At 42.1% G+C, this 135278-nt stretch overlaps 1 protein-coding gene across 1 annotated transcript; it reads right to left on the bottom strand.

Annotated features, from left to right (window-relative positions):
* Nucleotides 1-17360: 17360 nt before the first annotated feature.
* Nucleotides 17361-83894, bottom strand: LOC138355922 (tripartite motif-containing protein 59-like). The gene is made up of 4 exons (XM_069311472.1): nucleotides 83683-83894; nucleotides 50910-50979; nucleotides 18602-19282; nucleotides 17361-17964 (listed from the first exon to the last, which is right to left on the bottom strand). The coding sequence occupies exons 2-4, from the start codon at nucleotides 50913-50915 to the stop codon at nucleotides 17773-17775; spliced, it is 879 nt and encodes a 292-aa protein (XP_069167573.1). The 5' UTR covers nucleotides 50916-50979; nucleotides 83683-83894; the 3' UTR covers nucleotides 17361-17772.
* Nucleotides 83895-135278: the final 51384 nt, after the last annotated feature.

Here is a 135278-nt window from a genome sequence, read left to right as displayed (position 1 = left end):
ATAGTTTAGAGACTAATTTCCCACCAGGAGATTCGAGGTTGCTGTAAAGTGCTGGCTAGGGTTCGAATCTCCTGGTGGGAAAGTGTTCTAAAGTTGTATAACTTCTCTTGCGTGTTTAGGCAAGTTGTGCATTAAGCATAGACACAGATTTCTCCCATATTAACAGGAATTTGATGAAAGAACGTGAGTGACCCTTCACTAACTCTAGTTGCCCTTGGGAGGTGGTGATCTTTGGAGGGTTTAAATACCCCCAAAATTACCATCTCTTTTAAGGGTCTGAGTTTGGTGCAGTGGGTTAAAGGTGTACCAATTATGCCAGTTGCTGTAAAGCTTCTGTGCTGGCTAGGGTTCGAATCTCCTGGTGGGAAAGTGTTCTAAAGTTGTGTGTATATATATTTATATATATATATATATATATATATATATATATATATATATATATATATATATATATATATATTATATATATATATACCTAGTAGCCAGAACGCACTTCTCGGCCTACTATGCAGGGCCCGATTTGCCTAATAAGCCAAGTTTTCCTGAATTAATATATTTTCTCTAATTTTTTTCTTATGAAATGATAAAGCTACCCATTTCATTATGTATGAGGTCAATATTTTTTTATTGGAGTTAAAATTAACGTAGATATATGACCAAACCTAACCAACCCTACCTAACCTAACCTAACCTATCTTTATAGGTTAGGTTAGGTTAGGTAGCCGAAAACGTTAGGTTAGGTTAGGTTAGGTAGGTTAGGTAGTCGAAAAGCAATTAATTCATGAAAACTTGGCTTATTAGGCAAATTGGGCCTTGCATAGTAGGCATAGAAGTGAGTTCTGGCTACTAGGTACGACATATATGTATATATATATATATATATATATATATATATATATATATATATATATATATATATATATATATATATATGTCGAACCTAGTAGCCAGAACGCACTTCTCAGCCTACTATGCAAGGCCCGATTTGCCTAATAAGCCAAGTTTTCATGAATTAATGTTTTTTTCGACTACCTAACCTAACTTTTTCGGCTACCTAACCTAACCTATAAAGATAGGTTAGGTTAGGTAGAATTGGTTAGGTTCGGTCATGTATCTACGTTAATTTTAACTCCAATAAAAACAAATTGACCTCATACATAATGAAATGGGTAGCTTTATCATTTCATAAGAAAAAAAATTGAGAAAATATATTAATTCAGGAAAACTCGGCTTATTAGGCAAATCGGGCCTTGCATAGTAGGCTGAGAAGTGCGTTCTGGCTACTAGGTAAGACATTATATATATATATATATATATATATATATATATATATATATATATATATATATATATATATATATGCTAAGGGGGAGTAACCTACAGCATCAATGGAAAACATAGCCTGGCCAAATATCAATAAGTGTCTAGGGGAGTGAAAGATTAACAAAAAGTATTCCAGTTTACTGGGTATTAACATAAATGAACATAACATGAAAAAGAATACAATCTATAAACTCACACTCAATGATTTATCCAGCTTCTCAAAGCTGGACATGATCATCAACAGGTCTCAAAACTGCATACAATCAGCACTAGCTGACACCAGGCTCTATCATGGCGCAGTGGGCCACTAGCATCTATTATGCTGCTAATACCAATACAGGGTGGTGGTGGTGTCACAACCATTAACAAATGAGGTATGAGGAATCAATATCATATACAGCACAACGACATCACTTAAGATCCTCAGGTACCCACCTCACTAAGATATATAACAGCACCTACCACCTGGTATAAAGGATGCACAATGGTAGAACTGATCCATGGTATACATTACTGCAACATGACAAATATCCTAGCAGTCAAATGACACAAATAAGGTCACAAAACCCGGACCGTAGCGGCAACACATGTGCTCGACTGAGAAAATCAAAGAGTGACCGCCCAGAGCCATGCTGGCCGGGAGCGACACTGTATCCACCTCTATGAGTCAGCTGACTCCTCTCTTTCAAATATCTCAAGCTCATATACAGACATATCTCGATCAAGAACTTCTAATTCATATATCAACAAAATAAAGACCATAATACACAACCTTACAAAATAATACATATCAATAATTCAGTATATAAAAGATTATATCATGATATAAAAATATGTGAACAAAGAATTCATATTGGCAAGACATGGTAACACTGGCGGGAGAGGGGAGGAGGGGTTAAGGGAGGATTTCAAGACGTCTGCCCGCCAGCCATTATGCATAAGTATACATGAATACAATATAAAATATATATATATACAACATGTGTATCAAAACCAAGTCTATGTGGTACACATCTCACAGTGCCAAAATCTAATTTAATGTTAGAGGACAATGTAATGAACAATAATGAAAGGGAAATTACACAGTATACATGAGAGTAATACATCCGAGACCTAAATTTATACATTCTCCATCATAGTTCGCATAATATTTCCTATACAGCATTATGTAGCATTCCATAATGTAAGCATATACGGATGTTTTTCAAGCTACATGACATTAGGCTACTGCTATTCACTAGACTTCTAATATATATCCACAAATACATGGCAAGGACTTATTGTACAGAAATATAATATACATAGATATATGTGGAATACATTGGCAATACACATTTAATACTAGTGTGTTGTCGAAAACAGAGTAACTACATAAATAAATATTCGTGATATTAGGCTAATCAGCCAAGACATCACTATACAGTTTGAGCACATCATACACCAGCTACAGTATGATCATACTGGTGTATGTGTGGTCATAACACCACCTCACACCCATATGGTAATATCACAACACACCATGGTCCAGTATGGTAATATCACAACACACCATGGACCAGTATGGTAATATCACAACACACCATGGTCCAGTATGGTAATATCACAACACACCATGGACCAGTATAGTAATATCACAACACACCATGGACCAGTATGGTAATATCACAACACACCATGGACCAGTATGGTAATATCACAATACACCATGGTCCAGTATGGTAATATCACAACACACCATGGACCAGTATGGTAATATCACAACACACCATGGTCCAGTATGGTAATATCACAACACACCATGGTCCAGTATGGTAATATCACAACACACCATGGACCAGTATGGTAATATCACAACACACCATGGACCAGTATGGTAATATCACAACACACCATGGACCAGTATGGTAATATCACAACACACCATGGACCAGTATGGTAATATCACAACACACCATAGACCAGTATGGTAATATCACAACACACCATGGTCCAGTATGGTAATATCACAACACACCATGGTCCAGTATGGTAATATCACAACACACCATGGTCCAGTATGGTAATATCACAACACACCATGATCCAGTATGGTAATATCACAACACACCATGGACCAGTATGGTAATATCACAACACACCTGAGTGATTGTGAGGTGATGGTGATATAGCAGTGATAATATTATAATAAAGATAGTGGTGATAGTGATACTGAGGTGATGATATGACAGTGATAGTGAGGTGATGGTAATATAGCTGTGATAGTGAGGCGATATAGCAGTGATAGTATAGTGGTGATATAGCAGTGATACTGAGGTGATAGTGATATAGCAGTGATGGTGCGGTAGTGGTGCTGTAGCAGTGATAGTGATATATCAGTTAATGTAAGAAGGAAATATATCAGTGTGAGGTGATAATGCAGTGAAAGTGGAATGATGTTGGTGTAGCAGTGACAGTGTTATGTGATAGTGAGCTGTTGGTGATATAACAGTGACAACAGCTGTCATATAGTGACACCAACAATTTGTTACTCAACATGGTCAGTATATGACCCCAAGTGTGGGCCCTGAGGTGATGGTGATATATAGAGGTGATAGTGAAGCTATAGTGATACATCAATGATAGGTTACAGTACTGAGAAGATATAGCATTGATGGTGATACAGCCGTGATTTTCAGGTATATGATACCAAAGCATAAATACCAAAGATAGTGAAGTTATGATGATATAGTGATAAAGGTGTGTCCTTAAATTAAATTGTCATCAAAACACACTGTCCATGGTGATGGTACAGTGAACTAGAGTGGCAGCACAACACCACAGTAGTGATGGTGGTGATACAGTGAACTAGAGTGGCAGCACAACACCACAGTAGTGATGGTACAGTGAACTAGAGTGGCAGCACAACACCACAGTAGTGATGGTGGTGGTACAGTGAACTAGAGTGGCAGCACAACACCACAGTAGTGATGGTGGTGGTACAGTGAACTAGAGTGGCAGCACAACACCACAGTAGTGATGGTGATGGTACAGTGAACTAGAGTGGCAGCACAACACCACAGTAGTGATGGTGGTGGTACAGTGAACTAGAGTGGCAGCACAACACCACAGTAGTGATGGTACAGTGAACTAGAGTGGCTGCACAACACCACAGTAGTGATGGTGGTGGTACAGTGAACTAGAGTGGCAGCACAACACCACAGTAGTGATGGTGATGGTACAGTGAACTAGAGTGGTAGCATAACACCACAGTAGTGATGGTGGTAGTACAGTGAACTAGAGTGGCAGCACATCACCACAGTAGTGATGGTGATGGTACAGTGAACTAGAGTGGCAGCACAACACCACAGTAGTGATGGTGGTGGTACAGTGAACTAGAGTGGCAGCACAACACCACAGTAGTGATGGTACAGTGAACTAGAGTGGCAGCACAACACCACAGTAGTGATGGTGGTGGTACAGTGAACTAGAGTGGCAGCACAACACCACAGTAGTGATGGTACAGTGAACTAGAGTGGCAGCACAACACCACAGTAGTGATGGTGGTGGTACAGTGAACTAGAGTGGCAGCACAACACCACAGTAGTGATGGTAAAGTGAACTAGAGTGGCAGCACAACACCACAGTAGTGATGGTAAAGTGAACTAGAGTGGCAGCACAACACCACAGTAGTGATGGTGGTAGTACAGTGAACTAGAGTGGCAGCACAACATCACAGTAGTGATGGTGATGGTACAGTGAACTAGAGTGGCAGCACAACACCACAGTAGTGATGGTGATGGTACAGTGAACTAGAATGGCAGCACAACACCACAGTAGTGATGGTGATGGTACAGTGAACTAGAATGGCAGCACAACACCACAGTAGTGATATTGATGGTGCAGTGAACTAGAGTGGCAGCACAACACCACAGTGGTGATGGTACAGTGAACTAGCATGGCAGGACAACACCACAGTAGTGATATTGATGGTGCAGTGATCTAGAGTGGCAGCACAACACCACAGTAGTGATGGTGGTGGTACAGTGAACTAGAGTGGCAGCACAACACCACAGTAGTGATGGTGGTGGTACAGTGAACTAGAGTGGCAGCACAACATCACATTAGTGATGGTGATGGTACTGTGAACTAGAGTGGCAGCACAACACCACAGTAGTGATGGTGGTGGTACAGTGAACTAGAGTGGCAGCACAACACCACAGTAGTGATGGTACAGTGAACTAGAGTGGCAGCACAACACCACATTAGTGATGGTGGTGGTACAGTGAACTAGAGTGGCAGCACAACACCACAGTAGTGATGGTGATGGTACAGTGAACTAGAGTGGCAGCACAACACCACAGTGGTGATGGTGGTGGTACAGTGAACTAGAGTGGCAGCACAACACCACAGTAGTGATGGTGGTGGTACAGTGAACTAGAGTGGCAGCACATCATCACAGTAGTGATGGTGATGGTACAGTGAACTAGAGTGGCAGCACAACACCACAGTAGTGATGGTACAGTGAACTAGAGTGGCAGCACAACACCACAGTCCACCACAGTCACCTCCCTAATGTCACTGTGGTTGACTGCTGCCCTCACCACATCCAGGCCGCTCACCACATCACCGAAGACATCTGACCACTGATCACCCTGGTCGTCCCTGGTGGTGATGGCGAACTGGGCACTCCTGGGACCCCCCGGCACATACCTGGCCCACACAGCTCCTGCCTGGTCTGACTCCCGGTACTGCCCCTGGAGGTCAGGCAGCAGTGGGGCTCCTCCCTTACCATCATTACTCTCGTAGTCTCCGCCCTCCACAAACTCCCCCGGCTCACCCTTGCACTCCACCCACAACAGTTTAGTGTTGCGGTAGGTGTGGCCCCGCTGGCCCGTACACAACAACACAAACTGTCTGGCCAGCGGAGTGTCAGGGGTCAGCTGGATGGTGACCCGCCCTCTTATTGACCCCGCCCACCCGAGGTCAAGGAACGCCAGGGTGCAGGAGGGCTCCAGCACGTCCACAACCTCACTCTCCTGCAGAGAAATCAAATCAATCGTGCTGATAACTATATAACAAAATGTTATCATATTAGTTATCAAAATTCAATAAGTCAGTAATGTCAGTAAGACTAGTGGGTGTAATAAAGTAACCTGGAGGGTATAGGGGTGGGCGGGCGTGGGCTGACGCAGGAGTGAGTGGAGGTACAGCTGTTCGTCTTGTAGAGTTATCCTAGCGGAGCGGCGGCCATCTTGGTCTTCATGGACGGCCAACACCCGGCCAGCCTCCACCAGCCTCTTGATGGGCTCCCTCATCCTGCGGAGGTCCTCAACCTGTGGACAGTGTCAGCCCCATTATCACCTGTGGACAGTGTCAGCCCCATTATTACCTGTGGTCAGTGTCAGCCCCATTATCACCTGTGGTCAGTGTCAGCCCCATTACCACCTGTGGACAGTGCCAGCCCCATTATCACCTGTGGTCAGTGTCAGCCCCATTATGACCTGTAGTCAGTGTCAGCCCCATTATCACCTGTAGTTAGTGTCAGCCCCATTATCACCTGTGGTCAATGTCAGCCCCATTATCACCTGTGGACAGTGCCAGCCCCATTATCACCTGTGATCAGTGTCAGCCCCATTATGACCTGTAGTTAGTGTCAGCCCCATTATCACCTGTGATCAGTGTCAGCCCCATTATCACCTGTGATCAGTGTCAGCCCCATTATCACCTGTGGTCAGTGTCAGCGCAATTATCACCTGTGGTCAGTCAGTCCCATTATGCTGGAGCTGTAGCTCCAGCCCCCCCTCTAATGGCAGGGGGCTGGTGCTAGACCTGCAGCTCCAGCGCCCCCCCCCCCCTCTATTGGCAGGGGGTGGTGCTGGACCTGTAGCTCCAGCCTCCATCTACTGGCAGGGGGTTGGTGCTGGACCTGTAGCTCCAGCCCCCCTCTACTGGCAGGGGGTTGGTGCTGGACCTGTAGCTCCAGCCCCCCTCTACTGTCAGGGGGTTGGTGCTGTACCTGTATATCCATCCTCCCTCTACTGGTAGGGGGGTTGGTGCTCGACCTGTAGCTCCAGCCCCCCCCTCTACTGGCAGGAGGTTGGTGCTGGACCAGTAGCTCCAGCCCCCCTTCTACTGGCATGTGGATAGTGCTGGACCTGTAGCTCCAGTCCACCTCTACTGGCAGGGGGTTGTTTCTGGACCTGAAGCTCCAGCCCCCCCTCTACTGGCAGGAGGTTGGTGCTGGACCTGTAGCTCCAGCCCCCCTCTACTGGCATGGGGTTAGTGCTGGACCTGTAGCTCAGGCCCACCTCTACTGGCAGGGGGTTGGTTCTGGACCTGTAGCTCCAGCCCACCTCTACTGGTAGGGAGTGGTGCTGGACCTGTAGCTCCAGCCCCCCTCTACTGGCAGGGAGTGGTGCAGGACCTGTAGCTCCAGCCCCCTCTACTGGCAGGGGGTTGGTGCTGGTCCTGTAGCTCCAGCCCCCCTCTACTGGCAGGGGGTTGATGCTGGAACTGTAGCTCCAGCCCTCATCTACTGGCATGGGGGATGGAGCTACACCTGAAGTTCTAGCCATCCTCTACAGGCAAGAGGAGTTGGTGCTGGAGTTATTGCTCCAGCCTTCCTCTACTGGGAGGGGGTTTGTCCTGAACTTGTAGCTCCAGCCCCCCCTCTACTGGAAAGGGGGTTGGTGCTGGACCTGTAGCTCCAGCCCCCCTCTACTAGCAGGTCGTTGGTGATGGACCTGTAGCTCCAGCCCCCCTCTACTTGCATATGGTTAGTGCTGGACCTGTAGCTCCAGCCCCCCTCTACTGGCAAGGGATTGGTGCTGGACCTGTAGCTCCAGGCCCCCCTTTTTCTGGCAGGGGGATGGTTCTGTACCTGTAGCTCCAGTCCCCCGTCTATTGGCAGGGGGTTGGTGCTGGACCTGTATATCCATCCTCCCTCTACTGGCAAGGGGTTGGTGCTCGACCTATAGCTCCAGTCCACCTCTACTGGCAGGGGGTTGGTTCTGGACATGTAGCTCCAGCCCCCCTCTACTGGCAGGGAGTTGGTGCTGGACCTGTAGCTGCAACCCCTCCCCCCCTTCTACTGGCAGGGGGTTGGTGCTGGACCTGTAGCTCCAGACCCCTTCTACTGGCAGGGGGTTGGTACTGGACCTGTAGTTACAGGTACCCTCTACTGGCAGGGAGTTCGTGCAGGACGTGTAGCTATAGCCCCTCTTCTACTGGCAGGGGGTTGGTTCTGGACCTGTAGCTCCAGACCCCCTCTACTGGCAGGGGGTTGGTGCTGGACCTGTAGCTCCAGCCCCCCTCTACTGGCAGGGGGTTGGTGCTGAACCTGTAGCTCCAGCTCCCCTCTACTGGCAGGGGTTTGGTGCTACACCTGTAGCTCCAGCCCCCCTCTACTGGCAGAGGGTTGGTGCTGAACCTGTACCTACATCCCACCTCTGCTGGCAGGGGGTTGGTGCTGGACCTGTAGCTCCAGCTCACCTCTACTGGCAGGGGGTTGATGCTGGACCAACAGCTCAAGCCTCCCCTTCTACTGGCAGGGGATTGGTGCTGGACCTTTAGCTCCAGCCCTCCCCCCCTTTTCTGGCAGAGGGTTGGTTCTGGACCTGTAGCTCCAGCTAACCTCTACTGACAGGGGGTTGGTGCTGGACCTGTAGCTCCAGCCCACCTCTACTGGCAGGGGGGTTGGTGCTGGACCTGTAGCTCCAGCCCTTTTCTACTGGTAGGGGGTTGGTTCTGGACCTGTTGCCCCAGCCCACCTCTACTGGCAAGGGATTGGTTCTGGACCTGTAGCTGCAGCCCCCCCCCCTCTAATGGCAGGGGGGTTGGGTGGTGGACCTGTAGCTCCAGCCTCCCTCTACTGGCAGGGGGCTGGTGCTGGACCTGTAGCTCCAGCCCTCCTCTACTGGCAGGGGGTTGGTGCTGGACTTGTAGCTCCAGCGCACCTCTACTGGCAGGGGGTTGGTTCTGGACCTGTAGCTCCAGCCCTCCTCTACTGGCAGGGGGTTGGTGCTGGACCTGTAGCTCCAGCCCTCCTCTACTGGCAGGGGGTTGGTGCTGGACCTGTAATTCCAGCCCCCCCTCAACTGGCAGGGGGATGGTGCTGGATTTATAGCTCTATCCCCCTTCTACTGGCAGGGGGTTGGTGCTGGACGTGTAGCTCCAGCCTCCCTCTACTGGCAGGGGGCTGGACCTGTAGCTCCAGCCCTCCTCTACTGGCAGGGGGCTGGTGCTGGACCTGTAGCTCCAGTCCTCCTCTACTGGCAGGAGGTTGGTGCTGGACTTGTAGCTCCAGCGCACCTCTACTGGCAGGGGGTTGGTTCTGGACCTGTAGCTCCAGCCCTCCTCTTTTGGCAGGGGGTTGGTGCTGGACCTGTAGCTCCAGCCCTCCTCTACTGGCAGGGGGTTGGTGCTGGACCTGTAATTCCAGCCCCCTCTCAACTGGCAGGGGGATGGTGCTGGATTTATAGCTCCATCCCCCTTCTACTGGCAGGGGGTTGGTACTGGACCTGTAGCTCCAGCCCCCCTCTATTGGCAGGGGTTGGTGCTGGACCTGTAGCTCCAGACCCCCTCTACTTGCAGGGGGTTTGGTGCTGGACCTGTAGCTCCAGCCCCCTCTACTGGCAGGGAGTTGGTGCTGGACCAGTAGCTCCAGCCCCCCTCTATTGGCAGGGGGTTGGTGCTGGACCTGTAGCTCCAGACCCCCTCTACTTGCAGGGGGTTTGGTGCTGGACCTGTGGCTCCAGCCCCTCTCTACTGTCAGGGGGGGTTGGTGCTGGACCAGTAGCTCCAGCTCATCTCTACTGGGAGGGGGATGGTGCTGGACCTGTAGCTCCAGCCCCCCTCTACTGGCAGGGAGTTGGTGCTGGACCTGTTGCTCCAGCCCCTCTACTAGCAGGGGGTTGATGCTTGACCTGTAGCTCCAGCCCCCCCTGTTACAGACCCGAGTCCAGCGTCGGAGTACGGAGCTGTGACGTCAACGCCATCTGTGAGTCCGCTCCCGAAACCCACTCCAAATGGACAACGTCATCTAGTAAGGACGGGATATACCGGCCACAGGTGCTGGATTCCCGTCTTAATCAGCTCATAACATAGCCGCTGCTGACCTCTGGTGAGGTGGCGCTTAGACAGCAACACCATCTATGGAGTGGAGAGGTGGACGTTTGTGTCTAAGCTTGTAAGTGAGGTTCCCTAGAGCGTCCCAGTATTAATGACGTGTCTGATTGCAGAGTCGACCTGGGACTGCTGAATTGGACGATGGATCAGTCTACCCAAGGCAGCCAAGGTCTCTTCACCAGTCTGCTTTGAAGAAGCTGTGAGTCACCCCCGGACGACCTCTGTTGAGAGTATTAGCCTGCCTGTGACGTGGCAGTGTCGGGAATCGCCTTATCCGGGACTGGCTGGTGGAAGAGACTAGCCACTGTGGTGCTTAGTAAGGAGAGTGATCAGCGGGATCACACGAGGCTCCCGCCTAGGGCTTGCAACCCTAGTATCGGTCGTGGAGTGGCCTACACAGCGGAGCTGATCGGTACCTGCCAGCTACAGGCTGGATTGTGGTTGAAGGCCTCCACGACGGAGCACTCAGTGGGACTGTGATTTGGCTGGCCTGTGACCAGGGTAGATTCGCCAATAGAATCATAGAGGATTCATTGTGGGCCACGGAAGAAGGAACCAGGGCTACCCTAAGTGTGCACCGTGGAGCATCCAGTGTCTTCGGAGGAAGACAATCCTGTACATAATAGTGTAGTTATAACTCCAGCGTGTAACTGATATTTATTTATTCGTGGTGATGGAGAATATATATGTATAAATTGGAACATTTGTATCCCTCCCCCTTTAATTTAACTTGCGTTACGGAACACACCCCTTGAAAGCCACTACTAACTTGGGGCTGGATACCCAAACTCTAATACCATCAGAGAAGAACCCGGTTGCACCCCTGTAGGGCCGTAACATAATTGGCATTCCCAGCGGGATCCGACCCCTTGTCAAGTATGTTTGACAGGGGTGGTGATGTAGCGCAATCCCCTGTAAATAATTCCCCGTTTATAATTATTTGGACGTTGTGCGTCCTGTGTGGTGCTCGGTGTGATTTAGGGCAATATTGTAGTGCGGTGCTAGGTGTGTTAAGTGCTAGTGCTCCATCTAAGTGACAATGGCAGAATAAGTGACTATCGACGATCTGGACGATGTTCAGGCCTTTCTGAACAAGGAGGACTGTCTTGCCAGATTGAAATATCTGGAAAAACAAGAACTTGTGCTAGTGAGTGCCTATCTGGAGATAAAAATGTGTGCAAGTGATTCCCGTGTTGAGATCTTGTCAAAGGTTCACAAACACTTGAAGGCAGGGGAGAAACAAGAAGGCGAGGCACAGAGTATAAAGGAAAGTGAGGAGGTAGCTTCCACTGAAAAGGAAGATAAGGGCAGTGACATTGAAAGTGATGAGAGTGAACTGAATATAAGTTTACTCACTGTGAAAATGCGTGAATTAGAGATCCACCGTGAAATAGAATGGAAAAAGCTAGAAATCGCTTGAGAGAGAAAAGAGAAAGCGAGAGAGAAGATAAGAAATTAGAAATGGAAAGAGAGAGACAAGAAAAAGAAATGGAAATGAAGAGTTTAGAATTAGAAGAAAAGGAAAGAGAAAGACAGGAAAGAAAAGAAGAGCGAGAAAGAGAAAGAGAAGAGAAACGAGAGAGAGAAGAACGAGAAAGAGAAAGAGAAGAGAAACGAGAGAGAGAAGAACGAGAAAGAGAAAGAGAAGAACGAGACAGGCAAGAACGACGAGACAGAGAGGAAAAAGAAAGACAACACGAGTTAGAAGTATCGTGATTAGGTGGTCGGAGGCAAACAACGGAAACAAGTAGTTTCGATCCGGTAAGGAACATCAAGATGGTCCCAAAATTCAACGAGAAGGAAGTGTCGAAGTTCTTCACTGCCTTCGAGAAGGTTGCAGCCTCTTTGGAATGGCCAAAGGAAATTTGGGCCATCATGATACAGTCCGTCTTGACTGGGAAGGCCCAAATTGCCTACTCCACGTTGTCCCTTGATGACTCCTGTGATAACGACAAAGTGAAGAAGGTAGTGCTCATGGCTTACCAATTGGTACCTGAGGCTTACAGGCAAAAGTTCAGAAACCTGAAAAAGACCTCGGAGCACACGTTCACCGAGTTCGCGACCATCAAGGAACGGCTTTTCCAGGAGTGGTGTGCCTCTCGGAAGGTGAAGACGAAAGAAGAACTCGAACAGCTCGTTTTGTTGGAGGATTTTAAGGAATGTCTGTCTGGAGATCTGAAGACATACCTAGAAAAGCAACAGGTAGAGACCTTGAGTGCGGCAGCCACTATGGCTGAAGAATACATCCTAACACATAGGTCTTCCACTAGGTATGTCCCTAGGAATTACCCACGTCTGTTTGGCAAACCTCGTCAAGAAGAGGAGAGACCCGTCCCACAAAGCGCTATGAAGACTCCCCCAGGTAGCCCCCGAAGGACTAGTCCTAGCAGTCCGAAACACCGTAGTCCGAGGAGGAATGTAGTGTGTTGGACTTGTGGGCAGAAAGGGCATGTAGCTGCTATGTGCCGAGGCAGAAGAGGTAGCGGTCCACGTAGGGAGGTGATGCTGATGGGCTGTGTAACACCACCAGAGGGAACCCAGTCTCTGATGACTAGTCAGGAAGAACCAAGATTGTTTGCCCCTCACACTTCAGGTGGGTATGTATCGAGTGATCATACTGGTAGATCAGTTGTAGTGCTCAGAGATAGTGGAGCAGCCCAGTCCCTGATCGTGAGAAACTCGTTACCCGAGGGAGTGAGTGTGGACGGGAGACAAAAGGTTGTCCTGGTTGGGTTTCCTAGGACGCGGTACGTTGCCCCCTTAGTGCCGATACATCTAGACTCGCCCTACTTCAGCGGCACATGTGCGTTGGCAGTAGTTGATACCTTGCCTATAGCTGGGATTGACGTAATACTAGCCAACGACTTGGTGACAGGTTGGAGCAACAAACATCTCAAGGTTGCGGACGAGTCAGCTGGAACAGCAAGGTCCGAGGTAACAGCAGGAAATGGTAATATCCAGATACAGGCAGACGTACCACTACTTAACTTGTCTAATCCTTCCTCTACCCAACAGATAGACAGCATTCCAACAGAGTCTCCTGATTCTTCTCCCGACAAGAAACATGAGGTTATGGTGGCAGAAGCGACTGAGCAAGAGGAGAGGCCTCGTGTACAAGCACCCACGGATACCCGAGAGTCTGGAGTGATGGCACATCAGTACTTGCGGTATGGCAAGCTACAACGTTCACTGAACCGGCCAGAGATTCCCCAGACGTCAGAGGTATGTGAGGTATGTGCGAAGGTTCTAGTGCCCTCTTCGGTCCAAACCAGGCTAATGGATATAGCCAACTATGGACATTACAGGCTCATAAAACTTATCCCTAAGTTAGCCAAATGCTTCTTAGCAGTATTTTGTTTTGTTCTCATGTGTGTTTTAAGTAAGGACCAGTTGACGACCCGACAGATGATGGCTCCTATGAACATCGTGAAGAGATCCCAGGGATTGGAGACTTGCACTGTGAGTGTTGCAGTCGAAGAAGGGACCTGGAAGGTGATGGTAGATACAGGAGGTATGGGAAATGATATTACGAGTAACTGTTTCCGACAGGTTGACACTCCCCACGTGATAGCCGAACCTGGATTCAGCGTTATACGGAACGTTGGTCGACCTGACGGTGGCAGAGCGAACACCATCTTCCAAGTACAAGCAGCTCTGTTGGGTCTAGGTGTGGGCCTAGTGGACAATTATGCTGTGAGTACTGATTTAACAACAATCGCTGTTACTCTAAATTATCAGACCCCTGTATTCCAGGTTCCCGTCTCCCTGAAGGACTACCGGACCGGTACAAGAAATGCCGTCTGTGACCAGCCATCAACGGTGCCACGACAAAGGAAGGTGTCGATTCACCCCAGATCGCGTCTGTACCGATCCTTACTCGAGGCACGTGAGATGGTTATGCCCCTGATTAACATCTCAGTGAAGGTGTGGGACGTCACATCAGGCAGGTCATTGCCTACCATCTTCAAGTTTCCTTTGTGCCAGAGTTTCCCATTAGGACAGTTTTGCGGACAAGACATCCTCGCCACTCCAGTCCATTGTGTATGTGAGTCCATTTGGAGTTGTACCCACGTACTAATTTGGTTTGTTTTTTCTTTTATAGAAACCCAAACCAAATTCTTTTTGGTGGGGAGGTGTTACAGACCCGAGTCCAGCATCAGAGCACGGAGCAGTGACTACAACGCCATCTGTGAGTCCTCTCCCGAAACCCACTCTAAATGGACAACGCCATCTAGTGAGGACGGGATATACCAGCCACAGGTGCTGGATTCCCGTCTTAATCAGCTCATAACATAGCCGCTGCTGACCTCTGGTGAGGTGGCGCTTAGACAGCAATGCCATCTATGGAGTGGAGAGGTGGACGTTTGTGTCTAAGCTTGTAAGTGAGGTTCCCTAGAGCGTCCCAGTATTAATGACTTGTCTGATTGCAGAGTCGACCTGGGACTGCTGTATTGGACGATGGATCAGTCTACCCAAGGCAGCCAAGGTCTCTTCACCAGTCTGCTTTGAAGAAGCTGTGAGTCACCCCCGGACGACCTCTGTTGAGAGTATTAGCCTGCCTGTGACGTGGCAGTGTCGGGAATCGCCTTATCCGGGACTGGCTGGTGGAAGAGACTAGCCACTGTGGTGCTTAGTAAGGAGAGTGATCAGCGGGATCACACGAGGTTCCTGCCTAGGGCTTGCAACCCTAGTATTGGTCGTGGAGTGGCCTACACAGCGGAGCTGATCGGTACCTGCCAGCTACAGGCTGGATTGTGGTTGAAGGCCTCCACGACGGAGCACTCAGTGGGACTGATTTGGCTGGCCTGTGGCCATGGTAGATTCGCCAATAGAATCATAGAGGATTCATCGTGGGCCACGGAAGAAGGAACCAGGGCTACCCAAAGTGTGCAACGTGGAGCATCCAGTGTCTTCGGAGGAAGACAACCCTGTACATAATAGTGTAGTTATAACCCCCGCGTGTAACTGATATTTATTTATTCATGGTGATGGAGAATATAAATAAATAAATTGGAACATTTGTATCCCTCCCCCTTTAATTTAACTTGCGTTACGGAACACACCCCTTGAAAGCCACTACTAACTTGGGGCTGGATACCCAAACTCTAATACCATCAGAGAAGAACCCGGTTGCGCCCCAGTAGGGCCGTAACACCCCCTCTACTGGCAGGGGGTTGATGCTGAACCTGTAGCTCCCGCCCCCTCTACTGGCAGGGGGTTGGTGCTGGACCTGTAGCTCCAACCCCCCTCTTCTGGCAGTGGGTTGGTGCTGGACCTGTAGCTCCAACCCCCCTCTTCTGGCAGTGGGTTGGTGCTGGACCTGTAGCTCCAGCCGCACTCTACTGGCACGGGAGATTGGTGCTGGACCTGTAGCTTCAGCCCCCCTCTACTGGCAGGGGGTTGGTGCTGGACCAGTAGCTCCAACCCCCCTTTTCTGGCAGGGAGTTGGTGCTGGCCCTGTAGCTCCAGCCCCTCTACTACCAGGAGGTTAATGCTGGACCTGTAGCTCCCGCCCCCTCTACTGGCAGGGTGTTGCTGCTGGACTTGTAGCTCCAGCCCCCCTCTGCTGGCAGGGGGTTGGTGCTGGACCTGTAGCTCCAGCCCCCCCTCAACTTGCAGGTGGTTTGGTGCTGGACCTGTAGCTCCAGCCCCCCTCTATTGGCAGGGGGTTGGTGCTGGACCTGTAGCTCCAGCACCCCCTCCACTGGCTGGGGGGTTGGTGCTGGACCTGTAGCTCCAGCCCCCCTCTACTGCCTGGTAGTTGGTGTTGGATCTGTAGCTCTAGCCCCCTTCTACTGGCTGGGGGTTGGTGCTGGACCTGTAGCTCCAGCCCCCCTCTACTTGCAGGGAGTTTGGTGCTGGACCTGTAGCTCCAGCCCCCCCTCTACTGGCAGGGGGGTTAGTGCTGGACCTGTAGCTCCAGCCCACCTCTATTGACAGGGGGTGTGTGCTGGACCTGTAGCTCCAGCCCCCCACTACTGGCAGGGGGGTTGGGTGCTGGACCTGCAGCTCCAGCCTTCCTCTACTGGAAGGGGGGTTGGTGCTGGACCTGTAGTTCCACCCCGCCCTCTACTGGCACGGGGTTGGTGCTTGACCTGTAGCTCCAGCCCCCCCCCCCTCTACTGGCAGGGGGGTTGGTGCTGGACCTGTAGCTCCAGCCACCCCTCTACTTCCAGGGGGTTTGGTGCAGGACCTGTAGCTCCAGCCCCCACTCTACTGGCAGGGGGTTTGGTGCTTAACCTGTAGCTCCAGCTGCCCCTCTACTGGCAGGGGGTTGGTGCTGGACCTGTAGCTCCAGCTGGACCTGTAGCTCCAGCCCCCCCTCTACTGGCAGGGGGGTTGGTGCTGGACCTGTAGCTCCAGCCACCCCTCTACTTCCAGGGGGTTTGGTGCAGGACCTGTAGCACCAGCCCCCACTCTACTGGCAGGGGGTTTGGTGCTTAACCTGTAGCTCCAGCTGCCCCTCTACTGGCAGGGGGTTGGTGCTTAACCTGTAGCTCCAGCTGCCCCTCTACTGGCACGGGGTTGGTGCTGGACCTGTAGCTCTAGCCCCCTTTTACTGGCATGTGCTTAGTGCTGGACCTGTAGCTCCAGCCCCCCTCTACTGGCAGAGGGTTGGTGCTACACCTGTAGCTCCAATCCCCCTCTACTGGCAGGGGGTTGGTGCTGGACCTGTAGCTCCAGCCTCCCTCTACTGGCAGGGGTTTTGTGCTACACCTGTAGCTCCAGCCCCACTCTACTGGCAGGGGGTTGGTGCTGAACCTGTACCTAATGCCCACCTCTACTGGCAGGGGGTTGGTGCTGGACCTGTAGCTCCAGCCCCTCTACTGGTAGGGGGATGGTGCTGGACCTGTAGCTCCAGGCCCCCTCTACTGGCAGGGGGTTGGTGCCGAACCTGTAGCTCCCGCCCCCCTCTACTGGCAGGGGATTGGTGCTGGACCTGTAGCTCCAGCCCCCCTCTACTGGCAGGGGGTTGGTGCTGGCATTGTTTGGGAGTTTATTGGCAGTTTCAAGGCTTCAGTCTCTTCGAACCCAGCAGTGGTCTGTTTTGGTTCACTGTCTTCCTGGATGCTTTCCCGGTAGGTTGGTGGAGTGTCACCCGCTCTCTGCGCCTCTGTGAGGGGGCCAGGATCCTGGGTTCAATAGAGGATCACAGGTTCAATCTTTATGCAGGACGGAAATGATTCACATGTTTCTTTTCACCTGTTTCTGTTGTTCACCTACCAGTAAATGTTTACCAGGAGTTAGGCAACTATTGTGTATTGTATGTTAGAGAAAGTCAGTTGTTGACCTTGGGGAACCTCCATAAACCTAAGAACAGGCTTCCTCTCCTCAAAACGCAACTCAATATCTTGTGATATGAACCACGAGAGAAAATAAAAAACTTACTGTTAATTGCTTCTGGGGGATCTCTCCAGCGATTTCCAGAACTTTATTCATGATGCTGGAGGCTGAGTCTCCCAGGTGTAAGGGGTCAGCTGTGGCACCTGTCTCTGTGGTCATCATCTCCAGGGCCTCGCTGATGGTCTCCTGCACCTGTCATTACCAACACAAACATTAATGGTGGAACCTGGACTATAATGAAGCATCAGGCTCTGAGTAAAGTAACTGGACTGTAATGAAGCATCAGGCTCTGAGTAAAGTAACTGGACTATAATGAAGCATCAGGCTCTGAGTAAAGTAACTGGACTATAATGAAGCATCAGGCTCTGAGTAAAGTAACAGGACTATAATGAAGCATCAGGCTCTGAGTAAAGTAACTGGACTATAATGAAGCATCAGGCTCTGAGTAAAGTAACTGGACTATAATGAAGCATCAGGCTCTGAGTAAAGTAACTGGACTATAATGAAGCATCAGGCTCTGAGTAAAGTAACAGGACTATAATGAAGCATCAGGCTCTGAGTAAAGTAACTGGACTATAATGAAGCATCAGGCTCTGAGTATAGTAACTGAAAAATATAAGTAATAGTGTTTCTCTACACTGACCACAGTGTAGAGAAACACCAAGATGACAGTTGACTTTATTAATAAAAATGTTTCAGGTGTTAGAGCAAAAAGTTTCCTATATATAAAGTCAACTCTCATCTTGATGTGTCTCCATGTCAAAAGTGTTTATATAGAGGCAATACTACACTCAGTTGGGTGAGAACAATGTGACCTTCAGCAGCGTACCTTCACTGAGGTGTGGACAGTCTTGACATCTGGGAAAAGTTCCTGGCACTTCCGGACCCAATCTTCTACCTTCATCTTGTACTCATCAGCTGTGTCTATGGTTGTGCCAACCTCCTGTGGAGTGTTGACTGTGTCGAGGTTCCCCAACATGGCCTGCAGCTGAGTCTTCCCTTCCTCTCCTTGTGTTGCCATATCTTCCACACTGGTATCCTCCAGTTCCAAGAGTTTCATTGCTGACTTATTCTGCTCTACCAGAGCATAGAGTCTGTCCTGGAGCTGGAGGTGATGAGTCTTCCAGTCCCCCAGCTGGGACAGTACCTCTTCACAGCTAATAATGAGGCGGCTGATGCTGCTCATCTGCTCCTGCACCATGGAACGTAATGTCTTACTGATGCCTCTGGCGGGACCTTCATAAGGTTTTGCTGGCACTACTTCCTCAGTTGTTAGCTGGGTATTTTTTAGTTTCCTAACAAAAGCCTCCACAGCATAGTTAATTGGGAACTGAGTAGAGGCTGTGGCAGCGTGCTCGGCACGGCAGCTGGGGCAGGTCAGCTTACCATTCTTGATAGCATTGTCAATACAATGGCAGCAGAATGTGTGGCCACATGGCAGTGTGCGAGGTCGTAGCTGATTTTCGTCATAATCGTTAAAACACACTGAACATTCCTCTGGCTTGTTATCCTGTGGAAAAGAATATTTAGTTTGCTAGATGTATTTACAACTAAAACTAATATTACAGTACTTTATTTACTAATACAAATTACATAATATTTTTATACATTCATTGCATTAGCTATTTCAAAGCAGGGTTAATATTACTGACAGATTAACACATTCACAGCAAGGCCAATATTTTTTATAAACATATCCCGGAGTATGGGATAATATATTTTGGTAACATATTGCAGCAGCAGGGCTGTTTGTAAGCCATACCTGAGAGTACAGACTAACAAAACATGTCCTTACTTTATTATGAATAATGGAAGGAAATGTATGTATCGTATGTGATAATGGGGGAAGGATCAAGTATTCTTAGTCTAAGTTGGACAATAAGTACACTGTGGGTTACATCTTAACACATGGGTTTTATTGAACAACTCTGGATTATTTTACACTTACTATGGGAACACACAATTACGTTACAGGACTGTTGAGATTGAGTGATACTCTTCACCAAACATAACCATGATGGATAAATTGACTACTGGTCTCACACAAATCTGGACTTAGTTGATTTGGTGGTGATAAGACCACCAAATCTTATCTATTTGATTTATAAACTAAGTACAGTATATATATATATATATATATATATATATATATATATATATATATATATATATATATATATATATATATATATATATATATATATATATATATATATATATATATATATATATACACAATGGAGCCTCTACTTCCAATGCTAATCCGTTCCCAGAGACGGATCGTAAGTCGAAATATCGTAAGTCGAAGCTATTTTTCCCATAAGAAATAAAGGAAATTGAATTAATCCGTTCCCCACCCTAAAAATATTAACATACAAATACATTTTATACTGAATACAATGTTTTTTCTAACTACAATACAGTACCAAAGTCTCTCTTACCTTTATGGAGGGCTCTTGATGGCGTATGGAAGATGGTGATGAGGGGGGAGGAAGAGTTGTTCCTGTTTGGAAGGGGAGTCCCCTTCCATTATCACATCAGGCAGTGATGTTTTCTCTAGGGTACTCTCTTTCCTACGTTTTGCCTGAATACCACTAGAACCTGGTTATGATTCAGTGCTTGTTTGTCTCACTACAAATTTGTCAAGAGGCATTTGTTGTTCCCTTAATTTTAACATTTGTCTGTAATGATGCATCAGTGTCATTGAATAGGTTAAGGCAACGACCTACTGCAGCTTGATTTGGGCGAGTCGTTTCAGCAAAGGTTTGCAATTCTTCCCATGCTGCACACATTTTCTTAATTGTTGAGGAAGAGACATTCTGTACTCTTGTATCTGCTATATGCTCATCCTTACATGGGTTTTCATATGTTGAGCCTTACCACTGACTTTCCTGGGACTCATGGCAAGGTATATAATAATTACTTTAATGTTCAAAATGCAAAAAATCACCACAAAAGCGGAATTTCTTATAGGCGCGATCGTCACTAAGCGGGCAGCTGTAGTAAACTGAGGCAGGTCGGCCGCGTGACTGGGAACCACGCGCTCGGTAGACCTGAAAGTGTACCAACAAATATCGTAAGTCGACGACACCATCGGATGTCGAGTCGCATTTTTCAATGAAATTTACATCGTAACTCGAAATTATCGCAAGTATATATATATATATATATATATATATATATATATATATATATATATATATATATATATATATATATATATATATATATATATGTATATATATATACATATATATATATATATATATATATATATATATATATATATGTATATATATATATATATATATATGTATATATATATATATATATATATATATATATATATATATATATATATATATATATATATATATATATATATATACAGGCATACCTCAGTTTAACCCTTAAAGTGCGCATCACTTCATATGAAGTGTAAATCGTTTTACCAGTCAACTGCGCTTCACTTCATATGAAGTGTATGGGTACCGCGCACGATTTGAATGGCCCGCGGTGTAGCTGGGGGTCCCATACGCTGCCCAGGGGCTCTAGTAAACAGCGGCCATTTTGAAAAAAAATCCAGCTCACGATTCGATGGCATGGGAGGCCTCAGTTTAGCGAGAGTCACCATGGCGAGCGCACGGTCAAACGCCTCACGGGCACGCACCACTCAGTCCCTCACCCCAGAGCAAATAGCCCACGAATTATTCTCTGAAGGTGAAGAAAGTGTGTTTGACGATTCAGACAACGATGAGGATTATACACAGTTGTCGGGTGATAGTAGCAGCAGCAGTGAAAGTGAGAATGACCGCCATGCCATGGCGAGGCCTATACGCTCTCCCATGCCTCCTCGCCCATTTTCTACCCCAATTCTACCACGACCTCAGAGTTCCTGTGGATATTTTCTGTTTGAGGGTGACGAGTCAGAGGGAGGTGACTCCTTTTCTGGGTTTAGTGACTCAGATCAAAGTTTTATTGAGCCTGTGGCTGGTACCAGTGGTGTAACTGGGCGAGAAATTGTCGCGTCAGCAGCATCTCGCCCGGCCAAGCCCCACCGCATGGCACCACATGAGGGACCAAGACCCTCGTGTTCACGTGCACCCACCTCACGTGCACGTAGCCGCCGTGCTTCTCGCAGACGGTATTCAGCTCCTGGTCGCCGGTATGCATCGCTTCCTCGCCGTCTTTCCTTTGCATCTCGCAGGACGCCTGGTGTACTTGAGTGGAGTGATGGTGACGATTTTATTCCTAATATTCCTCACTTTGACGATAAAGATGTAGGGATTACAAACCTTTTCCCTAATCAAGGTGAGGACATGGCTGAGATGGAATATTTTACAGCATTCTATGATGAACCACTCATGGAATACATTGTACACCAAACGAACCTGCATGCTGCTTACCTGATTGAGAGGGAAATCACAGAATTTTCACGACTGCAGCGTTGGAAAAATACCACAGTGGCGGAAATGTATGTGTTTTTGGCACTCTGTTTGTTGATGAAGCACTGTCACAAACATGCAATAAATGACTATTGGAGTAAGGACAAGACAATACCAACACCTTTATTCGGGAAATATATGTCACGAGACAGGTTTCAGATACTCCTCAGGTGTCTACATTTTGGAAGTGTTCAGGACCGAACACCTGATGATAGACTGTGGCGAGTGAGGCACTACATGAACGATGTTATTGGAAAATTCAGAGATTTTTACGTACCAGCACAGAAGCTGGTGGTTGATGAATCTCTCATACTTTTCAAGGGACGTGTTCCATTCAAACAGTACATTCCCTCAAAACGAAACCGATTTGGCCTGAAATTTTTTGTTCTTTGTGATTGTGAGACAGGATACGTGTTACACATGATTCTGTACTCGGCTAGTGATGTAGACATTCCCGGTAACGACGAACATGGATTCTTGGGGAGTGTAGTGAAGACCATCATGGCTCCGTGGATGAACAAGGGACACATTTTATACACAGATAATTACTATACAAGTCCCTTGCTAGCTCGGTTCTTGCTAGAAAATAGAACCGGATTGGTTGGTACAGTAAAGCCACAACGAAGGGAAATGCCTGTGTTTGACAACAACATTGCAGTTGGTGAGTGTCAGAGAAGGAAAAGTGATAACATTCTGTCAGTTCGGTGGATAGACAAAAGAGAGGTGAACTTGTTGACAACAATTCATGATGGAACAATGGTGAACAGTGGGAAAGTGAGCCATAAAACAAACGCACCACTATATAAGCCAGACTGTGTTTTAGACTATAATATCAACATGCGGTTGATTGATAAATCAGACATGATGATTGGCACTGCAGAGTGTGTGCGGAAGACATGTAGGTGGACGAAAAAAGTGTTCTTCCATCTTGTGGACATGAGCATGCTGAACTGTTTCAACATGTACCTTGTGAGAACTGGACGTAAGCCCACTTTCCTAGACTTTGTATTTGATGCTGCAATACAGTTATTAGGAAAGTTTGCAAAAGATGTCCCAGGTATTCAGCGGCCCATCATAAACCCACTGTTGCAGCATGCTGGTACTCCACGCCTCACTCACACTGAAGGCTTCCTAGCACACAAACTTAAGTATTTGCCACCTGGTGTGAAGCGTGCAATAGCCCAACGTGATTGCTTGGTGTGTAAAACAACGACACGTAGAGACAAGAAACGGAAGCTTGTGCAAACATGGTGTGAAACGTGTGGTATCCCATTATGTGCTGTCGACTGCTTCAATGACTACCACAGTCTAGAAATCTTCTAAGTGTGCTTCAAAGTGTGTATAGCGTGTGCGAGTGTGTAAATATGTAAACATATAAGCAGATAGCGTGTGCGTGTGTGTAAATATATACAAATATAAGCAGAACATACAATATAATAGACTGTAATGACATATTATATTGCCGTAATTGAAAACATTTGTGTGCGCCTGTGTATACTCAAATATGCAACAATTATTGATACAAAATATGTTCAAACAGTATTTGAAACACAATTAGTGAAAAAAAATTAGATAAAATGCGCTTAGACATTGTAAATAAATAGCGCGAAAATATATTTGTGGCAACTCTGGCTGTTTGAGGACCGCGCGCAACATCTCCCGGGCGTGTACTGCATGAGCGAACATGCAGATTGTGACGTCATCACCGAGCTTCTCGGCTCTATTGCAACAAAAGTAAGTACAATAGAATTTTTTTTTTATTTTTCCCGTGATCAGTGAACAGAACTTAACAGATTAGCAAAAAAAAAAAATTTTTTTTTTTTCAAAATGACATGCGCCTGTGTGGATAGCAGGATATTAGACCCCGAGCATGTTAAGGGTTAAGAGTTTAATTGGTTCCTGGAGACGCCTCGTATTCCGAAAACTCGCATTCCGAAGCTAATTTCCCCATAAGAAATAAAGGGAAACGAATTAATCCATTCCTGACTACCCCAAAAAACACACATCAAACTAAATTTTTATACCTAATTCATCTAAATAAACCTACAAAACTATGTTCCAGTTATTACTTACCTTGCTGTCGAGTGCTCTAGGCATATGGAAGATGGTGAGGAGGGGGGAGGAGGAGAGGAGTTACTTTTTGGAAGGGGAGTCCCCTTCCATTATCACATCAGGCAGTGAGGACCTTTCTGGTGTGCTCTCCCTGGGACGTTTTATCTGAGTGCCACTAGGTGTTGGTTGAGGCTCACTGCTCGATTTCCTCACCACAAATCTGTCCATGGAAGCTTGCTTTTCCCTTCTTCGCAAGCTCTCTCTGTAGTAAGGCATCACATTGTCATTGAAAAGATTAAGACAACGGCCTACTACAGCTTTCTCTGGGTGAGTCTTTTCAACAATTGTTTGAATCTCTTCCCACATCTGACACACCTTCTTAATTACTGCAGAAGGGACATTCGCTGCTGCTGCTGCCACCTCCTCCTCCACTGCAGAATCATCCGCTGCTGCGTTGGCTTGCTGTTCCTGTTGAAGGGCTAGGAGTTCTTCGGTGGTCAGTTCTTCGTTGTGTTCTTCCACCAACTCCTCCACATCATCACCATCCAATTCCAAGCCCATTTGCTGGCCTAGACTAACAATTTCCTCAACAATAGGCGCATCATTTATAGGCTCAAACCCCTCAAAGTCTAGTTCTCTCACACATTCAGGCCACAATTTTCTCCAGCCAGAGATCAGGGTTCTTTGAGTCACTTCTTGCCAGGCTTTGTCAACGAGTTTTAAAGCACTACAAATGTTAAAATGCTGTCTCCAGAACTTTTGAGGGTGAGGTTTGTGGCTTCAGTCACTTCAAAACATTTCCGGAAAAGTGCCCTTTCATAAAGTTTCTTAAAATTTGCTATGATTTTCTGGTCCATAGGCTGAATTAGAGGAGTGGTGTTAGGTGGAAGGAATTTAACTGTGAGGAATTTATTGTATCTGGGCAACAAATCATCTTCCAAGCCTGGAGGATGAGCAGGAGCATTGTCGAGGAGAAGCACGTCTTTGAGTGGCAAATGTTTCTCCTGCAGATATTTTTCTATGGCAGGGCACAACACTTCATTCACCCACTCCGAAAAAATAAGCCTAGTCACCCATGCTTTTTTATTAGACTTCCACATCACACACAAATGGGTTTTCTGCACTTTATACTGTTTGAAAACCCTTGGATTTTCAGAATGATACACTAGCAAGGGTTTAATTTTCAAATCGCCACTCGCATTTGAACACAGCACAAGCGTAAACCTATCTTTCATAGGCTTGTGTCCAGGCAAGGATTTTTCCTCCTTGGTAATGTATGTCCTCTTAGGCATTCTTTTCCAAAACAGTCCTGTTTCGTCACAATTAAACACTTGTTGCGGTAGGTATCCCTCAGCCTCTGCAAACTCTTTAAATTCGTCAATAAATCGTCCAGCGGCTGGTTTGTCTGAGCTGGCTGCCTCCCCATGCCTTGTAACACTATGGATACCACTTCTCTTTCTAAAGAGAAGTGGTATCATCGAAACTGTGAACGCCAAGAAATCCGGACTCCACCTGCCAAAGATCATTGGGGAATATAAACCTGGATATGCGTATGGAAATGTCAAGACACACAAGCCTGGAAAGCCACTTCGGCCAATCATTAGCCAGATACCCACACCCACGTACAGACTGGCGAAGCGACTCAACGGCCTGCTGGCTCCTTATGTTCCTTGCGCCTTCAGCCTTAAGTCTCCAAAGGAATTTGTTGACTTACTGCGGGGCACACGGGCCACAGGGATAAGAGCCTCGTTGGACGTAGAATCTCTGTTTACCAACGTACCTGTGGACGAGACAATCGGGATGATAGCCGACAGAGTGTATCGTGATCCAGCCTGTACTCCTCTTGACATACCCGAGAATATTCTAAGGAAACTACTCCAAGCTTGTACTAAAGAGGCACCCTTCTTGAGCCCGGATGGGCACATGTATAAACAAGTAGATGGGGTCGCCATGGGGTCTCCCATAGGTGTCCTGTTTGCAAACTTCTACATGGGTACCATCAAGCAAAAAGTCTTGGTCGACATGAACTTGAAACCGGCCATATACTGCAGGTATGTTGGCGACATTTTTACACAGGTACCTGATGTCAGACATCTGCAGGAGCTGAAGGAGGTATTTGAGCAGAGTTCCGTGCTGCGTTTCACTTACGAGATGGAAAAGAATGGGAAGCTGCCCTTTCTAGATGTAACAGTCATGGAAAAGAGCAGAGGTTTCCACACTGCAGTCTACACTAAGGAAACGAACATAGGAATGTGCCTAAATGCCAACAGCGACTGCCCAGACAGGTACAAGAGGAGTGTTATTAACGCATATGTCGACCGTGCTCTAAGCCACAGCTCAGAATGGAAGCAAGTCGACGAAGAACTCTGTAGGGTAAGGCAGGTCCTAGTCAACAACGGCTTCTCCAATGGTTTCGTCGAAGACATCATAAGAAGGAAAGTGAAACGCCATGCAACCTCTGAAGAGACAATTAACACAACATCTATACCCCCTATTAGACTATTTTACAGGAACTTCTTTTCCACAGCTCATAAAACAGAGGAAAGGGTCCTGAAAGATACTGTTAATAGAAACGTTATCCCTACAGACAAAAATCAGAGGATACAACTGACGATTTACTATAAAACCAGAAAAACGGCCAGCCTACTCATGAGAAACTCTCCAGACACAAAGCAGAACGCTTTAAAAGAGACCAACGTCGTCTATGCCTTCAAATGCCCACTTGGGGACTATAAGCTCCAAAAAACCCAGTATATAGGCAAGACAACAACATCTCTTTCTAGGCGTTTAACGATGCATAAACAACAGGGCTCCATTAAGGAACATATAATCTCTTCCCACAACCAAACCATCGCCAGAGAAATCCTAGTAAACAACACAGAAATCATCGAGAGATACAGCGATAGCAGGCGGCTTGACGTTTGCGAGGCACTACACATCAAGAAGTCAACACCAGCAATCAACAGCCAATTAATGCACAACTATATTCTACCCACCTCAAGACTCCGCTCCAATATAGAAGCATCAAGAAATATGGACCAATAGGCTTTCTACAATCACTTCCATTTCAATACCCATTGTTTCGTGTTCTGTCTTGTGTTGATGAAATTAATACCCTATTAATGCCACCTCTTGTTCTGTCTTGTGTTGATGAAATTAATACCCTATTAATGCCACCTCACCCCATCCACCTCACTCAAATGTAGATATAAACAAAATCGGAGATGCATAAGTTCTATTCAGTTGTGTATTTGTAAACTAAAGTCTTTGAAAATGTAATAAGTTTTACGAAACGCGCTCGTGTCGCGTCAGACTAGAAATAAAAATGAATTTTGGAGAATTGATTTTTGAATTACCTCCAACAGTGAAAAGAAATGTACGAAAGATTGAGAAAATTCGTGTTAGAATTATTAATCTTACTTTTTCGGTCATATTTAATAATATATATATATATATATATATATATATATATATATATATATATATATATATATATATATATATATATATATATATATATATATATATAGCGGGCAGAGTGTATCGTGAGCTGACCTGTACTCCTCTTGACATACCAGAAAACATTCTAATTAAACTACTCCAAGCTTGTACTAAAGAGGCACCCTTCTTGAGCCTGGATGGGCACATGTATAAGCAAGTAGATGGGGTCGTTATGGGTTCTCCCCTAGGTGTTCTGTTTGCGAACTTCTATATGGGTACCATCGAACAAAAGGTCTTAGTCGACATGAACTTGAAACTGGCCATATACTGCAGGTATGTTGATGACATTTTTACTCAGGTACCTAAGGTCAGACATCTGCAGGAGCTGAAGGACGCATTTGAGCGGAATTCTGTGTTGCGTTTCACCTACAAGATGGAGAAGGATGGGAAGCTGCCATTTCTAGATGTAACAGTCATGGAAAGGAGCAGAGGTTTCCACACTGCAGTCTACACTAGAGAAACAAACATAGGAATGTGCCTCAATGCCAATAGTGACTGCCCAGACGGGTACAAGAGGAGTGTTATTAATGCTTATGTCGACCGTGCTCTCAGCCACAGCTCAGGATGGAAGCAAGTCGATAAAGAACTTTGTAGGGTAAGGCAGGTCCTAGTCAACAACGGCTTCTCAAATGGTTTCGTTGAAGACATCATAAGAAGGAAGGTGAAACGCCATGCAACCTCTGAAGAGACAACTAACACAACACCTGTACCCCCTATTAGACTATTTTACAGGAACTTCTTTTCCACAGCTCATAAAATGCAGGAAAGGGTCCTGAAAGAGATTGTTAATAGAAACGTTATCCCTACAGACAAAAATCAGACGATACAATTGACGATTTACTATAAAACCAAGAAAACTGCCAACCTACTCATGAGAAACTCTCCAGACACAAAGCAGAACGGTTTGAAAGAGACCAATGTCGTCTATGCCTTCAAATGCCCACTTGGGGACTGTAAGCCTCAAAGAACTCAGTATATAGGCAAGACAACAACATCTCTTTCCAGGCGATTAACGATACATAAGCAACAGGGCTCCATTAAGGAACATATAATCTCTTCCCACAACCATACCATCACCAGAGAAGTCTTAACAAAAAACACGGAAATCATCGATAGATACACCGATAGCAGGCGGCTTGATATCTGCGAGGCACTACACATTAAGAAGTCAACACCAGCAATCAACAGCCAATTAATGCACAACTATATTCTACCCACTTCAAGACTCCGCACCAATATAGAAGCATCAAGAAATATGGGCCAATAGGCCCTTTGCATTTACTTCCATTCTTCCCCTTTAACTTTACCCGATATTTCGTGTTCTATCTTGTGTTGAAAGTTTGTTTTCACTTCATCCAAAACTGTTGTAACATATCACCTCACCCAAATGCAGGTATATAAAATGAAAAACCATTTGAATTATAGCATAGTAAGAAATCTGTTTAGTGTTTGCAGGTTATAGTTGTGTGTGTGTAAACTAAAGTCTTTGAAAATGTAATAAGTTATTACGAAAAGCGTTCAAGTGTGGCGTCAGACTAGAAATAAAAATGAATTTTGTTGAACTGATTTTTCAATTACCATCGACAGTGAAAAGAAACATAAGAAATATTGAGAAAATTCGTGTTAGAATTATTAATCTTACTTTTTCGGTCATATTTAATAATGTCTACAGGAAAGAATGCTACCAAAATATACTAAAATATATATATATATATATATATATATATATATATATATATATATATATATATATATATATATATATATAAGTCGTACCTAGTAGCCAGAACTCACTTCTCAGCCAACTATGCAAGGCCCGATTTGCCTAATAAGCCAAGTTTTCCTGAATTAATATATTTTCTCTAATTTTTTTCTTATGAAATGATAAAACTACCCATTTTATTATGTATGAGGTCAAATTTTTTTTATTGGAGTTAAAATTAACGTAGATATATGACTGAACCTAACCAACCCTACCTAACCTATCTTTATAGGTTAGGTTAGGTTAGGTAGCCAAAAAAGTTAGGTTAGGTTAGGTTAGGTAGGTTAGGTAGTCGAAAAACAATTAATTCATGAAAACTTGGCTTATTAGGCAAATCGGGCCCTGCATAGTAGGCTGAAAAGTGCATTCTGGCTACTAGGTACGACATATATATATATATATATATATATATATATATATATATATATATATATATATATATATATATATATATATATATATATATATATATATATATATATATTTAATATATATATATATATATATATATTTAATATATATATATATATATATATATATATATATATATATATATATATATATATATATATATATATATATATATATATATATATATATATATATATACAGTGGTACCTCGCATAACGAATTTAATCCGTTCCATGTTTGTCATGTGAAACGGACGTCATACAAAACAAGTGTGCCCCATGTAACCAGTGTGATGCACTGTGTTTATTGTGAAATTCACCCAGTGTGCATTACATCAAATGTTCCCCAAAATATAATTTTTCTTTGCAAAATGATAAATTACCATCCCTGAACATGTCTATGTAAAAATAATTACCAAATTCCACTTACTTTGGGTGTGAGGGCGTGGACAAGGTGCGCTGTGACGTCATCAGGGCCTGGTCACCCGTGTGTGAAGCTCCCAGACAAGGTCGCGCAGGCCATTCAAGCACTGCATGTTGCCACAAATATATTTTCAAATATTTTTTCTATACATTTTCAACGCGGTTTTATTTGTTTCTTTTATCGTATATGATGCATATTTGTGACCTTTACAATATGTATACAGTAGAATGTTCATAATTTTCCATGAAACTGTGATACATGTGTCAGTAATGTGTCCACAATAAATGTTTAGTCACAATATTACGTGGTAAAAATTCACTAAAATTATAATATGTACAGTTTCACATACTATTTACACAGTAACACAAAGTATTACACACTCAGTACTTTGGAGGTGCGTAATAGTCAACGAAGTAGTCCATGGTACACAGCGCGACTTTGTTCTCCTTGCACCAGCTACAGATAGATTTTCGTTTCCTGTTTCATCGTTCTGTGTGCTTGCAAATAACGAACTCGTGTGCACCCTTGGCTTTAGTACTTGTAGGTGGTATGTAGCCAAGCTTGTAAAGCATAAGGTAGTATTGAAACGATTATAGGAAAAGCTCAATTTGTAAGGTAGTCTTGAAAAGATCGCTTTGTAAGGTCCCACACAGGAAGAGATTCAGCTAGCCTCAAAGAGTGTCCATCAGTCAGGAAGAGATTCAGCTAGCCTCAAAGAGTGTCCATCAGTCAGGAAGAGATTCAGGTATTCTTGAAAATATCAATGAACAACACCACCATGGAAGCCGCTAACACTGTTCATCTATGCAACTTGTATCAGATGCGTCATCATTGAACGCAGAAAACGATTCATCTCTGTATCATCTATATAAATTGGAGATGGCAAGGGTGGGGCTCAGAGCTACAACTGGATACGCTCGCTGTATCATCCTCATAGGTGCTGCATCACTGGCATCCGACCGTTGTGTTAAGCCCTTATTGCGCCTAGCTTCACCAATGTTATGACCCTTATGTTCTTCAAACAATAGGGGTCTGAATTGCACCGACTGAGCGCAGTCTTTCAACACCGTGTGGGACAGGTGTTTGAGAGCCAGAGGCACGTGTGCTACAAATGGTTGCTCAGGCAGTACTAACCCAGCCAACAGCCCTAGTCTTTCATATTCGTTAAAACAAAAGGTTCGTTCAGTGTTTGTCGGGTAGGCTGCTCCATTATGACAATCTTTCTTTGTTTCAAATGTGTTCCATTTGTTTTGTATTTGTCACTTACGTCTCAATAATGGAGCAGCCTACCCGACAAACACTGAACAAACCTTTATGGCATTTGTCCATTTTTCAAATTGTTTCAATAGTTCTTTTATTTTTTGTTTTTTTTTTTATTTAAGAAACATGGAGCAGCCGACCTGTAGACCACCGAACGAACCTTTTTGACATTTGTACTGGTTTTCAAAATTCTTCATTTTTTTTTATTATTTACATTTTTTGTATGTAAGAAACATGGAGCAGCCTACCTGCCGACCACCGAACGAACCTTTTGCTATAAGACAAATGAAAAATAAATATTGAACACATTTGACGAAAGGAAAATGTCATAATGGTTTATTCAGTGTATGTAAGATAGGCTTCTCCATTATTGAGATGTAAATGAAAATTACAAAACAAATGGAACACATTTGAAACAAAGAAAGATTGTTATAATGGAGCAGCCTACCTGCCGAACACCGAACGAACCTTTTTGACATTTGTTGTATATCAGACATTTCATTTCTTTTTTCCTGCAAAAACGTCAATGCTTTGCAACATCTCGGCAGTCACCCTTTTATATCCCAGCATCATTAGCATCTTTAAACAAGAACAACATAATTTATGTGCATCGTCCGAGGCGTCTAAGAATGTGCAAGAAGCAGCGCGACCCCACCATGTGGTGTTGACGTTACTCAAACCAGCATTCGTCATACGGGACGATTTGACACTGATCGGGCCGTTCGTTACCCAAAATGTTCGTCTTTGGGGCGATCGTTATGCGAGGTACCACTGTATATATATATATATATATATATATATATATATATATATATATATATATATATATATATATGTCGTACCTAGTAGCCAGAACGCACTTCTCAGCCTACTATGCAAGGCCCGATTTGCCTAATAAGCCAAATTTTCATGAATTAATTGTTTTTCGACTACCTAACCTAACCTAACTTTTTCGGCTACCTAACCTAACCTATAAAGATAGGTTAGGTAGGGTTGGTTAGGTTCGATCATATATCTACGTTAATTTTAATTCCAATAAAAAAAAATTGACCTCGTATATAATGAAATGGGTAGGTTTATCATTTCATAAGAAAAAAATTAGAGAAAATTTATTAATTCAGGAAAACTTGGCTTATTTGGCAAATCGGGCCTTGCATAGTAGGCTGAGAAGTGCGTTCTGGCTACTAGGTACGACATATATATATATATATATATATATATATATATATATATATATATATATATATATATGTCGTACCTAGTAGCCAGAACTCACTTCTCAGCCTACAATTCAAGGCCCGATTTGCCTAATAAGCCAAGTTTTCTTGAATTAATATATTTACTATAATTTTTTTCTTATGAAATGATAAAGCTACCCTTTTCACTATGTATGAGGTCAATTTTTTTTTATTGGAGTTAAAATTAACGTAGATATATGACCGAACCTAACCAACCCTACCTAACCTAACCTAACCTATATATATAGGTAAGGTTAGGTTAGGTAGCCAAAAAAAGCTAGGTTAGGTTAGGTTAGGTAGGTTAGGTTGACGAAAAAACATTAATTCATGAAAACTTGGCTTATTAGGCAAATCGGGCCTTGCATAGTAGGCTGAGAAGTGAGTTCTGGCTACTAGGTACGACATATATATATATATATATATATATATATATATATATATGTCGTATCTAGTAGCATATATATATATATATATGCTATATATATATATATATATATATACATATATATATATATATATATATATATATATATATATATATATATATATATATATATGTATATATATATATATATATATATATATAGCATATATATATATATATATGCTACTAGGTACGACATATATATATATATATATATATATATATATATATATATATATATATATATATATATATATATATATATATATATATATGTCGTACCTAGTAGCCAGAACTCACTTCTCAGCCTACTATTCAAGGCCCGATTTGCCTAATAAGCCAAGTTTTCCTGAATTAATATATTTACTATAATTTTTTTCTTATGAAATGATAAAGCAACCCTTTTCTCTATGTATGAGGTCAATTTTTTTTTATTGGAGTTAAAATTAACGTAGATATATGACCGAACCTAACCAACCCTACCTAACCTAACCTAACCTATATTTATAGGTAAGGTTAGGTTAGGTAGCCAAAAAAAGCTAGGTTAGGTTAGGTTAGGTAGGTTAGGTAGACGAAAAAACATTAATTCATGAAAACTTGGCTTATTAGGCAAATCGGGCCTTGAATAGTAGGCTGAGAAGTGCGTTCTGGCTATTAGGTACGACATATATATATATATATATATATATATATATATATGTCGTACCTAGTAGCCAGAACGCACTTCTCGGCCTACTATTCAAGGCCCGATTTGCCTAATAAGCCAAGTTTTCCTGAATTAATATATTTTCTCTATTTTTTTTCTTATGAAATGATAAAGCTACCCATTTCAACATGTATGAGGTCAATTTTTTTTTATTGGAGTTAAAATTAACGTAGATATATGACCGAACCTAACCAACCCTACCTAACCTAACCTAACCTATCTTTATAGGTTAGGTTGGGTTAGGTAGCCGAAAAAGTTAGGTTAGGTTAGGTTAGGTAGGTTAGATACGAAAAACAATTAATTCATGAAAACTTAGCTTATTAGGCAAATCGGGCCTTGCATAGTAGGCTGAGAAGTGAGTTCTGGCTACTAGGTACGACATATATATATATATACAACTTTAGAACACTTTCCCACCAGGAGACTCGAACCCTAGCCAGCACAGAAGCCTTCCAGCAACTGGCATAACAGGTACGCCTTAACCCGCTCCACCACCAGCTCAGACCCTTAAAAGAGATGGTAATTTCGGAGTATTTAAATACACCAAAGATCACCACCTCCCAAGAGCACTAGAGCAAGTGAGGGGTCATTTATACGTTTATTTCATCAAGTCCCTGTTAATATGGGAAGACACAGTGTCTATGCTTAAGGCACAACTCTCCTAAACACGAGAGTGAAGTATACAACTTTAGAACACTTTCCCACCAGGAGACTCGAACCCTAGCCAGCACAGAAGCCTTCCAGCAACTGGCATAACAGGTACGCCTTAACCCGCTCCACCACCAGCTCAGACCCTTAAAAGAGATGGTAATTTCGGAGTATTTAAATACACCAAAGATCACCACCTCCCAAGAGCACTAGAGCAAGTGAGGGGTCATTTATACGTTTATTTCATCAAGTCCCTGTTAATATGGGAAGACACAGTGTCTATACTTAAGGCACAATTCTCCTAAACACGAGAGTGAAGTATACAACTTTAGAACACTTTCCCACCAGGAGACTCGAACCCTAGCCAGCACAGAAGCCTTCCAGCAACTGGCATAACAGGTACGCCTTAACCCGCTCCACCACCAGCTCAGACCCTTAAAAGAGATGGTAATTTCGGAGTATTTAAATACACCAAAGATCACCACCTCCCAAGAGCACTAGAGCAAGTGAGGGGTCATTTATACGTTTATTTCATCAAGTCCCTGTTAATATGGGAAGACACAGTGTCTATGCTTAAGGCACAACTCTCCTAAACACGAGAGTGAAGTATACAACTTTAGAACACTTTCCCACCAGGAGACTCGAACCCTAGCCAGCACAGAAATGACCCCTCACTTGCTCTAGTGCTCTTGGGAGGTGGTGATCTTTGGTGTATTTAAATACTCCGAAATTACCATCTCTTTTAAGGGTCTGAGCTGGTGGTGGAGCGGGTTAAGGCGTACCTGTTATGCCAGTTGCTGGAAGGCTTCTGTGCTGGCTAGGGTTCGAGTCTCCTGGTGGGAAAGTGTTCTAAAGTTGTATACTTCACTCTCGTGTTTAGGAGAGTTGTGCCTTATATATATATATATATGACAGTGTCAGACCACGGAGGAAAAATGAAACAGGAATTTCCTTAAGTACTTTCGTATATTAATACATCTTCAGAAGGAGTGAAGATGTATTAATCTTCACTCCTTCTGAAGATGTACTAATATACGAAAGTACTTAAGGAAATTCCTGTTTCATTTTTCCTCCGTGGTCTGACATTGTCACATTTTTAATCACGTGTTTATTTTTCGTGATACACACACACATATATATATACATATATATATATATATATATATATATATATATATATATATATATATATATATATATATATATATATATATATATATATATATATATATATATATTATTAAATATGACCGAAAAAGTAAGATTAATAATTCTAACACGAATTTTCTCAATCTTTCGTACATTAAGCTTCACTGTTGGAGGTAAATAAAAAACAGTGAAGCTTACCTCCAACAGTGAAGCTTAATGTACGAAAGATTGAGAAAATTCGTGTTAGAATTATTAATCTTACTTTTTCGGTCATATTTAATAATATATGTCTACAGGAAAGACTGCTACCAAAATATACTAATATATATATATATATATATATATACCAAAATATACTAATATATATATATATATATATATATATATATATATATATATATATATATATTAGTATATTTTGGTAGCAGTCTTTCCTGTAGACATATATTATTAAATATGACCGAAAAAGTAAGATTAATAATTCTGACACGAATTTTCTCAATATTTCTTATATTTCTTTTCACTGTTGATGGTAATTGAAAAATAAATTCTCCAAAATTTATTTTTATTTCTAGTTTGACGCGACACTTGAACGCGTTTCGTAATAACCTATTACATTTTCAAAGACTTTAGTTTACACACACACAACTATAACTTGCAAACACTAAACAGAGTTTAATCCTTAAACTGCGCATGGTGTATATATACGCCCTGAGTAACATGTCCCACAGTGCGCATGGCGTATATATACGCCATAGGGTGCCAGGCCCGATTCAAATGGCCCGCGGCTACACCGGGTTCACAGAAGCTTCCTCAGGGCTCTTGTAAACAGACGCCATTTTTTTTAAAAATCGTGGGCAATATTCTCAGGTGTAAGAGGCATAGTACTGTTGGAGCAACCAAGGCTGGCGCACGCAGCATGAGCGAACAGCTTTGCTGTTCAGCTTGTGACCACAGCATCGCCGAAAAATGTCAAAATAAATATATTATTGTTATTATTTAGCGATGACAATATTACAGATGACCCATGACTGTGATATAAATAACCAGGGGTTGTGATAATAGCAGGATTGTTGTAATAATTAGCGCTGTGGGAGGAGTGATGCTGAAAGACGGAGGGAGACAGCATCGTTTACTGACTGTGTGGCCACCTTTTATTGTTTGCATTCACCATACCAGGTCAGTGGTTCTCTATGGTGAACACAAATGTAGATACTTATATATAATGTGTGTATTAGTGTAATAACAGCAAAAGGATTATGCTGGGAGGAGCCATTTGGGTGACAGAGGTAACGTCGTCTGCACGATTTGTCTAGCTGTTTAGAGGGTGGCCACTATGCTCTTTGGGCGCACTACAAGCTTAGGTGTACAGTTACGGTGCATAAAACATGTAGATACTTATATATAATATGTGTATATAGGGTAATAACACTGCAAACAGTATTGTTGGGGGAGAAAGTTTAGTACGTGTGACCTTGAATGAGTGAGGGAGCCGCCAGCCGCCATCTGTGTATAGCGACGACTCTTAGTGCCTGAACTAACTATATCAGCTTAGTTGTACAGTTGTGGTGAACAAAATATATACATACTTATATATAACGTCTGTATATAGTGTAATAACACCACAAATGGTATTGTTGGGGAAAGAAAGTTTAGTGCGTGTGTTGAGGGAGTGGCAGCGAGTGGCTGGCTGGTGTGTGGTGGTAACTCTTCGTTGCTTTTCGACTCTCAATACCAACTTAGTGGTTCGTTATGGTGACCAAAACATGCAGATACTTATATATAACCTGTGTATAGAGTGTAATAGCAGCAAAACTATTTGTTTATTGTTTTATAAACATAATAATTGAATCACTAATATGCACATCATACTTTTGAGTACTGTATAGCGATTATTCACCACTTTTATTATATAAATATATTACAATACACACTATTGAATAATATTACTGCAAAAAAACTAAGAAAAAATCAATCGAAGACATTGAAACAATTAGGTAATAATATCTTTGTGGCAACTGCCACCTGTCAGCGCGGGTGACGCTGACCGGGTCTGACCACTCTGTCAACACCCACTTTTTGCCAGACTTCCTCGGTCAATTGCGCCCAAAATATGTCACCTACGATTTTTTTTAATTTTTCCCGTGCTCAGGGGACACAAATTAACATGTCTAGAAGACGAAAAAAAAATTTAGAATTTTTTTTTTCTTGCGCACAGGGGTGTAAATGTCCCCAGGACCCCTGAGCAGTGTAAGGGTTAAACAGCTTTGATTTTATACCTGCATTTGGGTGAGGTGATATGTTACAACAGTTTTGGATGAGGTGAAAACAAATTTTCAACACAAGACAGAACACGAAACAATGGGTATAATATTTTGTAAGTTAAAAGGAAGAATGTAAGTAACTGCAATGGGCCTATTGGCCCATATTTCTTGATGCTTCTATATTGGTGCGGAGTCTTGAAGTGGGTAGAATATAGTTGTGCATTAATTGGCTGTTGATTGCTGGTATCGACTTCTTAATGTGTAGTGCCTCGCAGATATCAAGCCGCCTGCTATCGCTGCATCTATCGATGATTTCCGTGTTTTTTGATAAGACTTCTCTGGTGATGGTCTAGTTGTGGGAAGAGATTATATGTTCCTTAATGGAGCCCTGTTGCTTATGCATTGTTAACGATGCATAAGCCATTCTATAGGCCATTGCTCCCCTTGCCTCTCTGAGGGGGCCAGGTTCTGGCCGTGGTCCCCGGTAGGCCCTAGAACTCCATACACATGACTGATGCCAAAGTCTGACATTAGCATATCAGCCTGGTAAAGCTCCGGGGAGCCTCCGGGTCTCACCCAGAAAATGGCGTTTCATTACATTCAACGCTGGTTTTTTCCAATATTTTGACTATAACACTTGTCAATGATACAGGTCTATATTTGATGGGATCTTCCCTGCTGCCACTGTTGTAGATTGCTGCTGCCTCTAATATCAACAGGGAATCTGAAATAGGTAGTACAGTGAATATCAACCTTGTAGTGCAAACATTTGTTCTGTGTTAGCCTTTTTCCACACATCTGCTAGGACTCCTGTTCACGGGGATGCCTGAAAAAATCTGTTAAGTGGAATGCTGAGCTCAAGTGCACATTCTCTCACAACCCATGGTGAAACTCCATCTGGACCAAATGCTTTGTTCTTACTTAGCTCCTTTGGCATTTTTTTCACTTTATATTCAGACACCTCTATGAAATGTGAGAAATCTTTAAAGAATTCGGATAAAGAAAGAGATCTAGAAGTGGTTCTAGATAAAAAGCTATCACCTGAGGACCACATAAAGAACATTGTGTGAAGAGCCAATGCTACACTTTCTAACTTCAGAATTGCTTTTAAATACATGGATGGCAAAATACTAAAGAAATTATTCACAACTATTGTCAGACCAAAACTGGAATATGCAGTGGTTGTATGGTGCCCATATCTTAAGCAGCACATCAACAAACTGGAAAAGGTGCAGAGACATGCAACTACTGTAATTTACTTGTGGAAAATAGTAGAGGGGCTGGTCCCAAATCTGCACACAGAAATAATATCATTTGAGACCGGAAGGTATGGCAGCATGTGCAGAATACCCCCGTTGAAGAGCAGAGGTGCAATAGGTACTCTGAGAGAACTCTGTCAACATCAGAGGCCTGATACTGTTCAACACTCTTCCACTAAATATAGGCATAACTGGCCGACCCCTCACAATGTTCAAGAGAGAACTCAATAAGCACCTCCAAATGATACCTGATTAACCAGGCTGTGATTCATACGTCAGGCTGCGAGTAGCTGCATTCAACAGCCTGGTTGACCAATCCAGCAACGAGGAGGCCTGGTCGACGACCGGGCAGCGGGGACACTAAGCCCAGAAAACACCTCAAGGTAGCCTTAAGGCAAGGCTAAAAGTTTTGTGAAGAAATGTTTGCACTGCAAGGTTGATATTCACTATGTCACCTATTTCAAACTCCCAGTTGATATTAGAGGCAGCAGCAATACAGTTGCTTTTACAAGTTTCATTGTGTAGCCTAAGGCTTATCTTCATTGTATCTAGAGGCGGTTTACCTGCTTGATGGGGTTCTGGGAGTTGTTCTACTCCTACTTCTACTCTACTGGAAGTACTTGAGGAGTACTCTCTACTCCTCAAACTCTGACTTGTGAGAGTTTGGTCCACCAGGCTGTTGCTTGGAGTGGCCCACATACCCACCACAGCCAGGTTGGTCCAGCACTCCTTGGAGAAACCTATCTAGTTTTCTCTTGAAGATGTCTACAGTTGTCCCAGCAATATTTCTTATGCTTGCCGGGAGAATGTTGAACAACCGTGGACCACTGATGTTTATACAGTGTTCTCTGTGCCTACGGCACCCCTGCTCTTCACTGGTTTTATTGTGCATTTTCTTTCATATCATTCACTCCAGTATGTTGTTATTTTACAGTGTAGATTTGGAACCTGGCCCTCTAGTATTTTCCATATGAATATTATTTGATATCTCTCTCGTCGTCTTTCTAGTGAGTACATTTGGAGGGCTTTGAGACAATCCCAATAATTTAGGTGCTTTATCGGGTCTATGTATGCCGTATATGTTCTCTGTACTCCCTCTATTTCTGCAATCTCTCCTGCTCTGAAGGGTAAAGTGAGTACTGAGCAGTACTCATGATGCGACAACACAAGTGATTTGAAGAGCACAACCATTGTGATGGGATCCCTGGATTTGAAAGTTCTCGTAATCCATCATTTTTCTGGCTGACGCAATATTTGCTTGGTTATGCTCCCTAAACATTAGGTCATTAGACATCATTATTCCCAAATTCTTTACATGGTGCTTACCTACTATGGGCAAATTTGATTGTGTTATGTACCCTGTATTATGTTTAACCCCTTGTGTGGCTCCAGGCTATTTAGCATTTGTCACCCACAGGCGCATACAAAAATAAATTATTTTTTCTTTTAAACCTGTTAATTTGTGTTCTCTGATCATGGGAAAAATAATAATAAAATCGTAAGTGGCATATATTGCCCGCTATAGGGCGGGGAAGTCTGGCAAAAAACAGGCGCTGACTCAGCGTGCGTCCCAAGCGGTTTGTTGCTCGCCAGCTGTCAGGCAGGAGTGGCCACAAAGAGATAATTACCTAATTATTTCAATGTCTCTGATTGATTTTTCATAGTATTGATTTTTCATAGTATTTTTGCTGTAATATTATTCAATAGTGTGTAGTGTGATATATTTATATAATAAAATGAGTGAATCATCGCTGTACTCAAAAATATGGTGTGCATATTGTTGATTCAATTATTATGTTCATCAAACAGTGAACAAATACTTTGTCGATTATTACACTATATACACAGGTTATATATAAGTATCTGCATGTTTTGTTCACCATAACGTACCATTAAGTCACTAATATGAGTCAAAAAGCAACGAGGAGTGACCACCACACACCAGCCAGCCACTCGCTGCCACTCACTCCCTCAACACCTCACTCGCCCACATTCTCCTCCCACCATACTGTTTTTGCTCTTATTCACTATATACAGACGTTACATATAAGTATCTACATTCGTGTTCACCATAACAAACCACTAAGTTGGCATGCTGAGTGGCAGTGGCAACCAGTGGCAGCCCGCCTCTGGCTGCTACTTCCTCCCTACCTCACCCACATTCTCCTCCCACAATACTGTTTTTGCTTTTATTCACTATATACAGATGTTATATGTAAGTATCTACATGTTTTGTTCACCACAACTGTACAACTAAGTTGATATAGTTAGTTCAGGCACTAAGAGACGTCGCTACACACAGTCAGGTGGCGGCTGCTTCCTTCACACATTCAAGGTCAGACGCACTAAAGTTTCACCCCCAACAATACTGTTTGTGGTGTTATTACCCTATATACAGACGTATATAGGGAAATAACACCACTTTTATTATGTGTGATGTTAGTGCAACTGGCCTATAATTTTTTGCCAAGGCTTTACTCCCCCCCTTGTGCAACGGAGCTATATCTGCAGATTTAAGTGCTGCTGGTATCTCCCCTGTATCCAGTCTCTTTCTCCAAATTACGCTGAGTGCTCTCGCTACTGGTACTTTACATTTCTTTATGAATATTGAATTCCATGAGTCAGGCCCAGGAGCTGAGTGCATAGGCATATTGTCAATTTCTCTTTCAAAGTTTTCCGAGTTTGTGGTAATATCCGTTATATTATCTGCAGCATGAATGTCATTCATAAAGAAGCTGTCTGGGTCATCAACTTTCATGTTGTTTATTGGTGTGCTAAACATAGCCTCATACTGGCTTCTTAGAATTTCACTAATCTCTTTGTTGTCCTCTGTGTACGTACCTTCATTTGTAATTAATGGTCCAATACTGGTAGAGGTTTTTGATTTTGATTTTGCGTATGTGAAAAAATATTTAGGATTTTTCCTTATCTCTTGTATAACTTTCTGTTCCAATTCCATTTCCTAAGACTCATATGATCGCTTCAACGTTTGTTCTATTTCTTCGATCTCCCTGCTTAGGCTTATTTTCCTTGCTTGTGATAGTTGTGTCTGCCGAAGCATTTCCGTTATTTTTTTCCTTCTCCTGTACAGTTGTCTGCGTTCTCTTTCTAGAGTGGTCCTCTTTCTGCCCCTCCTCACAGGCACGTGCTTCAAGCAGACCTTGTAAGCTTCCGCTGTCAGTTGAGCTATTCCCTGTGTGGGAGTTTTGTCGTTTACGACTGTCTCCCATTGAATGGTTGCAAGGTCTACATTTATTTTTTTCCCAGTCGATCCTCTTATTGTTAAAATTGAATTGATTGAATATTTCTTCTCGCTTGTTGGGTCTCTTAGACCTACTACCGTTATTTATGTTAGTTCGCACTTCAATGAGCTTATAGTCTGAGTATGAAGTATCTGAGATTGTGATGTCTCTGATTAGTTCATCATTGTTTGTGAACTAATGATGAACTAGAAAACAAGTCTAGAAAACTAGAAAACAACAAAAACAGACTAGAAAACAAGTCTAATGTGTTTTCGTTCCTAGTTGGTTCTGTAATCTGTTTATTGAGCGAGAATTTGTCACAGAATCTCAAAAGTTCTCTGACCTGTGGTTGGTTATTTCCGGGTCATTCCCTGCTATGATATTTGTGTTTGCCATTCTCCATCTTAGACTCGGTAAATTGAAATCTCCAAGGAAGATTAACTCTTTTGCTGGCCTGGCAAGCGACCTGGCACACACTGCAACGAAGGCTGAGCATTGGCCGTGAGCGCACAAACCACACTCAAATGTTTATACAGTGTGACCTCACTTGAACGAGGCGTAGGCGTTATATGAGGCGAGGCCGATTCGTTTCACTGCGGAATTCGTTCTACCCGTCAGCCCCAAGCTGTCCCTCCCCTTCATGTGAAAATAACAAAGGTCCTACATCCACTATCAACAAAACAAAAAATCACAGAAAATCTATTTATTATGTATTTATCATTTTGAACATGGCACATGATAGAACAATCAATTGTAAACAATTCCATATTAAAATCAAAACTATGTGACTGTTATTGGTGGCCGCAAATATGATGTAATGGCCAGGATTTCCATAAGCCAACTGTATCAGTCTACATAAATAGTCATAAACAATTCATTTATTTTGAAGTCTTCATTTTCACTATGGCATTTGATAGAACAATCATTTACAAACAATTTGGATTAAAAATTCTACATATATGAGCATTATTGAATCCAAAAAAGCAAAATCACATAATTTTCTCAACAAACTGAAGAAAAGGGGTGGTTGGTGGGCCGCCGGTGGTAGGGGAAGGAGGGTCAGGGCTGGCCGCCGGTGGTAGGGGAAGGAGGGTCAGGGCTGGCCGCCGGTGGTTGGGGAAGGAGGGTCAGGGCTGGCCGCTGGTAGTCAGGTGCGGGAGGGGAGGGGAGGGGAGGGGGGGGTTGTAGCATGTTGGTGGTATAGGAGTGAGGGGGGGAGGGTGGCAGCCAGACTGACAGGCCTTGGGCCAGACCAGGCCTCAGGCCAGGCCTCAGACCAGGCCTCAGGCCAGACCTCAGACCAGGCCTCAGGCCAGACCTCAGACCAGGCCTTGAACCCAGACCTCGACGAAACTCGACCCAATGTTTACTGCATAGAGGCTAGCTGCCTCCTTACCCCTCCCTCCCACCCCAATACATCCCCTCACCACTGACCCCACACTTTATTATGAATTCTTCATTTTGACTACGGAATATGGTAGAGCGATGCATTACAAGCCACTGAAATGGTAAAATTTTCTCTCCTAATTTTGTCAAAAGCAGCAAGTGAGCTTAGTATCGAGGCAGGCAAGTGCTGCAGCAGTCAGCTGGCGTCTCTACTCACCCTCCTTCTCTGACGCCTTTCCACCCCCTAATACATCCTCTCACCACTGACACCACAATTTATTATAAATTGTTCAATTTGACTATGGAATATGATAGAGCTTTGTGTTGCAAACAACTGAAATGGTAACATTTTCTCAGCTAATTTGGTGAAAAGTAGACAGTGAGTGAACTATTGAGGTGGAGCATGGAGGCGCCAGCCACGTGTTGCCATTTACATGATAACTCGAGCCAGAGCTCTCCACTGACACAACCTGCCTCCCCTGACACCACTATTACTCCATCTTCCCTGACAACTTCCACCACTGACACAACCAGCCTCCCCTGACACCACTATTACTCCAGCTTCCCTGACAACTTACACCACTGACAACCTGCCTTCCATGAGAATAACTTACACCACCTGCCCCCCCTAACAATAAACCCTAACTACTGACACCACTTGCCCCCCCTGACAATAACTCTCACCAATGACCCTTGATACCATTTTATCATCCTTCAACCATTTATCCCTAGAAACAATGGGTAAGCATAATAAAACACTGTATAACTGTTTACACTTTGGCTAATCATAGATGATGACAGCCACCTCCGACGCTCGGTCTCGGTGACTGCTTGGATGAACAATCCTCGCTTAATCAAACATTTGTATGTTCCACTGAACATTTAGTACCTAATTCAATTTGTTCGGATCTTCTGGGAATTCGCTAGAACGGGGTTCGTTAGTGAGGATGAACTGTACTCTTTTCAGCTTTCTAACCTCAATTTTCATGCTACGTCATTCATTTTGCTATCAAACTGTTCACAATATAAAGGGGCACATTTAAAACCAGTCCCATAATATTTGGACAATAAATGGGATTTTTAAAAATGCATTAATTGATGATGGCATTACCTTCATCAGGGACTCAGCGTGTTTTGGTTTTATGATGTCGATACCCTCATCAGGCAGCGAAACCCCTGATATTATTAGTTGGTTTTTGTTAACCCTTGGGCTGCTCTCTTGCGATATTAGCCTGCAACACGTTATATAAAAGTGTTCATGTGTGTTTCCTGATCACAGAAAAATAGAAAATAATTTGTGACATATTTTGACCACAATAGGGCGAGGAAGTCTGGCAAACGTGAGGCGTTGACAGAGTAATCGTCGGAGGCAGTCAGCTCCACCCGAGCTGTCAGGCGGGAGTTGCCACAAAAATATTATTACTTAATTATTTCAATGTTTTTGATTTTTTTTTCTGTTTTTTTTCAAGTAATATTATTCAATAGTGTGTAGTGTGATATATTTATATAATAAAATGTGATCCATCGCTATACTCAAAAAGTATTGTGAGCATATTAGTGATTCAATTACAGTGCATCCTCACTCTAACGAACCCTACTCTAAAGCATTCCCGGATAATCCGAACAAATTGCATTTGGCACTAAATGTTCAGTAGAACATACAAAAATTCATTTGTGTTGTTCCACTGATGGTGATGACCTAGGCCGGTATGGCAGGGCTGTGAGAGTTGTGTACTGTACATACTCTCCACATCGTTCACTTCAATATCTGTATCACTAGTATCAGACACCTGTCTTAGGTCTTTTTCCAGATTTGAGTTATCAAAATCACTGGCATGCTCATCTTCAAGGAATATGCCCTGTATTTCAACATCAGAGAGTGTTTTCTCAAAAACATGGCCAACTAGAGACTGGGAGCTCAATATGGATACATACAAAATGGTTGCTACCTTGAATATGAGCCTGCCCACAACCGTGGGGAATGCTGGGAATTTTTTTCAAGCTGGCAAACACCTCAGGAATCCATCTTGTACCCAAGTTTTGAACCCTACAATATATCTACGAGTGCCTTAACCACTGTGATGCGCCGAGTTTATTGTGACATTCCCCGTGCACATGAAATTAAGTGTTCCCCAAAAAATGTTTTTTTAACCCTGAACATGTCTATGTAAAAATAAATACAAAATTTCACTTACTTTGGCTGTGGGGACGTGGACAAGGTGCGCTGTGACGTCATCATGGCTGGTCGCCCGTACCAGAAACAAGCGTGCAGGCCATTCAAGCATTGTGAGTTGCCACAAATATATTTTCAATTATTTGTTCTATGTATTTCCAATGCGGTTTTATTAGTTTTTTTTATTGTATATGACGCATATTTTTGTTATTTACAATATGTATACAACAGAACGTTCATAATGTTCCATGGAACTGTGATACTGTGAGTCAGTAATGTATCCACAATGTTTATTGTTGCAATATTACTTGCTAAAAATTCACTAAGATTACACTATGTATAGTTTCACACACTATTTACACACTAACACACTGTATTACACAATCAGTACTTCGGAAGTGAGTAATAATCAATGAAGTAGTCCAGGGTACAAAGCGCGACTTTGCTCTCGTTGCACCAGGTACAGATAGATTTTCGCTGTTTCTTTGTTCTATGTGCTTGCAAATAACGCACTCATGTACACCCTTGGCTTTAGGACTTGTAAGTGGTATGTAGCCAAGCTCGTAATGCGTAAGGTAGTCTTGAAAATATCACTTTGTAAGGTCCCTGACTGGAAGATTCAGTCATTTATAGCAAGTGTCAGTCAATCTAGAAGAGATTCAGCCATTCTGGAAGAGATTCAGCTAATCTTGAAAATATCTATGGAAAACACCACCATGGAAACCGCTAACACTGTTCATCTATGCTACTTGTATCAGATGCATCATCACTGAACCCAGAAAATGATTCATCTATGTATCACCTATATAAATTGGAGATGGCATAGGTGGGCATGGGTGGCGTTCACAGCTACAACTGGATACGCTCGCTGTATCACCCTAATAGGTGCGGTATCACTTGCATCCGACCTTTGTGTTAGGTCCTTATTGCGCCTAGCTTCATCAATATCATGACCCTTATGTTCTTCAAGCTATAAGGTCTGAATTTCCCCGACAGAGAGCGATCTTTCAATACTGCGTCAGACAGGTGTTTGGGAGCCAGAGGCGCGTGCACCACCCCATGGTTACTCACTCAATACTAACCCAGCCAGCAGCCGTAGGACATTCTGGGAATATTTTTCAAAGAAAGCTGCCTCTCACTGGAGGGTCCCAAGAGTTCATTTTGTATCCAACCTACCGCGAGCGTGTTTTGACCGTGTACAAAAAAAAAAAATTTTTGTCGGTGGGGACAGTTATTGGCGAAAAGCATTTGTCGTTTGGCACAGTGCAGTGGTTAAGGTGTTATGCGCACCCCTTGATCGAGCGAAATTAGGCGCTAATGCATTTCAGAGGGTTAATACACTCAACAAAACTGGTTAATAATACCATGACTAATACAATCAACATCACTGGGTAATGCCAATATGATGAATACACTCACCATCACTGGGTAATGCCAATATGATGAATACACTCACCATCACTGGGTAATGCCAATATGATGAATACACTCACCATCACTGGGTAATGAAAACACCAAGATTAACCCTTGTGTGCCTCCGGGCTATTTAGCATTTGTTACCCACAGGCGCATACCAAAAAAAAAAAAAATTTTTTTTCTTCCTAACCTGTTAAGTCGTGTTCCCTGACCACGAGAACAAAAAATTCAATTGAACTTACCAATGACGTAATTGAGCCGACAAGATGGGCGATGACATCACACCATGCATGATCGCTCATGCACGGTGTGTCCCAGAGGCGTCGCGTGCGGTCTTCAAGCAGCCAGAGTTGCCACAAATTTATTTTCGCGGCATTATTTACAGTGTCTAGGCCTATTTTATTAGTAATATTAATCACTAATTGTGTTGCACATAATGTTACATCACAGTCATTGTCAATAAATGTTACATACATCGAGTATACACATGTGCACACAAATGTTTTCCATTACGTCATTATATTATGTAATCACAATGTTCATTATTATATGTACACACAAGCACGCACTATGTACAGGTTTTTGCACTATTATTACACATTTAGAATTCTTAGAGAGTGGTAGTCGTTGAAGCAGTCGACAGCACACAATGGCACTGCACACACTTCACACCATGTTTACCCCACTTTACGTTTCTGTACTCTCCTTTTTGTTGTCTTACATACTAGGCATTCACGTTGGCCTATTGCACGCTTTCCAGCTGGTGGCAAATGTTTTAGTCAGTGTTGCTGAAAGGCTTCCATGTGAGCAAGCCTGGGTGTTGCAGCATGCTGCAACACTGGGTTCATGATTGGTCTTTGTAGGGAGGGAGCCGAGCGGACAGCACGCTGAACTTGTGATCCTGTGGTCCTGGGTTCGATCCCAGGCGCCGGCGAGAAACAATGGGCAGAGTTTCTTTCACCCTATGCCCCTGTTACCTAGCAGTAAAATAGGTACCTGGGTGTTAGTCAGCTGTCACGGGCTGCTTCCTGGGGGTGGAGGCCTGGTCGAGGACCGGGCCACGGGGACACTAAAGCCCTGAAATCATCTCAAGTTAACCTCAAGATTGTATGCCAGGGACATCTTTACCAAACTTTGCTAATAACTGTGTTGCAAGTGTAAAAGCAAACGCACGGAAACTAGGTTTACGTCCAGTTTTCACCAGATACATATTATAGCAGTTCAACATGCTCATGTCAACATGATGGAAAAACACTTTTTTCGTCCATTTCAATGTTTTCCGCACACACTCGATAGTGCCAACCATCATGTTAGCCTTATCAATCAAACGCATGTTGATATTGTAGTCAAGAACACAATCTGGCTTATATACTGGTTCTTTTGTTACACAGTTCACCTTGCCACTGTTCACCATTGTACCCTCATGAACGGTTGTCAGCATGTTCACTTCTCTCTTGTCTTTCCACCGAAATGAGGGTATTTGATCACATTTCTGTAGCTGGCACTCACCAACTGCAAGTCTACTGTCAAACACTGGCATTTCCCTCCTTCGTGCCTTTACTGTGCCAACCAATCCAGTTCTATTTTCAACCAAAAACTTAGTTAGCAATGGACTTGTATAGTAATTATCTGTGTATAAGATGTGGCCCTTGTTCATCCATGGTGCCATCAGTGACTTCACCACACTACCCGAGAAACCATGTTCGTCGTTACCGGGAATGTCTACGTCGCTAGCTGAATACAGAATCATGTGTAACACGTATCCTGTTTCACAGTCACACAGTACAAAGAATTTCAATCCAAATCTGTTTCGTTTGGAGGGAATATACTGCTTGAATGAAACATATCCTTTGAAAAGCACAAGGGATTTGTCAATCACCAGCTTCTGTGCTGGTACGTAAAAATCTCTGAACTTATCAATCACTTGATTCATATAGTGCCTCACTCGCCAAAGTAAATCATCCTCTGTCCGGTCCTCATTACTTGCAAAATGCAGACACCTGAGGAGTATCTGAAACCTATCTCGGGATATATATTTCCCTAAGAAAGGTGTTGGAATAGTCAGATCTTTGCTCCAGTAATCTGTAATAGCGTGTTTGACACAGTGCTTCATCAACATACATATTGCTAAAAATGCATACATTTCACCTACATTGGTGGTTTTCCAACGTTGCAATCGTGAAAATTCTGTTATCTCTCTTCTAATGAGATGAGTCGCATGAAGGTTCGTTTGGTGTACAATATATTCCATGAGCGGCTCATCATAGAATGCTGTAAAATAATCTAATTCACTCATATCCTCTCCATTATCAGGGAAAAGCTCGGTAATCCCGTCTTTATTGTCAAAGGCAGGAATTTGAGGAATAAAACCAGCACCATCACTCCACACTAGTACACCTGGTGTCCTGCGAGACGCAACAGGGGCATGACGGCGAGGAAGTGATGTACACCGTGGACCAGGAGCTGAAGCCCGTCTATGCACAGTACGGCCGCTACATGCACATAAGGTGGAAGCACGTGAACATCACCACACTACCCGAGAACATCACCATCACTACACTACTCTTGGTGCCTCATGTTGTTCCATGCGGTGGCGCTTGGCTGGGTGAGACGCTGCTGACGCGACAAATTCTCGCCCAGTAACACCACTAGTACTGGCACCAGGCTCGGTAACACTATGTTCTGATTCCACTTCACTAAAACCAAAAAAAAGAGTCACCTTCCTCTGACTCGTCACCGAGAATATCCTCAGACTCTAAATAAGCACATGAACTGTGTGGTCGTGGGTGAATTGGAGTAGACACTGGGCAAGGTGGTATGGGTGAGCGTATAGGCCTCGCCATGGGAGGCCGTATCTCATTTTCATTGTCCGTGCTATCATCGGTCAATTGTGTGTAGTCTTTATCAATGTCAGAGTCATCAAAATCACTTTCCTCACCATCAGAAAATAATTCACTGGTTATTTGCTCTTGGGTGAGTGATTGTGTGGTGCGCGCCCCAGAAGCATTCGGCCGTGTGCTCAACATGGTGGCTGCTGGGTAACTGATGCCTCCCACGCGATGGTAGCGTGAGCTGGATTTTTTTACAAAATGGCGTCTGTTTACTATAACCCCTAAGCAGCGTATGGGAGTCCCCTCTACCCTGCGGGCCTTTCAAATCTTGCGCGGTACTCCAATGCATCATATGATCTGGAGCGCAAGTTACTGCAAGTCCCTCAACCCATCATATGATGTGTTGTGCACTTAAAGGGTTAATACACAAAGCATCACTAGTTAATGACAACATAATAAATATACTTACCATCACTAGTTAATGACAATATCATGATACACACACACACACACACTGGTAGTACAGTAAGAATAAAATTGTCCTTACCATCATTAATGGGCAGAAGTTGTGTTTGCTATCGTCCTTGGTAGCCGAGCACAGATGGAAGCAGTATTACCTATTAGGCAAAATAAAACAAATTTAAGGTTTCTATGACTAAATTTTTCCCATCAAAACATAGTAAATTTTTAGAAAAATTTAATAATTTTTTTTAGGTATTGTGCTTTGAGCAAAAGTAAGGGGGGCATCCAGCAGTAAGGAGGGCAGCCAGGAGTAAGGAGGGCGGGCAGGAGTAAGGAGGGTGGGCAGGAGTAAGGAGGGTGGGCAGGAGTAAGGAGGGCGGGCAGGAGTAAGGAGGGCGCGCAGGAGTAAGGAGGGTGGGCAGGAGTAAGGAGGGCGGGCAGGAGTAAGGAGGGTGGGCAGGAGTAAGGAGGGTGGGCAGGAGTAAGGAGGGTGGGCAGGAGTAAGGAGGGTGGACAGGAGTATGGAAGGTGTGCAGGAGTAAGGAGGGTGGACAGGAGTATGGAAGGTGGGCAGGAGTAAGGAGGGTGGGCAGGAGTAAAGAGGGTGGGCAGGAGTAAGGAGGGTGGGCAGGAGTAAGGAGGGTGGGCTGGAGTAAAGAGGGTGAGCAGGAGTAAAAAGGGTGGGCAGGAGTATGGAAGGTGGGCAGGAGTAAGGAGGGTGGGCAGGAGTAAGGAAGGTGGGCTGGAGTAAGGAGGGTGGGCAGGAGTAAGGAGGGTGGGCAGGAGTAAGGAGGGTGGGCAGGAATAAGGAGGGTAGGCAGGAGTAAGGAGGGTGGGCAGGAGTAAGGAGGGTGGACAGGAGTAAGGAGGGTGGGCAGGAGTAAGGAGGGTGGGCAGGAGTAAGGAGGGTGGGCAGGAGTAAGGAGGGTGGGCAGGAGTAAGGAGGGTGGGCAGGAGTAAGGAGGGTGGGCAGGAGTAAGGAGGGTGGGCAGGAGTAAAGAGGGTGCGCAGGAGTAAGGAGGGTGGGCAGGAGTAAGGAGGGTGGGCAGGAGTAAGGAGGGTGGGCAGGAGTAAAGAGGGTGAGCAGGAGTAAAGAGGGTGGGCAGGAGTATGGAAGGTGGGCAGGAGTAAGGTGGGTGGGCAGGAGTAAGGAGGGTGGGCTGGAGTAAGGAGGGTGGGCAGGAGTAAGGAGGGTGGGCAGGAATAAGGAGGGTAGGCAGGAGTAAGGAGGGTGGGCAGGAGTAAGGAGGGTGGACAGGAGTATGGAAGGTGGGCAGGAGTAAGGAGGGTGGGCAGGAGTAAAGAGGGTGGGCAGGAGTAAAGAGGGTGGGCAGGAGTAAGGAGGGTGGGCAGGAGTAAGGAGGGTGGGCAGGAGTAAGGAGGGTGGGCAGGAGTAAAGAGGGTGAGCAGGAGTAAAGAGGGTGGGCAGGAGTATGGAAGGTGGGCAGGAGTAAGGAAGGTGGGCAGGAGTAAGGAGGGTGGGCAAGAGTAAGGAGGGTGGGCTGGAGTAAGGAGGGTGGGCTGGAGTAAGGAGGGTGGGCAGGAGTAAGGAGGGTGGGCAGGAGTAAGGAGGGTGGACAGGAGTAAGGAGGGTGGGCAGGAGTAAGGAGGGTGGGCAGGAGTAAAGAGGGTGGGCAGGAGTAAGGAGGGTGGGCAGGAGTAAGGAGGGTGGGCAGGAGTAAGGAGGGTGGGAAGGAGTAAGGAGGGTGGACAGGAGTAAGGAGGGTGGACAGGAGTAAGGAGGGTGGGCAGGAGTAAAGAGGGTGGGCAGGAGTAAAGAGGGTGGGCAGGAGTAAGGAGGGTGGGCAGGAGTAAGGAGGGTGGGCAGGAGTAAGGAGGGTGGACAGGAGTAAGGAAGGTGGGCAGGAGTAAAGAGGGTGGGCAGGAGTAAGGAGGGTGGACAGGAGTAAGGAGGATGGGCAGGAGTAAAGAGGGTGGGCAGGAGTCTAGGTCGAGGGAGGGGGTAGACGTACCGTGCGCGCTCCGTTAAAATCGTGACATTAACAGGGATTCGTAGGACTACTGCCGTGGATTACTGATTACAGACATAACAAAGTGCATAGAGACCCGCTGGAAAATTGAAAATAGTCATTAACAATAGAACTTTGTGTTAAATAGAGAATAAACGGGAGACCATGTGTGAGCCAGTGAACGAGGCTTTGTGTACATGCGTGTATTAGGAAAAAAAAAAATAGTGAACGGTGATTCGTGGAACAGTGATGTGGAACGGGTATCACAACAACATATAAGTTGCAAGTGAATATTATAAATATAGAACACTAGAAATATAGAATAGTGGCAAGAGGCGGCATCAGTGGTTATAAATCGGGTAACTGGAAACTGGTGACATCAACCTGGGACAACAAGAGGTCACCTGTACTGACCGGGGGACCAGCCTCGCTACCTACGCTAAGTACCTGCCATAAAGTTTGAACAAAATAACATACATAATATTACAAATATACGATATACATATAATATTAAACATATAAATATATATACATATATATTGTTACAAATATACAATATACATATAATATTATAAATATATAGATATATACAACAAAACAAGGCAATATGGGGGTAAATAAACAAATTTGTGGCCACTGTAACAACTTCTTAAAGACAAAGGTAACGGGAATTGAATGTTATATCTGTAAGACTAGATTCCATTCAGCTTGTACAGGAGTGAGTAACACTACGGCACTGAGAGCTGGCCACTTGCTCTGGGTGTGTAAAAATGACCTGCCAGCTTGGAATATCCTAAAAAACCTTCTAGATAACATGACGCATGGACGGAAAACATCATTCATTGGAAGCCTACCAGCCATCCAGATGGAGTGGGAAAGGAACAACAATTCTAATATACAAGGGGCGGAGGCTATAGTCAGGGATGAAACTGAGGCTGAAACTCAGGAAGTTGTAAACTCTGACTCAGTAGGCCAGGATGTAGATGACAGTAAACTAGAAAGTGTACCAGACAGCACTGACAGCTCGATAGGTACAGACACCACGACGGTTCTCGATAGAGCAATTCAGAACAGAAGGACAGACTTATGCAAATTTTATGCAAAGGGCATATGCAGACATAGATATGCTGGTAATAAGAAAGGATTAGAATGCAGTTACCAACATCCCAAAAAATGTTTAAATATGCTTAGGAAAGGTGAGTGTCGATTTGGATCAATATGTAGGTTTTTCCATACTGACATGTGCCAAACCTCACTGGAGGACAGAAAATGCTATGACCTTAGCTGCCCACACTTTCACGTGAAAGGCACGGAATGCTACATAAAGAGTGGCAAGCAGGATAATGAATTTGGAGGAAACTCTATAAATTTTTTACCCAGACCGGCAGAGAATTCAAAAGGAGCAGCATGGAGAGTGTATGGAACTGGATGCCAGATCCACTTGCATTCCAGAATTACAGATACAATTACCCACCGAAAGGGAACTACAACTACGACAGAAAACTGCCCTACAACAATCAGTACTGGTCAGAACAAACTCATTATGTCCACGATTAATGGACGTGCCGAAAAAGTCTCCCATTCAAACTATCACTAATAGAGTAACCTCATTCATCTTTGCCAACATACAAGGACTGAAAACAAGAACAAACAACAAAGTACAGTTCATAAATGGCCTCCTCACGGAGTCAAATGCAGTATTTGGAGCTTTCACAGAAACCCATGCAGGGGAATTGTTGGACAGTGAGATCTGGATTCCAGGATATAACCTATACAGGTGTGATAGGAAAATTAGGTCACATGGAGGAGTGGGTTTGTATATTAGGGAAGACCTTGTATGCTCGGAGCTCCTAAACGTTACAAATGAGGTGGTAGAGGTACTGGGATTAAAAATAGAGAAAATAAATTTAGTGATTATACTAATATACAAACCGCCAGATGCAACGGCTGAGGAATTCACAGAACAGATAAGCAAAATAGAGAATAGCCTTGATAATTTGGAGAACCCGATACCTGATATTATCTTCCTAGGTGACTTCAACTTGCCTAGTCTCAGGTGGAAAATAGCAAACAATAATATTATACCAGGAAATCTATCAGGACCTAACCAACCACAGATTAGAGAACTACTTAGATTCTGTGACAAATTTTCACTCAATCAGCAGATATCGGAGCCAACGAGAAATGAAAATATTCTAGATCTGGTCTTTACGAACAATGAAGACATTACGATATCAGATACCCAACCCGTTCTCACACAAGACAGCACATATATGACTTAATGCTTAAAGTCAATATGTTGAATATGAATTAGTAAATATGTGATATATTCCCAGTTACTTTTTTTTCCCAAGGCCCAAACTCTTCCTCACGTACCAACTTGCGTCTCACAGTACCCGTCCGTCAACCTAGATAGCAGAATAGTCGTGATTGGTTCAATTATAAGGAAAATTGTACTTTTCAGGTCCCACATGGGTTGTGAAATTTACCTACTATTGTCCATGCTCTTAGAATATTATAGATCAGCTACTTCCTATTGAAGGTTCGTAGTTTTGTTTTGAGAAATATTAGTTGTTCTTAGTAAATTATAATAAGCACTAAAAATTATTACATAGAATAACAGTCCTTCACCAATCAATATTATATACCATAGTTGGTGCTTTACAAATCTTTAAAGGATGTTTTGTAGGAACGCTAACAGAAAACGATGGTTCATTGGAATGTCTATGGGGTAAACTACTCTAAACAGGATGGTATTGTGTCTACTATACCAACTACAGGATCGGTATATTGTCCACTACCACCTGTTAGGTGAGTAAGGGGTGCAATACCACCCACAGGATGGGTATGAGGGTCACATCCACCCAGAGGATGAGTATGGGGATCACATCCACCCACAGGGAGGGTATGGGGATCACATCCACCCACAGGGAGGGTATGGGGTCCAATACCACCCACAGGATGAGTATGGCATCCACTACAACCCACAGGATGGGTATGGGGCTCCAACCACCCATAGAATGGGTATGGGGCTCCAACCACCCATAAAATGGGTATGGGGTCCAATAACACCCACTGGATGTGTATATGGCGTCCATTGCCGCGCGTCGAGCTCGAAAACCGCAGCATTCATCTCAGAACCATGCCTATTTCACGCAGATTCCTTAATAAACGTAAAAGTTTTATATGTCACAAGAAAGATAGAAATATAAGCTTCATTCTAAATACCTTACCATGGCCATATTTAAATTTAAACCGAAGATACGTGTACTTTTATAATAGCCGAGCTCCGACCCCGGACAGATCGATCGACCGAGCAACTCTCTCTCAGAACAATGTTTATTTCATGTGAATTCGTTAGTAAACATATATTTTTTTTATGTCTCAAGAAAGACAGACATATAAGCTTCACTTTAAACACTTTACTATAGACATATTTAAATTTCTAATGAAGATTATTGTATTTTAAAAATTACGGAGCTCCCACCCCGTACAGACTGAACGACAGAGCAACTCTCTCTCAGATCAATGTTTATTTCACGTAAATTCGTTAATAAACACAAATGTTTTATAAGTCTTAAGCAAGATAGAAATAAGAGCTTCATTTTAAATACATTACAATAGACATATTTATAGCTCAAGTGAAGATACATATGTTTTTATAGTAGCGCTCAGTTGCTTGTCGGGCATGGAGTGCAGACGCCTACGCACTTGCCGATATATTGTATAATTAACAAAGATACGCTAATAAAGCCTAAAATCTTATATGCCTCCAGAAAGACCGATATATGAACATTATTATAATTGCACCAAATGAAATATATCATGTTTGAGAACAAAGATATATAAATTTTAAATTAAGTTTCGACTCTCTCTCGGGTGAGAGAGATGGGGCGACTCTCGCCCCATCTATTGGAGATTCTGTGCACTAAATACCCAAAGCTACTCAAACCCTCTTAGCATTATTTAAGTAATGAAGTAATATGGTATATTTACTCACTATAATGTGGGTGCTGAATGCAGAACATGAGAAAACATATATTTACTCCAAACTAATATAATTTCATTATGAAATAAGTAGCATCAAAGGAAGTCGATGGTCCAAGCAGCAATGTTGTGGAGCGACTTATCCAAGATATATCGTTGTTTGGAAAGTGTTTGTTGGCATATCCAGTTGTCGCACTTCTCTGCTCAAATTATCACAAATTTAAATTATAATGTTAACAAGTAGAATACGTATTTTTAATAAAATCTAACATAACTAGCCAGAAAACATTTAACATTAATTAAAAAATATATGTTTGGAAGTTAAATCGACTTCATAGGACAATGGTTTTGCTATATATACTCGTTATGCGTTGACATGCGTTCGCTACTTAAACTACCATGTACTGTACTTATGTAAAATCTCCCATGTCTCTTCGCTCATCTCACCGAACCCTACAGGCTCTGTGATATATTGTTTAATTAATTGAGATTCACAAATAAAGCTAATAATTGTATATGTTATCAAAAAGGCAGAGCTTAGTTTAGTTCATTTATTATGCACTCCATACCCATCCTATGGACGATAGTGGAGTGTTACAGAGGCACATAATGGGCTCAGGGAATGAGCCCCACAATTCATATAGCCAAGCAAGTTATAATCTTGATAAGCTAGTTACAAAAGTCAATGTACATTGTCACATCAACAATGGGCTCGAGACCGACCACAAGTACAGTTTATAATTTAAGCAACTGATTTATATGGAGGGCTAGTGTCACAATTGATATGTTTATCCTACACATAACCCCCTCTCCCCCATCCAATGGGCAGCGGTGGATAGGTTACAATCAAGTTTTTTTTTTGCGTTTTATTCAGAGATTAGATCTTATTGGGTGAGGAAAGATATTCATATTTTAAAGAAGGTTTCTTGGCTCTCCATTTGTAACAAACTTACACATTGATGGAAAATATACAACCTTTTGAAAATCAATATTAGTTTGATCTAGATATTGTAATTAACGAAAGTATTTATGTCATCAGAAAGGTAGAAATATAGGATACATTTAAAATCCTTTGTCATAAATATAACTGAAGTGAAAACGAAGATATATGCGTTTTGATAGTTACTTGATGGCTTGCTCTGAGAGTGTGAAGCCCTGCACACCAGCCAATAAATTGTATAATTAGTTTCCATATATTTTAATTAATCTTAAAAATCTATATGTCAGAAGAAAGGAAGATGTAGTCGTTAATGTGACAACATTTAAAAATATATATCTCTGAAGTTAAATAAATAATACCACCTTATCGCCGGTGTCCGGACACATGAAAATTACCTAGGTATCAGTATCCAGCCAGGCGGGGATCACAGGCTGCACAATACTGATAAATTATATAATGCACTACTTGTGGTCGATCTCGAACCCATTTATGATTTGACGACTTATAGTGAATTTTGTAACTAGCTCATTAAGATTGTATCTTGCTTAGCTAAATGAATTGTGGGGTTCGGTCCATTCATTTTCTTTCTTTATTATGCACCCCATAATACCCATCCTGTGGGCGGTGGTGTAAAGGATTACAGAGGCACATAATCGGTTCAGGAACTGAACCCTCTAGTTCGTTTAGGTAAGCAAATAACAATCTTTTGACGCTAGTTACAAAATTATTAATGTACACATACTTATGCATACATGTACATATACATACGTATACATATATAAATACACATACATATTTAATCACCCACACAAATACACACATCAGTAATTTTTTGTGTCACAAGTGATTCAACAAGAGGCTCACAACAGTCACTATACAAGGCACTTTACATCTATGAGGAGTCGCACAGTTACTAGTCTAGCTCCACACCCACCCAACTGGGCAGCAGCTTTACAGTCATGTGCTCCACACCCACCCAACTGGGCGGCAGCTTTACAGTTACCTGGTTTTATTCTTCACCTATATCTTTTTCTGGTTAATCCCTATTTACATTATGCAGTTCAGGTTTCGTCGCCATACTATTGTTTTTAGTTTAGTTAATTTATCACATAATGGGTTCAGGGACTGAACACACAATTTATTTATCTAAGCAAGTTACAATCTTGAGGAGCTAGCCACAAAATTCATAACACATCGTCACATCAACAACATGTGTTCGAGATCGACCACAAGTACAGTTTCTAAATTAAGCAAATGCTATATGTGGAGAGCTAGTGTCACAATTGATATGTTTGTCCTGCACATTTCCACAGTAGTTTGCTTGGGTTTGCTTGGGTACATAGACAAGAGACTGAACTTCAGCACCCACATACAACACAAAAAGGGATGCTCTGAGAGAGAGAGAGAGAGGGAGAGTAAAAATATCCACTGAGGTCTGATTAAGTCCTTTTGGGGACCTTAATCATTAGGACGTTCAATGATTAACGCAAAGTGAGGCGTATTCAAATGGTATATTGACAACATTCAGCATATCTCATACTGACCTAGTAGTACTTGGTGCACAAATACCTTTTCCAAAGGAATCACAAAACACAATTAAACACAACTGTACCGTACAGTGTTATATATTTATTTCAGTTTGAACAATTTTTAACATTAAAGGATAAATCCTTTAATTGGTTGAAATTGGTTTTAATATTCGAAATCTAATTTGTTGATGTTAAATAATATAAGGTTCAAATTTATTAAGATACATACTTTAAAAACTATTTCTATTTGAAATTTAATTAACATAAAAAGAGTACAGAATATAACAAATACCGACTATATAAAAGACCTGACACTTGCAGCACTTAATTATGCTATTGTAACACATTGAAAGTAATAACATTATTTGATTCAGCAAAGCATTTGGTAAGGTTATAATAATAATGATAATAATAATAATAATAATGTATTAATTAAGTATTTTAAATTATAATTTACAACTTGCTAGCGCACAAGAAACAAATCCACGAATCATCATTACATTCTGTAACACCTACACATGATCCATGGTGCCAAATATTGCAACGTTCACAGCATACCATCAGCTTCAAATCATTTAGCTTTCTGCAAATGCAGTACACTTCTATCGAACATGACCGGATGATTCGTTTTCTTCTCAGTGTCTGAGCTGCAGGGAATGAGATGAGACACTTACCTTTAAAGTTCTCTTGAAGATGTTGTCTCATTCTGCATATCATACGAGGTTCACCGGATCTACACCACTTGCAAGTGATGCAGCAAACGCCACAGCATATACCCCACTCATACTTGAGTCCTTGTGTCTGCTGACATTCATTATATTGCATATCAGCTTATCATCCTGGCAATTAGCAAGAGCATACAAGATAACTTCAGTAGATTTGGATGGTAATTTATGCCTGGTGTCGTATATGTTAATTTGTCCAGTTACTCCAATGTTGGAAACGGTGACCCAGTGACAACCATCAACTTGGATAATTTGAATAAATTCACCAATTGTAACTGGCCAGGAGAGGTCCCGCTACCACGCTGGGTCATGAAGGCCTTCTAGGCTTGGCACAGTTTGTTTGATGAGGTCACATGCAGATTTTATATGAAGGTCAGAGAGCTGTACATTTGTTCCAATGTTCATTATCTCGTCATTTGTTAAATAATTTAACATTGTCGAATGTGAAGCACTGTTATCACTCTCCTTATTGTTGCATTGGTGTGAGGAGTGGCAGTGATTGGTTCAGTTTATTTTTTTTTTTAAATAGGGACATAAATTTGTACTGCAGATACCAGTACAGTTGCACCGTTTCTTTATATATTTTATACTTGGGTTAGCAAGGCGAGACGCTTCTCTTAACGTGATACTGTTGGTATCAAATAGAAATAGTTTTTAAAGTATGTATCTTAATAAATTTGAACCTTATATTATCAACATCAACATATTATATTATTTAACATCAACAAATTAGATTTCGAATGTTAAAACCAATTTCAACCAATTAAAGGATTTATCCTTTTTAAAGGATTTAATTAAAGGATTTGACACAAAAATCAGTATGAAAATTACCTCGGCTGAGGATATTGAAAAACTTCAAGCTGATATTAATAAAGTTTTCGACTGGGCATCAGAAAATAACATGATGTTTAACAGTGATAAATTCCAGGTACTCAGTTACGGTAAAAATGAGGACCTTAAACATAATACAGAGTACAAAATACAATCAAATGTACCCATAGTAGGAAAACAGCATGTAAAGGATTTGGGAATAATAATGTCTGACGACCTAACGTTTAAGGAGCATAACCAAGCAAATATTGCGACAGCCAGAAAAATGATAGGATAGATTACGAGAACTTTCAAATCCAGGGATCCCATCACAATGGTTGTACTCTTCAAGTCACTTGTGTTGTCCCGTCTTGAGTACTGCTCAGTACTCACTCAGTACTCACATTCTGACACATGAGCAACAAGATTGTCTCGTTGATCGATGAGCACAGCCAGCCTCTTCCGCTTGAACACTCCACCGGGGAGGATAGAACTGCCAATGCTTATAGTGGCTAATATGGCCAGATGATCAGACGCCATATCTGGCACTATTGACGAGGCGCACACGGTGTGGGAGACGTTGAAACCGAGACATAGATCAGGAATACCTCCGTAGATATGCGTCGGTTCAAGGTCACCCACAATCTGTGCATCATCGTGACTACCTAATAGTGACACCAGTTGGTTGCCGTTACGATTACTGAACTGCGAATTACCAATATTCCTATGTCTAGCGTTATAATCACCTTTAATGATGGTAGGCTCAGTCTGAATACAGATAGGAAGGTCAGCATAATTAAAGTTACAAGGAGTCGATTATTTAGTACATAGTTGTTTTTCTCTTAAACTGAATGATAGAGGGGGAGTCTTTAACGTGATTGGGAATACATACATACATACATACATGCATGCGTACATCCATACATACATGCATGCGTACATCCATACATACATGCATGCGTACATCCATACATACATGCATGCGTACATCCATTCATACATACATACATGCATGCATGCATGCATGCATGCATGCATGCATGCATGCATGCATACATACATACATACATACATGCGTATATAAATACATGCGTATATAAATACATGCATACATACATACATGCATGCGTACATACATCCATACATACATACATACATACATACATACATGCATGCATGCGTACATACATACATACATCCATCCATCTATCCATTCATACATGCATACATACATACATGCATGCATGCATACATGCATGCATGCATGCGTACATACATACATCCATCCATCTATCCATTCATACTTGCATACATACATACATACATACATACATACATACATACATACATACACGTCCAGCCAGCATATAGCTATTTCGGGACAAAATCCAATACAGTTTATATTGGTGAGACGCCACTGTGATGAGGAGTTGAAATATCACAGGAACTGTAGGTTAATGTGTGACATAAGTGAGGTTAGATGAGGCATCTACAAGCATCAGCTGGAGGCTGATGGAGTGTTGTGGAGGCTGGTGGTACTATGTCCAGATGTTGGAGGGTGGATTTGACTCTCCCACCCTCCCTCCCCCTCCCCCCCCCCCCCCACACATTGACCGCAGTACGTCTAAGGTTACTTTCCACTCTCGCTTACCAAGGGTATAACCCCCGCCCCTCCCAACACACACACATGCATCAGATTCTTAACTTACAATATTTATGATTTACCAATTTATGTTACTACACTGACTGTCAATTTCACAATATTGTATAAACTTTGATGAATCGCTCGTCTATGGGTCATCCAATAATGTTAGCAGACTTCTAGATGTTACCACTGCTAGGTTTAGGCTCAGCTACAAGTACCTCTGGAAGTTTGTAACATCTGATGATCTAGATTTGACTAAATGTAAACTATGTCAGCAGAACTATTCGCATACTTTGCGTCATTATATAATGGAATGTGAAAAATCGCGGAATTTAAAGATAACAACATCAATAGTGTCCATGAAATGTGTAAGTACTTCATTCATAATGATGTGCTGCTCGAAATCTTAGCGAAGTATCCAAAATTTGCTTACTGTAGGTAATGCATACACATGACTGTAAAGCTGCCGCCCAGTTGGGTGGGTGTGGAGCACATGACTGTAAAGCTGCCGCCCAGTTGGGTGGGTGTGGAGCACATGACTGTAAAGCTGCCTCCCAGTTGGGAGAGTGTGGAGCACATGACTGTAAAGCTGCCGCCCAGTTGGGTGGGTGTGGAACACATGACTGTAAAGCTGCCGCCCAGTTGGGTGGGTGTGGAGCACATGACTGTAAAGCTGCCGCCCAGTTGGGTGGGTGTGCAGCACATGACTGTAAAGCTGCCGCCCAGTTGGGTGGGTGTGGAGCACATGACTGTAAAGCTGCCGCCCAGTTGGGTGGGTGTGGAGCACATGACTGTAAAGCTGCCGCCCAGTTGGGTGGGTGTGGAGCACATGACTGTAAAGCTGCCGCCCAGTTGGGTGGGTGTGCAGCAAGACTAGTAACTGTGTGACTCACCATAGATGTAAAGTGCCTTGTATAGTGACTGTTGTGAGCCTCTTGTTGAATCACTTGTGACACAAAAGATTACTGATGTGTGTATTTGTGGTGGTGATTAAATATGTATGTGTATGTATATATGTATACGTATGAATATGTACATGTATGCATAAGTATGTGTACATTAATAATTTTGTAACTAGCGTCAAAAGATTGTTATTTGCTTAGCTAAACGAACTAGAGGGTTCAGTTCCTGAACCGATTATGTGCCTCTGTAATCCTTTACACCACCGCCCACGGGATGTGTATTATGGGGTGCATAATAAAGAAAGAAAATGAATGAACCGAACCCCACAATTCATTTAGCTAAGCAAGTTACAATCTTGAGCTAGTTACAAAATTCACTATAAGTCGTCACATCATAAATGGGTTCGAGATCGACCACAAGTAGTGCATTACATAAATTTATCAGTATTGTGCAGCCTGTGATCCCCGCCTGGCTGGATACTGATACCTAGGTAATTTTCATGTGTCCGGACACCGGCAATAAGGTGGTATTATTTATTTAACTTAAGATATATATATTTTTAAATGTTGTCACATTAACGGCTACATCTTCCTTTCTTCTGACATATAGATTTTTAAGATTAATTAAAATATATGGAAACTAATTATACAATTTATTGGCTGGTGTGCAGGGCTTCACACTCTCAGAGCAAGCCATCAAGTAACTATCAAAACGCATATATCTTCGTTTTCACTTCAGTTATATTTATGACAAAGGATTTTAAATGTAGCCTATATTTCTACCTTTCAGATGACATAAATACTTTCGTTAATTACAATATCTAGATCAAACTAACATTGATTTTCAAAAGGTTGTATATTTTCCATCAATGGAGAGCATCAGCCAAGAAGCCTTCTTTAAAATATGAATATCTTTCCTCACCCAATAAGATCTAATCTCTGAATAAAACGCAAAAAACGACTTGATTGTAACCTATCCACCGCTGCCCATTGGATGGGGGAGAGGGGGTTATGTGTAGGATAAACATATCAATTGTGACACTAGCCCTCCATATATGTCAGTTGCTTAAATTATAAACTGTACTTGTGGTCGGACTCGAGCCCATTGTTGATGTGATAATGTGCATTGACTTTTGTAACTAGCTTATCAAGATTATAACTTGCTTGGCTATATGAATTGTGGGGCTCATTCCCTGAGCCCATTATGTGCCTCTGTAACACTCCACTATCGTCCATAGGATGGGTATGGAGTGCATAATAAATGAACTAAACTAAGCTCTGCCTTTTTGATAACATATACAATTATTAGCTTTATTTGTGAATCTCAATTAATTAAACAATATATCACAGAGCCTGTAGGGTTCGGTGAGATGAGCGAAGAGACATGGGAGATTTTACATAAGTACAGTACATGGTAGTTTAAGTAGCGAACGCATGTCAACGAATAACGAGTATATATAACAAGTAAGTAAGTAATTATCAAAAGAAGGCACCAAACCGGGAAGGCTATGATATATATAACAAAACCATTGTCCTATGAAGTCGATTTAACTTCCAAACATATATTTTTTAATTAATGTTAAATGTTTTCTGGCTAGTTATGTTAGATTTTATTAAAAATACGTATTCTACTTGTTAACATTATAATTTAAATTTGTGATAATTTGAGCAGAGAAGTGCGACAACTGGATATGCCAACAAACACTTTCCAAACAACGATATATCTTGGATAAGTCGCTCCACAACATTGCTGCTTGGACCATCGACTTCCTTTGATGCTACTTATTTCATAATGAAATTATATTAGTTTGGAGTAAATATATGTTTTCTCATGTTCTGCATTCAGCACCCACATTATAGTGAGTAAATATACCATATTACTTCATTACTTAAATAATGCTAAGAGGGTTTGAGTAGCTTTGGGTATTTAGTGCACAGAATCTCCAATAGATGGGGCGAGAGTCGCCCCATCTCTCTCACCCGAGAGAGAGTCGAAACTTAATTTAAAATTGATATATCTTTGTTCTCGAACATGATATATTTCATTTGGTGCAATTATAATAATGTTCATATATCGGTCTTTCTGGAGGCATATAAGATTTTAGGCTTTATTAGCGTATCTTTGTTAATTATACAATATATCGGCAAGTGCGTAGGCGTCTGCACTCCATGCCCGACAAGCTACTGAGCGCTACTATAAAAACATATGTATCTTCACTTGAGCTATAAATATGTTACTTGTAATGTATTTAAAATGAAGCTCTTATTTCTATCTTGCTTAAGACTTATAAAACATTTGTGTTTATTAACGAATTTACGTGAAATAAACATTGATCTGAGAGAGAGTTGCTCTGTCGTTCAGTCTGTATGGGGTGGGAGCTCCGTAATTTTTAAAATACAATAATCTTCATTAGAAATTTAAATATGTCTATAGTAAAGTGTTTAAAGTGAAGCTTATATGTCTGTCTTTCTCGAGACATATAAAACATATGTTTACTAACGAATTCACGTGAAATAAACATTGTTCTGAGAGAGAGTTGCTCGGTCGATCGATCTGTCCGGGGTCGGAGCTCGGCTATTATAAAAGTACACGTATCTTCGGTTTAAATTTAAATATGCCCATGGTAAGGTATTTAGAATGAAGCTTATATTTCTATCTTTCTTGTGACATATAAAACTTTTACGTTTATTAAGGAATCTGCGTGAAATAGGCATGGTTCTGAGATGAATGCTGCGGTTTTCGAGCTCGACGCGCGGCAATGGACGCCATATACACATCCAGTGGGTGTTATTGGACCCCATACCCATTTTATGGGTGGTTGGAGCCCCATACCCATTCTATGGGTGGTTGGAGCCCCATACCCATCCTGTGGGTTGTAGTGGACGCCATACTCATCCTGTGGGTGGTATTGGACCCCATACCCTTCCTGTGGGTGGATGTGATCCCCATACTCATCCTCTGGGTGGATGTGACCCTCATACCCATCCTGTGGGTGGTATTGCACCCCTTACTCACCTAACAGGTGGTAGTGGACAATATACCGATCCTGTAGTTGGTATAGTAGACACAATACCATCCTGTTTAGAGTAGTTTACCCCATAGACATTCCAATGAACCATCGTTTTCTGTTAGCGTTCCTACAAAACATCCTTTAAAGATTTGTAAAGCACCAACTATGGTATATAATATTGATTGGTGAAGGACTGTTATTCTATGTAATAATTTTTAGTGCTTATTATAATTTACTAAGAACAACTAATATTTCTCAAAACAAAACTACGAACCTTCAATAGGAAGTAGCTGATCTATAATATTCTAAGAGCATGGACAATAGTAGGTAAATTTCACAACCCATGTGGGACCTGAAAAGTACAATTTTCCTTATAATTGAACCAATCACGACTATTCTGCTATCTAGGTTGACGGACGGGTACTGTGAGACGCAAGTTGGTACGTGAGGAAGAGTTTGGGCCTTGGAAAAAAAAGTAACTGGGAATATATCACATATTTACTAATTCATATTCAACATATTGACTTTAAGCATTAAGTCATATATGTGCTGTCTTGTGTGAGAACGGGTTGCAACTACCACATACTCAGATCACAAACTCATTGAAGTGCAAACGACCATCAATACTCAGAATAGACCTAAAACGTTGATAAAGCGAGAGGGGCTATTCAGTAAATTCAATTTTAATAATAAAAGGATAGACTGGGAGATAATAAACAGGGAACTTACAAACATTCCATGGGGAACTGTTCTAAATAATAGAAGTCCTACAGAAGGAATAGAAAAACTGACTTCAGAAGCGTATCAAGTCTGTCTGAAACATGTTCCTTTGAGGAAAGCCAGAAAGAGATCTAACGTAGAAAGAGAACGCAGACGACACTATAAACGCAGGAAAAAATAACGGAACTGCTTATGCAGACACGAATTTCCCGTCAAAGAAGGACTAATTTAAATAGGGAGATTGAAGAAATCGAGAGGAAATTGAAACACTCATATGAAACTGAAGAAAGGCAGTTAGAACAGAAACCAATTCAGGAAATAAAGAAAAATCCAAAATATTTCTTCTCATATGCGAAATCAAAAGCAAAAACCACTGCCAGTATTGGACCTATTCGTACAAGTGAAGGTTCATACACGGAGGATGACAAAGAAATTAGTGAAATCCTAAAAAAGCAGTATGAGGACATGTTTAGCACTCCAATAAACAACATGAAGGTGGAAGATCCAGACAATTTCTTTATGCGGGATATTCAAACCCCTGTAAATATAACTGATATAAACACGAGCGCACTAAATTTTGAAAAAGAAATTGAAAACATGCCCATGCACTCGGCCCCAGGTCCAGACTCATGGAATTCAATATTTATAAAGAAATGCAAAGTGCCGGTAGCACAGGCACTCAGTATAGTGTGGAGGAAGAGCTTGGACACGGGGGAGATACCAGATGCACTTAAAGTAGCAGACATAGCCCCTCTACACAAGGGAGGGAGCAAAGCATTGGCAAAAAATTATAGACCAGTTGCACTAACATCGCACATCATAAAAGTATTTGAGAGAGTGATTAGGAGTCAGGTCACCAATTTCATGGAGAACAATGACCTTCACAACCCAGGCCAACATGGATTTCGAGCGGGAAGATCGTGCTTCTCACAGCTACTTGAGCACTACGACAAAGTCACTGAGGCATTAGAAGAGAAACAGAATGCTGATGTGATATACACGGACTTCGCAAAGGCTTTCGATAAATGTGACCATGGCGTGATAGCACACAAAATGAAGTCAATGGGAATAACCGGTAAAGTAGGACGCTGGATACTCAGTTTTCTGTCAAACAGGACTCAGCGAGTAACTGTCAACCATATAAAATCAAGTCCAAGTGCAGTGAAAAGCTCTGTACCTCAGGGTACAGTCCTTGCACCGCTGCTTTTCCTTATTCTCATATCAGATATAGACAAAAATACAAGTCACAGCTTCGTATCATCCTTTGCAGATGACACAAAAATCAGTATGAAAATTACCTCGGCTGAGGACATTGAAAAACTTCAAGCTGATATTAATAAAGTTTTCGACTGGGCATCAGAAAATAACATGATGTTTAACAGTGATAAATTCCAGGTACTCAGGTACGGTAAAAATGAGGACCTTAAACATAATACAGAGTACAAAACACAATCAAATGTACCCATAGTAGGAAAACAGCATGTAAAGGATTTGGGAATAATAATGTCTGACGACCTAACGTTTAAGGAGCATAACCAAGCGAATATTGCGACAGCCAGAAAAATGATAGGATGGATTACGAGAACTTTCAAATCCAGGGATCCCATCACAATGGTTGTACTCTTCAAGTCACTTGTGTTGTCCCGTCTTGAGTACTGCTCAGTACTCACTTCCCCCTTCAGAGCAGGAGAGATTGCTGAAATAGAGGGAATACAGAGAACATATACGGCACGCATAGACGCAATAAAGCACCTAAATTATTGGGATCGTCTCAAAGCCCTCCAAATGTACTCACTAGAAAGAAGACGAGAGAGATATCAAATAATATACATCTGGAAGATACTGGAGGGCCAAGTACCAAATCTACACAGTAAAATAACAACGTACTGGAGTGAACGACATGGAAGAAAATGTAGAATAGAACCAATGAAGAGCAGAGGTGCCATAGGCACAATCAGAGAACACTGTATAAACATCATAGGTCCGCGGTTGTTCAACGTCCTCCCAGCAAGCATAAGAAATATTGCCGGAACAACCGTGGACATTTTCAAGAGGAAACTAGATTTATTCCTCCAAGGAGTGCCAGACCAACCGGGCTGTGGTGGGTATGTGGGCCTGCGGGCCGCTCCAAGCAACAGCCTGGTGGACCAAACTCTCACAAGTCGAGCCTGGCCTCGGGCCGGACTTGGGCAGTAGAAGAACTCCCAGAACCCCATCAACCAGGTAACCAGGAGTAAGGAGGGTGGGCAGGAGTAAGGAGGGTGGACAGGAGTATGGAAGGTGGGCAGGAGTAAGGAGGGTGGGCAGGAGTAAAGAGGGTGAGCAGGAGTAAAGAGGGTGGGCAGGAGTATGGAAGGTGGGCAGGAGTAAGGAAGGTGGGCAGGAGTAAGGAGGGTGGGCAGGAGTAAGGAGGGTGGGCAGGAGTAAGGAGGGTGGGCTGGAGTAAGGAGGGTGGGCTGGAGTAAGGAGGGTGGGCTGGAGTAAGGAGGGTGGGCAGGAGTAAGGAGGGTGGGCAGGAGTAAGGAGGGTGGGCTGGAGTAAGGAGGGTGGGCAGGAGTAAGGAGGGTGGGCAGGAGTAAGGAGGCTTGCCATGAGTAAGGAGGTTGAGCAGGAGTAAGGTGGGTGGGCAGGAGTAAGGAGGGTAGGCAGGAGTAAGGTGGGTGGGCAGGAGTAAGGAGGGTGCGAAGGCAACCTGTCCTCCTAAAAAGAACGTCGCTTTTGGCCGTTTGCCCGTATGGCCGAATTTGGACGTAACTTGAAAATTAAAATAAATTTGAGATTTTTTTTTCAGCAACAGTAAGTTAAGGGTCCTCTGATAGGTTAGGTGGGCAGGAAATTCTCATAAAGTTTCAAAACGGTATGAAAAACGTTAATTTAAAGTGTCCTCTCATAACCTCTGCGCATACGCCGGACGACTCAAATAGAAAACGGAACAGAATGTCACTTTTGTGAGTCGATTTCATTTCAAATTACGTCCAAATTTGGCCATAGCGCGCATACAAGCCAAAAGTGACGTTATTTTTAAGAGGACGGGTTGGGGAAGGAGTAAGAAGGGTGGGAAGGAGTAAGGAGGGTGGGCAGGAGTAAGAAGGGTGGGCAGGAGTAAGGAGGGTGGGGCAGGAATGGGGAAGGGGGTATGGGCGGGTTCTCGGTTGCCACCCCTCCCCTCTCTACAGCCTACAAACCACGTGCGTTAACCATTAAGCTGCTACAGCCTGGGCTGTAAATAGGGGCTGTAAAAGCTGGGGCTGGGCAAAAAATATTTGAATTAAGTGAAAATTAATATTAAATGTTAGACAAATCTCCAACTTATTGGCATAAGCATCATGCAAGTTTCATCCCAATATTTTCAAAAATGTATTTTAGACAATTTTTTTTTTTTAAAGGAGAACATTTTGTTGATAAGGAGAACAGCTCCTATTAACTGGAACTGAGGGATAATGCAGTAATAAAGAGATGCAAGCACTTGTACAAAGAAGAAGAATAGTAGCAAGAAGTGTCCACAAAGTGGATATGCAGCTGGTGCCTGTATAGCATTGCTGAGTAATACATAATAATACCAATAATAATGAGTATGTTATCATGCTCTATTTTGTTATATATCATAAAAATGTATTGCCTAATGTTAATATCTGTTACTGTCACCAATATCCAAAAAACCAGCATTGAATGTAATGAAACGCCATTTTCTGGGTGAGCCCCGGAGGCTCCCCGGAGCTATCCATGGCTGATATGGATACCCTAACTATTTTGCATCAGTCGATGTGGGTGGAGTTCTAGGCCTACCGAGGACCACGAGCCAGAACCTGGCCCCCTCAGAGAGGCACGGGGAGCAATGGTCCATAGAAATGCACATGTGATTTGGAGCATTCTATATCTGTCATCGACCGGGACAGGCACCCAGAAAGGTAAGCGCCACAAAACAAACCCCTATTCTGGTTAACAACAAAAATTGACAAACGAGTGGACAGAACTCCCCCAGGAAAACGAACTAACAAGCATGACGTCACGCGAGCTGCGCCGCATGTCTGCGCAGCTCCCCCCTCCCCGGAAGGGGGAGCCCCAGACCCCCGCGCCGGCGATCCCCACCCCAGTTCTGAGGCTGGATATCAAAACCGCGAAAAGAACCCGCCGACCGGAGGGAGGGAGGGTGCCAGGGAGCCTCCGGGACTCACCCAGAAAATGGCGTTTCATTTCATTCAACGCTGGTTTTCTGGGGGGAGCCCCTACGGCTCCCCGGAGCTACCTCACCAAAGACTACCTAAGAAAACAAGGGGACATACCCGGGCGGCAGTCGGTGAATCACTCCACAACATGAAGTCGAGACAACAACCCAAGGAATATCATTCGCCAGAAAAATGGGAGCATGGCCACAGACGAAGAAACCTATGATCACGACCATAGGAGCCAAAAACCACTGCGCCTGAGAAAAGCAAGAAGCTCTGCCACACGACCCCCAGAGGCGAATGCCAACACAAAAAGAAAACCGAGGCAAAGCAAACCTGACCCCAAGAAGCCACAACCACCAAGGAGAAGAAAAACAGGAGAGCACCCTGTCCAAAGACCAGGACGACACAGGCAGTGCATAAGCAGGCCGGAGGTGTAACAACGTATGATACAACCTGCGAAACGGCGCAGAAGGAATATCGATACCGAAAGCTAGCAGCAGAAAACAAGGTGCCAGACCCAGGAACGGCCCCAAGCGCCACTACATCCTCCGCAAGCCAATCCTATGACAGCCCCAGGAGGGAAAAAGAAAACGCAGGACCAAAACGAAAATGCCACAAGTGTGCAAGTCCACCTCCACAAGTGCAGCTGACAGGGAAGGAACTCGCATAAGGAGCCGCCCGGCACCAACATCCCGCAGAAGGGCAAGAGCGAAAAGACTCATTAAGAGGAGCAAAATCGCTCTCAGGAAAACTAGTAGCGCCGAGACAGTGTGAAGAGAAGAGATATTCACAAAAGAACAAAAAGGCCAACACCCAGGTGCTGCCGGGAAGAGGACCCACAAGCCCTAAAAAGGACCGGAGGGAAGCTCAACCGAATGACAACAGACGCACCAGAAAACGGGAAGGAGCAAAACCATCCCGAACCTTCGAGAACAAAAAGAAGCAAACACAAAGGACAAAGGCCCCAAAACCCTGTCGCACCCGACAGGGTTTTGGGCACCCGAGACCAAAAGTCATGCAGAAACCCCAAGAAGAGAGGGACATGACGGAAGAAGGCCCGTCCCGGAAAAAAGGGGCGAAGATCATAGAAAAGCACCCACCAACAGGACGGAAACAACGGGCACAACGGACAAGGAAACCGAGCCCAGGGAGGGGCCGACGCCCACAAAGCACATGCGGAGAGGGGAAACGGAAAACCCAACACTACAAAACTGCAAGTCCCCCCCCCCCCCCCCCAGAGGGGTAGAAACACCCCAGCGGGGACCAACGGGGCCTGAGGCCCCCTCACGTGAGCCCCACCCCAGCCCCGGGAACCCACCCTGCAGGCCCCGGGGCCGAGCTGTCCCCTCAAAGCACCAGCGTAAAAAAAAAACCCGGGGCAGCCGTGAAAAACACGAAGGAAGGGAGCCCACTAGGCTCTGGAACTTGAACCAAAACCGGAGGATAGGCGAGGGGCGAGACAAAGACCCCAAGCTAATCCCCAGCCAGCACAATGAGGCGAGGACAAGACAGTGAAACCAAGGAACATAGAAAAACCAGGCCCGGCACAGCAAGACCAGCAAGGAAGGAGAACCCCAGAGGGAGCACGGAAGGGCCGAACATAACGTCACAACCAACCCCGACTCGCAGCTGCAGTACCAAAACCGCAGCAAAACGTCACCACACTCCCCGAGGAAGCGACAGGGAAGATAGATAAATCGTACACGAGTGGCACACAAGGGGACACAGGCGGAAACCGAGCACCCAACTGAGCCACAGGGACAGAAGAAGAAACGTGTGCAGTGTAACAGGCAATCCAAGGAACACATTAGGCAGCACAACATGGGCTGACCCCATACACAGACAGCCCCAAGAGCAGAGATGAGAGTGCCCAAAAAGCACAGAATCTGCCCGACAGGCAAACGACAGGGGAGAGGCAGAAACAAAGAGCCAGAACCCAACCTGCAAACACAAGGAGGCGAACACAAAACCTCTGACACAGGAAAACTTACTACCAAACAGGCACCCCCACCGTTGCACTGCGGAACAAGGTGGAGGCGGGGCCCCGAACTCAAGCAAGGTTAGACAAGAATAGGAAAGGGGCAGGAGGAGTACAGGCAGGAACCGCCTCGGAAGGGACAAGAGGCCACCCGCAGACACCCGTGAACCGAGGAAGGAATCAGGTGGAGAGAACAAGAGCTGCCCAGTATGGGCTAATAGCCCTGCAGTAGGCACCTCGGGTGATACGGTCCACGTTCTCAAGTACGTATGTACACCTATTCCTACTCCCAAAAACAAAAACAGCGTCAGGACGAAGGAGACGCCAAAACCGCACCAACTCACCAGCAGAACATAAGCCCTCAAGGGCCATGACGCAAGCGTTCGAGTCCGTATCCGCCGGAGGCGGCCAGTGCGCCCATGCTGGAGAGGAGGGGAGCAGCGAAGGAGGCTCCCCACCCTAGAACGCAGGGAAAAAACCTCATGATTTCCCCACAGCGGCACCCCAGAACAAAGAAACGGGGCACGGATTGGATTAAGAAAAGAGCGAGAGGCGAAGCCCCCCGAGAGAATTGGAAGCAGAACACATGTGCACACCGCCCGGAACCAAAACAAACTCCCACAGCGCATGCGCAGGACGCGAAAGAAAGTAGCCCAACAAGGCGAGAAGTAGCTCAACCAGGCGTGAAGTAGCCCAACAAGGTGAGAAGGAGCCCAGTAAAGCGAGAAGTAGCCCAACAAGGCGAGAAGTAGCCCAACCGGCTACAAGGAGCCCAAACGGCGACAAAGGAGCCCAAACGGCGACAAAGGAGCCCAAACGGCCACAAAGGGGCCCAAACGGCGACAAAGGAGCCCAAACGGCGACAAGGAGCCCAAACGGCTACAAGGAGCCCAACCTGTCCAGAACAGAAGGAACCAGTATGGAGGCAAACTCTGTGACACGCAGGAGGAAGCCGCAAAGGCCAACCGCACCACAGGCGAAGAGATGCGGTTAGCCGAAAACCCTCTGAAGACGGAACTGAAGAAGCCACAGGGACACAGAACCGAACCCGGGGAGGAGCAGAACCCAAGCCCAAATTGTACACAGAGGGGGGAAAGAAAACCCCACTCCTCGCAACAGGAAGCCCCGCTCAGAAGGACGGAAATCCAGGCGGGGCGCAATGGAGCCCAAGGCCCCCAAGGCCGCTCCTCCCCAACCCCAGGAGTCTCTGCACCAGGCCCCGGGGCCGAGTTGACCTCCAAAGCCCCGGCCTCACAAGAAAAAGCCGGGGCAGCTGAGAAAGCTGAAAGAGAAGGGGCCCACTGGTCAGACCCCGGAGCATCGGCCGGGGTCTGAACAGACTCGAATGCCTCCGCAGCTACCCCGGACGGGGCAACCTCCGAAACTGCCCAAGTCTCAGAACCTCTAACCCCGCCCCGACCCCGAAGCCTGCAGATGCGTAGGGGCCGGAAGCAGGAGGGGGAAAAACAAGGGGGACGTGGAAGGAACCAAGGCCGAAGTGACCAAAACCCCCCAAGTCTGGGTCCCTACACAAGCGGGGCAGCATCGGGGCGTCCGGGGAAGCGACAAACCAGACCATGTTGCAACATCCTACCCTGCAACGCGCGAGCTGCCTACACCCACGGGAATTCATCAGCAGACTGGGTGAATGGAGTCACGAACAAGCAACAAAGCTTGTAGGACTCAAGGGTCGAATGTGTCACCGACCCAACAGGCAGCATGACGGAGGCAAAAACAAGGAGACTCACCCTGAGACAAAGGGACAGAGCAACCCTCGACTCGCACAAAGCGAGAGGGGACGCACTAGACCTGAGAGCCACCAGGGGGTTTCCCAGGGCCTCTAGACTGGGTCTGCTAAGGGTTATCCCAGGCAGGGCACTGCTAACCGGCACTCCAAACTACCAAGCAAACTGCTAAAGCTGAACCCACAGGACGTGTCCACTCGCGAGGGCAAAGCAGGGGGTGCCACCACACAAACGAACCTAATATAAGGGGGGGGGGGGAACACAAGGCAGACCCCCCTACCAGGCAAAAACAAATATAAAAGAAAAACCACACAAGTGGACAACGTACCCAGAGGGAACAGAGCCGGCCGCTGTCATAGGTGAAAACTAGCTACGCAGTACCCTGCGCCCCACCAGTGCGATAACTACCACTTACCCCAAGGTAAACAAGGGAGTGAAACCCCCAAACCCTTGGGGCGGCCAAACGCAAAGCAGCGAAAAGCCAACAGAGGTAGACCCAAGGTGACTTGTGGAAGGCAACCCCAAGCCCCAAGGGCGGTACTTACAGGGCACTCAGGGAAGGTGACCCTAAGCACATGCAGCCCGAGTACCTACTCCCAGCTCACACGACCACCGTAAGAGCAGCACTGCAAACAAGTCACAGCACTGAGACAAGACTGGAGCCACACAACCGTGCATTATCCCATCAGCCAAGGAACTGAGGCGGGGATCGCCGGCGCGGGAGTCTGGGGCTCCCCCTTCCCCTTCCCGGGGAGGGGGGAGCTGCGCAGACATGAGGCGCGGCTCGCGTGACGTCATGCTTGTTAGTTCGTTTTCCTGGGGGAGTTCTGTAAACTCGTTTGTCAATTTTTGTTGTTAACCAGAATAGGGGTTTGTTTTGTGGCGCTTACCTTTCTGGGTGCCTGTCCCGGTCGATGGCAGATACAGAATGCTCCAAATCACATGTGCATTTCTATGGGCCATTGCTCCCCGTGCCTCTCTAAGGGGGCCAGGTTCTGGCTCGTGGTCTAAGGTAGGCCTAGAACTCCACCCACATCGACTGATGCATAATAGTTAGGGTATCCATATCAGCCATGGATAGCTCCGGGGAGCCGTAGGGGCTCCCCCCTGAAAATATATATTTTTTTGTCTCCTTTGTTTATTATCTCATTTTGTTGTAACCTCTACATCCTGGAGAGTGCATACCCATCCCTAACTATGTCAAGATAGAATGAAATTGGTCACCCAATAAATCAGTCACAACTTGCAGAACTTGGGACTTTGAATTTTTTTTTACTGAGTTTTTCACAGATTTCAAATTGTATTTTCTTTTTCTCTTTAGGCGGTTTTGATGATTAGGGACCAGATTAGGGCTTTATCACTTCTATAAAGTATACATTTTTATCCCCTAAATCATTATAATTTTCCCTATATTTAGTTTTTTGGGGGGTTATTTTTTCTTACCATCATTCCAACACATATTGACCTACAACTTTCACATATTCGAATACGAATGCCAAACAACGTTTATTAAAACATATAAGTAAATTAATGAATTAAAACTACCTTATTCATTGTTGATAACTTCAACTTCAATTATCTCTAAAACTTTGAGTCAGCTTAAAAAAATTAAGTTTCTGACCGATTCTCACCATTTTTACAAATAATGTGCACAGTTGTCTGTTCTACAATCCTATTAGAATGGATTTTTCACAAACCCTAAACGTTTGTAGTTATCAATTTTTTTCTAAATTTGGCGCATAATTCAAATGCCACATTGATAATTTTTTTTACAGTAAACTAAACTGAAAACATATATTCTAAATCTATGAAAATGAAGATCATATACTATTCTGCGAGCAAAATAACACCAAATGAACAATTGGTGATAGTAAATATTTTTGCAGGTGATCTCAAAATCTGAAGTATTCAATATTCAATTTTATACAGTAATTATTTTTTATTTTCTTATTTTACAAGTTACGTTTGTGATCATTTAGACAAAGTTGCAGGATTTGCTAGTATGCACAAAAAATTGGAAAGCATTAGAGCAATTTTGAGAAATTGAACTTTGCCATCAGGTCCTGTCATATATGTATGCCATGCACAGCTTAAGGGTTAATACAGAACTGTACTGTATAAAATGCATAAAACTTCAAAACTAACAATATTTCTCTAATTATAACAATAATAATATTTTAAATAAAACAATTTGTAACAGTCAATAAGTACATCAAATTTTGAGTATGCCTATAAAATAAGCACAGGTCATGTCAACGCGTTGGGCCTGGATGAGATGGCTGGCACCATGTGCTTCTCCTCTTCCTGGAGTAAAAACATCGGACTCACGCGCGAAGGATTTTCGTGATAAATTTGAACAAATTTTACTGTTTGAACTCATTTAATCTGTCAAGATATCTCAGAGCAGCATTCATGGTATTGAAGGTATAAAACAAAAGAGAAAACATTTGTCAATTGATCAGAAAGTTGACTTGACAGAGAAAGCAGAGCGTGGATACTCTGTCACTCGACTCGCCCATGAATTCAACATCGGTAAAGCTACAATTTGTGATATAAAAAAGCAGAAGGATAATATTAAGAAATTCTTTGCTCAAACTCATGCAATAGGCAACAGGAAAACATTGAAACCTGCTAAGTATATGGATTTGGACTCATCTGTATTTAAATGGTTTACACAGCATCATGCAAAAGGAATTCCTGTTTGAGTTGTTTCTATTAGAAATGCAGCTGAAAGACTTGCTGTAAAGTTAAATATAGACAATTTCAAGGCTTGTATTGAATGGGTATGTCGATTTAAAGAGAGGTATGGCATCATTAACAAGAAAAATTGTGGCGATGCATTAAGTGCAGATGTTGGAAGAGCTAATGCATATAAGCATAAACTTTTACAGCACATGATATCTAATAATCTAAGCTGGTTTTAAGTGTACAATGCAGATGTAACAGGCTTTAACTGGAAATGCCTTCAAAGAAACACTTTGGCCTTCAGGCTTGAGGAAGAGTATTCCTGGTTGCAAGGTAAAGAAGGAAAGATTTTCAGCATTATTGTGCTGTAACGCAGATGGCAGTCACCGAACAACGTATGCAATTGTTGGGAAATCTGCCAACCTCAGAGCATTGAAAAACTGCATGATCATACTGCCTGTCATCTACTACAACACAAAAAATGCCTGGTTCACACAGATTACTTTTGAGGATTGGTTCCAGAATCACTTTTGTAAAGAAGTAAAAAAGCAGCAGATCAATATGTGCAGAATTCATCCTGCTGAGGTAAAGGCAATGCTATTGACTGATAATGCCCCAGCTCACCCCAATGCTAAATTAACATCGCCTGATGGCAAAATAACATGTATGGCTTTACCACCAAACACTACATCTGTAGTACAGCCTATGGATTAGGGGTTATCTATACTCTCAAAGGCTTTATAAAAGAGCTATGAATTCAGATATTATGGAAGTTCTGCTCTCTGAGGAAGACGAGATGCCTAATAAGGATAAGAAGGCTAGTAGAACACTAGAAAATTTCAAGAAATATTCAATTAAAGATGCAATTTACAACTAGGCCAAGGAATGGAGTGAGTTGAAGGTCACCACATTAAAGAATGCATGGAATAAAATTCTGAGTCCGGTACCTGGTTAGAATAAAGACAAAAATCACTGATTTTCAGGGCATTGATAATACGATTTTTGAGACATTCAGAGATGCAGGTGAGGAAGGTTTGCAACTTTCTGATGTGAATGAGTGGTTAGATAATGATGCTGATGATCCAGGTTATGGTGAATTAACTGATAATGAGATTATCCAGTGTGTTACTGGTAATAATGATGAGGATGTGACAGAGGAAGATGACAGTACGTTATCTATTCCATATGCTGCATCATTGCAAAAGGTTAATGATCTGCTTGATTTGGTTGCTGTAACTGATAATGAAGAGCTGACAGATTATTACCTGCACCTAAAGGACATGAAAGATATTATAATGAAGCTCAAAACAAAGAAACAAACTAAGATTCAAAAGTTTTTGGTACGGTTTCACAGTAGGCCTACAGGACCAGCACCCAGCACTAGCAAGGACTCACATTCCGAGGATGCCCAGGCAACAGGACCAGCACAAGCAAGGACTCACCTTCCGAGGATGCCTAGGCAACTGGACCAGCACCCAGCACAAGCAAGGATTCACCTTCCGAGGATGCCTAGGCAACTGGACCAGCACCCATCACTAGCAAGGACTCACCTTCTGAGGATGCCCAGGCAACTGGACCAGCACCCAGCACTAGCAAGAACACATCTGCTGAGGATGCTCAGGCAACTGGACCAGCACCCAGCACTAGCAAGGACTCACCTTCCAAGGATGCCCAGGCAACTGGACCAGCACCCATCACTAGCAAGGACTCACCTGCTGAGGATGTCCAGGCAACTGGACCAGCACCCAGCACTAGCAAGGACACACCTGCTGAGGATGCTCAGGCAACTGGACCAGCACCCAGCACTAGCAAGGACTCACCTTCCAAGGATGCCCAGGCAACTGGACCAGCACCCATCACTAGCAAGGACTCACCTTCTGAGGATACCCAGGCCACTAGACCAGCACCCAGCACAAGCCATAACTTACCTGGGAGTGCCAATTGAGCTGTACAGCACAATTCTAATGACATTAAATGTACAAAGTGTAGTTTAAGTGATATACGTGTACAGCAGTAGTGTGATTCTAGTGGTCTGTACTTTATGTACAGACTGTAGTGTATAATGTACATTTGTTAGAAAAGTTACTCTTCTTTAAATAATTTATATTCATATCATGTGTGTGGCACTCTCAGGATATTGTGACTAACAAAGTTTGCACTACACAACTCAACTGGTAAGGTAAGTACAGTACTGTAACGTGCAATATCAATTTATTTCATTGCATTACAAATTCTTTGTTATTTAAATTGTTCATAAGGCAAATGTATATCGGTATATGTATTAATGTGATTGTATTTTTTGGGGGGGAAAGGGGTTGCTGGGGGCTGGACAGATGGAATGAATTCCACACTGGAACGAATCAGCTACGCTTCATACAGTTCGTTCAAGCGAGGGCACACTGTATTACTCATTTAATTTCTACTTATACTGTATACATTTAATGTCATCTAATTCCATGCATTTCTTTGATAAAGTGTTTAATCATGTCCTTTATGATCTTGGTTATTTGTAAGTGTTGGCCCCATTAATCTTAAATTATAGTATATTACTCTATGTTCTGATATGTTCCAAGAAAATGTTATGAGGAGCAGTTCACTTGCTTTTCTGAATTACACCTTGTATTTCCATTCTGTAATTAATGTAAATAAACTACTGTACTGTTGCTACAACTACTGACTCCATAATGTAATAATCAATGCCTGTACTCTGACTATACATAATCAGTACCTATAGAGTAGAGCTGTAAAGTACCTGTACACATTTTTTTTCAATTTTACTATAAATTACAGTATCTACCTAAAATTATCTGTTAGTTTAAGGACTTGCCCGAAATGCTATGCGTGCTAGTGGCTTTACAAGAATGTAAAATCAACTTCATTTCTATGTTCTCTCTTAACCAATGTACAGTACCTTCTTGTATATAAATATATAAATAAATAAATAAATGTCTTCATCCTTAAGTATCACCTTCTTTGTATTAATTTTTTATTTTCCTTGAACATTCTCATTTTGTTAACTTACTTCTCTTATAGTATTAAGTGTTTTACCCCATCACAACATTAATTAAAAAATTTCTATATTACTATTAATTTTGCCCGAAACGCTTTGTGTAATAGTGGCTTCATTAGTATGTGTAACTCCTGTCCCTTCAATTCAACAATACTCTTATTACACATGAAAATCACAATAGCGTGATGCATCAAATGAACAAATCCACAAGAGCCGTGACGAGGGTTCGAACCTACGTCCGAGAGTGTGTAATGAAGTAAAGGTGAAGAAGTAATAGAACAGCTTATTGATTATTGACAGAGCTCGGGTGCATGGGGAAATTGTGTAAAAACCTGGTTTGTGTCTTTGAGAGACTGCAGGATCCGTGGTAGGTCAAGTTGATTTCCCGGTCGCAATTCTTATCCATGTCGTAGCTCAGTCGATTAACCACCGTGCTGCGCCGAGTTTATTGTGAAATTCCCCCTGTACGCATGAAATAAAGTGTTCCCAAAAATTATTTTTTCTTCATAAAATGATAAATTCCCTTCCCTGAACATGTCAATGTAAAAATAAATACCAAATTCCACTTACTTTGGCTCTGGGGACGTGGACAAGGTGCGTTGTGATGTCATCAGGGGCTGGTCACCCGTGCGTGACACGTCCAGACACGGTCGCGCGGGCCATTTAAGCACTGGGTGTTACCACAAATATATTTTCAATTATTTTTTTTATGTTCAGTATTTCCAATGCGGTTTTATTTGTCTTTTTTTCATATATGTGATGCATATTTGTGTCTTTTACAATATGTATACAGTAGAATGTTCATAATGTTCCATGGAACTGTGATATATGTCAGTAATGTGTCCACAATAAATGTTTAGTCGCAATAATACTTGTTAAAAATTCACTAAAATTACAATATGTATAGTTTCACACACTATTTACACAGTAACACACTGTATTACACACTCAGTACTTCGGAAGTGAGTAATAATCAACCAAGTAGTCCATGATACACAGCGTGACTTCACCCTCGTTGCATCAGATACAGATAGATTTTCGCTTTCTGCTTCTTCGTTGTGTGCTTGCAAATACCGCACTCATATACACCCTTGGCATTAGTGCCTGTAGGTGATATGTAGCCAAGCTTGTAAAATGTAAGGTAGTCTTGAAATGATTATAGAAAAAGATCAATTTGTAAAGTAGCTGTGAAAAGATTGCCTTGTAAGGTCCCACACAGGAAGAGATTCAGCCAGCCTCAAAGAGTGTCCATCAGTCTGGAAGAGATTCAGCCAGCCTCAAAGAGTGTCCATCAGTCTCGAAGAGATTCAGCCAGCCTCAAAGAGTGTCCGTCAGTAGAGAAGAGATTGAGCTAGTCTTGAAAATATCTATGGAAAACACCACCATGGAAGCCGCTAACACTGTTCATCTATGCTACTTTATCAGAGGCATCATCTTATCTTGAGGTTATCTTGAGATGATTTCGGAGGCTTTTTTTAGTGTCCCCGTGGCTCGGTCCTCGACCAGGCCTCGACCCCCAGGAAGCAGCCCATGACAGCTGACTAACACCCAGATACCTTTTTTTCTGCTAGGTAACCGGGGCATAGGGTGAAAGAAACTCTGCCCATTGTTTCTCGCCGGCGCCTGGGATCGAACCCATGACCCCAGGATCACAAGTTCAGTGTGCTGTCCGCTCAGCCGTGGGAGCCGCATCATCACTGAATGCAGAAAACGATTCATCTATATATCATCTAAATAAATTGAAGATAACATAGGTGGGCAAGGGTAGCGCTCTGAGCTACAACTGGATACGCTCGCTGTATCGTCCTCATAGGCACTGTATCAGTTGCATTCGATCTGTGTGTTAGGTCCTTATTGCGCCTAGCTTCACCAATATTATGACCCTTATATTCTTCAAACAATAGGGTTTGAATTTCACCGACAAAGCGCGATCTTTCAACACCGTGATGGACAGGTGTTTGGGAGCCAGAGGCGCGTGTGCCACTCGGTACTAACCCAGCCAGCAGCCCTAAGGCATAAAGGGAATTTTTTCCAAGATGGCTGCCTCTCACTGGAGGTCCTAAGAGTCCATTTAGTACACAACCAACCTCGCACACATTTAGAATGGGTACAAAAAAATCAAAACACGCTTTCTCGGTTGGCGCAGTTTCCCACCGACTGAGAATACTTGATTGGCACAGTTAAGTGGATAAAGAGTGTCTGGGATCCTCTCGGACGTAGGTTCGAACCCTCCTCACGGCCCTTGTGGATTTGTTCATTTAATACTCTTATGTTCTTTGTACACACAATCTTTTGAATAAATAATAATATTATTATTATTCTTATTTACACACACAAAATCACACTAACGTGATATACATCAATGAGAAAATTCACTCGGGTTGTGAGGCGATGCGAACCTGCAATGTTTGCGTCACCTCACAGCCCCAGTGGATTGTTCATTGATGTATATCACCTTAGTGCGATTTTCTGTGTATCTGAAGATGGGCATAAGTGTACGCTACAATACAATACAGTACATAAGTGCGCTGCAATACTTTACCCCTTCACCTGAGTGCTTAGGGGTCTTACGTAAAACTTGGACTGGCTTCTGGACTTCCTGTGATATTTGGATATCATAGACTTATTAATTCTGCTAGAATTTACCTACTTAAAATTATCTGTTAGATTAAGGACCTGCCCGAAATGCTGTGCGTACTAGTGGCTTTACAAGATTGTAAATACTATGCTATGTATTATCTCTAACCCAATGTACCTTCTTGTATATAAATAAATAAATAAAACTTCCTGTGATATCAGTAGAAATCCGCTTGTAAGATTTTTAGGAAGTCAGTGGTGGTACAGTGGTAGAGTATGCGGCTGGCAATGCCTTGGTCGTGGGTTTGTGACACCACACAGTCCCAGTGGATTTTCGTATTATTATTATAAAAATTATCATTATTCAATAGGCCAATGTCCACACCCCAACAATGCCATAGGCCTAATTCCACACCCCAAGACAATGGTAGAGCAGAAAGTACTCCAGTACTTACGGAGGATGATGAGAGTGCGAGGAACAAGGTGGTCTGGTTGAGCCAGTGACTCCTTCCTTCAACAGTTTTGTCTCTCCCTCGTGGTATATCCTCAATATCTTCAGTGGTGTGGCCTCACTACACACTTACACTGCCATAAGTGTGCTGAGAGTACTGTGGGAGGGACAATTTGGCGGGTATTGTGGACACAGGTCTTTAAGACAGGCGAACTTCAGGAGTCGTGGAAACGTCTATAGCAACCTTTGTTGTGATGACGTCACTCGCTCGCTCGCTTACCCGCCACGTCGGTCTACCCATTTTCTTTGGCTATTGATCTTTGCCGACGTTAAGTTTACTTCATATTACCCGAGAGCCACTAATACTAGTGACCCCGACGAGGACAGTAAGCTGGCGGCTTGTCAAAAGTTGCTCAGATAATCTTTCCTATCTGTATTTTAAACCCCAATAGAATTTTGGCGTTTACCTTACCTACTCTTCGGCGAGTAGGCGGTTCCACGGGTTTACAACATACAGGTGAAAAAGGTTCTCCTCTTTTCTGTCCTACATTGTGGACATTGTGGACTACTACTACATAAACTGGTTGAGAGAGGTACAGTCTTTAACATGGTTGGGAAGGTCATTCCACATTCTGGGTTCCTTGATTTGAAGAGCATTTCTATAAATAAATAAATAAATATGTTTATTCAGGTAAGGTACATACATACATACAAGTGATGTTACATTAATGGATTGATATATAGATAGAGCTAGTACATACAATGCCTAAAGCCACTATTACGCAATGCGTTTCGGGCAAGAAAAACATTAATATCTAGAACTTAATACTAATTGAGCATAAAGAATAAAAAGTGTTGAGAACAAATACAAATAAAGATAAAAAAAAAGGGGGAACATGACTGAAAAAGCAGCACAAATACAATAGGTTGACAAACAGTGTTGATTAAACAAAAAAAATTATAGACATGGGTTCACAATAGAGGAGTGAGGTAGGTTACAGGGAATTTATTAGGTAGTGTTTAGTTTTTATCTTAAACTGGTTGAGAGAGGTACAGTCTTTAACATGGTTGGGAAGGTCATTCCACATTCTGGGTCCCTTGATTTGTAGAGCATTTCTAGTTTGATTAAGTCGTACTCTAGGAATATCAAAACTGTATTTATTTCTGATGTGGTGCTCATGGGTTCTGTTACAACCTTCTATGAAGCTTTTGAGGTCAGGATTGGCATTACAGTTCAGCGTTTTATATATGTATAATACACAAGAGAGAATGTGCAGCGACTTAATATCTAACATATTCAGAGATTTGAGTAAAGGTACCGAGTGATGTCTGGGGCCAGAGTTGGATATTGTCCTAATAGCAGCTTTGTGTTGGGTAATAAGAGGACGTAAATGATTTTGGGTAGTAGAACCCCAAGCACAAATACCATAGTTGAGGTATGGATAGATGAGGGAGTAATAGAGAGTAACCAGGGCAGGGCGGGGTACATAATATCTGATCTTAGAAAGAATGCCAACAGTTTTTGAAACTTTTTTTGATATATTTAGAATGTGACCCTGGAAATTCAGCTTGTGGTCGATGAGAACGCCAAGGAATTTGCCATCTAATTTGTTACAAATTTGGGTATTGTTTATTTTGAGATTTATTTGATTAGAGGATTTATTGCCAAACAGAATATAAAACGTTTTGTCAATGTTAAGGGTGAGTTTGTTGGCGGTTAGCCAAAGATGGACTTTCTCTAGCTCAGTATTTAATGTGGCATTTAGAGCAAGGGGGTCAGGACTGGAGTAAATGAAGGTTGTGTCGTCAGCAAATAGAATTGGTTTGAGGTGTTGGGAGGCATTTGGAAGGTCATTAATGTAGATGAGAAAGAGGAGAGGGCCAAGTATGCTGCTCTGAGGAACACCAATGTTGATGGGTAGGGTGGGAGAAATTGTATTATTCACAGAAACATACTGGAGCCTGTCAGTAAGATAAGATTTGAGGTATTGCAGGGAGTGTCCTCTGACTCCATAATGATGTAATTTAAGAAGAAGGTTTTGATGGTTGACTGTCAAAAGCCTTACGCAGGTCCACAAATAACCCAACAGGAAACTCCTTTTTATCAAGAGCTGCGTGAATTAAGTTAATCATACTAATAAGTGCATCGTTAGTGCTTTTTTTGGGTCTGAAGCCATATTGACAAGAGCTAAGTATATTGTGTTTGGCTAGAAAAGAGTAAAGCTGCTTGTAGATTAGTTTTTCGAATATTTTTGACAAGTTAGGCAGGATTGATATAGGTCTGTAGTTGTTAACATCTGTGAGATCACCACATTTGTGGACAGGGGTTACTCTTGCTTTTTTAGAAAGTCAGGAAAGGTTTGGAGTTCAAGTGACTTGTTGAAGAGCAATGTAATAGCAGGGGCTAAAGATCTGGAGGCTTTTTTGTAAATTAAAGTTGGTATCTCCTCGAGGGCACTAGACTTGGTTTTAAGGGAAAGGATTATTTCATTGACATCAGTGGAACTAGTAGGCTTTAGGTACAGAGACTGTGGATAGTTACCTGTAAGATAGTCCTTAACATCAGTACAGGAAGATGGAATATCATTTGCAAGGGATGACCCAATGGAAGAGAAGAACCTATTGAACTCAATAGCAGAATCAGAGGCTGAAAGTTGACCAGCGTTATTGGAAAGGAGTGTTGGTTTGTTATTTAAAATCTTCTTTGATCCCAATATTTGTGAAATTGTGCTCCAAGTTTTTTTAATGTTGCTCTTTATTTGGGTAAATTTATCTTCATAGTATTTAGTTTTGGCTCGTCTAATTATTTTAGATAGCAATAACGAGTAATTCTTTGAGAATTCTTTGGAGACTGATCCTAGCCTATACTTCTTCTCAAGGTCGTGTTTTTTGTTAATGGATTTAAGTATTCCCTTTGTAAGCCAAGGATTGTTAAGTCTTTTGCTTGTGACTTGTTTTGTAAGCAGAGGACAGTGGGTGTTATAAAGGCTAAGAGTTGTTTGAAGAAAATATTGCACTGCTAGGTTGATGTCCCCAATGTTACCTAACTCGGACTCCCAGTTGACATTATCAGCAGCAGTTATAAAATTGTTTATAGCAGTTTCATTGTGCAGCCTAAAGCTTAACTCCCTTGTCTCTGGAGGTGGTTTGCTAATGTTAGTTAAGAGAAATGTGGGGTAATGGTCTGTAGTGCTATCGGTGATTATACCTGAAGTAAGCGGAGAGGTTATGTTGGTCCAGATGTGATCTAGAGTCGTAGCAGTACTATCAGTGCTATCTAGTTTGATTAAGTCGTACTCTAGGAATATCAAAACTGTATTTATTTCTGGTGTGGTGCTCATGGGTTCTATTACAACCTTCTATGAAGCTTTTGAGGTCAGGATTGGCATTACAGTTTAGCGTTTTATATATGTATAATACACATGAGAGAATGTGCAGTGACTTAATATTTAACATATTCAGAGATTTGAGTAGGGGTACCGAGTGATGTCTGGGGCCAGAGTTGGATATTGTCCTAATAGCAGCTTTGTGTTGGGTAATTAGAGGACGTAAATGATTTTGGGTAGTAGAACCCCAAGCACAAATACCATAGTTGAGATATGGATAGATGAGGGAGTAATAGAGAGTCACCAGGGCAGGGCGGGGTACATAATATCTGATCTTAGAAAAAATGCCAACAGTTTTTGAAACTTTTTTTGTTATATTTAGAATGTGTCCCTGGAAATTCAGCTTGTGGTCAATGAGAATGCCAAGGAATTTGCCATCTAATTTGTTACAAATTTGGGTATTGTTTATTTTGAAATTTATTTGATTAGAGGATTTATTGCCAAACAGAATATAGAAAGTTTTGTCAATGTTAAGGGTGAGTCTGTTGACAGTTAGCCAAAGATGGACTTTCTCTAGCTCAGTATTTACTGTGGCATTTAGAGCAAGGGGGTCAGGACTGGAGTAAATGAAGGTTGTGTCGTCAGCAAATAGAATTGGTTTGAGGTGTTGGGAGGCATTTGGAAGGTCATTAATGTAGATGAGAAAGAGGAGAGGGCCAAGTATGCTGCCCTGAGGAACACCAATGTTGATGGGTAGGGTGGGAGAAATTTAATTATTCACAGAAACATACTGGAGCCTGTCAGTAAGGTAGGATTTGAGGTATTGCAGGGAGTGTCCTCTGACTCCATAATGATGTAATTTAAGAAGAAGGTTTTGGTAGTTGACAGTGTCAAAAGCCTTACGCAGGTCCACAAATAACCCAACAGGGAACTCATTTTTATCAAGAGCTGCATGAATCAAGTTAATCATACTAATTAGTGCATCGTTAGTCCTTTTTTTGGGTCTGAAGCCATATTGGCAAGAGCTGAGTATATTGTGTTTGGCTAGATAAGAGTAAAGCTGCTTATAGATTAGTTTTTCAAAAATTTTTGACAAGTTTGGCAGGATTGATATAGGTCTGTAGTTGTTAACATCTGTGAGATCACCACATTTGTGGACAGGGGTTACTCTCGCTTTTTTTTTTTAGGATATCGATCTGGAAAGGTTTGGAGTTCAAGTGACTTGTTGAAGAGCAATGCAATAGCAGGGGCTAAAGTTCTGGCGGCTTTTTTGTAAATTAAAGTTGGTATCTCCTCAAGGGCACTAGACTTGGTTTTAAGGGAAAGGATTATCTCAGTGACGTCAGTGGAATTAATAGGCTTTAGGTACAGAGACTGTGGATAGTTACCTGTAAGATAGTCCTTGACATAAGTACTGGAAAATGGAATATCATTTGCAAGGGATGACCCAATGGAAGAGAAGAACCTATTGAACTCAATAGCAGAATCAGAGGCTGAAAGCTGACCATCGTTATTGGACAGGAGTGTTGGTTTGTTATTTAAAATCATCTTTGATCCCAATATTTGTGAAATTGTGCTCCCAATATTTGTGAAATTGTGCTCTATAGTGAGAGGAGAGCAGAGTTAGGAACATAATATCTTATTTTGGAGAGTATACCAACTGTTTTAGAGACTTTCTTAGTTATGTGTTGAATGTGGGTGCTGAAGTTGAGTCTCTTGTCTAGGAATAGGCCAAGAAACTTTCCATCATTTTTATTACTAATGTTAATGTTGTCTATCTGTAGCTGAATTGCATTCGATAATTTGCTTCCAAATAAGATGTAGTAGGTCTTTTTTATGTTTAGTGTTAGTTTTTTAGTTGACATCCATAAGTGGACTTTTTTTAATTCATTATTCACAACATTGTTTAGTGTATGTGGGTTGGAGTCTGAATAGATGAGAGTAGCATCATCAGCAAACAGTATAGGTTTAAGAATATTAGAGACATTATGCAGATCATTGATATATATAAGAAATAGAAGAGGTCCTAAGATGCTGCCCTGTGGCACTCCATGGTTATTGGTAGAGTGGAAGAGGTTGTATCATTGATGGCTACACATTGTTGTCTGTCACTAAGATAGGATCGGATATAGTCCAGGGCAAGGCCTCGAATTCCATAATGATGGAGTTTAAGTAAGAGGTAGTTGTGATTAACAGTATCAAAGGCTTTTCTTAGGTCAATGAAGAGTCCAATCGGAAATTCATTTTTGTCAAGGGTTGAGTAGATTACGTCAAGGAGACTAACGATTGCATCGTTGGTGCTCTTTTGGGACCGGAAGCCAAACTGGCAGGGGCTGAGTATGTCGAATTTTACGAGGTAGGAATAGAGCTGTTTGTAAATAATTTTTTCAAATATTTTTTATAGAATGGGTAGGTTTGATATTGGTCTTCTTGTTTATGTTCTCTGGATTGACTCCTTTATGAACTGGCGTTACTCTTGTTTTTTTAAGGATATCAGGGAAGGTATGACACTCTATGGATTTGTTGAACAAAAGAGCTATGGGTGGCGCAAGCGCATGCATGGGAGGCGCTCTTGTATACAATGGACGGAATTTCACTGATGTTCCCTGCCTCGGTTTTTAGTGAGTGTATGATGGACACAACATCTGCCGGGCTGACTGGTGAAAGGAGAAGAGAGGTTTGGATAGCTGCCTGAGAGATATGTGTTAATATGTATTCACCTAATTGTGCTTGCGGGGGTTGAGCTTTGGCTCTTTGGTCCCGCCTCTCAACTGTCAATCAACTGGTGTACAGATTCCTGAGCCTACTGGACTCTATCATATCTACATTTGAAACTGTGTATGGAGTCAGCCATACACAGTTTCACAGCCATACATGTGTCTAAGTCTGTGGGATTTTTCTGGCAAGATGAAAACCAACCGATGAAAAGAAGCTATTAAATTCATTTGCCATTTCTATATCAGATGACGGTGTATAGCCATCGTTATAGAGTTTTATTTGGTTATGTGAGTGTTGTTTAGTTCCTAGGATACTAGAGATGGTTTTCCATGTGCCTTTCATGTTGCCTTTTGACGTGTTGTCAGCCCAGTGGCTCTCAACCCTTCCTGATACGAGAGATGACTAAGCTCTGGTATGATTTTTGTTGCCCGGTGTTGCACCTTCTCCAGAGCAACTATGTCTTTCCGAAGATAAGGTCTCAATGCCTGTATGCAATAATCCAGGCGGGGGCTCACCAGAGATTTAAACAGATTCTCCGGAGTATTTATTTATTTATTTATTTATATACAATAAGTTACATTGGGGTTAACAGAGAATATAGAAAATAAGTTGAATTAACATTCTTGTAAAGCCACTAGCACGCATAGCGTTTCGAGCAAGTCCTTAAACTAGCAGAAATTTTTTGATAAATTAACAGTAAAATTGATAAAAATGTTAGCAGGTATTTTACAGCTTTTCTTTACAGGAACAGATAATTTTAAGTAGAATATTTACAGTAAAAGCAACAAAAAATGATTACAGGTAATTTGAAGAAATTTTGACACAAAAGCAGATCAGAATAATACACAATAATAACAATACACAATAAAGACAAATACCTTTTTGATATTCCAAGAGTACGACTTAATCAAACCAGAAATGCACTACAAATCAAGGGACCTAGAATGTGGAATGACCTTCCCAATCATGTTAAAGACTGTACCTCTCTCAACCAGTACACTTTCGCACCCATAAGTCACTTGAGCGCGACATATATTTTTCCCTTGAATGCACCCAAATGCCGCGCTCAAGCGGCATTTGAAAAAATATTTCTATAAGATCCAATTCTTATCCGCTCGACTTGGAGATAGTATAAACATGTTTGCCATGAAATTTTTGTTTTCTCTAATAGCCACATAGCCTATTTGGGAGAACGACATCATCGTGGTAAGACCATTGTATTGTTTACACGACGAGTGTAATCGATCTAGTTTTTTATTTGGTGCCGGTCTAACGCATCTTTGTGTGACATTTTATACATATGTTCTTCTAGAATATTCTATTGCAAACACATTGGTAGAAAAATTAAGTACGTGCATCGAAAACTGAGGTCAGGATAGTGAAAACCTGATTCAGAGGTATAAACTGATTTAGAGGTATAAAACAGCCATAGAATTAGTTAGGAGCAAGGGAGGAATCCCGATCATATGTGGCATTCTTCCAAGAAAGGGAGTGGGAAATGAATGGATGTCGAGGGCACTTGGTGTCAATTGCCGGCTGGAAAGATATTGCAAATCAAATGCAATATCTTTCATAGACAACTGGGAACACTTCTATGGAAGAAATAAAATAAAATAAAATAAAAAATAAAATGTTTATTTAGGTAAGGTACATACATACAATAAATTTTTACAAAGATTGGTTGACTTATAGGTAGAGCTAGTACATACAATGCCTAAAGCCACAAAGCGTTTCGGGCATGATAAACTTAAATGACAAGCTTAATACTAATTGAGCATAATGAGTAGAATGAAAACAAGAAATGAAAACATAGATGAAAAAGCAGCACAAATACAATTATGTCGACAAACAGCGCTCTTAAAAAAAAAAACAGACATTGGTTGACAATAGAAGGGTAAGGTAGGTTACAGGGAATTTATTAGGTATAGCTTCGTTTTTAACTTAAACTGGTTGAGAGAGGTACAGTCTTTAACATGGTTGGGAAGGTCATTCCACATTCTGGGCCCCTTGATTTGTAGAGCATTTCTAGTTTGATTAAGTCGTACTCTAGGAATATCAAAACTGTATTTATTTCTGGTGTGGTCTCATGGGTTCTGTTACATCCTTCTATGAAGCTTTTGAGATCAGGATTGGCATTATAGTTTAGCGTTTTATATATGTATAATACACATGAGAGAATGTGCAGTGACTTAATGTCTAACATATTCAGAGATTTGAGTAGGGGTACCGAGTGATGCCTGGGGCCAGAGTTGGATATTGTCCTAATAGCAGCTTTGTGTTGAGTAATTAGAGGACGTAAGTGATTTTGGGTAGTAGAGCCCCAAGCACAAATACCATAGTTGAGATATGGATAGATAAGGGAGTAATAGAGAGTCACCAGGGCAGGGCGGGGTACATAATATCTGATCTTAGAAAGAATGCAAACAGTTTTTGAAACTTTTTTTTTTATATTTAGAATGTGTCCCTGGAAATTCAGCTTGTGGTCAATGGGAATGCCAAGGAATTTGCCATCTAATTTGTTACAAATTTGGGTATTGTTTATTTTGAGATTTATTTGATTAGAGGATTTATTGCCAAACAGAATATAGAAAGTTTTGTGAATGTTAAGGGTGAGTTTGTTGGCAGTTAGCCAAAGATGGACTTTATTTAGCTCAGTAATTACTGTGGCATTTAGAGCAAGGGGGTCAGGACTGGAGTAAATGAAGGTTGTGTCGTCAGCAAATAGAATTGGTTTGAGGTGTTGGGAGGCATTTGGAAGGTCATTAATGTAGATGAGAAAGAGGAGAGGGCCAAGTATGCTGCCCTGAGGAACACCAATGTTGATGGGTAGGGTGGGAGAAATTGTATTATTCACAGAAACATAATGAAATGTATGCTCGTGATGGGGTGCATCTATCGAGAGCTGGGGTTGTTGCTGTTGCGAACTCGTTGGAACCAGTGGTTAGAGGTGTTTGTTTGGGTTTAAACTGTTAGTAGATAGAGGTATGGGAATTGATTTGGAGGAAGAAGGTAATAAAAGTATGTGTTTGTGGGAGAAAGGAATTGGCAAAATGATCAGGGTAAGAGAAGGGCCTCAAAATAACAATTCACTTAGGGTATATTACACTAACAGTAGAAGTCTAAGAAATAAAATTAACGAATTAAATGCTCTTGTCTGCACAGAAAAAATAGATATTATTGCACTTACCGAAACGTGGATGAATGTAGAAAATAGAGAACTATTAGCTGAATATCAAATAAATGGATTTAAACTATTTCACACAGATAGATATATTAGACGAGGAGGTGGAGTAGCCATATATGTTAGGGACAATTTGAAATGTAGTCTCAAAGAGGGAATCAAAACTGAGACACACACAGAAACTATTTGGATAGAATTAAACGAAAAAGCTAATAATATTATAATAGGAGTTATATATAGGCCACTAAACTTAGACAGAATGGAAGCAAAGCACCTATGGGATGAAATATTTAGAGCATCTAGATCTAACAGTATTTATGTCATGGGGGACTTTAATTTTAGCGGAATAAACTGGTTGAACAAAACAGGGAATAGTGAAGCAGAAGATTTTCTAGAATTAATTGACGACTGCTTTCTTACGCAACACATTTTTTATTTTATTTTTATTTTTATTTTTTATTTATATATATACAAGAAGGTACATTGGGTTTGAGAGAATACATTGGATAGTACAGAATTTACATTCTTGTAAAGCCACTAGTACGCGCAGCGTTTCGGGCAGGTCCTTAATCTAGCAGATAATTTTAAGTAGGTAATTTCAATCAGAATTGATAAATGAAAGATACATTACAAGAGAAAAATGAGATGAGAGAGATAAGTAAGTATATTAAAGCACATTGTTATATTAAAGCTCTGATTGATTACATTGACAGCTTGATTAGTAATTTAAACAAGATTAATAGACACCATACAGCAGATTGACAGCACATATAAGACAGCAATGATCACAATGGTAAAGATGTTCAGAATGGGTACATAAAGATTGGGAGACTGGGTAGCAAAAGATACAGATAACAAGATTTATAAACACCATACAACAGATTGGCAGCACATATAAGAAAACAGCAATGATCTCAATGGTAAAGATGTTCAAATTGGGAACATAAAGGTTGGGAGATTGGGTAGCAATAGATACAGTGCAATTTTAAGGCAAAAAGTGAAAAACTATGAAGATGAAATTAGGTACTTTTTAGTATTGATTTTGAATGATGTAAAAGTTGGACAGCTTTTCAATTCAGTAGGGAGTGAGTTCCATAAACTGGGTTCCTTTATTTGCATAGAGTGTTTACACAGATTAAGTTTAACTCTGGGGATATCGAACAGATATTTATTTCTGGTGTGGTGATAATGGGTCCTATTACATCTGTCCAGGAAGAGTTTCAGACAAGGATTTGCATTTAAGAACAGGGTTTTGTAAATGTAGTTGACACAGGAGAATTTGTGGAGTGAGATTACGTTTAACATGTTTAGGGAGTTAAACAAGGGGGCTGTGTGTTGTCTGAAAGCAGAATTTGATATTATTCTGATAGCAGATTTTTGCTGGGTGATGATGGACTTGAGGTGGTTTGCAGTGGTTGAACCCCATGCACAGATACCATAGTTGAGATAGGGATAGATTAGTGCATAATATAGAGAGATGAGAGCAGAGTTAGGAACATAATATCTGATTTTGGAGAGTATACCAACTGTTTTAGAGACTTTCTTAGTTATGTGTTGTATGTGGGTACTGAAGTTGAGTCTCTTGTCTAGGAATATGCCAAGAAACTTTCCATCATTTTTATTGCTAATGTTTACATTGTCAATCTGAAGCTGAATTGCATTTGTAGATTTGCTTCCAAATAGGATGTAGTAGGTCTTTTCTATGTTAAGTGTTAGTTTGTTGGTTGACATCCATAAGTGAACTTTTTTTAGTTCATTATTAACAACATCATTTAGTGTATGTGGGTTGGGTTTGGAGTAAATGAGGGTAGTATCATCAGCAAACAAAATAGGTTTCAGAATGTTAGAGACATTAGGCAGATCATTAATGTATATAAGAAATAGTAGGGGTCCCAAGATGCTGCCCTGTGGCACTCCAACGGTTATTGGTAGAATGGGAGAGATTATATTATTGATGGCTACACATTGGTTTCTATCACTAAGATAGGATTGGATATAGTCCAGTGCATGGCCTCGGATTCCATAATGATGGAGTTTACATAAGAGGTAATCGTGATTAACAGTATCAAAGGCCTTTCTCAGGTCAATGAAGAGTCCAATTGGAAACTCATTTTTGTCAAGGGCTGAGTAAATTATATCAAGGAGACTAATAATTGCATCGTTGGTACTCTTTTGAGAGCGGAAGCCAAACTGACAGGGGCTAAGAATGTCGAATTTTACGAGATAGGAGTAGAGCTGTTTGTAGATAATTTTTTCAAATATTTTTGATAGTATGGGTAGGTTCGATATTGGTCTGTAGTTGTTTATGTCTGACGGATTACCTTCTTTATGAACTGGCGTTACTCTTGTGTTTTTAAGGATATCAGGGAAGGTATGACACTCAAGGGATTTGTTGAACAGCAGAGCTATAGTTGGTGCAAGGGCATGGGAGGCGCTCTTGTATACAATGAATGGGATTTCACTGATGTTCCCAGCTTTGGTTTTTAGTGAGTGTATGATGGACACAACATCTGACGGGCTGACTGGTGAGAGGAGAAGAGAGTTTGGATAGCTGCCTGAGAGATATGTGTTGATATGTGTCTGAGTCTGTGGGATTTTACTTGCAAGGTTAGCACCAACCGATGAAAAGAAGCTATTAAATTCATTCGCCATTTCTAAGTCAGATGACAGTGTAAGGCCATCCTTAGAGAGTGTTATCTGGTTGTGGGAGTGTTGTTTAGTTCCCAGGATGTTAGAGATGGTATTCCATGTGCTTTTCATGTTGCCTTTTGCTTCTTTGAATCTAGTCTCATAATATGAAAGTTTTGCTTTTCTTATGATACTGGTAAGCACTGATGAGTACCTTTTAACTACTTCCATTGAAACTAGGCCACTCCTAAATTTCTTTTCGTATTCATGTTTTTTGATGATTGATTTAATTATGCCACTTGTGAGCCACGGGTTATTTTTTCTTTTATCAGTTACTTGTTTGGTAAGGAGGGGACAGTGAGTGTTGTAGAGGCTTAGAGTTTTGGAGAGAAAGTGGTTAGTTGATGAGTTTATATCCTTTGAATTATTAAATTCAGATTCCCAGTTAATGTTGTGAAGTGCATTAGAGAGATTGCCTAAAGCTGATTCACTATGTAGCCTGAATGAAAGTTTTTTGGTTTCTGGTGGTGATGTGTCAATGTTTGCTATGAGGAAAGTAGGATAGTGGTCAGTTGTTCTGTCATAAATTACCCCAGATGTAAGGGAAGCTGTTATATTAGTCCATAAGTGATCCAGGGTAGTGGCAGATGTTTGAGTGACTCGGGTGGGCTTGGTGATTGTGGGGATTAGCATACAGGAGTGCATGCTGTTACGGAAATAGTCAACTTGAGGGTTGTTTTGAAGACCCAGGTCAATATTAAAATCACCTCCCAGAATGATATGATTTTTGTTGAGATTGTTATTTATGATAAGATTCCTTACATTGTCAGAGAATAAAGCTATGTTGGAATTAGGAAATCTATAGATGGCACCGATTATCAGGGAGGATTTAAGGGATTTACTGGAGAACTTGGCAAAGGTATATTCACAATAGTCGTCTCTATCACTAATGACACTATTGCAAATGAAGGTATCTTTGTAATATATTGCTGTACCGCCACCTTTTTTATTAGGCCTGCAGTTATGAATGGCTTTATAACCAGCTAAATTGTAGAGTTGGGTATAGTCATTACTTAGCCAAGTTTCTGTTAAAATGATGAAAGATAATTTAGTACCTAGTGCTGTAAGTAGTGCATTTATATCATCAAAATGTTTACCAAGTGACCTAACATTTTGGTTGTAAACTGATAAGCAGGTGCTGTTTAGGAGTTTGTTTTTATGCAAGATTTGCTGTGTAATACCTGCAATAATGATGATCAATGTGCTGATTTGTGTGGATATGGGACAGAAGATTTCGATCAGGATCAATATCAGTAAGCATATAGATAAGAATGTCAGGATACAATAAGATAAGCAATTACAGGAACAGATGAAAACTAAATCTGCTGTAAAATAGAAAGTAATTATAGCAAAACACAACAATATAATAATATAACAATACAATAAGAGCTTACAAAGTATTGAGTCTGCTAAAATTAGAGAATAATTATGGCAAAACACAACAATAAATGCAAGTAAACAAAAGAATTGAAACAATTAGAGGTAGAATTAAGGTCACTAGATAGCCATGGAGGAAACACAAGTTTGGTGGAGAGAACAAAAAATCAGTAGAGACTGTCAAGATGAATATATAAAAAAAAAAAATTTGACAATGATAATTGTAAAGTAAAATAATCTTAAAGATAATAAATTTTATTTAGCTTAGTTTTAACCTATAATTAGTATGAACTTAATTAAAAGAACAAAAATGAGATCAATAATTGATTTCAATAAATGACATAGATCAATACAATTAAATTTAAAATTTAAATGGAATAGGGTAAGATTAGATTTAAGAGCAAAATTTTACAATGAAACTGAGGTAGATGCTTGCATAAGTGCATGGAGACTTGATGGATTATTTAGGAAATTATATGAATGAGAGAACATTAGGTAAATGGTAAGGCAGAGACAGCACCTTAGACAATGTTAGATTAAGTTAGGTTAGGCTCAGGCACTGAAAGAGTTATTTTAAGTATTACATTAAGGAACCAACACGGGAAAATAATATTTTAGATTTAGTGTTGACTAACAGGGAAACACAAATTAATGACATCGAAATAGGGAGTGAGCTAGGGAACAGTGATCACAAAGAAATCAAATTTAGCATAGAATGGAATAGACCAGTAGGAGAAAATTCTGTTAAAGTGCCAGATTTTCGAAAAGCTGATTTTAATAGCCTAAGAATTTTTTTGGGTCAAATTGATTGGAAAGTCTTGGGTATGGGGTGTGGGCCGGTCTTGGAGCGAGACATGAACCCAGCGATAGGTGACTTAAATGGGGATTTCGATGTGGATTCAATATATAACTTATTTAAGAATATTCTAAACAAAGCACAGGAACGTAGTATACCATACAAATTGAATAGATCGATTACTAATGACCCAAAGTGGATAACAAAGAATTTGAAGAACCTTATAGGTAAAAAGAGAGCTTGGTACAAAAGGATTAAAAATGGGGAGGTCACTTTAGAACAGGAATTCGTACAACTGGTTAGAAATGTTAAAAAAGAGATAAGGAAAGCAAAAAGAAACTATGAAGTTCGCATAGCAGGGCAAGCAAAGACAAATCCTAAAGGGTTTTTTCAGTTATATCGTACTAAGACTAGGGAAAGGATAGGTCCATTAAAAACTGAGACAGGTCAAATAACAGATAGTGATGAAGAGATGAGTAGTATTTTTAATAAATATTTTGTATCTGGATTTACTAAAGAGGAACTTAACAATATGCCTTCAGCCGAACAAGTCTATGTGGGTGGGGACGAGGACTGGTTGACGAGTTTAGCAGTTACCAGGGAGGATGTTCTTAAACAAATAGTAAAACTCAAACCAAACAAATCCCCAGGGCCGGATGAAGTGTTTGCCAGGGTGCTTAAAGAATGCAAAGAGGAGCTTTGTGACCCACTGTCAACCATATTTAATAAATCAATAGAGTCAGGCAGAGTGCCAGAGTTTTGGAAAGTTGCTAATGTGATACCAGTTTTTAAGAAAGGAGATAGATCACTTACGTCTAACTATCGACCAATTAGCCTAACGTCTATTGTGGGAAAGTTACTCGAATCTATAATAGCAAATAAAATTCGTCTTCATCTTGAAAAACATAAATTAATAATTGAGTCGCAAAATGGTTTTATAAATGGCCGTTCATGTTTAACAAATTTGTTATCTTTTTATTCTAGCATAGTTGAGGCAGTTGATAGTGGTAAGGATTGTGATGTTGTGTACCTTGACTTTAGCAAAGCTTTTGATACAGTGCCACATGAAAGACTGATTAAAAAGATAGAGTCTCATGGTACTGGGGGTGCTATATTAAGCTGGATTAGGGCATGGCTATACCAAAGGAAACAGAGAGTTAGTATAAATGGAATCAAGTCAGAGTGGGAAAATGTTGTAAGTGGAGTGCCTCAAGGCTCTGTCCTGGGACCTCTGTTGTTTATAATATATATATAAATGATTTAGATTCAGGTTTGAGTAGCAACATTTGCAAATTTGCCGATGATACGAAAATCGGTTGGGAAATTAATTCGGAGGAGGACTCACTATCACTTCAAGTTGATCTAGATAGGGTTTTGAAATGGTCAAAGGATTGGCAGATGCAGTTTAATGCTGATAAATGTAAAGTTCTGAGGTTAGATAATGATGATAGAGTTACAAGATACGAGCTAGATGGTGTTGAGATTGCGAAGTCGGATTGCGAAAGGGATCTGGGAGTTATGATTAGTAAGAATTTAAAACAAAAGGATCAATGCATAAATGTTCGTAATAAGGCAAATCGAACTCTTGGATTTATTAATCGCAGCGTTAGTAACAAGACACCTGGTGTGGTTCTCAAGCTATATCTTGCTCTAGTTAGGCCCCATTTAGATTATGCAGTTCAGTTTTGGTCGCCATATTATAGAATGGATATAAATTCACTTGAACGTGTCCAGCGTAGGATGACAAAGTTAATTCCCCAAATTAGAAATCTTTCATATGAAGAAAGATTAACAAAGCTTAAGTTGCATTCACTGGAAAGGCGAAGAGTTAGGGGTGACATGATAGAGGTTTACAAGTGGGTGAATGGACATAACAAAGGGGATATTAATAGGGTATTAAAAGTATCAACACAAGACAGAACACGAAACAATGGGTATAAATTGGATAAGTTTAGATTTAGGAAAGACTTGGGTAAATACTGGTTCAGTAACAGGGTTGTTGATTTGTGGAACCAATTGCCGTGTAACATTGTGGAGGTGGGGTCCCTCGATTGTTTCAAGCGCGGGTTGGACAAGTATATGAGTGGGATTGGGTGGTTATAAATAGGAGCTGCCTCGTATGGGCCAATAGGCCTTCTGCAGTTGCCTTTGTTCTTATGTTCTTATGTTCTTAAAAGAATATACACTTTTCAATAGGGGTTTCGCCGATGTTCCGTCGGGTGTCCAGTAACAGGAAACACTTCCGCCACTTCCCACACTCTTGGGGGTGGGCCGCGGTCATGATTCTACATTTATAAGCATTTGTCCGTATAGGGAATTTTATTGCGGTCTCAGTGAAACCAAATTTAACGCTGTAGGACAAGAGTGGAGTTGACAACCCTGAAGAGAATAGTAACATTTCGTCGCTATTTGGCGCTCACGGCTAGTGATCGACAGAGTTCTTTATTTAGTGCTGGTCTAACTCATGCTTTGGTGACATTTTATACTTATGTTTTTCTAGAAAATTCTATTGCGAACATATTGGTACAAAAATAAAATACCTACATCGAAAATTAAGGTCAGGACAGTAAAAAGAGTATACACTTTTCAGTGTTGAAGCTCGATCGCCGGAAACACCGTGGGCACTTAGGGCAAGTTTTCTTTGGTTTGCCAAGAGCGAGAAAGTGTTAAGATAAAAACTAAGCACTACCTAATTTATTTAAATATAAATATAAATATGTTTATTCAGGTAAGGTACATACATACAAGTGATGTTACATTAATGGATTGATATATAGATAGAGCTAGTACATACAAAGCCTAAAGCCACTATTACGCAAAGCGTTTCGGGCAAGAAAAACATTAATATCTAGAACTTAATACTAATTGAGCATAAAGAATAAAAAGTGTTGAGAACAAATACAAATAAAGATAAAAAAAAAAGGGGAACATGACTGAAAAAGCAGCACAAATACAATAGGTTGACAAACAGTGTTGATTAAACAAAAAAAATTATAGACATGGGTTCACAATAGAGGAGTGAGGTAGGTTACAGGGAATTTATTAGGTAGTGTTTAGTTTTTATCTTAAACTGGTTGAGAGAGGTACAGTCTTTAACATGGTTGGGAAGGTCATTCCACATTCTGGGTCCCTTGATTTGTAGAGCATTTCTAGTTTGATTAAGTCGTACTCTAGGAATATCAAAACTGTATTTATTTCTGATGTGGTGCTCATGGGTTCTGTTACAACCTTCTATGAAGCTTTTGAGGTCAGGATTGGCATTACAGTTCAGCGTTTTATATATGTATAATACACAAGAGAGAATGTGCAGCGACTTAATATCTAACATATTCAGAGATTTGAGTAAAGGTACCGAGTGATGTCTGGGGCCAGAGTTGGATATTGTCCTAATAGCAGCTTTGTGTTGGGTAATAAGAGGACGTAAATGATTTTGGGTAGTAGAACCCCAAGCACAAATACCATAGTTGAGGTATGGATAGATGAGGGAGTAATAGAGAGTAACCAGGGCAGGGCGGGGTACATAATATCTGATCTTAGAAAGAATGCCAACAGTTTTTGAAACTTTTTTTGATATATTTAGAATGTGACCCTGGAAATTCAGCTTGTGGTCGATGAGAACGCCAAGGAATTTGCCATCTAATTTGTTACAAATTTGGGTATTGTTTATTTTGAGATTTATTTGATTAGAGGATTTATTGCCAAACAGAATATAAAACGTTTTGTCAATGTTAAGGGTGAGTTTGTTGGCAGTTAGCCAAAGATGGACTTTCTCTAGCTCAGTATTTACTGTGGCATTTAGAGCAAGGGGGTCAGGACTGGAGTAAATGAAGGTTGTGTCGTCAGCAAATAGAATTGGTTTGAGGTGTTGGGAGGCATTTGGAAGGTCATTAATGTAGATGAGAAAGAGGAGAGGGCCAAGTATGCTGCCCTGAGGAACACCAATGTTGATGGGTAGGGTGGGAGAAATTGTATTATTCACAGAAACATACTGGAGCCTGTCAGTAAGATAAGATTTGAGGTATTGCAGGGAGTGTCCTCTGACTCCATAATGATGTAATTTAAGAAGAAGGTTTTGATGGTTGACAGTGTCAAAAGCCTTACGCAGGTCCACAAATAACCCAACAGGAAACTCCTTTTTATCAAGAGCTGCGTGAATTAAGTTAATCATACTAATAAGTGCATCGTTAGTGCTTTTTTTGGGTCTGAAGCCATATTGACAAGAGCTAAGTATATTGTGTTTGGCTAGAAAAGAGTAAAGCTGCTTGTAGATTAGCTTTTCGAATATTTTTGACAAGTTAGGCAGGATTGATATAGGTCTGTAGTTGTTAACATCAGTGAGATCACCACATTTGTAGACAGGGGTTACTCTTGCTTTTTTTAGAATGTCAGGAAAGGTTTGGAGTTCAAGTGACTTGTTGAAGAGCAATGCAATAGCAGGGGCTAGAGATCTGGAGGCTTTTTTGTAAATTAAAGTTGGTATCTCCTCGAGGGCACTAGACTTGGTTTTAAGGGAAAGGATTATTTCATTGACATCAGTGGAACTAGTAGGCTTTAGGTACAGAGACTGTGGATAGTTACCTGTAAGATAGTCCTTAACATCAGTACAGGAAGATGGAATATCATTTGCAAGGGATGACCCAATGGAAGAGAAGAACCTATTGAACTCAATAGCAGAATCAGAGGCTGAAAGCTGACCAACGTTATTGGAAAGGAGTGTTGGTTTGTTATTTAAAATCTTCTTTGATCCCAATATTTGTGAAATTGTGCTCCAAGTTTTTTTAATGTTGCTCTTTATTTGGGTAAATTTATCTTCATAGTACTTAGTTTTGGCTCGTCTAATTATTTTAGATAGCAATAACGAGTAATTCTTTGAGAATTCTTTGGAGACTGTTCCTAGCCTATACTTCTTCTCAAGGTCGTGTTTTTTGTTAATGGATTTAAGTATTCCCTTTGTAAGCCAAGGATTGTTAAGTCTTTTGCTTGTGACTTGTTTTGTAAGCATAGGACGGTGGGTGTTATAAAGGCTAAGAGTTGTTGTAGAAAAGATTTCACTGCTAGGTTGATGTCCCCTATGTTACCTAACTCGGACTCCCAGTTGACATTATCAGCAGCAGTTATAAAATTGTTTATAGCAGTTTCATTGTGCAGCCTAAAGCTTAACTCCCTTGTCTCTAGAGGTGGTTTGCTAATGTTAGTTAAGAGAAATGTGGGGTAATGGTCTGTAGTGCTATCGGTGATTATACCTGAAGTAAGCGGAGAGGTTATGTTGGTCCAGATGTGATCTAGAGTCGTAGCAGTACTATCAGTGATTCTAGTTGGTCTAGTGATTAAGGGTATGAGGAAGCAGGAATTCATACAGTTGAGGAAGCTAACAGCAGTAGGGTGTTCAGGCTCGCAGAGGTCAATATTAAAGTCCCCTGCGATAATTAGATGGTTTTTGTTCAATCTGTTATCTAGTATTAGATTTCTAAGGTTTGAGTTGAATTCAGACACATCAGTGTTAGGAATTCTATAGACTGCACCCACAGACAGGATAGACTCGGCACCCTTGACTCTGAAACTGGCGAAGATATACTCCCCACAGCAGTCTCTAGTTCTAATTATTTTTAAGCATGTCAGTTCTTGGTGGTAGTAAAGAGCAGTACCACCACCTCTCTGCATTTGACGACAGTTGTGAATTGCCGAGTAGTTAGGCATGTTAAAGAGTTGAGTATTATCCTCTTTCAACCACGTTTCAGTAAGTATAATAAAAGAGAATTTGTTGTCAATAGTTTCAATCAAGGCACTAACATCATCGAAGTGTTTACCTAGGGATCTAACGTTCAAGTTGATTACAGAGATATTGAGATTATCTGTTAATACATTGTTTACATCATGTGCTGTAAAATATCTGCAATTTTGATCATTGAAGTGATGATTGTCATAGATAGTGGATAAGAGGTTTAGTTCTGGGTCTATACTTGTCTGCATAAAAAGACTGATTGCAGGAAAACAAGGTAAGAATGGCAAATTACAAAATAGAAAACAAATCACTGTTTACAAATCATTGTTTACATCATGTGCTGTAAAATATCTGCAATTTTGATCATTGAAGTGATGATTGTCATAGATAGTGGATAAGAGGTTTAGTTCTGGGTCTATACTTGTCTGCATAAAAAGGCTGATTGCAGGAAAACAAGGTAAGAATGGCAAATTACAAAATAGAAAACAAAGAAAAAAGTAGATTAAAAATTCTAAAGTAAAATAAACTTAATGGCAATTTTAAGTAAAAAGAAAAAAAAACTTAATGGGAACTAGGAATGTTAAAAATTAACTAGAATAATTAATAACAATAGATGACCAAAAAAGTAAAAAAAACAATTATGAAATCTATAAGATAATAAGCTTGCTTACTATACTATTATAAGTACACTATAATTGAATACTAAAGTTACACTAAAACAAACTGAGGTAGTTTAAATAGAGATACACTCAGGAACACTGGATAATGAAGTTAATACTAGAGGACACAGGCAAAGCCAGTGTACTATGGAACATGGGAGTAAAAAGAAAAAAAAAGACAATAATAAAGATGACAATATTATTCTTTTTTTTTTTTTTTTTTTTTTAAACTAAAGTTAAAACCTTTTGAAGGGAAAGGCAGAGCTAGAGTACACAAAGGTAGTTATATGAGATTATAATCTGAATTCAGGCTATACAGCAGCTATCCCACAGTCACTGAGGAAAGAATTAAGGTGAGCTTCTGTGGTTATTGAATAGGTTTTTCCAGTGTCAGTCCTCCTAGCTATAATTTTACCATCTCGCACAAAACAGTGTTTAATTGTAGGGGAATTTTTGCAGAAGCCACGCAGTTTAAAAAAGAGATTTTGCCTGCACCTGGTCAGACATTCATTCACATAAACAGTGGATTTACTAGCAACTGCAGATGAGATAAGATCAGTCTTGCGGGAGCAGCTATCTAATTTTAAACGAATTCGCCTATTATTAGTACCAGATGATTTGGTACCCACTCTATAAGCTGCTTTGATGTCATTTTTTTGGATCGAATAATTTAACTTGTCCTGCAATACTTTGATCACAATGGCAGCACAGTCTTCACCATCAGTTTCTTGGGGAAAATCACGTGAAGAGATAATTACCGATTCAAGTAGTTTATGTTGGTCTGTCTCGTCTTGGGTAACAGTGTGTTGTTGTTGTAGGTTGTTCAGATGGTTCTCAAACTGTTGCAATATTTCTTCCTGTTTTTTAGTGGTTGCATCTGGATTAAAGTTTGTAACTGTGTTCTTGAGAATGCTTAATTCTTGTTCGAGGTTGACGACTGTGGTAGATAGATCTTGATTGTTCTTGTGTAAGTCTACAACTTCATTCTGCAAAGATAATAATGAGCCTTGCAGGTTCATTATTAAGGCCGACTGCTCTTTGATTACTGTCATTTGATCTTCATGTACTTGAGTTAATAACTTGAGCCAAGGGTTATCAGCAAAGCGCTTGAAGTCAGAACAAGGGGCAGTAGCTCGTTTAAGTTGGTCCATATGGCTACCTAATTGTTGCATGGCCCGTGTCAGAGACGGCGCTGCGCCCAGCTGAGATTGTTTGTTATTGTTGACGGGGGGAGAGTCGGTACCCCCCACGGCGGCCACCGAGGGGGAGATAGCTGAACTAATCATGTTGTTAGCCTGGCTAGTAGGGTTATTCTTGTTAGGTGTGCTATCTTTCTTAAGGGTCTTACCGGCCTTACTTTGCATGATAGCAGGATAAATGTAGGCAGGAACAAATAGGGAACAAATAGGCAGGAACAAATAATAAATAGCATTTATTTAATTATTTATTTATATACAAGAAGGTACATTGGGTTTGTGAGAATACATAGCATAGTACAGTATTTACACTCTTGTTAAGCCACTAGTACACGCAGCGTTTCGGGCAGGTTCTGATCTAACAGATAATTTTAAGTAGGTAAATTCTATCAGAATTAATAAAATGATAACAAATACATTACAAGAAAAAAATGAGATGAGAGAGATTAGTAAGTATATTAAAGCACATTGGTATATTAAAGCTCTGATTGATTACATTGACAGCTTGATTGGTAATTTAAACAAGATTAATAGACACCATACAGCAGATTAATAGCACATATAAGACAGCAATGATCACAATGATAAAGATGTTCAGATTGGGTACATAAAGATTGGGAGATTGGGTAGCAATAGATACAGTGCAATTTTAAACCAAAAGGTAAAAAACTATGAAGATGAAATTAGGTACTTTTTAGTATTGTTTTTGAATGATGCAAAAGTTGGACAGCTTTTCAATTCATTAGGGAGTGAGTTCCATAGACTGGGTCCCTTTATGTGCATAGAGTGTTTACACAGATTAAGTTTAACTCTGGGGATATCAAAGAGATATTTATTTCTGGTGTGGTGATAATGGGTCCTATTACATCTGTCCAGGGAGAGTTTCAGAGCATGGTTGCATTTAAGAACAGAGTTTTGTAAATGTGGTTGACACAAGAGAATTTGTGGAGTGAGATTATGTTTAGCATGTTTAGGGAGTTTGTTATAAATATATGGTGTGTGGGGCTTCTATAGGGTACTGGTACTATTAAGGGGTAAGGGTAGTTAGAAGACAAGAGTATCAAATATGGGAGAGCTAAAAGGCCCGGCCCCCAAAATAAACTATCCACAGTAGTAATAACTTGCTACTAGACCATATATGTTAGTCCAAGGGTTGATCAATGCGCTCCCACACAGGAAGAAGGGATACTCTGTAATTCATGTACTTATTTATTAACCCCTTAACAACCCCCCATATACACTCACACCAATAACAATAATAATAATAACTTTACCACACTATCTTACGTTAAAAGCCTTGGTCCACATAGGCAGGATACAAGGTTTACACTAATAACAAGCTAGGGTAAAGTACTACTGGATAAGCACTGAAGCTGGATGCAGCTTAGGGTAGTGAGACCCCACGTGGTTCCCTAATACAAAACACAACACTTAGGGTTACCCAAAACACTGGCAACTACTACCCCCAGGTCTCACCAATCGTTACTACCAGAGAAGGTACACTTAGAAATCAACTTAATGGTACAGGAACTTAAGGTAAGGGAAATAAGTAAGAGGAGAAGGGAGGAGATTAGGGGTGCAGCCACAGAGTAGGTCTCGTCCGCACGAACGCCAGCCAGAGAAGAACCTCCTAGCGACCAGCTAGGCCTCCCATGTCGTGGTGCCGGAAGGAGCCTAATTGATCGTGCAGCTAAGCACATTAAAGATCTTCCCCTATGCAACGTATTGTTACTTTACAAATGATTAGAAAGTATTAGTAAGCAAAGTTAGTGCCTATGTTATTATTTAATAATCAACCCCCAGCTCAGTCTTTAAATGCTCTTTGAGAAACAATAATAGTCTTACGTCTGGCAGGGAAGATACAAACAATTGCCGCTCGTTATGCACTCAACTGTACTACCAGAAAGTTTAATAGCTCAATTTTGACCTCTGGTTTCCACTGGAGAACCCAGGGTCGTAACACTCCTCCCCCCTTCAGAGAAAAAAAAAATGTGACTACTAGAATAGTAGTCATATTTTTTGTAAGAGTATACAGAGAATAAAAAGAAAAACATGACAAAAACAAAAAATCAATCAAAAACAATTTCTCTGCAAAAAAAATACAAAGGAGTTCTCTGAAAGAAAAAAAAAAATACACAAAAAAATAAAAGAACAGGGAAGTAAATAAATTGGACACGGAAAATTTAATGTCACAGGAGAACCTAAAAAAAAAAATAACTAAAGCATGACAGTTGGTAAATGGCTTTCTGTGGCTCAGATGAATGTTATTCAGGCAAACGGGACAGAGCGTCGGCTATCACATTGAGTCTGCCCGGTAGGTGGGTCCCCAGAACAATCATCCCCTCTCTCACTGGAAATGGAAACATTGGTTAGTGCAATGGGCCTGGGGCCCTGGAACTTCTTCAGTCGATTTACATGTATGAGCATTACCTGGTTACGTTTGCCAGAGTGCCTCACTTTGTACGTGAGGTCCCCAGTCTTTTCTGTCACAATGTAGGGGCCTTCGTACTTGTGGGACATAGTGTTCCCTAGTCGAGGCTTTAATACCAGGACAGGGTCGCCAGGCTGAAATACCCGTAACTTAGATTTAGCATCGTTACGTTCTTTCATCTTTTCTTGGGCCTTGCCAAGATACTTTAATGCAGCCGCCTTGCAGTCCTTGAGTCTCTGGTGGTGTTGCGCAAAGAAAGCCGAACCTTCGGTTAACGTTACGTTCCCTAACAGATTCTCCTGTAACATTTGCAAGGGTCCCCGAACTTTATGGCCAAAGACTAACTCAAAAGGAGAACAACCCAGTGAACTTTGTAATCCCTCTCTAGCCGCAAACAAAACATACGGTAAATTCTCATCCCAGAAGGTGTGGGAACTCTCGCACGATGTCTTCAACATCTGCTTCAGAGTTAGATGGAAACGTTCAATTACCCCCTGACTCTGTGGATGGTATGGGCTGGAAACCTTATGAGTTATTCCATGTTCCTTACAAAATTGCTCAAAAATATCAGACTTAAAATTAGTACCATTGTCAGTTTGCACGACCCGAGGCAGTCCAAAAGTGGAAAAAAATTGCAACATACGAGCAACAACAGTTTTTGCTTGGATGTTCCTTACAGCAAAAACCTCTGGGTAACGAGTAGTGATACACATCATTGTGATTAGGTAAATATTACCAGACTTAGTTCTAGGTAATGGTCCAACACAGTCCATTACCACATGAGAAATGGTCACTGCTTGCATCACAAGCGGGGATGTTTCTGGCGGGGGAGAAAGAAACAATTGCGCAGCGCGTCCCGCGGCGTTGCGCGGGCAGTTTGGGGCCGTATAAATACGGGCGCACACTGGGGCTCCGCCTCACTCCGCCTGCCCTCGCCGCTGCCCTCGCAACCACTCCCCGGCCGCCCGACTTCGCACGAGATGGACAACACGCCAGCTGACTCGGTACCTGGCCTCTCTCTCACGGACATCCTGGGGCCCTCGACACCCCAGACTGTTCCGGCAGGCCCCTCCTGCCCTACACTTCTAAACCCAAGGTGAGGTTTTCTGTTCATCTCTAGTCAGGTCTCCCCAGTGCGGCGTGTGCCAAGCGCCTTCCCGTCGCGGTACGTGTGTGCCGCCTTAGTTAGTCCTTCGGGCTCTCTGTGTTGTTCCCGGAGAGCTGGGGCGCCCTCCTTGGGCCTGTGCCGGGCGCCCCCGTGCCGTGCTGGTCGCGTGGCTGGCTTAGGGTCGGCGTGCCCTGGGCCGCGTCCCTAGTGGCCTGCGTTCGGTCTCCTCTCATGTGGGGCCCCGTCCAGCCGTGCCCGTCCGTGTCCAAGGGGCCCCGCCGCGCGGCGTGCCCAGGCGCGCGCCCTGCCCGGGGCGTGCCCAGGCGCGCGCCCTGCCCGGGGCCCCGTCGGCGGCCAGGCGTGCCCCTGCCGGCGTCGCCTTGTGGCCAGGCGTGGTGGGCCCTATGCCCTTTGTGCTCTGCCTAGGGGCCGTCTCCTTTAATTGGCCTTGGGGTCGTCTGGGCGGGCTTCGGCGTCCTTCCCGCCTTTCCTCCGGGGCTCCCTGGCGCCGGCCCGCCGGGTTTCCCTGGGTGTCTCAGGGGGCCAGGCTTCGCCTTGTCCGAGGACATGTGTCGCCGTCGGCGACGGTTTGTGGCCATGTTCGGTCCTACGCCCGGGGCGCATGTTCTCGGCGGCGGCGACACGTGGCCAGGCGTGGGCGGCCCTATGGCGGGCCCCGACTTGGGGCCCATGCATGCCTTGCCGGGCGTCACGTGCCTGGCCGGCAGGGCATGCTTCTGCGTCTTTCCCGTTTTCCCTCGGGTGTTCCCTGTTGCTGGTCTGCCGGCTTCCCTGGGATGTCCCCAGGGGTCGGGTCCCCCTGAGCGGACAAGCGTCGCCCCTGGCGACGACTCGTGGACAGGTCCAGCCTCCGCCCGGGCCTGCTACGGGGCACGCGCCTGGTCGTGCTGCCACGTGGCACGGCGTTCCGTGGCGCGCACGGTGGGGCTGTGTCCCGCCCTTCCTGTCCCCTTTTGGGTGCTAATCCACGTGGCTTTGCGCCACAGCTTCCCACGTCGGGGCTCGGGCTGTCTTGCGCCCGTACGGCCGCGCCTGTGTGCGGCCCCCCCCCCCTCCCCTTTTCGTCTAGGCCCTGAGCATGCCGTGTGGCAACGCGTGGTTGGTAGGCTACGGGGTCCTTGCCGTGTGTGGTGTGTTCTCTGCTAGGCACGTCGCCATCGGACGTCTCGCCCGGCCGTGTTGCCCGGGGTGTTAGCCCCAGGCCCTTCGGTGTCCTGGAGTCCCCAGGTACGTTTTCCCCAGAGTGGCGCCGATCAAGGTGTCCCCAGACGTCCGTCGGCCGGTGTAAGTCCGGCATGTAGTCCCCAGACGTACGTCTGGCCGGTGTTGCCCGGTGTGTTATTTCAAGCTTTCCGCCGTCCAGGCCCTCAGGCACGTGCCCTGCTTGCCTGGGGGGTAGCCAGGACCGTTACTCCATGTCCTCCGTCTGGCCGGTGTTGCCGGCAGGTTGGTTCCCAGGCGCTCCCGCCTGGCCAGTGTAGCCTGGTGTGTTTGTCTTAAGCGCCCTGCCCGTCCGTTGTAGCAGGGATTCCTCCTGCGTCGTAAGTTCAGCGTTCGTCCGCCTGCCCGTCCGCCTGTGTCGTCTGTTCTTCTTCGTCGGAGGGAGACGCCGGCGTTGGAGCAAGGACCTGAGATCAGCTCGACGACGACGGCAGGTTTACGTCTAACGGTACGCACCACAGGCCCAGGGTTCGGCGTTGCCGCCGGCAATCCAGGATGACTTCGTTATGTTCGTTAAGTCCTCGGCGTCCAGTTCCAGGGGCCGTGCCCTGGACAGGGGGGTGGCCCCCATGTTGCCTGGGGCACGGTATCCTCCAGCAGATGGCGGCGTCGAAGCGTCGTCGGGAACGTCGTATATTTAATGATTCCCATTCTTTGCCTTCCTAAGACACTGTATTTAAGACGTTCTCACACTTGGTGTGAGAAAATATGGAAGGTTTCTTATTTTGTACTAGCAGACATCTCGCGACATGCCTTGCCCTTATTCATATTTATGTTCTACATTTCAGCACTGACATGCCTCTGCTTTCAGATCACCTCGGATTCACTTTGCCCCAGCCTAACTTTTTACTCAGGCATTCGTAGCCTTGTGCATGTCGCACGTTCAAATCTTCGCGTTCGCTGTGTTACAGTATGCTTGTTCACTTTTCCTTGTCTTACGTCATTAAGTAAAGTCAGCCAGGATGTCCTATTTGCAGAGTTATAAGTAATTTATTAAGTATGTCAGCCAGGAGGTGCTATTTGCAGTATTTGCGGGCCCTTAATTCGCTTTACGTTCCCTGGCCTTGCATTTTGCCTAGTTTCCTCAGTAGTTACAGTACTTTCGCTTGGCTCTTGCAGTCTATTCACGTCGCTTATTTGGTTATATTTAGGTTATGCATCTCCTCCGTTTCTCTTAATGTAAAATGGCTATATATCCACGCCGATTGTATACCCTTATTTTGTACTTGCAGATACCACGTGCCATGCATTGCCCTATTCATAATTATGTTCTACGTCTCAGCGCTAACATGCCTCCTGTTTCAGGTTACCTCGGACTCTCTTTCCCAAACAGCCTCCTTAATTTACTCCGACAGTTGATGCGTTGCTCTTGTCGCATGTTTATTTTTGCGTTGCTGTGTTCAGTATGCTCGCCCACTTTTACCCTGCCTTACGTCATTAAGTAAAGACAGCCAGGATGTGCTATTTGCAGAGTTACCTAGTAATTTATTAAGTAAAGTCAGACAGGCAGTGCTAGTTGCAGAGTTACTAAGTAAATTATTAAGTAAAGTCAGCCAGGATGTGCTATTTGCAGAGTTCCTAAGAATTATTAAGTAAAGTCAGACAGGATGTGCTATTTGCAGTATTCGCGGGCCCTTATTTTAGCTTCACGTCTCCTGGCCCTGCATTTTTGCCTAGTTTCATCGGTAGTTACAGTAGTTTATGCTTAGCTTTGCAGTTTAGTTTCCTCAGTGGTTACAGTATTTACGCTTGGCTCTGGCAGTTTATTCACGTTACTTATGAAGCTTAAAGCTTCATAGAAGGTTGTAACAGAACCCATGAGCACCACACCAGAAATAAATACAGTTTTGATATTCCTAGAGTACGTCTTAATCAACCTAGAAATGCTCTGCAAATCAAGGGGCCCAGAATGTGGAATGACCTTCCCAACCATGTTAAAGACTGTACCTCTCTCAACCAGTTTAAGATAAAAACTAAACACTACCTAATAAATTCCCTGTAATCTACCTCACTCCTCTATTGTCAACCCATGTCTGTTATTTTCTTTTTTTTTTTTTTTTAATCAACACTGTTTGTCAACCTATTGTATTTGTGCTGCTTTTTCAGTCATGTTCCCCCTTTTTTTTTTTTTTTTTATCTTTATTTGTATTTGTTCTCAACACTTTTTATTCTTTATGCTCAATTAGTATTAAGTTCTAGATATTAATGTTTTCTTGCCCGAAACGCATTGCGTATTAGTGGCTTTAAGCATTGTATGTACTAGCTCTATCTATATATCAATCCATTAATGTAACATCACTTGTATGTATATACCTTACCTGAATAAACATCTGAATCTGAATCTGAATCTGAATCTGATTTGGTTATATTTATGTTATGCTTCACCTCCGTTCTCTTAATGTAATAATGGTTATATATGCACGCCGATTGTATACCCTTATTTTGTACCTGCAGTTATCACGTGCCATGCCTTGCCCCTATTCAGGTGACCTGGACAGGGGGTGGCCCCCACGTTGCCTGGGGCACGGTACACTCCAGCAGATGGCGGCGTCGAAGCGTCGTCGGGAACGTCGTATATTTAATGATATCCCGTTCTTTGCCTTCCTAAGACAATGTAAATTAAGTTTTTTACACCTTTATTGGAAGGTTTCTTATTTTGTACTGGCAGACATCTCGCGACATGCCTTGCCCTTCCTCTTAATTACGTTCTACATTTCAGCACTAACATGCCTCCTGCTTTCAGATTACCACGGATTCCTTTTCCCTAACAGCCTACCTTAATTTACTCCGACAGTTGATGCTTTGCTCATGTCGCATGTTTATTTTTGCGTTGCTGTGTTCAGTATGTTTGTTCATTTTTCCTTGCCTTACGTCATTAAGTAAAGTCAGCCAGGATGTGCTATTTGCAGAGTTACTATGTAATTATTAAGTAGCCAGCCAGGATGTGCTGTTTGCAGAGTTCCTACGTAAATTATTAAGTAAAGTCAGCCAGGTTGTGCTATTTGCAGAGTCCCTAAGTAAATTATTAAGTAAAAGTCAGCCAGGATGTGCTATTTGCAGAGTTACTAAGTAAATTATTAAGTAAAGTCAGCCAGGATGTGCTATTTGCAGAGTTACTATGTAAATTATTAAGTAAAGTCAGCCTGGATGTGCTATTTGCAGAGTTACTAAGTAAATTATTAAGTAAAGTCAGCCAGGATGTGCTATTTGCAGAGTTACTATGTAATTATTAAGTAGAGTCAGCCAGGATGTGCTGTTTGCAGAGTTCCTAAGTAGATTATTAAGTAAAGTTAGCCAGGATGTGCTATTTGCAGAGTTACTAAGTAAATTATTAAGTAGAGTCAGCCAGGATGTGCTATTTGCAGAGTTACTAAGTAAATTATTAAGTAGAGTCAGCCAGGATGTGCTATTTGCAGAGTTACTAATTACTAGTCTTTTGCTGGGTTACCTTTATGCTTCTCCCCCTCCTGTCTAGGCATGTTTAGGTATGGCTAGCGGTGCGCGAGCCGCGGCTTATCGGTTGCCCCCCCCCCCCCCCCCGGGTCCCTGTTTACTCGGTCTCGCCCGCTTACTTCCGCATTCTTCCACCCCATTCTACGTTATCGCCTCTCGCTTTTGGGCCTATGTCCTTTCTCAGACCGGGTTGTGTACCGTCCAGCGCGCCTCGGCGACGTTATCTTCTCTTCGGCCCTCTGTCATTTCCGCGCCCCCCCCCCCCCCAGCCGTGCGGGCTCGCCTGTGCGAAACGTCCCCTTGGTTCCTCCTACGTCTGCGTGTCTGTTATTTTTGTTATTGTTGGACTCTCAATTTGATTCGTATTTATTACGGAAAAATTTTTCTCCTGCAATTTACTCTTTGTTTAAGTTTCACGTTCAATTTGTTATTAAGGGACTATCAATTAGGATTTGTATTAATCTATTGCTTTGCCTCTGTGCCTTTAAGTTATTTTCAGCTAAGGTACGCTAGTTGCAGTGCATTCGGGTGGCCCCCCCCCCCCACAATTTTTTTTCTCCTCCGGTTATTTCGTCCTATTACACTCGTTTCCCTCATTATATATTCTATTCTGAATTTTGTGCATTATATCTGACCACCCATTCTTCATCGTATCGACAGTACTTTAAGTTACATTTGGATGCTACCGAGAAGTTTAGCATGGCCTCGCGCACGGTGTCATGCAAAAAACTGGCCATTCGGCCTTCCTTTCGGCAATCTCAAGCCAGTCAGTTAGCATGACGTCGGCCAGCTTGTGGTTGGCCAGCGCAGCCAGCATGCTGTTGGCCATAGGTCGCTAACGTTCTTTGGCCATCCGGCCTTCTGGGCTATTTTACTCTTCTTGTTCCTTCGCCATTGTTGTTTCCTACTACGTAATAGTATTCTATTTAATTTTACCTCATCTATCATTAGGTTAGGGGCCCCTTACCTCCAACCGCTATTCCTTCCACTGCGCTCTGCCCGCTTGGCGCTCAATGCCGGTTTCTTCTGTTCCCTTTATTCGAAGCCACGACAAGCCGGAACCCCCCCCCCCCCCTTCACACCCTACTGCGGCGAGGAAGAGAACGCGAGCCGGATATTCCTCTGATCACCATCAACGCACGCAGCGGTGCCGGGATGCAGCCGCCCAGGGCCTACGTTAATACTATTATCTTCTCTTTATTTGCTGGGCTATATGGCAGTATTAATATTATTCCGTACCGTTACTGTCATTCCAGTATTATTTTATTAAAATATAAATTGTTATTATGGTTTGGCGTTGCTTTCTTAATTTCTTCCATTCTGCGGCACTTGCCGTCATCTGTTATTTACGATATTACATTGTATTCTTCATTGTACGATTATTTACGACATTGTATTCTTATTATTATCCTTATTACAGTTACTGAATGGCAGCTCCCTGCCGTCGATTTCACTTTGCTCCTGTTCTAAAGATGTTGCCGAAGTTCACGGCGTACTAGCTGCGGCTCGCAGACGCTCATTGACAACACAAGACTACACTCAGCGGCCACTCAAGGCAGACTCCTTGGCTTCTATCCAGCCCAATCACCCGTCTGGAGGCAGAGATGGGATAGAGACCAAGGGTAATGTTCCCCGCTCACATTCTACATCCGATTAGGACACAAGCATGTTATAGATTTGGCTTTAAGAATTGGTTCTTATTCCATTTTATTGTTTATGTATATGTTGCTTAGTTGTTATACCCTTTCTTGGTATATGTATTGTTTATATTCAAGATTTATAGTGTTTCGTCTTACCCTGTTATAGTTGCTTTGTGCCTCCTTGCTGTTCTCCTACCGGTTTTCTCCCACCTTTGCTCTTAGCAAAGGTACTTCCCCCTTCCGTTTGCTGGAAGATTCTTAGATTTGTTAGCCCCCCTTCATTGCTACAGTATAATTATTCGGATGCTCTTTATTCATCCAGGATTGTTAATTAAGGTTTCTCTTAATTCCTGCTGCCGGGCTCCCTCCCCCGTTTTTCGTCTCCGTATTGATTCAGCTAGGGTTTCCCTCTCGTCTGTGCTCTTGCCTGTCACGATAACACTGCACGCCGCTTCTGCCCACCCTTACTGCCTTATATCTTTCAGCCCGGGGGAGGTGAGCTACGCGACAAAAAATCGACGCACGCTCCGACTGGACCAGGTATCGCTTACATGGTCAGGAATCAACACTCTTCGGATCCTACAAGCACAGATCCTACAAGCGCTCCTGTCACCAGGCGAGATTTCTCCAGGATCCTACGCGCTGCCCTCTCGGCGCTAGGCTTGACTTCAGATGACTACGCTCCGCACCCAGCTGTCTCGGGACGGGCTCGCCACATCAGAAATAATGGCAAACGGCAGGCGGAAGAGTAGTGCTCACATCCTACGTCAGACGGGACGTTGTTGCTCTGCTACATTGAGTGCCTCACGCGGCCAGCTGGCACTCGCCCTTCGGGGGGGGGGTCCGGCCGCTGGCCTGCGGTGGGGGTGCAGCGCCGGTCCCCAAGTGTCCCGCTGTCCGCAGCTAATACTTTGCCCAGTCTAGGTGCTAGTAAGCCCTACTTGTAGTCACACCCCCTTCTCCTTATCCATTAGGTCTTTTACGGCCTCTTGGCCGGGTACATTACGTGTTATGTGGTCTCTCACTTATTAGTTATTCTTTGTGTCCTGCCTGTTATATCCTAGTGTTATATAATTACTACACATTTGCACTCGGCCTTAATTCTAGTACCAGTTAACCTTTAGGTTTCTGCAGAATTAGTTTCCATGTCACTATAGGCTAAGGTCTCATACTTACTACGGGTGTACCTTTTAAGTTAAATCTAGTCCTTGGAATTGTTACTGTTAATTCTTACTTTATATATTTACTTTATATATTTACTTTATATATTTTAATATAAACGTTATATATTCCTTAAATTATATTTGAAACTTTGTATATTTACATGTTCAATATTAAGTTTTATATAATATCAACTTTGTTAAGTCTATAATATAAACCGTGTTTAATATAAACTTTATATAATTACTTACTTTATGTGAACTTTATATATTTACATGTTCTGCAGAATTTAATCTTCAATAAACTTTAACGCCCCATACTGCCAGTATCTTTCTCCCCCTGGTCAGAAAATGGTCACTGCTTGCATCACAAGCGGGGATGTTTCTGGCGGGGGAGAAAGAAACAATTGCGCAGCGCGTCCCGCGGCGTTGCGCGGGCAGTTTGGGGCCGTATAAATACGGGCGCACACTGGGGCTCCGCCTCACTCCGCCTGCCCTCGCAAAACCCCACCCTCCCCCCCTTTGCAAGCGGCTGCTTTTGTACCCCCGTCATGCTTTGCACAGTTGTCCCGATTGTCTCCCCACTGCATGTGGGAAGGGGGGTGCAGCGCCGGTCCCCAAGTGTCCCGCTGTCCGCTGCTAATACTTTGCCCAGTCTAGGTGCTAGTAAGCCCTACTTGTAGTCACACCCCCTTCTCCTTATCCATTAGGTCTTTTACGGCCTCTTGGCCGGGTACATTACGTGTTATGTGGTCTCTCACTTATTAGTTATTCTTTGTGTCCTGCCTGTTATATCCTAGTGTTATATAATTACTACACATTTGCACTCGGCCTTAATTCTAGTACCAGTTAACCTTTAGGTTTCTGCAGAATTAGTTTCCATGTCACTATAGGCTAAGGTCTCATACTTACTACGGGTGTACCTTTTAAGTTAAATCTAGTCCTTGGAATTTTTACTGTTAATTCTTACTTTATATATTTACTTTATATATTTACTTTATATATTTTAATATAAACGTTATATATTCCTTAAATTATATTTGAAACTTTGTATATTTACATGTTCAATATTAAGTTTTATATAATATCAACTTTGTTAATTCTATAATATAAACCGTGTTTAATATAAACTTTATATAATTACTTACTTTATGTGAACTTTATATATTTACATGTTCTGCAGAATTTAATCTTCAATAAACTTTAACGCCCCATACTGCCAGTATCTTTCTCCCCCTGGTTAGAAAAATGGTTCCTCTTGCACGACAATAGGCTTTAGAGGAGCTTTAGGTGGAGTCTGGTTTGGTTTCCCAACCAGTTGACAAACAATACACGCATTACAAAATTTTGCCACATCGCTTTTCAGCTTGGGCCAGAAAAAATACTTTAAAATTTTGTGATACGTAATATTAATACCTTGATGTCCCCCCATAGGATCATCATGAGCAGCTGCCAAAACTCTTTCTCTATAGCAGGTCGGCAACATAACCTGGTGGACTACCTCCCACTCATTTGACAAGGGAGCACTCTGTGGTCTCCATTTTCTCATCAAAATCCGATCATTGTAGTAGTACCCAGTTGCTGCGTCTACAATTTCCTCCATAGAGACGGCTGTTTCATGACAATCTGCAAGAGTGGGGTCAGCTTTCTGTAACTCACTCAAGGAGGCATCTAGGCCTTGGTCAGATGCCATTGGCCGAGGCTCAACAGTGTTCTCCTCCACCTCCCCACTACTCTCGGTAGATGGCGGTGGCAGGCTCTCCACAATGTCCTCGGCCACGTCATCGAGTCGGGCCATGAATGTGTCCGCGAGGTCCACTTGGTTTTCACCACTCGGAAAGCTCCTCGTGACCTCGGGATTTACCACCTTGGCAAGCACAGGGCTGCCCTTACATTTAAGTCCCATAGACCTGGTCACTGCGCACGCAGGGTACACAACATTATCCTCTGCGGCGGGTGGATCCAGGCAAACCTTAGGGGTAGGCAACATAATAGGCAGTCTGGAGTCCCCTACCTTATCCCCTGCTAAATCATTACCAACTATTACATCAACATTAGGGAAAGGTAGGTATGAAGTGACTCCGACTGTACAAACACCCTTGTGGAAATCAGATTCCAGGGTAACCTTATGGAGGGGTACTACCCGAGTATCACTAGTGACACCCTCGACCAGTACCACCTCTCCAGTGTCGAGAGTGTTGGCACCTTGCAACGCACTCTCTAAAATTAAAGTCTGGATGGCACCGGTGTCTCGGAAGATCACCACGTCCTTCCAGGAAGAACCCTCAGACAAAAGTAGTCTCCCTTTCGATAAGAATGGGGTAAGCAAGTCCAACCACTGTGGGTTGGAGGTCTTACTCCCTAACCCTTCCGAAAGCCTCAAGCCCTGTGTCACAACTAGAGCATTGAGTCTTTTTTTCGGGTACAGTTGCCAACAACGGCTAATAGTGTGGTTTGAACGATTACAGTGACCACAAAAACGTCGGGGAGAAGAGACATTACTAACAGAATTACCCTTCGGTTCACCCTTAGGTGCCGTGGGGCTAGACACTTTAACAGGGTTAGTTATGTCTGAAACAGAAGGTGCATTAGGTAAAGGGTTAGAATGAGCTGGTCTGGACTGGCTGTGGGTATAAGTTTTGCTACTCTGTGGGGTATAATTATTTTTATTGGGCCTTTTGCCCGCCAATTGGTAGTTTTCTGCCAACTTGGCCAAATCCCCTATTTTAGAATTTACCTCTACCCTTCCTCTAATGTAATGTGATACGTTTTCTGGCATAATATCTATAAAATGCTCCATTAAAACTAAGTTCCTGAGAGCCTCGTATGTTTCGGCTTTCGCCGAGCGAATCCATCTATCAAACAATCGAATTTGATCATTCACAAATTCAGTGAGCGGTTGGTTGTGAGTAGGCCTAAGGTTACGATAAACTTGGCAGTGAGCTTCAGGAGTAATTTCATATGCCCGCAAAATACATTCCCTGACTTTATCATATTCGAAACACTCGTCGTCAGGCATGTTTATAAAAATATCTTGTGCTTTACCCCTAAGTCTTCCCTGTAGGATTTTCACCCACTCTTCCTTTGGCCAGTTCATGGACATGGCCAATCTCTGAAAATGGTTGAAAAACCTTTCAGGGTCTGACTCGGAAAATTCAGGCAAATTATGCTTTTTCTCATAATGCCTGGGGTTTGAATCCCCGGCAGGTGGAGGTCCAGTGGCATTCGCTCTAATTCTAGCCTCCTCGGTTTTGAGTCTTTGCTCCTCTAATTTTATTTTTGCTAACTCTAAAGCTAATTCTCTATCCCTATGAGTTGCACTTTCTGCTTGGCTAGGCTGGCATAAAGGTGTATCACTTGCCAATAGTTCTTCATCAATACAATGTTGTAATATTTCATTCACCAAAGTCCACTTTTTATCCGCTTCATTTAATTCTAGGCCAAATTCCTTGCCTAACAATACTAAATTAGACTTTTTAAGTTTCTTTATTTCTACTGCTGAAGGCTCCCCTGCCAGTCTCTGCATTTCAGATGACATCACTAATAATTTTAGCTCCCAGCCAAAGAAAAAATTAAAAAATAAAAATTGGAAAAAAACAAAAATTTGCACGGCCCCTAACACAAGGCCACACTAACCTTAATCGTGAAGGGATCCAGCTAGGTGTCCAGTCAGTGCAAGAATGTCCTTTGCTAGATGAGCTGGACCCTAGGCTAGCACACAACCGTTCTGCGGAAAACAAAAAATTTTAATTTTGGCACTCATGAATCTAATTTTTTACACTTATAATGTTCCTCCCGGACTGGCCAACCACTTGTTATAACTATATGGTGTGTGGGGCTTCTATGGGGTACTGGTACTATTAAGGGGTAAGGGTAGTTAGAAGACAAGAGTATCAAATATGGGAGAGCTAAAAGGCCCGGCCCCCAAAATAAACTATCCACAGTAGTAATAACTTGCTACTAGACCATATATATTAGTCCAATGGTTGATCAATGCGCTCCCATACAGGAAGAAGGGATACTCTGTAATTCATGTACTTATTTATTAACCCCTTAACAACCCCCCATATACACTCACACCAATAACAATAATAATAATAACTTTACCACACTATCTTACGTTAAAAGCCTTGGTCCACATAGGCAGGATACAAGGTTTACACTAATAACAAGCTAGGGTAAAGTACTACTGGATAAGCACTGAAGCTGGATGCAGCTTAGAGTAGTGAGACCCCACGTGGTTCCCTAATACAAAACACAACACTTAGGGTTACCCAAAACACTGGCAACTACTACCCCCAGGTCTCACCAATCGTTACTACCAGAGAAGGTACACTTAGAAATCATACAATACTTAACTTAATGGTACAGAAACTTAAGGTAAGGGAAATAAGTAAGAGGAGAAGGGAGGAGATTAGGGGTGCAGCCACAGAGTAGGTCTCGTCCGCACGAACGCCAGCCAGAGAAGAACCTCCTAGCGACCAGCTAGGCCTCCCATGTCGTGGTGCCGGAAGGAGCCTAATTGATTGTGCAGCTAAGCACATTAAAGATCTTCCCCTATGCAACGTATTGTTACTTTACAAATGATTAGAAAGTATTAGTAAGCAAAGTTGGTGCCTATGTTATTATTTAATAATCAACCCCCAGCTCAGTCTTTAAATGCTCTTTGAGAAACAATAATAGTCTTACGTCTGGCAGGGAAGATACAAACAATTGCCGCTCGATATGCACTCAACTGTACTACCAGAAAGTTTAATAGCTCAATCTTGACCTCTGGTTTCCACTGGAGAACCCAGGGAGAATACATAGCATAGTACAGTATTTACACTCTTGTTAAGCCACTAGTACACACAGCGTTTCGGGCAGGTTCGGATCTAACAGATAATTTTAAGTAGGTAAATTCTATCAGAATTAATAAAATGATAACAAATACATTACAAGAAAAAAATGAGATGAGAGAGATTAGTAAGTATATTAAAGCACATTGGTATATTAAAGCTCTGATTGATTACATTGACAGCTTGATTGGTAATTTAAACAAGATTAATAGACACCATACAACAGATTAATAGCACATATAAGACAGCAATGATCACAATGATAAAGATGTTCAGATTGGGTACATAAAGATTGGGAGATTGGGTAGCAATAGATACAGTGCAATTTTAAACCAAAAGGTAAAAAACTATGAAGATGAAATTAGGTACTTTTTAGTATTGTTTTTGAATGATGCAAAAGTTGGACAGCTTTTCAATTCATTAAGGAATGAGTTCCATAGACTGGATCCCTTTATGTGCATAGAGTGTTTACACAGATTAAGTTTAACTCTGGGGATATCAAAGAGATATTTATTTCTGGTGTGGTGATAATGAGTCCTATTACATCTGTCCAGGGAGAGTTTCAGAGCATGGTTGCATTTAAGAACAGAGTTTTGTAAATGTGGTTGACACAAGAGAATTTGTGGAGTGAGATTATGTTTAGCATGTTTAGGGAGTTAAACAAGGGGGCTGTGTGTTGTCTGAAAGGAGAATTTGTTATTATTCTGATAGCAGATTTTTGCTGGGTCATGATGGACTTGAGGTGGTTTGCAGTGGTTGAACCCCATGCACAGATACCATAATTAAGATAGGGATAGATTAGTGCATAATATAGAGAGATAAGAGCAGAGTTAGGTACATAATATCTGATTTTTGAGAGTACACCAACTGTTTTAGAGACTTTCTTAGTTATGTGTTGTATGTGGGTACTGAAGTTGAGTCTTTTACAATACAATACAATACAATACAATACAATTTTATTTAGGTAAGGTACATACATACAATAAATATTTACAAGGATTGTTTGACTTATAGGTAGAGCTAGTACATACAATGCCTAAAGCCACTATTACGCAAAGCGTTTCAGGCATGATAAACTTAAATGACAAGCTTAATACTAATTGAGCATAATGAGTAGAATGAAAACAAGAAATGAAAACATAGATGAAAAAGCAGCACAAATACAATTATGTCGACAAACAGCGCTCTTTAAAGAAAAAAACAGACATTGGTTGACAATAGAAGGGTAAGGTAGGTTACAGGGAATTTATTAGGTATAGCTTCGCTTTTAACTTAAACTGGTTGAGAGAGGTACAGTCTTTAACATGGTTGGGAAGGTCATTCCACATTCTGGGCCCCTTGATTTGTAGAGCATTTCTAGTTTGATTAAGTCGTACTCTAGGAATATCAAAACTGTATTTATTTCTAGTGTGATGCTCATGGGTTCTGATACAACCTTCTATGAAGCTTTTGAGATCAGGATTGGCATTATAGTTTAGCGTTTTATACATGTGCCCGAAACGCTTTGCGTAATAGTGGCTTTAGGCATTGTATGTACTAGCTCTACCTATAAGTCAAACAATCCTTGTAAATTTTTATTGTATGTATGTACCTTACCTAAATAAAATTGTATTGTATTGTATTGTATGTATAATAAACATGAGAGAATGTGCAGTGACTTAATGTCTAACATATTCAGAGATTTAAGTAGGGGTACCGAGTGATGTCTGGGGCCAGAATTGGATATTGTCCTAATAGCAGCTTTGTGTTGAGTAATTAGAGGACGTAAGTGATTTTGGGTAGTAGAGCCCCAAGCACAAATACCATAGTTGAGATATGGATAGATAAGGGAGTAATAGAGAGTCACCAGGGCAGGGCGTGGTACATAATATCTGATCTTAGAAAGAATGCCCACAGTTTTTGAAACTTTTTTTGATATGTTTAGAATGTGTCCCTGGAAATTCAGCTTGTGGTCAATGAGAATGCCAAGGAATTTGCCATCTAATTTGTTACAAATTTGGGTATTGTTTATTTTGAGATTTATTTGATTAGAGGATTTATTGCCAAACAGAATATAAAAGGTTTTGTCAATGTTAAGGGTGAGTTTGTTGGCAGTTAGCCACAGATGGACTTTATTTAGCTCAGTATTTACTGTGGCATTTGGAGCAAGGGGATCAGGACTGGAGTAAATGAAGGTTGTGTCGTCAGCAAATAGAATTGGTTTGAGGTGTTGGGAGGCATTTGGAAGGTCATTAATGTAGATGAGAAAGAGGAGAGGGCCAAGTATGCTGCCCTGGGGAACACCAATGTTGATGGGTAGGGTGGGAGAAATTGTATTATTCACAGAAACATATTGAAGCCTGTCAGTAAGGTAGGATTGACATATCACATATCTCTCAGGCAGCTATCCAAACTCTCTTCTCCTTTCACCAATCAGCCCGGCAGATGTTGTGTCCATCATACATTCTCTAAAAACCAAGGCAGGGAACACCAGTGAAATTCCGTCCATTGTGTACAAGAGAGCCTCCCATGCCCTTGCCCCACCCATAGCACTACTTTTCAACAAATCTATAGAGTATCACACCTTCCCTGATATCCTCAAAAAAGCAAGAGTAACGCCAGTCCATAAAGGAGGCAATCCAGCGGACATAAACAATTATAGACCAATATCAAATCTACCCATTCTATCAAAAATATTTGAAAAAAATTATTTACAAACAGCTCTATTCCTACCTCGTAAAATTCGACATACTCAGCCCCTGCCAGTTTGGCTTCCGGTCCCAAAAGAGCACCAATGATGCAATCATTAGTCTCCTTGACATTATCTACTCAGCCCTTGACAAAAATGAGTTTCCGATTGGACTCTTCATTGACCTAAGAAAAGCCTTTGATACTGTTAATCACAACTACCTCTTACTTAAACTCCAGCATTATGGAATCCGAGGCCTTGCCCTTGACTACATCCGATCCTATCTTAGTGACAGACACCAATATGTAACCATCAATGATACAACTTCTTCCACTCTACCAGTTACCGTTGGAGTGCCACAGGGCAGCATCTTAGGACCTCTTCTATTTCTTATATATATAAACGATCTGCCTAATGTCTCTAATATTCTCAAACCTATATTGTTTGCTGACGATACTACCCTTATCTACTCAAACCTCAACCCTCATACACTAAATTACCCTTACTCAAATCTCTGAATATGTTAGATATTAAGTCACTGCACATTCTCTCTTGTGTATTATACATATATAAAACGCTGAACTGTAATGCCAATCCTGACCTCAAAAGCTTCATAGAAGGTTGCAACAGAACCCATGAGCACCACACCAGAAATAAATACAGTTTTGATATTCCTAGAGTACGACTTAATCAAACTAGAAATGCTCTACAAATCAAGGGACCCAGAATGTGGAATGACCTTCCCAACCATGTTAAAGACTGTACCTCTCTCAACCAGTTTAAGATAAAAACTAAACACTACCTAATAAATTCCCTGTAACCTACCTCACTCCTCTATTGTGAACCCATGTCTGTAATTTTTTTTTTTTTAATCAACACTGTTTGTCAACCTATTGTATTGTGTGCTGCTTTTTCAGTCATGTTCCCCCTTTTTTTTTATCTTTATTTGTATTTGTTCTCAACACTTTTTATTCTTTATGCTCAATTAGTATTAAGTTCTAGATATTAATGTTTTTCTTGCCCGAAACGCATTGCGTAATAGTGGCTTTAGGCATTGTATGTACTAGCTCTATCTATATATCAATCCATTAATGTAACATCACTTGTATGTATGTATGTACCTTACCTGAATAAACATATTTATTTATATTTATTTATTTATTTATAAATAATGTTGTGAATAATGAATTAAAAAAGTCCACTTATGGATGTCAACGAACAAACTAACATTAAACATCGAAAAGACTTACTACATCTTATTTGGAAGCAAATCATCAAATGCAATTCAGCTACAGATAGACAACATTAACATCAGTAATAAAATGATGGCAAGTTTCTTGGCCTATTCCTAGACAAGAGACTCAACTTCAGCACCCACATTCAACTCATAACTAAGAAAGTCTCTAAGACAGTTGGTATACTCTCCAAAATCAGATATTATGATCCTAACTCTGCTCTCCTCTCACTATATTATGCACTAATCTACCCCTATCTTAATTATGGTATCTGTGCATGGGGGTCTACCACTGCAAACCACCTTAAGCCCATCATCACACAGCAAAAATCTGCTATCAGAATTATAACTAACTCTGCTTTCAGACAACACTCAGCTCCCTTGTTTAAATCCCTAAGCTTGCTAAATATTAACTCCCTCCACACATTCTCTTGTGTCAACTACATTTACAACACCCTGTTCTTAAATGCAAACCATGCTCTGAAACTCTCCCTGGACAGATGTAATAGGACCCATTATCACCACACCAGAAATAAATATCTCTTTGATATCCCCAGGGTCAAACTTAATCTGTGTAAACACTCTATGCAAATTAAGGGACCTAGTCTATGGAACTCACTCCCTAGTGAATTGAAAAACTGTAAAACTCTTGCCTTATTTAAAAGCAAAACCAAAAAGTACCTAACTTCATCTTCTTAGTTTCCTACACTGAGCTTTAAATTTGCTCTGTACCTAGTGTTACCCAATCTCCTAATTTTTATGTAATATCAAACAACCTTATCATTGTGTTCATTGCTGTCTTCTTTTATGTGCTAGCCATATGCTGTATTGTGACTACCAATTTTTGTCAACTACCATTCAAGCTGTCATTGCAATCAATCTTATATTGTTTCTGCTGTATTGTGCCTACCAATCTGTTGTCAACTACCATTTTTAAGCTTCCATTGCTATCAATCTTAGCTACCTATGTGCTTTAATATACTGTACCTACAATTTTTTTTTTTTTTTTTTTTTTCATGTAATCTGTTATCATTTTTTTGTCTATAAATTTTGCAAGTAATTACCTCCTTAAAATTTTCTTAGATTAAGGACCTGCCCGAAACGCTGCATGTGCTAGTGGCTTTACAAGACTGTAATTACCATATTTGTATCCTCACATTCCTTATGTACATTCTTGTATATGCATAAATAAATAAATAAATAAATTTTGTCTAGGAATAGGCCGAGAAACTTTCCATCATTTTTATTGCTAATGTTTACATTGTCTATCTGAAGCTTAATTGCATTTGTAGATTTGCTTCCAAATAAGATGTAGTAGGTCTTTTCTATGTTAGGTGTTAGTGTGTTGGTTGACATCCATAAGTGGACTTTTTTTAGTTCATTATTAACAACATTATTTAGTGTATGTGAGCTGGGGTTAGAGTAGATGAGGGTAGTATCATCAGCAAACAAAATAGGTTTCAGAATGTTAGAGACATTAGGCAGATCATTGATGTATATAAGAAATTAGAGAGGTCCCAAAATGCTGCCCTGTGGCACTCCAACGGTTATTGGTAGAGTGGGAGAGGTTATATTATTGATGGCTACACATTGGTGTCTATCACTAAGATAGGATTGGATATAGTCCAGTGTATGGCCTCGGATTCCATAACGATGGAGTTACGTAAGATGTAATTGTGATTAACAGTATCAAAGGCCTTTCTCAGGTCAATGAAGAGTCCAATCGGAAACTCATTTTGTCAAGGGCTGAGTAAATTATATCAAGGAGACTAATAATTGCATCGTTGGTACTCTTTTGGGAGCGGAAGCCAAACTGACAGGGCTAAGAATGTCAAATTTTACGAGGTAGGAGTAGAGCTGTTTGTAGATAATTTTTTCAAATATTTTTGATAGTATGGGTAGGTTTGATATTGGTCTATAATTGTTTATGTCTGCCGGATTACCTCCTTTATGAACTGGCGATACTCATGCTTTTTTAAGGCTATCAGGGAAGGTATGACACTCAAGGGATTTGTTGAACAGCAGAGCTATAGGTGGCGCAAGGGCATGGGAGGCGCTCTTGTATACAATGGATGGTATTTCACTGATATTCCCAGCTTTGGTTTTTTAGTGAGTGTATGATGGACACAACATCTGTCGGGCTGACTGGTGAGAGGAGAAGAGAGTTTGGATAGCTGCCGAGAGATATGTGTTGATATGTGAGGCAGAGTCTTATTGCTGTCTTATATGTGCTGTCAATCTGCTGTATGGTGTCTATTAACCTTGTTTAAATTACTAATCAAGCTGTCAATGTAATCAATCAGAGCTTTAATATAACAATATGCTTTAATATACCTACTTATCTCTCTCATCTCATTTTTCTCTTGTAATGTATCTTTATCATTTATCAATTCTGATTGAAATTACCTACTTAAAATTATCTGCTAGAATAAGGACCTGCCCAAAACGCTGTGCGTACTAGTGGCTTTACAAGAATGTATATACTGTACTATCCAATGTATTCTCACAAACCCAATGTACCTTCTTGTATATATATAAATAAATAAAATAAATAAATAAATAAATGTGTCTGAGTCTGTGGTATTTTACTGGCAAGGTTAGCACCAACCGATGAAAAGAAACTATTAAATTTATTTGCCATTTCTAAGTCAGTTGATGGTGTAAGGCCATCATTAGAGAGTGTTATCTGGTTGTGGGAGTGTTGTTTAGTTCCTAGGATATTAGAGATGGTATTCCATGTGCTTTTCATGTTGCCTTTTGCTTCTAACTCTATCATCATTTCCTATCCTCTAAACCTTACATTTGTCAGAATTAAACGGCCTCCGCCAATCTTTTGACCATATTTCAGTACCCAATTTAGATCGTTCGATCGATCAATTTAGACCCCCTTGTATCATGTATCATCATACATGATGATATAATGATACACACTACTGGGTATGCTGATGACATAATGATACACACTACTTGTTATGCTAACATGCAGAACACTCTTAACTCTGTATTAGTCTCATGTCAGGACTTAGGTTTAGTCATATCTCAGCAGAGGAAACCAAGATACTAAACGGGTGTCCACCCAGGCAGGGAGGAGCTGTTCACATGATACAACTGTATGATGGCTCCCAGCATGACTATGTTAACAGATTCAAATACCTTGGCCTTGAGGTGCCACTGTATGGTCCTGTTGTATTCAGACTCTGTCGTCAGTATAAAGAGAGGCTCCGAGCTCTCAAGGCTGTTGCAGGTTATCACTCAGGCTATGGTGCCAATGTTACAATTGTCAAAATGATGTACCTTGCATACATCAGATCTTTAGTGGATTATGCTGCACCTCTGCTTGCCTTGATGACTGAAAGAAAGCTTAAAGGGCTTGAAAACTTGCAGAATTAAGCCTTGAAGATAATCCTTGGATGCCCCCTCGTACCACAAAGATACTTAACATGAGGAAGGAACTTAATATTAACTTAATAATAGAATATGAGTGCATATTCTACTGCATTACTCCTTGTAATGATCCTCTTACTGTGCTTCAGTAATCCAATGTATAACCCTGAGATGTTTTCCTAATTGTACTTAGGATTCCTTGTTCATTATTGTGTATTGTTCTGATCTGCTTTTGTGTCGAAAATTCTTGCATCATACCTGTAAAAAAAAAAATGACAATTTTACTGTAATTATCCTGCTTAAAGTCATCTGTACTTGTAAAGTAAAGCTGTAATGTACCTGTTTAAACACTTTTTATCAATTTTACTCCTAAATATTTCTCTAGAACTTTGTTTGTTTAAGGATTTGCTCAAAGGTTAGTTTAAGGACTTGCCCGAAACGCTATATATAGCTAATGGCTTTACAAGATTGTAATTCCAACTTAAACTCTATGTTGTCTCTTAACTCCCAATGTACGTTCTTGTATATATATAAATAAATTCCACTGACGTCAATGAGATAATCCTTTCCCTTAAAACCAAGTCTAGTGCCCTTGAGGAGATACCAACTTTAATTTACAAAAAAGCCTCCAGATCTTTAGCTCCTGCTATTGCATTGCTCTTCAACAAGTCACTTGAACTCCAAACCTTTCCAGATATTCTAAAAAAAAGCGAGAGTAACGCCTGTCCACAAATGTGGTGATCTCACAGATGTTAACAACTACAGACCTATATCAATCCTGCCAAACTTGTCAAAAATTTTTGAAAAACTAATCTATAAGCAGCTTTACTCGTATCTAGCCACACACAATATACTTAGCCCTTGCCAATATGGCTTCAGACCCAAAAAAGCACTAACGATGCACTTATTAGTATGCTTAACTCGATTCATACCGCTCTTAATAAAAATGAGTTCCCTGTTGGGTTATTTGTGGACCTGCGTAAAGCTTTTGACACTGTCAACCACCAAAACCTTCTTCTTAAATTACATCATTATGCAGTCAGGGGACACTCCCTGCAATACCTCAAATCCTACCTTACTGACAGGCTCCAGTATGTTTCTGTGAATAATACAATTTCTCCCACCCTACCCATCAACATTGGTGTTTCCTCAGGGCAGCATACTTGGCCCTCTCCTCTTTCTCATCTACATTAATGACCTTCCAAATGCCTCCCAACACCTCAAACCAATTCTATTTGCTGACGACACAACCTTCATTTACTCCAGTCCTGACCCCTTGCTCTAAATGCCACAGTAAATACTGAGCTAAATAAAGTCCATCTTTGGCTAACTGCCAACAAACTCACCCTTAACATTGACAAAACTTTCTATATTCTGTTTGGCAATAAATCCTCTAATCAAATAAATCTCAAAATAAACAATACCCAAATTTGTAACAAATTAGATGGCAAATTCCTTGGCATTCTCATTGACCACAAGCTGAACTTCCAGGGACACATTCTAAATATATGAAAAAAAGTTTCAAAAACTGTGGGCATTCTTTCTAAGATCAGATATTATGTACCACGCCCTGCCCTGGTGACTTTCTATTACTCCCTTATCTATCCATATCTCAACTATGGTATTTGTGCTTGGGGCTCTATACTACCCAAAATCACTACGTCCTCTAATTACTCAACACAAAGCTGCTATTAGGACAATATCCAACTCTGGCCCCAGACATCACTCGGTACCCCTACTCAAATCTCTGAATATGTTAGACATTAAGTCACTGCACATTCTCTCATGTGTATTATACATATATAAAACGCAAAACTATAATGCCAATCCTGATCTCAAAAGCTTCATAGAAGGTTGTAACAGAACCCATGAGCACCACACCAGAAATAAATACAGTTTTGATATTCCTAGAGTACGACTTAATCAAACTAGAAATGCTCTACAAATCAAGGGGCCCAGAATGTGGAATGACCTTCCCAACCATGTTAAAGACTGTACCTCTCTCAACCAGTTTAAGTTAAAAACGAAGCTATACCTAATAAATTCCCTGTAACCTACCTTACCCTTCTATTGTCAACCAATGTCTGTTTTTTTTAAAGAGCGCTGTTTGTCGACAGAATTGTATTTGTGCTGCTTTTTCAGCTATGTTTTCATTTCTTGTTTTCATTCTACTCTTTATGCTCAATTAGTATTAAGGTTGTCATTTAAGTTTTTCATGCCCGAAACGCTTTGCGTAATAGTGGCTTTAGGCATTGTATGTACTAGCTCTACCTATAAGTCAACCAATCTTTGTAAAAATTTCTTGTATGTACCTTACCTAAATAAACATTTATTTATTTATTTAAGTAAAATAAATAAATAAGTAAAATAAATAAATAACGAGGGATGGAGGCATTAATGCGCAGTACGTGCTTCCCTCATCTGTGACGTCACAGCGCCATCTGATGACAGCATAAACACAGGCGGCCATTTTATGTTCCACCAAGATTAAAAATTTTTTTTTTTAAATTTTGCTCCGAGGGGCGAGTTTATTGGGCAGCGCCCAATGTGTTCGCAATAGACTGTTATACAAGAACTTAAGTATAAAATGTCACACAAGGATGCGTTAGACCGGCCGCAAATGAATAACTATACATTGATCACTAGCCGTGAGCTCCAAACAGCGACGAAATGTTTCTATTCTTTTCAGGGTTGTAAACTCCATACTTGTTCTACAGCATTAAATTTGGTATCACTGAAATCGCAATAAAATTCCCTACGCGAACATATGCATATAAATGTAGAATCATGATCGCGCCCACCTTCAAGAGTGTGGGAAGTGGGTGAAGTACGTGTTACCCGTTACCGCACATCGACGAAATTAGTTTTGAAAGTTTATTCTTTTCACTGTCCTGACCTTAATTTTCAATGTGCGTATTTCATTTTTGTACCAATGTGTTCGCAATAGAATGTTCTACAAGGAATATGTATAAAATGTCAAACAAAGATGCGTTAGACCGGCAACAAACAAAAAAACCTACGTCGATTAATTACACTCGTCGTGTCAACAAAACAATAGTCTTACCACGAAGATGCAATACAATGCCGTTCTCTCAAATAGGCTTTGTGACTATTAGAGAAAACGAAAATTGTATGGCAAACATGTTCATAGTATCTCCAAGTCGATCGGCGTGTGAGAATTGAGACCACTGACAAAGTTTCCCAGTCTGTCTGCCACAGCTCTACCCATACGTTCCCTGGCCTCAGCCAGAGCCGTTTGAAAGAGCTTAAGCATTTCAGCAGTGCGGGTCCTTCTATAAGCTAGTCCAATTAATTCTTCTGGCAGTGCGTTTTAGTACATGCAATTTAGAATCATTATAATAAGCATAAGTGCTATTGCCAGTGTAATTTGGGTTACGTGGCCTGGACGATGGATCAAGTGATTCTATGAATGAACATAACAAAGGGGGATATTAATAAGGGTAGAGTTGACTAAATGTAAACTCTGTCAGCAGAAACTATTCGCATACTTTGTGTCATCATATAATGGAATGTGAAAAAATCGCTGAATTTAGAGATAACACCATCAATAGTGTCCAAGAAATGCGTAAGTACTTCATTCATAATGATGTGCTGCCCGAAATCTTAGCGAAGTATCCAGCATTTGCTTTTGCTTACTGTAGGCAAGACATCACAGTGACGGAGGGTGTGCGAATAATTTTGTTGACACAGTTTACATTTGGTCAGGTCTACATCAGCAGATAATGAGAATTCCCAGAGATACTTGTAAGCGAGTCTAAGCCGAGCGAAGAGACATGGGAGATTTTACATAAGTACAGTACATGGTACAGTGGGTTTTCTGAGTGGAAGAGAACGTATGTCTGGAAGCTGACTTTAACCACCCCAAGCTGCGCGCGCATTGACCCGAGGTTATATAAACCGGGACGGAGACGGCGTGGGCCCCTTCCCAAGCCAGCAGCTGCTCTTACATAACGACTCACTGCTGCTCAGCGAGTCGTAAACACAGAAGGCTGCAGCTCCAGCCTGGAGTCCATACCTAATTAAACACAAGACAAAGTTAGAGAAGATTCAGCGGTATGCCACCAGGCTCGTCCCGGAACTGAGAGGATTGAGCTACGAGGAAAGGCTAAAGGAGCTGAACCTCACATCCCTGGAAAACAGAAGAGTAAGGGGAGACATGATAACCACCTACAAAATTCTCAGGGGAATTGACAGGGTGGACAAAGACAAACTCTTCAGCACGGGTGGGGCACGAACAAGGGGACACAGGTGGAAACTTAGTACCCAGATGAGCCACAGAGACGTTAGAAAGAATTTTTTCTGTGTCAGAGTAGTTAATAAATGGAATGCACAAGGAAGTGATGTGGTGGAGGCTGACTCCATACACAGTTTCAAATGTAGGTATGATAGAGCCCAGTAGGCTCAGGAATCTGTACACCAGTTGATTGACAGTTGAGAGGCGGGACCAAAGAGCAAAGCTCAACCCCCGCAAGCACAATTAGGTGAGTACAATTAGGTGAGTACAGAAGTTTAGCCCGCCTCAACTGTCCCCCCAGCATGGACCCTACACCAGTTCCTATCGACAACGACTCGGAGCGAGCCGTCAGGGACGTCCTGCCCTTCTCAACATTTAAGGTAGTGTTTGTGTTGGCGCTCCGGCCAGTGTTTGTGTTGGCGCGCCGGACCAGTGTTTGTCTCTGTGTTGGCGCGCGCGCCCTGACCCACGCCTGGTGACCAAATGCAGGTGCAGTGGTCCCTAGAGGGGGAGGTGACCCTCGGTGTTATGGGGCACTAGTTTTACTCCAGTAGGTGGCTGTTATTTGAAGCACAATCGGGAGGAGATAACCAAGATAACCTCAAGAGGAGGCCTGTACACCCCTCCCACCCCCACCTTCCCCATCTGCTCAGCCCTGTACCTTACGCTCCCTCACCCAGCTCGACGTGAGGTATGCTGCCTTGGGCGACTTCTGTTGTGCCGTTATTTGTTATTTACGTTCTTTATATAAGTCCTTCTTTATAGTCTGACTGTTAATCATGGCGTGTTCCTCACGCTACAATATTACTGTAATTTTACCTTTGCTTTCGCCCCATGCCTATGTTATATTGGGTAGTGCTGTTATTGTTGTTCCAGGACATTTATGCTCAAGCCAGCCCCTATTTAGTGCTGTTGCTTACCCTACTCTAAACGCTGGCTATTAGGTTAGGCTAGTGCTAGGTTAGGCTAGCTGCTGTACTCTCTCAGGCCTCGGGCCCCTAGCTTCAAGTTTTCATGGACTTGTATTTTTCATAAGTTTCCTTTAATTTATTAATGAATTTAATGGTGTCAAGCTGCATGTTTCTTTTGCACGTTTTACATTTAGGCTTGATTACCTTTTGGTCATTGCCTATAAGTTAGTAGGTAAAGTTAGCTAGGTTAGGCTAGCTGCAGTGTCACAGGCCTCTGGCCCCTAGCTTTGTTTTCATGGACTTGTTTTCCATAAATTTTCCTTAATTTATTAATGATTTTTATGCAGTGTCAGGCTGCATGTTCTCTTTAGCTGGGTTTACATTTATGTTTGTTTAACTTTTGCTATTGCCTTTAAGTTATTAGGTAAGTTAGCTAGGTTAGGCTAGCTGCAGTGTCACAGGCCTCTGGCCCATAGCTTTGTTTTATGGACTTGTTTTTCCATAAGTTTCCTTAATTTATTAATGAATTTATGCAGTGTCAAGCTGCGTGTTTCTTTGCTGGCTTACATTTAGGTTTGTTTATCCTCTGCTTTGCCTTTAAGTTATTATGTAAAGTCAGCTAGGATGTGATAGTTGTAGGGATCGGGCCTTGCCTCTTGCTTTAAGTTTATTCTGGCCCTGCATTTACGTTTAGTTTCCTCAGCAAATTTCCCGCATTTTACATCGCCCTTGCGTACCCAGACGTTTTCGTCTGGCCGGTGTAGCCCGGTACAATTGTTCCCAGACGTTTCGTCCGGCTGGTATAGCCGGCACGTTCGTACCCAGACGTTTTTCGTCTCTGGCCGGTGTAGCCCGGTACATTTGTTCCCAGACGTTTCATCCGGCTGGTATAGCCGGCACGTTCGTACCCAGACGTTTTCGTCTGGCCGGTGTAGCCCGGTACATTTGTTCCCAGACGTTTCGTCCGGCTGGTATAGCCGGCACGTTCGTACCCAGACGTTTTCCGTCTGGCCGGTGTAGCCCGGTACATTTCAGATTCAGATTCAGATTCAGATGTTTATTCAGGTAAGGTATATACATACAAGTGATGTTACATTAATGGATTGATATATAGATAGAGCTAGTACATACAATGCCTAAAGCCACTATTACGCAATGCGTTTCGGGCAAGAAAAACATTAATATCTAGAACTTAATACTAATTGAGCATAAAGAATAAAAAGTGTTGAGAACAAATACAAATAAAGATAAAAAAAAAAAGGGGAACATGACTGAAAAAGCAGCACAAATACAATAGGTTGACAAACAGTGTTGATTAAAAAAAAAGAAAATAACGGACATGGTTGACAATAGAGGAGTGAGGTAGGTTACAGGGAATTTATTAGGTAGTGTTTAGTTTTTATCTTAAACTGGTTGAGAGAGGTACTGTCTTTAACATGGTTGGGAAGGTCATTCCACATTCTGGGCCCCTTGATTTGTAGAGCATTTCTGGTTTGATTAAGTCGTACTCTAGGAATATCAAAACTGTATTTATTTCTGGTGTGGTGCTCATGGGTTCTGTTACAACCTTCTATGAAGCTTTTGAGATCAGGATTGGCATTACAATTTAGCGT

The sequence above is a fragment of the Procambarus clarkii genome, chromosome 69 (assembly GCF_040958095.1).
Source record: "Procambarus clarkii isolate CNS0578487 chromosome 69, FALCON_Pclarkii_2.0, whole genome shotgun sequence".
Classification (NCBI taxonomy): Eukaryota; Metazoa; Arthropoda; class Malacostraca; order Decapoda; family Cambaridae; genus Procambarus; species Procambarus clarkii.
The sequence above is the reverse complement of the archived record's forward strand: the minus strand, read 5'-3'. Positions and strand labels throughout refer to the sequence as shown.

What these genes read in the sequence shown, in the direction of transcription:
- LOC138355922 (XM_069311472.1), bottom strand. An exon ending in CTGTCCACACCTCAGTGAAG is followed by an intron (nt 17,965 to 18,601) that starts GTACGCTGCTGA and finishes TGGTAATGACAG; the next exon opens with GTGCAGGAGACCATCAGCGA.